General features: G+C 43.8%; 3 protein-coding genes across 9 annotated transcripts in view; 2 read left to right on the forward strand and 1 right to left on the reverse strand.

Moving 5' to 3' along the window:
- Window positions 1–538, forward strand: part of AMN (amnion associated transmembrane protein) — a 17,023-nt gene extending 16,485 nt beyond the window's left edge. For both annotated transcript variants that reach the window (XM_084520749.1, XM_084520748.1), the window contains exon 12: window positions 1–538. This exon is cut by the window's left edge and continues 25 nt beyond it. In XM_084520749.1, the coding sequence (XP_084376875.1) occupies window positions 1–86 (86 nt within the window). In that variant the 3' untranslated portion in view covers window positions 87–538.
- A 3,728-nt stretch (window positions 539–4,266) lies between these two features.
- On the reverse strand, window positions 4,267–98,464 carry CDC42BPB (CDC42 binding protein kinase beta). Of its 5 annotated transcripts, XM_084521774.1 has the most exons (38): window positions 98,041–98,463; window positions 70,903–70,994; window positions 59,666–59,749; window positions 56,107–56,202; window positions 51,211–51,359; window positions 47,705–47,798; window positions 46,173–46,373; window positions 44,062–44,310; window positions 42,570–42,649; window positions 41,394–41,560; window positions 41,172–41,291; window positions 39,012–39,145; window positions 37,087–37,329; window positions 35,464–35,574; window positions 34,757–35,001; window positions 34,476–34,581; window positions 33,750–33,874; window positions 32,761–32,866; window positions 31,122–31,270; window positions 30,547–30,641; window positions 30,380–30,459; window positions 27,656–27,745; window positions 27,148–27,237; window positions 26,634–26,739; window positions 24,103–24,239; window positions 23,381–23,520; window positions 21,739–21,820; window positions 18,132–18,348; window positions 17,697–17,759; window positions 13,587–14,183; window positions 10,357–10,454; window positions 10,170–10,254; window positions 9,907–10,027; window positions 9,698–9,815; window positions 8,693–8,731; window positions 8,455–8,563; window positions 8,292–8,362; window positions 4,267–6,020 (listed from the first exon to the last, which is right to left on the reverse strand). In XM_084521774.1, exons 1-38 carry the CDS (start codon window positions 98,216–98,218, stop codon window positions 5,889–5,891), a joined length of 5,199 nt encoding a protein of 1,732 aa, XP_084377900.1. In that variant the 5' UTR covers window positions 98,219–98,463; the 3' UTR covers window positions 4,267–5,888. The 5 variants fall into 5 exon arrangements, 4 of the variants coding, with proteins under 4 accessions (XP_084377900.1, XP_084377897.1, XP_084377898.1 ...); XR_014693844.1 differs by lacking the exon at window positions 8,693–8,731 and having other exon boundaries at window positions 13,771–14,183; window positions 98,041–98,464; XM_084521771.1 differs by lacking the exon at window positions 8,693–8,731 and having other exon boundaries at window positions 98,041–98,462.
- A 41,377-nt stretch (window positions 98,465–139,841) lies between these two features.
- The window catches only part of LBHD2 (LBH domain containing 2), a 20,751-nt gene continuing 16,413 nt past the window's right edge, over window positions 139,842–144,179 (forward strand). Inside the window, exon 1 of one of the 2 annotated variants that reach the window (XM_084521793.1) lies at window positions 139,842–139,981. The gene's annotated coding sequence lies outside the window, so the exon portion shown is untranslated. The remainder of the gene's footprint in view (window positions 139,982–144,179) is intronic. The other variant, XM_084521794.1, reaches the window with a different exon arrangement.

A 144,179-nucleotide genomic window follows, 5' to 3' on the forward strand; every position in this document is an offset into this window, starting at 1 on the left:
AGGAGGCGCCGCAGGAGCTGGCTCCCCAGGCCCCGCCGATGTTCTACCTCAACCCCCTGTACGACCCCAGCGAGACCGAGACCTGACGGCAAGGCCCTGAGCACGGGCAGCCGGGAGGGCAGCCGCAAGCAGCGGAGCCCCCTGAATAAAAGCAGCCGTGTGGTGAAGCAAATGGCAGCAAACCTTCGCCGTGAGGGCTCGGCCACGCAGGCACGGCCTCCTGGTGTCACCTCTGTTCACATGGCACATGTTTTGTCGGTGCCATGGTGCTGGGTCTTGTGTGGCACCTGCTGAGGTGGGGTCTGACTCCACGGGGTGCTGAGCGCCCTGCACTGGGGCCAGCCCCGTGCTGGATGTGGCCTGGGGATGGGGCCCTTCGCTGATGTGGGTTGGGGCAGCGGTGGCACGGGGGGGCCTCGGTGGTGTTTGTGGTGTGCCCCGTTCCCTCAGGTGCTCACGGAGTCAGGCACCTGTTCCTCACAGAGCGGGTCTACTGAGTGAGCCTGAAATGATGGAAATAGATGCAGATTTATGCAAATTTGCACTCTGCTGGGTTTTCAGTAGGGCTTGTTGGCATATTCCACAAGGAAGTAGCTATTTTAAGTTTATTATATTTTCTTCAAGTCTCTGGAAGACATAATCCCTTCTCAAAGGCCTGGGAAAGCATCGTGAGCTGTACTGGAGCCCTGAGGTGGGGTGAGAGGTGGTGAAACACCGCAGCTGGCTCTGATGAAGCCATTGCCTGCTGCCTGTGGTGGCTGCCACCGGTGGGTTGGGCACACACAGGGCCCTCAGACACCACCCCTGACTCAAATCCTTGCCCTAAAGAAGGGGACAGTGGGGACACAGCACACTGCATCCAGCCTGTGTGCTGGTTTGTGGCTGCGATGTTACCATGGTGCCTGGAGAGCGCCTGCAGCAGCTGCTGGCCCCGTGTGTTGCTGCTGGGGGGGGGGGGGGGGGGGGGGGGGGGGGAGTGTTTGTTCTCTGCTGTGCTTCCGAGTGTTTTTGTGCTTTTTTTTTTTTTTTCCTCTTTCACATCAGTTCATTGCAAGTGACTGGAGCTCTTCTAGTAAGGTTTTTTCCCCAGCTGAGGTCAGCGCAGTGCTGCACCAGGCAGCCCCTTGCTCCTGTCCTGTTCTGCAGGGGCTGGGGGCCGTCCCAAGGCAGCCCCGCTGGTCTTGCTGCTCGTTTCCCTCCCTGTGCAGTTTTGGGCCTCTTGCTCCAGCATCACGAGGGCTCAGAGATGCTGCAGAAGGCAAATTGTGCAGGGCTCTGCCCTCAGCACAGGCCTGCGCCCCGTCGGCCCTCTGTTTTTGGGCGCATGGGTTTGCTACTTGCCAGGCTTCATTCTTAAAACGCGTTAGCAGCTCGAGGTCACTTAGAATAGAGGCTTTAATTAAAGCAGAGATTGATTTTTTGCCAGTGGGCGAGCCGAGCACGTTCTGTACTTTTCCTTCAGGAGAGCCATCCATGCGCTCGTGCGGAATCGCTGCGGGGAGGGGGAGCTCTGCAGAGCACCGAGCGCCGCTCGCGCTGCCACGCCGGGGCCTGTGGGGCTGCAAAGCCAGGGGTTGGTGGGGGAACGCAGAGGCTTCGGTACGTGGGAGTCCCTCCTGGGACCCTGCATTCACAGGGAATTTAATGCGCAGGCATCTTCGGCAGCCAGCGCGCTGGGGCCGTGGTTTCTGCTGCCAAGGCTGTGCGCGGCCCAGCTGGGTACCCCATGGCTTTGTCGTGCTCAGGCCTGCGAGGCCGGGGTCCCCGCTGCGACACGTTAATGCAAAACGCATTAGTGGCAGTGGTGGGAGCTCACTCACGAGTCCTGGGCTCCCGGGGTTTTAGAAGAAAAAGCAACTTGCAGAGCGCTGACGGACACCAGCTCGTCTGGCCGTGCCCACCTCTGGTTTGCTGCAGGGGCCCTGTGCAGAAGCTGTGCAGCTCTGAGCTCAGGTGCTGGTTCCCAAAATGTCACAGAGCCTGCGAACAGCCCAGGCCCGATGCATTTTTTAAATTTTATTATTTTATTTAATTTTAGTAGGGGGTAGCAGCAGCTAAAGGGGTGCGATTTGGCACCCCTGGAGGGAAGGAGCAGGCGAAGCTGCCGTGGCCAGCAGCGTGCTGGACATCTCCTCTCATCAGCATTCGGGGCTCCTCCTGCTCTTCCTCCCAGGAACGCAGAGCAGGGGCTGCGTAAGGGACCGGGAAGCGGTGCTGTAAAAACCTGGGGGCTTCGGCTGTGGTAAACCAAACCCATAAAGCTGCCTCCCCCGTGCTGTCAGGTGACAAAAAAAAAAGGTGCTGCATCGTATCGGGGAGCAGGGAAAATATTTACTGCAAGGCCGGGGAAGGGCTGATTTCTGAGTTCGTGTTCCTCCCCTGGCTGGCTGCAGCACTGCAGCTGCTGTTTGTGGAGCACGTCCCGCGCTGCTCCACGCTGTCCTCAGCTCACCCCGCCGGCACGGGCAGGCCGAGCATCCTGCACAGCCGGCACGGTGCCATCGTCCCGCAGCGGTGGCTGCTCCGCCGTCACCCCAGGGCCCCACGGACACCCGCAGGAGGTTGGCACACCGAGGTGGGGCTGGCTCTGAGCACGAGGCTGTAGGGCAGGAGCTCTCCGGCCTTCGGAAAAGGGCTGCTCCATGCCAGGAGCCGTGTGCTGCTTTGCAGCGGCTGCTGCTGGCAGCTCCGTGAGATTTGCGTGCACCTGGTTCCTCCCAGGGCTGCCCGACCTGGCTGAGGGAAGCAGCGAGATGCTTCCCCGCTGAAGTCCCCTCCCTGTGACTTAGCTGTGCGAGGCACGCAGCGCGCAAACACCGAGTGTTTACAAACACACACCCCGGCAGATTGCACCCATTTAGGAAGCTGTTTGCTCTCAGCACAGCTGTGCTCTGGAGGTGTTGGCAGGGTTGTGTAGCTCCGGGTAGCGAGTGGCACCAGACCGTGTGCCAAAAGACACAGCCCCGCGTGGCGAGGACCCGTGCTGGAAGTGACCGGAGCGTCGTGGTGAGGGGCAGGCCCGTCACCGCCTCCAGCAGGACCCGCTGTAACACTGCCGTGAGGCTGGAATTGGCAGAGGAACGGGCAGAGCCCGAATTATCCTCATTCCTTGCATAACCGAATTCCTCGCTTGTGATACCAAGACTGGCAGCCTCCAGGGAGAAGAAAGTGCAGCGTCAGAGGAGCGTTTCAGAGCGAGTCTTGAATTTCCACGTTACTGAAAGTTCTCCTGAGGGCTCAGGAGGACTCTTAAGGTAACCAGAAGCAGGAGCCCCGAGGGAACGGGAGATGTGAAAAGGGCTGTGGTGGGGGCCTCAGGGAGGAATCTGCTCAGACAGATTTGAGGGAAAAAAAAAGAAGAATAATGTATTCACACTGAGCAATTCATTTATTTTTCTAGAAACGTTCTCCTGCTTAAATTATAACCAAGCCCTGGCACTGCTGAGTGCTATGATTTAATACTCCCATAATTAAAGACTTTGTTGTCATCTGAAGTCCTCACTGTGCGGAGAAAAATCAGCTCAAGAGCAGTAGAAACGTTTTTTAAAAGTCAAAGGCTGATTAGCATGAATGCTGGTGGGAAGGCTCCTGGCACACAGAGCTCGAGCCTGCTGCCAGCTCTCCCCCCACCTCCCCAGAGCAAAGTGCCGGCACCGCTTCCCCAGCCAAGCAGCCCGCTGGCCTTGCCCAGGTCTGGCCAACACAGAGCAGCCACAGCCAAAATACTCGGCTGGGGCCTCCTCTGTTCACCTGAAGATGGGTGAGACACCAAGAGCCCATCCAGGAGGCAGCTGGGCAGCCTGTAGGGGTAAGGGACACTCACCCAGGACACACAAGGGGAGCTTCCCAACCCCTCCATGGTATGTGTGGGGCACCGTTCATGCCATCAGTCCTTGAAATGTTCTGAAGTGCTTCTTTGGGATCCTGCAGCCTCCTCACTGTGCTTTGGCCATAAGGAAATGATGACCTGAATTATTTAAAACGAATCAACAGGGCCACTGCCTTGATGAAATGGCAACTCCAGCACAAACTGAGGGCACGATTTCAATACTGCAACCCTCCCAAAGGCCTGCCATTGCTCCCGAACATGCGTTTACGTGCAGAAACACACCCTTCTTGTAGGAGAGGAAGAATCCATTCAGGAATGGAGCTTCAAAGTATTTTTCAGTTTCTGTAAAACTTTCACGTAGACAAAGCAAACTTACCACAAAACGACAGCAAGCGCCAGTGGGGGACTGTTTTCAGATGTCAAGACAGACGACTATGAACTTTAAAACCTCCCTCTTCTGCTTTATTGACAGGTAAATTGTTCAAAAATGTTCTCACAATTCAATAATTACAAAGACTTAGACTTACATTAAAAAAGTAAAAACCAGAAAACCCCCAAAGCAGTAGTGTCCAGCTCTAACTGAGCCCCTTTATCAATAATCTGAGAAAAAGAGCAAGTACTGTCGAACACTTAACGTAACAGGATTAAATGTTGACTAGAACACTCAGTTTAAACTAAAGATAAGTGCACGTCCTATACAGTGTTTCAGAAAAGAACATTAGCCATTGGTATATCATTAGCCCATTTAAACCAAATTTTAAATAAGTGACATCCAACTGTCATAAAATTGGCACAGAAGGCACACTAGTGTGACAATGACAAACTGGATATGCCAGCCACTGAATTAATTACAAGCTTTTAATGAAACATGGTCACAAACCTTTGATTACTAAATGTATAATACATGGAAGCATGAGATTAAATATACACGCAAAACATCACCACTGCACGTGGGCCATAGCAAAATATACAGGAGTGTGTTGTGCATTTTTCTACATGATCAATACTTGATTAATAATCATGGGGTCTTCATGCAGGTGAGGATACAATTAATGAGAAAAGCAGCACCCCCAGTTACACATCCTTCACATTCCACTTTGGTAACCAATGAACAGACCGACGTTTTAGTGTGACAGAGTCCCTTAGGTCAAGCAGACTTCAAGGGCAGTGTGTCCGCAAGAAGGCTTGCTAGCTAAACAATGTAGTGCGTCCTTACACCAAAAAAATCAGGAGAAAACTTCTCAGGAGGAGATAGGCAGGAACTAGGAGTAAAAGTTTCTTCACAGCAGTAATTACCAATATTTTAAAAGCCTTGACTAACGGCTGACTGATGAGGACTAAAAAGCAGGGTATGGGTAAAAGATAACTGGTAGTAGTCCTATGTACAAGACTAAAAAGTCGGTAGAAAGGTAGAAAGACTGTTATGCAGCTGAATATGTAATGACTAAATGAATTAAAAGGCCACAAAGCTATAACCAACTTTTATTGGACTTCCTGGTGATTCTTACCGACGTTGGGAACAACCTACAGCTTCCTAGCATTCTCCTTAAGATTTACGAAACCAGCTGTTATGGGAAAAAGGGAAAAGTGTATTTTTCTGAGGATGTAACTAGACCTGCTCGCATTTCCTATTCAGAGGTCCAAACTGTGTCTAAAAGGATTTCCTGCTAATGAGACATTACATCATTCTATAGAAAAATAATATTCCTGATATTGTAGCAACATTATCAGTATCTCTCTATTTCTTCTTCAGCATAAGAATAAGACTATTTACTGGTGGCCTTAAATGCTCCTATGCAATACAACTGTGTCACAGCTGTGCAGAAAGGAATCAACCGTAACAGTGAACAATTCCGCATAAAAAGCTTGATCGCTATTTAGTAAAGAACTTTCTTCATTTCAATAGTTTGTATCTACAATCTGGATATATAATTATTCTTGTACAACACTAGAGATTCAGTGTCAGTCTTGGCACTAGCATCTGAGACAGCTTTGCCCTGCTCTTGAATGCTCCGTGGAGTAGTAGATGGTCGAAGCCGGAACGGCGAGAGCTGTAGTGTTACGCGTCACAGGTCGACTGGTCCAGTCCATCTAACGTCAGCTGATTCCTATGAGGAGAGTTGGGACTTGGGGGACCACTTGGATTTGAGCTGTTGGATGGAGTAGAGTGTTTGGTGGAGTCTGAATCAGGCTGTTAACGAGAAACATTAAAAAATTACACTTCTTAAAAAACAATTCCTTACACTCAAAAGCTTTCAAGGCACTCGAAAAATTAGGGAGAGCAAGGCCTACAAAGCAGCACACATTAGATTCATTTCGTAGCTAAATGCTAATGCAAACACTTTCATTATCTTCAACGGGCCTCAGTGCAGTCTTGAAGGTGACCTTCTGACCTAACACGAATTATGGCAGAGCATGTGGAAATTGTTAAATCCCAGGCTCCTCTACTTCAGCCACTGCAAAACATGCGAAAGAACTTCTTCACGGTGAGGGTGACGGAGCACTGGGACAGGCTGCCCAGGGAGGTTGTGGAGTCTCCTCCGGAGATATTCAAGGCCCATCTGGACGCCTACCTGGGCAGCCTGCTCCAGGGAACCTGCTTTGGCAGAGGGGTTGGACCCGATGATCTCTCGAGGTCCCGTCCAACCCCTACAAGTCTGTGACTCTGTGAAAACTTCCCTGACAGAACGCATCCATCTGTGCATTGTTAGTTTGCGTTTACCAGCCTGATTTTTTTTTTTCCAAGAGATTTTTATAGCAAAGGAGTACATTTGTCTGCCCATATAAACGTGTAAACAATTACAGTCAAATCATCTTCAGCTTGGTGAGAAGGAAGGAAGCAAGCACACAAACTGTTTACAAAACAGTACCAGCAACAAAGGCAAGCATGTGAAGTGCCTGACAAAAGAGTGAAGGCTGCCAAATATCAGATCCAGAAACAGAATATACTTACTGGAGCTGCCCTACGTCAATATCTAATAAAGGCACTCTATCCACAGTTATTTTCCCAGCATTAGATTGGATGTTGGATATTTGCCTTCACAGACTGGTCTCACTTCAACAACATGGCTGGCAAGTTTCCCACTATTTTGAGGAGTTACAACACTGAGCAGTGAACAAATTCACAGCTTATGCACAGGAAAAACCGGTACCACTACAGCAAGTTATTTTTAAAAAAGGAAACATATATACAGCAAATATACTGAAAGGTAACATCCTACAAGAATGCTGCTTACAAGGTTTTGCATGCCTCAAGCAATAGTAAGACCATTTATAACGAGATTATCTTAACACAAACCTGCTCATGCTGTGACCAAGTCACAAACCATTGGGAAAAGCAGTATAAACTAGAAGGTGGCATCAGATCCTCCAAGCTACAAACTACTATTTTTGAAATTTAAGATGTCCCAAGGAATTTTAAGGTTTACCAAAAACAAAAACATTGTAAAAAAATCCTTTCCATCTACCACTGCTGGTGCCTACAAACAGCGATTAGATTGCAAAATGTAACAGACTTTGGGAAGGATGCCACAGAACAACAAAATCAACTGGGAGAGTCTGTCATAAGCACCTTTGAAAATCAAGACAGTTTTAAAAATGCCCATGTTTAGAGATTCCCATTTTAACATGCTTGCTTTAATGGTGACAAGTGGGCTTTTAATGCTCTGACAAAGGAAGTCTGAGCGTGGCTCAGAGGTCTGGGCAAACACTGTGATTTGGGATGTACGAAGGCATTCTGTAAAGGTCTGGTGTCAGGAAAAGGCTAAGTCACCACACTTCAAAATTCAGAATGTTATACAGGGCGCTAAAAAAAAAAAGAGGATCTTGATCCAGGAGTTTGCCAGTGCTACTTCCTAACACTTATCTTGCGCAGACAGTACTTGAACAAAGCTTACAAGAAGCTATACCCACGATAAATCAAGGGGAAAAAACATCATCCAGATTTAGGGACACCAGCTTTGTGCAGCCAGAACATCTTCAGGCTGCCGACTGCCAACCAGCGCACGCTTTCACACTTGCTAAAAACAGATTACATAATATTTTAAAATATTATTCCTTCTCAAGTTACAAGACAAAAAGTCTTCCTTAAGGGAGCACAGAAAACCATTTAACGAGTGGTATTACTTTCCTATTCTATGCTAATAGCCCAGAGAACATTTCTAGGAGCTTCGAGGACATTTTATCAATTAGTCAAAATTGCCTTGTCTACAAAGCTTAATCCAGGACACAATACTTCTTAAAATATCACCATAAAAAGATCCTTTCACAGCTTTGCTTTAGTGCTGGCTTATCTAGCATACAATCAGCTATTACATGCTGGAGAAAACATTTGCAGAGGGAATATATCTCCATAAAGAACACAGTCTTCATGAAGTACTTTCTGAGCTATTTAATTTATTGGGAGAAGAAAATCTACAGCAACAGGATATTGTCAGTCTCCATTTAATAAAAGCTACGTTACCTCTTTGTCAAACTCCTGGTCGGGATCGGACATGCTTCGGGAAGGCATCGCTCCTCCCACATCGCTGCCACCTGCAGAGAAAGGAGCAAAAATGGCAGTTTTACATCTCCTGCTGAAGCCATCAATTACAGCTTAGAGCTGACAAGATTGCTCCCAGCCTTACTTGATGAGGGCCAAGAAATATAGGTTTTGCTTCTCTGTTGCTGCTGCTGCCGTGAGAGGTTGGCTGTAGATGGGCATGGTTTTTCATCCTGTGCAGCGGGTAAGACACTCTACAGATGAAATGAAACACCTTGTTAGCCAACAACCACAGCTATCCAACGAGGGGCTGTTACTGATAAAAACTCTGTGCTTTTGATGCTATCACAACCCAGTATTGGCAGAAAAAACTCTGAACTTACTTGACTACATCCACATATTCTCAGAAACAGACACAAACCCTGAGAAAGACAGAGAAAGAACTAAGCCCCGCAGCAGCCACTGGACACTCCTCCCACCTGCTGGAGACAGGAGCCACTGGAACCTGTCAGCCAGCAAACCCTGGTATGAAGGGGCAGTGACCATGCCAACAGCTCTGCTTTCCTTCCTCCTCCTGCTGAAAGATGAATGCATTATCCTCATCAGAGCCAGCCGAGAAGGACAAGAAAAAGCCCGACTAGCAGCTATAAAATGAAAGGTACACAGCGTAAAAGCGTACCTTTGCACCTTCCTCTTGTGGATTTCACTCTCAAATAGCTCACAAAATGCTCTATTTGTTAAATGCAAACCAAAAAGTAATGCTGTAAAATGCCACGGCTTACACGTGTTTTGGTTGTCTTCCAAAGCATTCACCCCCCTCCTTGTTTTTCTTCCAGAATTGTCCAAGTGCCACAAGCACACCGCGCAGTTCCTAACTGTGTGCAACTACTCCTACCCTCGCTAAGGAAGCGGAGGAGGGACAGGAAGAGGAAGAAAGCAGAGAGAAGCCTTGCAGTGAGGAATGGTGACTCTGGAGAAGGGTACCAACAGGGACAGGGCTCGTGAAAGATGTGCTCAAAGCCTGTTGGAGGTGATAACAGACCAGAATGCCAAGGGGATGAGAGGGAAGGAAACTCACTCTGTTATTTTAAGATGACAAACAAGCAAAAGGAAGGAGGAGAGACTGATTATTTATAAAATGGCTAATAAGTTCCTGGCAGTGATCTCTGTTTCTTTCAGTGTCTCATTCTTAAGTTAGCTAATAGCATTTCTCTGCACAGGACTTAGAAACATCTAAAGGATACATAAGGAAGGGTTACATTTTTCAAAACGATTAGAAGAATTTGGTACGTAGATTGATACTTGAACCCTACACAGCTCATGTTTGCATGTATTCCTGAGCAATTACAAACACACATACGTCTCCCTCCCCTTCAAATGTGCATTACCAGTGGGAGATCCATGAGAACCTGCATTCCATCTCCTGGTCCCATATGTGCCACGTGGTTGAAATTCGTTGGGTTAGAAATCATCTTTGACCTTAGCTCAGGGTCTCTAAGCATTTCCCTAAAAGAGCAGAGTGATTTTTACTATTAGCAGTCCCGATCTTTGCATGCCATCACGTACAACCTGTTACACACACAGACTAAATTCCTACCGCCTCTGTTGTAATCGCTCTTCCTCGGGAACCTTAAATACAAATCTTCTCTTGCTCCTGGTTCGAAGCATTTGCTTTTTGCTGTTGTCAGACGTTTCTGGTACACTGAGAACAGCTCCAGCTGTAATAGCACAAAGCAATTTTATATACTTAGAGTCATGTTGATCCAGAAGTATCCAAGTTTCATCTCATGCAAAGGTGACATTGCTTAAAATTATCCAGGCAGATGGATTCTTTCACTTCTCCCCTTGCTCAGTACTCACCTGCAGACTTGTTCTTGAAATATATAAGTCTCGGTGGCTCGCAGTTCAGGAGGTTCAGAGTGCCGTCCATGTTTAATGGCCTGATCTGTTTTGAGGAAGGAGAAAGAAAATTATCTCCAGCCTAGCATACACTGCCAAGAACCATCTCATTTGGAATTAAGTTCTGTGTTCACAGAAAAGTACTTACCCTTCGCAGTCCAATAGTCTGAACCCATTCCATAGTGTTAACATCAAATACATCAACACCGTACTCGCTATACACTGTTACATATGAGGAATTGCAACCTGCACAGATTAAAAACAAACAGAAAACCCTAATGTGGTTTCAGAAGTCCATACCTGACACCTATTTGCACAAATTTTAACAGTCAAAAGTTTCCTCTATTTGTGAGCTACATTGTAAAACATCACTGTTTTTCTCAGGCCCGCTTTCAAACAGATATTTTTGCAACAACAGCTTTGCTAACGCCAATTGCCAGCATCACAGGAAGATTTAAGTTTGACCCTTGCAGTATTTTTAATCTTCAAATTATGATTTCATGAAATTGCCGAAAGCCATCTGACGTTTTCAGATGCATATAAATTTGTTACGTGGTAGGACTGAGGCTGGCTTTTCTATAGAAGCAGATTACTTCATTTCGGAAGCCACAAACTCACTGTACATCTGCTGTGCACAGGGGAAAAGAGGGTCACCATCTGGGAGGTGGGTCATGAAGTCCTGATGCAGTTCTATTCTGAACTTCCTTCCTCTTTTGCTAACAAATATCTAGTTTTAGATATTCATGTATGAGTCGCTTTCATCAGGTTAACATAAAAATGTCACAATGCTTAAAGCTCACAATCCATTTCTTTTTTTTTTTTTTTTTTTTTTTTAAGCATAAAAGGCATCCGCAGACAAGTTTACTTTAGGTCAAACGAAAAGCAGAGATCCCTACAGCTTCATATCAAATGCTTTTGCTCATGTAATGACTGTGTCCTGATATAAAGAACAGTTACTAGAAATTTATGGGACTTAGTAGAGAAGAGATGTACCAAGAGCTGCTTCAATAAACAAAGGGAAAATAACCCAAATAGGACACTCAGTGCATCTGAGAATCTCCTTACAAGAACTGAAATGATGTTTTAGTGCTGCTTTTAAAACTCATTCACAGAAGTCTTTGGACAGCTCTCACATATATGTATCCCAGAAGGGACATAGGGTCAGCTGCTTGCTATATGGGGCAATGGCTGGCTTGGATATCTAAAAAAAAGGAGACTGCAGAGCAGCAGATGGAAACATTTGCCCGGCCTGCTCACAGCCAAGGCCAGCAGGCAGCCAGTTGCTGGTGAGCTTGGTCAGACCTCAGCTGGTTCCCTGCGGGACCTGGCACCTCCTGCCCGCACCGGGCTCGGCTCTGCTGCAGCTTCCAGACCTGAGCTGAGCATTTGTGCTGCACCACCCTCCAGCTGACAACATGTGCCTAAACCCAGCACATTTAGCTGGCTGCCCAAAATCATGGAGCAGACTGGGCTAACACAGACCTCGGCCTCCCCTTACAGGTGGCTGAATACCCTAGAGCCAAGTTCTCCAGCATAGCCTAAAATCTCTTTACAACACGGTCCTCTTCCTACAGCAGAAGCTGCAGCAAGGACAGAACAACCGCCACTTTGATGAGCTGATGGGAGAGTTTAAAATAAAAATGTTATTACTTCTTATTTGTATTATTTATATTTGTTATTGCGCTTTTAGCACAAGGAAGATGTGGAGCTGTTAGAGCAAGTCCAGAGGAGGGCTACAGAGATGACCAGGGGGCTGGAGCACCTCTCCTCTCCAGGCTGAGAGAGCTGGGGCTGTTCAACCTGGAGAAGAGAAGGCTCTGGGGAGACCTCAGACCTTTCAGTATTTAAAGGGGGATTATAAAAAAAAGACTGAAAAGAACTCTTTACTCGGGTAGATAATGATAGGACAAGGGGGAGTGGTCTTAAACTAAAAGAGGGGAGATTTAGATTGAAGAATTTCTTCCTGTTGTCCACTGTAAGGGTGGTGAGGCCCTGGCACAGGTTGCCCAGTGAAATTATGGATGCCCCATCCCTGGAGGTGTTCAAGGCCAGGCTGGATGGGGCCTTGGCCAATCTGATTTAGTGCGTGGCATCCCTGCCCACAGCAGGGGTTTGGAGTTAGATGATCCGTAAGGCCCTTTCCAACCCGAGCCACTCTGTGATTAAAAAGTCACCATCACTAGTGACAGACACCAGGACTGAGGAAGGATAAGGCTGAAGAAAAGGGAAATAATCCAGTTTCCTTTGGCAGTGGACAACGTTGCTATTTCTATTAAAAAGAACAACCTAGGCCAATGCCACTTGGGACCGTGCGGTACAAGAATGCTATAAAATAGTTACAGAAAGACCAGCTTCTAATAATAGCAGACAAAACAATTAACTAGCATGGCTAGTCTGCTGAAATACAATAAACTGTAAAGCTGATAAAGGAAAAGGAAACATTAGCTTTGGCTAATGGTGTTTTAAAGTAAATCTGCAACTGCATTGCTTCCTTGGGCCTTCGCTTCAGACTTCTGTAGAGAACTAGGTCTGAGTAAAGCAAGCAAACAATTTCAGTTCAAGACAATAAAAATTAAACAAACTGCTATTTGGACCTGACCTAATCAAGCCAACGAACACCTAATTGCTCTGTGTAGTATTTAAACAAAACGATATTTCTTGCCTTCAATCATCCCAAACCACTTTAATTATTATTTGAGCTCCAAACAGAAAGCTGGGTTTTATCATGAACTGCCTCTGACTACTGAAAAATGTTCCACGTGTGCTGCTGTCCTGACCGGCTGATAAACCAACGCTCCTGAAAAGAACAGAGCACATGAAAAATCACCCTTCACCTGCCTGTATTATTTTTGGAAATTCTCCCCCTCAAAATACAACAAAAAAAGAGAAAATTGCAACCAGCTGCCACAAGCAGTATTTTCACCTCCTGTTTTGTTATCCTTATGAACGTTTAGAGTCGCAGTCACATTTGATCTCCAGCTTTCTATTGTGCTTTGAATACAGGACACAGAAGACGTCCTAAAGACAACCAGACATTTCTGCTTTCTAGAGCAAAAACCGTGACAGAATTTCACAGAAGCAGCAGTCTTACACTGCCCTGCATCCAGGACTATTCTCTGCAGAAGTTATTTTGCGTTCCATTATTAGTTCTTCTGTGTCCTGTACCAAGACAGAGCTCGTTTTCTTGCAGCTTCCAGGATCGCAGCCCAAGAGACTGCCAAGTCCAAAGCTACCATCAGGATACGTATCCTGTTAACTCATCACAACTTAAACTGTAGATATCTGAAGACAAACCAAAGCAAAATAGAATACATGCTGATTATTTTTAGACAAGTAAAGCGGCAACAGGGATATGGCAACAGAAAAACATATACATACTACAGGCAACAGGAGTTGCAGGCCACATTAGTTCCTGCATGCGTGACCTTCGACCTTGCGAATCGACGTATACTCCCATATGGCTGAAGCAAAGCAGGTATTCCTCATTACTGAGCTCCACAGCACAAAGGGCATCAAAAGACTGCTGTGAGAGGAACATAAGCGAGGGGTCATTAGGATTTACCAGGTTTATAGATTGTCCATCTCCCTGGATGGTCAACAGAGAGAACCCAGACAGGTAGCCAACACAGAGCTTGTCCTTGAACACTGCCATCCACTGTACAGTTCCCGGAGCCTGAATTTCACTGAATTTTTTGTGGAAAGGTTTAGTTCTGTGAATTTCATAGCAAAAAACCTGTCGCTTGATAGCCACAAACAAACAAGTTGCAGAACTCTTCTTTAGTGTTCCAGTTGTGATCAGTTGGCAGCCTTTAGTTTCTGCAAGCTTGATGTCGAAGTTTCCTTCTGATCCGTCCAGAGAGGCCCAGGGGTAGAGGTGAACGTGATGGTTCCGACCACAGATGAGGATGATGATCTTCTCTTTGGGAGCGAGCTCTATCTGGTACACCTTCTTACAGTCAGCAGCTCGGACTATCACTGCAAAGGAAACGACAGCTACTGTAAGTAAAACAATAAAACTATCAGGCCTGGAAATACTGCACCACTACATACCGATGTCTGAAAATAAATCTGAACAGAGACAAGAACAGATAAGAAAGAGCACTTATTACACACATTTGATGCTCTGTTGTTAATTCTCAGAACTAATATTGAACCAGAGTGTTCCTGTAACTCTTTATTGATATACAGTCTCAGTAACACTTCGCAGGAAAAGGCTGCTTAAAATATATTTTTCCTGAAATTTTCTTTTATCTGTACTATCTACTCATTGCAAGACAGGACATCTTCTGGAACTGGTTCCACATTCAGGAAAAACATCAGTATCTTGAGTAAATTAGGGAGTAAAACTAAATTAGCAAAACGCAAACGGAAGAAATATGAAGTATTTAACGCTGAGAACTTGGGATACAGAACACTGTAGTGTTGGCAAACGCCTCTTCCAAATACAAAGCCATACAGTTAGCCGTGTTAACTACCTATAGGGAAAGGCAAAAAATGCTGCGTGTGCTGCAGAAAGGACAAGTAGGAATGGCCTTAAACTGTAGCAAGAAAGGTTTAGGACAGACACTAGGAAAAGCTTTCTCCCAGTTGAGACTGGTTAGGTTACCTATGGAAGCTGGGGAGTTTTCACTGTTTGCAGAATTTAAGATTGGGTCAGTAGCACCTAACAGGGTTAGGTACAACTTGTTCTGCTTTTGGGATAGCAGGTCTATCGTCATATTGAAGAAAGCAGTGAGCATTTCATGGGGTACAAGCAGAACAGAAACAATTCCGAACTAGGAAGCATAGTACATAACATGCCTAAGTCAATTATATCAAAGTATCACTTTCACTTTTCTGTTAGCCAAATGAATTCAAAATCTTTGTGAACGGTAATAAAAAATAAATATCAATTGGAAACTATTTGCATTTTTTTCCCAGTATTAGTCAAGTGGCCTAGCCGAATTACAGAGTTGCTGTAAATTTACAGCAAGACTTTGGCTGTTTAGATTACAAATCCTCATGCTGTGTGGCTTCCCCCCACACTTGCACAAACAGATGATACGTCTGAAGAAATGCTCTGTGAAATAACCCACTGCTGGAACTTTGCCATGGAGAAAGTTCTTTTTCCCTAGTTCAAACTCCAACTTACAGTTTAGATTATTTGTCAAAAGCTAAATGATATCCTGACCAAAGGCCTTCGATATGAGCAGCTGGCAGTTAATTAACACTGAAAATTTCAATTGCTATAACTGGACGAAGATATTACTATTTATAAAAATGTCATTACACACAGGAACTGGCCACAGAAAACTCATGGAAAACAGCTTTTAACTTAAAACCAAAATCAGTAACTCATTTTCATATTTACATATGGCATGGTGATGCAGATAATTGTTTCTTTATGAAATGACCTTTCAAATTAAATGTATACTTTTCTTCTGTGCAAGAAGCTATACTGGAATCTCTGGAATTACTTGCATCTTAAGTCATGTTTATATCTAAGTACTTACAGAATGGTGACCACTGGAAATTTACTCAAAGGAATGGCATTTATTACTGCTAAAAAGAATTTCAAATATCTGTTGTCTCCATGTGCAAAGCAGTTTCTCCTAGAATTAGGCAATGGCTTATTCTAAGCAAGAGGAAGCAATAACAGTTTGCTTTTTGCCTCAAAACCACATCTCTGGCTTTTTTTTTTAGTTCATTTTATTTTGAAAGTCAAGTAAGACTTTAGAAACCCATATTCACTGCTGTGTTTTACACTGAAGTGCAAGTTTTCACATGACTGCAAACCAAACTAAATTGCATTGAAAAAGGGAAATCACATTCTTCCATCAAATCAAAAAATAAAGAACTATGTTTTTGGGGATTTGAAAGGCAATGACTAAAAACAGTCAAAGGGATATTTCAGGAGTTTGCAGCTCTGGAAAAATGACTGTGAAAGTTCTCATTTTACAAATCTGTATCAGTGACCTCACCATCATTAACTCCCAGAAGGTTAAAGACAACAGAAGAACCTAAGCTCAGAGGCTATAAATATAGGTGAAGAAAGCATTAGGTATTTTGTTAGAGACAATCCTACCAGTTAGCCAAGGCTGTTAAGTTCTTATACCACTAAAAGCAAGGATTTAGAGTACTATCTGAATTTAGACTGCGTCAGTAATCACATTAAAGTATGGATATCACAAGGTATGTTTGGCTGCTTTTGAAGGCAAAGAGAAATAAATAAATATTTCCAATGGTAACCTGGGAGAATATTTGTAGCAGTAGACTGATTTAAATCTGCATTGCTTGTTACAAATATGTTCTATATATTCAGTTTGACTCAAATTGTTTGTTTTATCCTGCAGTAAGAAGTCACTGAGTATCTTGTTTTGTTAAGAAAATGCACTGCAAAATTAACCAGACCTTCTTTACTTTTCCACATCTGAAATAACATTTTATGTGGATTAACTTCTACCCATCCCCAGGCTCATTTGCTAGTAGCCCTTTTGGCTTTCCCCACCATACCAAGGCATGTCTCCCAGTTATCTGTGTTTGTGCAAGTACAATCAGGCTAAAGGGAAGAATGCTTCCCTTATTCCCTATCCGTGATTCTTGATAATTCAGTGTTGGGGGTGTAAGCCTGTGTTGGTCAGTGACTAAAGCAGCATTCACTTCACTGTGGCACCTGGAACACATCTGTGTGAATTTCTGGAGTGGACATAGCAAGCATTCAGATAAAACAGGCTAAAAGTGACACCGTTTCTTCCTAAAGTAGAGGGCAGTCTATTAAGAACAGGAAGGAAAAGAGCAGGTTCAGCAAGAAGCATGGGCTCAGGGAACAAAAAGGATCATGGAAAGACATGCAAGGAATCTACTTTGGCCATCACTGGTCAGAAACAATGTGAGTAGTTGTCAAATTTCTAACAGCTGGAAGAAATAGATGACACACAGTGGCCTTAATGAATCATAGAATGGTTTGGGTTGGAAGGGACCTTAAAGATCATCTACTTTCAACCCCCTTCCATGGGTATGGATAACATCTTGTAATGGCCAAAGTCTTCAACTCTCTTGTGTTGCTTGCACTAACTGTTTAGCTTCTACTTCACGTCAGTTTGAACTGTCTGATGGTGCACATTAGGACAAGTTTCCACACCAAATTTCCCTCACTCGATTCAAATTCTATTTAGTAAGTGACTGATAATTCACTGTCCATCAACTGCTGCTGTGTGCTCTGAGTATTGAAGCATTTCACTACCTGCTGTGGAAACACAGTTAAGGTGAGAACGTGTCAATATGCCCGCTAACCTGTCCCTTTAATTTCAGCCAGTCAACTGAATATAATGATAATGACCAAATTAGTGTTTATATCTCACATTCACTTTTGATTCTCATCAATTAACTCAGTGCTTAATACTTACCGTACTTGAAGGGCTGTTGTGTAACCTATATTAAAACAGCACTAAAAGTTATGGAGCTCATTATTCTGTATATAATTACTGCATGCATTATGGCCTAACTTACCGTCACGGGTCACCTCTATCACATACAGTCCTTCTTCTGAACCAATTGCTATTCTATCTCGATCTAAATGAGGAAAAGGGGGAAAAAGGCTATTAATTCAGCTATATTTAATCGTATCTTTAAAGTAGCCTGCTTTGTTTGAACAGCTGGAAACATTTATGGACAAAGATTTTCAACAGCAAATCAATTTTACTTTAGTTTATGTAGTCTGTCAAAAGCATGCTGTATAAGATATATACTGCTAAAACAATCTGTTCAGCAATCACTATTTACCCCCAAGTGGATGGAAAAATTTGAATAATCAGTGCAAGATTAACGTTTTTCCCTATGAAAGTATTCAGCTGAGGAATTCAAGGTATCAGTGCTCTCACTACAGAAGCCCAGCTAAAAGCTTCAGCTACTCTCACACACTTATAAAAGTTAAAACAAACATACCTACAATAGCAGCAGCTAAACTTGTTTTAATAAGAGGCAGTGTACTGTCATAGGCTTCTTGTGGAATATGCACAACCTGGTTTTTCAGTCTGTTTTTGTGGAGGATAGACTGCAACCCTTCTAGGATTCCAACCCACTTTCTTTTCTCATTCTCATTTTCTGTCAGGATCAGTAGAGAACAAGACTTTGATGGCAAACCTAAGAGAGAAGCTGTCACCTTTAAACAGACAGAGAAAGCAAAATTAATAACAGCAGTAAGAGCCCTTTTTGTCATTATTATATACTTCATACATAAATTGATACATCAACTTTGTCACTATTACTCTCACCTATACGGTAACTGCTTGGTCAGTATTATTTGCTTCCCAGAACCATGCAAGTAAAGTACACTTATTCATAACAATGCCGTAATGTACCGAAGCAATATTCAGCTCAGCACATACCTAACATGGCCACAGCACTTCAAAAAAATGCACAAGCTTCAGTGGTTTTGTTTAAAAATACTCAGTCTTGCTTAAGCATTCTGAATCCTAAAATGCAGGCAAGGAATTCTACATTCCTTTACCACGTCAACCAATGGACACAACCGAAAGGCTCCTTCCTTCTCTGAAATGGACTTTCATATACACACTATAATTTGTCCCATACTTTTTCCCCACCGTCTTTTAATACCTTGTGAAAAATGAGAAACATGCTTTCTGAGCATTTAAACCCACTAACATTGCTATGATCAGGTCTAGATTTTGATTTTGCCATTTAGTTTTCAAAATACTTGTCCAGAGAAAAGAAGAAATCTTATCGTCATTGAAGGCTCTGAAGGAAAACATGCTTTTTCTCAGAAAGAAGTACTGCACAAGTACTTCATTCTCAGTATTTCACAAGTACCAAGTTAAACAAAAATCACAATGGCTTCATCTGATTTTCAGGAAAACCATCCTATAGATCTCTAAGCAGAATTTATCCTGAGTATGGGAACTATCCAGGAACTCTCTTTTGAACAAAGTACGCACTTACTAATTCTTAATATTAGTTTTGTGTCTGTTATGAAGACATCATATGAACTGTGAGAGCATGGGAACTATGCTTTCAGTCACAGAGGGCATCAACCAGTACCAGCCCTCACAACGGACTTGGAGAATAACAATGGTTAAACATAAAAAAAAAAAAAAAAAAAAAAAAAAAAGGCAGCAAAAGATTAAAAAAAGAGCCAAACAGAGGGTTATTCATACACAGAATAAAAAACCTTTGACCTATATGCCTTGATGAGAAAATTCAAAAAAACATGGGTGATATGGTAGAGCTGGGTAACATACACCTCCTGAAAGGGTAGATTAAGCAAGAATGTTCACTGTGAAGAAAATCATCTGAAAGCATGCTTGGGATAATTGTACATCAAAGACAGAACTCCAAAAGTAAGATGAAAGTGAAAAGCAGTAGGTAAAGTACTGACTAGTTTGCTCAACAGCTTGATGAACATACAAACTGTACGTGTTTAAGTACAGCTCAGGATATTTTAAAGACTGACGCAGACATAGTGGACAATATTTCTAAATTTGAAGAAAAAGCAACCCACACCAGACTTAGCAAGGATTTCTCTGTGAAATACCATCATGAAACACTCCTCAATTTTTTCAAGGTAGCATCTTTCATGCAATCAATGTAAAAAGTAGAAGTTACCCCAACATTAGTCATGATACAAAAATCCAGTATTTGCTCTGTAACTCAAGTCTTCTCAACTTACTTACTCATTAACTCATTGAATATATATTGAATAACATATACTAACTTACAAAAGAACTCCACTAGGGACACTATTATTTAAGTTACACAGTTCTTGATGATGGATGGCACTTCAACTGCAATGTCTGGATGCTAGGATGGCCTACCACCTATCTTTAAAACCAGTTACCAAGGAGAGATTGTTGGAGTTTGAGATGTGTTCTTTCTCCTCTTGATTTTGTGGGGGGTTAGAGGTGGCAATAACTTATTGTTTGGCAGCAATCTGTTGCTTCTTTTGGATTGTCCGCCAACAGAAAACGAAAGTCTGTCTTTCTGGTGGGCCACCAATATGACCGTGTCTTACATAAAATAACACATATGAAAGAAGGACCCCATATTTTATACAGATGATGTGGAGTAACTGTTTTAACTGCTGTATAAGCTATTCTATCTAAGAGACGTGATGTTCAGGGTGAATTAAATGAGATTAAGAAAATAAGTCTCTCTTGCATCAGATATCACTGGTTTTCAGTTGCAGGAATTTCCTCTTCTGAAGGGAATAAAACTGAGAAAAGAGGTGGACATTGGCAGCATCTTCTCTGGTCTCTGTCAACAGGATATCTAAATTGATACACGGATATCCAGCAGACTTCTAGTTAATTCCTCAAATCTCTCTAGTAGGGGATAATCTGATCAAACTCCAGAGACATTTCATCGTGTCCATCACACAAATATTCTTATACAGGGACTACTTGACAAAAGCTTTTTAGCTGGAATGGTATTTAAGAAAAAGTACAAGCAGAAAATAGAGCAGAACGTCAGGCAAGCTAAGCTGTATGGATGCCTTTTTCTTAAAATGATTGCACTGTTCTGCAATTTGAAAAGACAGCAGGCAGACAGGAATAAAAACAGAACATTTAGAAACTAGGAAAAGGAAGGTAAGAGTGGTCGTAAACTAAAGGATGACAAATCCACTGCAGAAAGTATTTCTGAAAAAAAAAAAAAAGAGGCAAAAAAAGCAAAACCACTGTAGCATTCACATAGCCAAGACATTTCCTAAATACAACTCCACAGGACCAAGTAACTGGCAATGTATGTTACTGTCAGCTCTTTGGCTTGCATGTTCCCCTGACTGGATTCCAAATGACTGAGGTTTAGAGATGCTGAAAACAGTGAGAATTTCTGTATTCAAACGCAAGGGATTAGATATTGGCTATTAACATGCTTTTCCCCATATTTTAAAATTCCAGATTGAGTATAATTCACATACAAATTAGAAAAAATATTCCTGTTATTTGAAAATAAATACAGCATTCAGAGTGAACAAACATTAACAATGAGTTTATCTGAGCTAATTCTTTTCTCTTATTTTAGTATTTCCCTACTATACTTAAAAATGAAATTTAAGAAAAAAGTTTTGATTTTTTTTTTATATGATACAAGGTAAAATAAAATCAGCAAGCACTACCCCATCTTCAGCCTACTTTGTTACAACATCAATTCCCAGAGCTAGAGTCCTTCAAATCTAATAAGAAAAAAAAAAAAAACCAGGATCCAGTAATACCAACAGAATACGATACATGAATGTACTAAAGCAACTGAATTATAATTAAGTTAAAAAAAAAAAAAAAAAAGATGCCAAACTTTATACACAAGGAAGTACTAAAAGCAGAACTTTGCTCTTTACAATTCAGTTATAAGAGGAGTATCATAATGTTTTTGTACACGTTTCAGCACATTTCTACACATCTTCATACTTCTGCAATCAGGAAAATCAGAATTCACATAACTTAAAAAATATTAAATGTGGATACCATACTTCACTATAAAAAGAGAATAGTGGTGTTTAATTTGTACTGTCTTTAATAGTAAAAATCGATAGCCATACCCTGAATATACAAGGGATGTCTTTACGAGTTGCATGTATTACATCTGATGCGAGGACAGAGCTGACACAAAAATCTTCATCTCTAGTAAGAAAGAGAACAAGAGCATCACATACATGCACACATTGACTATATTCAGCAAAATCTAACTGGCATCACAACTGTTTCAATAGTAGGCAATCTCTCAACACTGCACAGAGGTCACAACTGGGAGCACTGCTTTGTTATGCTATAACTGTCCTCAACCTAAACAACTTGCAAGCTTTAGTTATGATTCTACAGCACTCAGTACGTGTAACTCAGTCCACCTGAAGTGAAGCGGGCTGGCCTTGGGTAGTTTTGGTTTACCGACCACACCTACTCTACAATTAGCAGCAAGAATATTGCTCCTCCAGCCCAGCAGCCACATTAGAAATGAATAATTCATACCTCAATGTGTAGCAAGAGAGGGGCCTTTGGAAAAAGAGAAAAATCACATAAAAAGCTCTTGGCAACATAATTATAGTTTGTGGGATTCAAATAAGGATTTTCAAAACAGCTAGATTTTATTCTCTATTACAGTAAAATAAACAGACAACAGAACAACTTTTGCATTTCAGAGTGCTCCACCCCAGAGAGCTTGTCTACACAAGCCCTTTTAAAGTGCATTTGACCAAGTTGATCACCATAATTGCCAATTTTATTGCAAAGATGACACTAATGCCTGAAACTTGCCCATGCTAGAATTCCTAGTCGTGGTACTTAGCGTCTGTTAAAACATCTAAGGACCTTCAGAAGACAGCCTCAAAGAGGCAGCTACGATAAACAGATAAAGCACAGGACAGTTGGTATAATATCTGGCTGAGTTGCTTCAAGCAATGTACTGATGTGAACGCTGTTATTTTCAGTAGATCCACACTTCTGCTCCTGCCGCCAGCATGTCAGAGAACTGACACTGACAGTTCTCAGAGAATAAACGTGGAAACAGAACAGAACAGCAGTACTGCTGCAACCCCATGGTACTGCTGTCTGAAAAAAAAATATCAATGTGCTTATGAATGTAAACTTCATAATCAGAGAGAGAGTGTGTTGTAATACAAGGTAATATACTTAATATTTCTGTAAATTAAAATTTAAAAACTTTGTTACTCTGATGAATGCAAGCCTCAGATCTTTTGTAGGCAGTGTTCAGTGTTACAAATGGCTCACCATGAAAAAATGACTCCTGTGAGAAGGCAGGGTCAGAGCCACTTGCATTACAAATTAATTGATGCTTTCTGCAGGCTGCTTCAGCTTTTCTATTGTTCATGAAATTACTGACTATGGGACGATCTGTGACTCACTGTTTAGGTCTGAGTGCAGGGGAAGAACCAATCCACCAAAGCTTACTTGTTTCCCATTTGGAAATATGGAATTCTAGGAGGAAGCATGCTAATACTGTAAGTATTAGTGCCCGTACAAGTGACTTCTTATAAAGCACTTAAGTGACTTACTGTTGCTGAGCCAATTCTTACAGCCTAAATTTAGCTGGTGTCTATACTCAGAACATAGAGTTTCCTCAGACCAGAGCTCTTATGATCCAAAAATTTATTGCATACCATAAATAAATAATCTTGTCAGAGAAAAAAATACAGAAGGTTTCTACCCTATCAGAAAAACACAAACCTGAGATCCAGGACTTGACTTGCAACAACTCCAGGCTGGGTGGATTTTCCTTCAGGCACATCATATAGGAAGAGTTTACAGTCACAAACAACTGCATAAGCCCTCTGCCACCCCTTCTTAACTCCTGTAGGCTTTGGAACCTGTGTACAAATACATAATAAATAGGTACTTGTTTATTAAAGGTAAGCACATGCAGTATACACAGAAAGCAGGGACATTTCAAAAAGCCCACACTTTGATCAATGGAAACTGAACACATTTTACTTGCCCTTCAAAATGGAGTGAAAAAATCAAATAATCAAGCAATCATTTTTTTTTCCCTTAAGCTCAAACATCCTCTGTTACAGTTTAATAAATACATTATGTAGCTTTAGGATAAACAATGTGGCCTGTGTATTACACAAATGCCAAAATGGTAGGGCAGTTTTGCTTTTATGTTATGTTTACATCAACTCTGGCAGAAATTTTTCCTTAAAATTCCTTCTCCCTACACCCCCCTGGGACTTAAGAACATTTTAGCTACTAACCTTTAGCTCCTGTAATAAAATCAACTTTTTTTTTTTCCCACATCTAATGCAACTAATGTTAAGTAAGTTACAAAGATGGCACATAAAGCCTTAAGGCTTTAGCCCAGTTTAGGAGATACATTTAAACATACTTAGAGGTTCCAAGCTGCCTAAGTGTAGTATTGTTCTCTTCCCCAAGACCAAAAAGGCTGTTACCTTGACATAACCTTTATAGGCAGTTCCTATTCCTCTTTGCACATCTACTCCAAGAGGCCTTTTGGCTTGCTCAGGGGGTATAGGGCAGACCTGAGGCGCGCTATCCTTGCAGGAAACATGGCATGCAAATGAACACACTAAGTACAAAAGAGAAAATCCACAGTGAAATGCATGTATGAGTGAATCATAACAGGAGATTAACATAGTCTACCCTTACAAGCAGCAAATTAATTAATTACACTGAAATTGCCAGTCAAACATAGCAGGAGCCCACTATGCTAAAGGAGTGAGCACACCTAGATATTGTAGGAGACTCTCCACGGTGCTTTTATGTGCCCTTTTAAACCTGATGCTTCCCTGAGTAGGAAGTGACTCCACACCTCAATGCCACTTATAAAAGCATTTTCCAGCAGGAAAAGGAGTTGGTCAGCCCCAGTGGTGCTAAGAAGCAACCAACCCAATTGCAGAAGAGAATATATATTAATAAAGGGAGGAATAAAAATTATTAGACAGCGGTAAGAGACAAGGTAAGCATAGTAGGTGTTTAATAGGATGTAATTATGCAAGAGAGTCTACTGATACAAAAAGTACAACTAAATTGACAAAAAATAGAAAGCGTTAAAGAATTAAACACAGGCAACAGCCTTGAATGTATAACAAAGCAGAAATATACTGTATGATGAACGGGGCATGTATACATTTCAGAGTTCAAATAAGAAGCAAATGTATCCTACACTAATCTTGCGTCCTTTCTTACCATTGACACCACTTTGTGGTGCACCAGCAAGGGACAACGGACTCGCTTATACAGTATCTCATCTGGAAGGACTACATAAAGCCCAGCATATATGACACTTCACTTAAGACAGACTTCCAGAACTGTGGGATGAGGTAACATGTTACAGGAAGGCACCTGACCCACAGTTCACAGGCCAGATCTTTCTACAGAGATTTTGGAAGTTTTGACCCATCCACTGTGTTTCTCCCTGTAGGCGTGGGAGGCATGAGGACAGCAGCATGGCACTGTTATCTGCTCTATGCTTCCTCCCAACCACATTCTCAGAAGTGAGTGTGTCAAATACCCCGTGCACTTCTAGTTCTGTATTTACCAAGGCTCAGAGGAGTCCAGAAAAATATGGCAGCTGGAAACAGCATGCATCTGCAGGAGCCAGACTGGCCTGCAAACCTGCTCATGATGCCACTCAGAATAGCCAGGAGAGCAGGTAGCCCAGGGCAGGGCAGGCTGCTTGGCTTGTTCTTTGAGATGCAGCCTGCTCCCAGAGGGAGCACTGCCTTCCAAGGGTTACCATAATGTCATGCACACAAAGCTCTGTAGGTGCTGCCCATGACCAGATAATAAATTCAGCTCTCTCAGGAGGCATTATAATTACTGGGACTGTGCAAGCCAAGGCACACTAGTTGAAGAAAAGGGAAAATCTACGTGATGTAGTCAGGTCCACAGGCTCTGAAAGTACAACTGTATTTTACTGCACTCTCCAGCAACAGAGAAGAGGAGGAAGTGGGAAAAGCAAGTGATTGGGAATGGAACATGGCAAGTTTTGTTCTGATGGAGTCATCTCTATTCTTATGTCAAGGTGATTCTAGTTTTTTCTGTAGCTATCAAGATCTGGAGTAGGGGAGGCAAACGAGAAACTAATGATGCACTGCTTAATGAAAACACACGAGAATAGAAGAATGAAATTGATAGATACACTAAGGGGGGGAAAAAAAGAAGGAAAAAGTGCAAAATAAGAGTTCAGTACTGTCAGCAGGAGAGAAAACGCAGCCCCAGGGCAAGTGCTGGCAGAGCAGTAGGTGCTTCTGGGGAAGAACTGCCCGAAGACCTGCCAGGAAAGAAGCACCTAAGGGCAGATGATACAATCTGAGTATGATGCTGGAAGTGTCAGTGGAGAGGGTGTCATAGCAAGAACAAAGCTGGGGAGAGAAATACAATTAAACTATTTATAGTGTTTTGAACAGATATGTGGAATTCTCACCGACTTCCTGTGTCTCATCGTGATACAGAGAAGCATTTTCATGTAACAATACCCCCATATACTCAAACATGGAACTCAATAGTGACACAGGCATCAGAGAAAGCACTTTAAATAAACCTAATGGACAGTAAGGCTGGCTATAGACCAAAAAGCTTAGCAAAAGCTCTTCCCAACACACAGGGGTTACGATCAGGACTCATACATTACCACAGCAACCCTGTTATCTTTGTGCTTCACTATACAGACAGAAAACACTCCCACCTCCCTGCTCAACTCACACTACAATATCACTAATGGTAGCAGGATTGACAGAAAGGGAACCGTGAGAGCTTAAGCTAATTTTTTGACCATGGTAAAAGAAAGAAAAGGAGAAAAAGAAGAAAAGGAAATAAAAAGAGAACCATTCAGTGATAGCCACCCCCTCTCTTTCACTCCTTCTCCAAGGACTGCCTTAAAATACATTAGTGTTTGGGGATAACTTTGTGGGGCTGGGTGGACAACTTGCAGAAAAAGCAGGAAGTTTAACTGACTCACCGTCACAGGCATAACCTTGTCGAACTAATCCCACCATGAGAGAGGTGCAATGACTACACTGAGTAGGGCTTGTGAATGACTTGATACTGAGCTGGTGAGCTTTAGGCTGAAAGATACATTCAGGACAAACAAGAAAAACAGTTCAACTTCTGTACTTAGATAATGCAAGCACCTCCATTCACCCTCCACCCTCCAATGTATCAGAGCGCATGTTATAAAACTTGGGCTTTTAAATAATTGCAGCTTGTAAAAAGGTGCTGCAAGAAAACAGCAGTATTTATTATTTTAAATTGCAGAAGACACTAAAAACAAATCCTACAACCAAGTATTTTTTCTGTCACCCCTTTTGACAAATTAAACCCCTTCAGCTTGCATTTGGTAACATTTGAGTAAAACCAGAGACCTAACAAAGAAACAACATATGACAAACCCAAACAGGACAAACACGGATGGCTAATTTATAAATGGTAATTTTCCTTAGTTCTTCAGAATAAGGTTAGTACAGTCCCCCTACCTTTGGTACAGCTAGAGAAATGGATTGAATGGTGGGGGAAGGAGCTGCAGGCATCCTCTGAAGCCGAATTGGTTCCTGAATCACAAAAAACTGTAATTGAGCAAAACGAGGCTTCAAGAATTTGTTTTAATCTTGGGGTGGCAAAGCTTATCGTTTTCTGATTTTTTTTTTTTCAAAAATTATTGGAAATTTAATTGTCATACACATTGCCATTCTGATTTAGCAGAAACAGATTGTGTTTTAAAGCACTCACAGGAAAGCCTGCACACTAACAAACAAGCAGCATTACAGAAAACATATGAAAATGAGGTACATCAACATACACAGAGCCAACAGAAAGGTTTCATTTGCAACCCCTCAAAGCAGATGCAATTAACACTGACAAGTTACACATAAACAACATTCAATTCTGCCTCTTCAAAACAAATGCTGCAATATATATTTATAATGAACAAGACAGAGACTTTCTACTGAATTACTCTTCAGGGTAAAATAATGGTTCCCTTACTTCTTGTTGTTGCTCTGCAGTTACAACTGAAGTAGATGGTGAAACTTCTGATTTGGGACCCTGCGTTTCCTGCTCACTAATAGAGCTGGTCTGCAAAAGTGACATCAAACATGATAAATTAGATACCACAGAGTAGATGAAGTGTTCTCATGCCAACAGCTTAGAATTTCAGGGTAGCTACAATGAACAGCTCACTGTAAAAATAAATCGAGAAAATATTCATTTCTGTATGCATACATCTAACAACTTTCCACTCTGAAAAAAACCTTTCCTTACAACAAACCCTGCCACCTGATGGAAAAGCTGTAAAGCTGGAAGCACTGAAATGCAAAACCCAGTAGTAGGCAGCATAAATCCTGTAACAGCCTTCTCTTCCCAGAAAGACTATGTCCATCCTCTTGCATGAGGGTATGGAATGATGTCTGAGAAGCTTGGCAATAATCCATAAAATAGCTCATTTTCTCTTGCTAGCTTGGTACCACCCTAGGATTTTTCTGGCAGACAGCAGCTGCCAATTCCACCACAAGAAAAATTCTTCATGTAACACCATAAATCTTTAAAATTATTTTTTTTCCAAAATGAGCACTAATTTTATTATCACCTCTATCATCAAAAATAACCATGTTGTCTTAATCATATTGTCTTACATTTCGCTCGAATTTAACACTAGCATCCATTACAAGCTTTAATTTCACACTTACATTAGCAACTACTAATTGCCAGCACAAGGGGGAAGCATGCTACAATTCCACAGCTGAAGAAGCTGGGTGTGGAAGCAGTATTACTGTACTCTGAGGACATCGTGAAAATCATGATTAACAAACATCAGATTAGACTTCACCTAAATGATGTAATTAGCACTAAAGGCAATGAGTAATGAATCACTCACTTCCCAGCCAGTTTCGACAGGAAGATGGCTCGAATTCAGTTAGCTCACTAAATAGATTCAGATATTTGTTGTTTGTTTGTTTTTTTTTTTTTTTTTGTTATGAATTGATTGGTAGGGCTGGGCCATGAAGATCAAATTATACCATTATGTAATATGAACAATTTAAAAATGCAAGGCATGATTTAGCTTTAGTCATATAGACAGAATCTAAAATAACAAGCCTGTAGAAAGGTATTAAAAGAAAACTAAGCTAGCACTATTTAGTGGATTAAGTTATAGAGAGACTAATGAAGCAAAATGTCTAGTTTTAGAAGGCCATTTTTACTATGAGAGATCACAACAAAATAAGGAGACAAAACTACCAGCAAGAACTTACTTCTTCCCAAAAGGCTAGCAGAGAAGATGTAGACGAAGAAGAAACAGAATCCTTTGTTGTAACAGATATGAGGGATAAAAACGATCACTTATCACCCACAGAAAAACTTCAGATGGAATATTAGTAGGCTAGCTAAATAAAATGTTTTATATGGGCCAATGATATTCATTCAAACTAAATGAACCCAGATCATATGACATTATCTTTATGTGTACATGTGAAAAAACTGTTGGTGGCTATCACTAAATACAGTATCAGGAATTTTAATGCAATTCATCAGAAAATGCCACCTGTGTTCTCACAGACTATGTATTTATTGCTGGATCTGTAGAATGGAATCTTGATTAGTTATGGGCTTGATACTGTACATGTTACTATTTGAAGAGTATTTGGTGCTTTTTAAAACAATGTTTTGAACTATTAAGATTTGTAGATAAAAGCTATTATCCAGACAGTAGTATATGTTTTTCTCTCTCCTTCCACCTCATCCACATAGCTCATCTTGCTGCTTCAGCAAGAAAGCCAGCGTGGATGTTTTGTAACTGGGAACAGTGCATACACGAAGTATGCATATGCAAATACCACAGCATGTTCTTAAGCTTTCTTTTTTGGCACCAATAACAATTTGAAAAGAGACCAGAAAGCACACATTTCAGATAGAGTATCTAACCAGACTGATGAGGTTTTAACCTCAGCCCCTTTGACTCAGCTCCATAAACATAACAGATTATTCTTTCCAGTTCCAGCTCTTGGTTTTACCCTGAGCTATCCATGTGTTTTGAAGAAAAAAAATCCCAGAAAATCCTCAAGGATCAAGAGTTCATGAAGTAAGGAAATGTGATTCAATGCTGCATCTAACAGCTGCTTCCTCAGGGAATGCACAAACTTTTCTAAGTGAAACACCCAGTTGGAGCTGCAATTTGTATGATTAGTTTTCTAAGGATCAGAGGGTGTGTCACAGTACACTTACAATACCAACATCTGTGGGTCCTCTGATTTTCTTTCCAGTCCCTTCTACTCTAACCACCCCATTAAGAACTGGAGCCAACAATTTTACATATCTGTTTAAATGCCCTTTGAACTGAGTGAATACTTTTCTTTATATTAACTAGTATTTTCCAACAGTAAAGCGCTTAATCCCTTATTTGCAATAGGGTGTGCCAGCCCTTCCAAAACAACCTGAACGTGTATTTTCCAGCTGAAGGGTTGAGATTAACAAAGAAAGAAAGTAGAATAAGAAATAATCAATGAGAACTTTTGGGAGTATTTCCCAAAGGTGCTAGCTTCTCTTCAAAATGCCAATCAATCCAACACCTACTGGACATCCAATTCTACGTCCCACTAATTTGGCTAATAGGCCAGATACAAATTTGCCATGGAGAGCCCAAGGGTTACTTTTCGGTAATAAAAATATAACTCTGCTATCACATTTTTGTAGTTAATTTGTGTAATAACTCACTCTGAAAGTCAGATCACGTGCAAGAGGAGATGTGTTGAAATATTCAAAAATGGAATCTTGGAAGTCTGGAAGTTTAAGACCTAAAACCCAAAACATAACAGACTTAGCTAAAATGCAACACCACAGGCTGTGTTAGAATTCTGTTGAAATACAGTAACTTTAATTACCTGAATCTGTTCTGTATTTTTCTTCTATTTTTTTCCTTAAGCCTTCCATCTCTTCCAACAGTTCCCGGTTCTTTGCTTCCGATTCCTTTAATTTACTACAGCAACAAAATGTGATCAAAATACAATCTCAAACATTTCAAACGGAGAAATGTCAGTCTCAGAGTTTTAAGAAACACCATTTTTGGAGGTGCATGAAGGGCTAAATATTTTTCTTTTATTCTAATTTTATTTCTCCCTTCCTCATCTCACTAGTAAGGCACCTCAGTATGTGGCTGGATAGTGAAGACTGCACTTAAGATTCCTGTTAACACTGCAGATATTTGCCAAACAAAATTATTCTAATACTAGTTTGGTCTTTTCTTCCCAAGAATATGTCTGCTCTCCAGTTAGTCTACAAAAAAATAGCTCTTAGCCATAATTGACTATGTAAGAAACGTGCAGTCTGTAGAGTAGGATCTTTCTGGCAAAGTCCAAATTCCAGGCACAAGGGGGTTATTGGAAAAAAGTTGTAACTATCCTAACCAGCAGTCTAGAGCAGTGTATAAAAACTCAAACAGAACCAAAGCCCTCATTACCTTTCAAAAGATATGTTTGCATCTTTCACTTTTCGTAGCTCCTCTTGAACTAGTTGTTTGGCACGAATTTCGGCATCTAGGGCAGACTGTAATTCCAGCCTCGCTGACATATCCAACTTCTGACTGCGCCGCACTTTCCAAAGTGGATCCTGTTGCAATAAGTTATTGAATATTAATTATGAACACTATTTCTGATACATGTAAATCAATCAATAGTCAGATTTTATTTCACAAAAATTAAGAAATGATTTTTTTTTATTTTAACAATTAAGCCACCAAAGCAACATACTTGAAATCAAAACGGTGTATCAGCAACTGTGACTGTCAAATAGAGAACTCACTGACAATGGCTAGTTTTGGTTATACTAAAAACAGTATAGAACTTGCATGGTGACATACTGTAACATACTGGGCTTTCAAATTTGATATAAATGTAAATAGTTAATGTCAAACACACTAACCTAAAACATAATGAGTAGCAAAAAAGTGAAGAAAGTGAAATAACCTGGGTTCTAAAAATCTAGAACATTCACCTAAACAGTTCACACGCTTGTTAAGTAGCATACACTATGCTTCTGCATACACTATGCAATTCCTCTCCACCACAAGCTAATTTTCCAAGCTTTTCCAAGCATTTTTCAATGCAGACAACATTTTCACTGTTTTCTAATGGATATTCTCTCTAGCCACACATGAAATTGCAAGCAACACTCATGAAAATGAGAGCCACTTTTTACGTTAAGAAATAATTACCTTAGATCAGGTTCTGCTGAAGTTACAAAACCAGTTGTAATACAAAGAACAGAAAGCATTCTTTATTCTGGGCCAACTGCATTTGATCCAATCTTTCTTCCTATTAAACCTATCAACATAATGATCGTCTCTCTAAGATGTAGGCAAAGTTCATAAGAAGTCAATCTTCTCTTGTTTTCTCTTAATCACGTTTGGAAGCGACAAGTAACTTTTATCTATATAAACCAGCAGCAAATTGACTTTTTGCATGGCAGTTTGACTGTGCTGACTGACATTGCTTAGGAACGTGGGCTTCTGAGCCTAGCTGCAAGTGGCTTTGCAGGTATTTAATGCCTGCCAAGGCAAAACAGTTTTCTCTTTGAAACCATGCTTTATGAGGACTTCACCTCTCTTCTTTTTTACAGAATTTTGGGAAGCCTTTTTACTACTATGTGGGAAAAAAACTATGGCAGGTCTTAGTGTACATAAAGCTACAATCTCTCATGTCACTAGTTTGTAACAATACTAACCTGTTAAAATTTATACAAAAATAATTGTACAAAATAAAGTACTTTTAATCTCACTGTAATGGCAATTAAAAATATTTACTTGCATCTAATGAAGTGAAGTACACTTCCACACTCCCCTTTAAGGGTTTATTGTTTCTTCTCTACTGTGTAAAGCAGTTTGTGATAGCAGATGCACTGCTGTGATTATCAGCTTCTGATTATATGACCCAAATTGATTTCAAAAGAAATAGATAAAACTAATAACTCACTAGGAGAGCAGAGGATTCATTAGAAACAAATTCTGGTTATGAACAGATACTGATGAGAATGTAGCTGACACCAAAAACACAGCTGCTTAGACATACCCAGAACAGCCCAAATGCTTGCTATTTTCTTACCAGTGTTCGTGAGCCCAGACTGGAACTTCTCAAAGATTCTAGTTCTTCTGTCATCTTGGAAGCTAATGCTTGGAGATAGCCACGAGCATCCTTCTCATCACTTACCCTATTGTGCAATTACAAAAAATTGTTAGTGAACTGTTTGATGGTTCACAGCAACAAAAAAAACTTTAGGAAAAACTTTCCCAGCAGAAAAACTGAATACAGCTCAGATGGCCTGCTTTAGTTTTTTTTTGTATCCAATTCTCTTGATTGTGGCAGTTGCCAGGGAAACTGAAGCTTTCCTCCTGTTATCATGGAGAGTTCTGCAGAGATTCAGTGTTATTCTTTGGAAAATTATCTGCATATCACTTGCTCATTTTTTATAGTGGCTACCATTAAGTCCTCCTTTAACAACTGGAAGGGCAAGTATGTGTACCCTATGATTCTCTGCACCTTGCCCCTCTCCTCTCAGTAGCTGAAATGCCACTCCACACAAGTATTAGCCAGCAATTAGTAATTCATCTCATTAAAAATCACTGTTCTCCAAAGCCCAGGCTACTACATTCAACTTCATCCAGCAGAAGACACGTACAGATGACCTGATGGTCTTGCATGCTGAAAACACTTGCATACATTTTGTTAACTCAGAAAATAAGAGGCAAAGACTGACCTGTGAATTAAATGCAAATGCTTGTGTTGTACAGCTAGTGGGGTTCTATATGTTATCATGGACCTTTTAAATCATAATCATCTTCATGATAAGGCTTATCAAAATTTGTATCTTGCACTAAATAGTATCTGACAATTTCACTCAGAAGTTTAAGACTAAATGCTTTAAATGTACTCAGCTATATTGCAAAGCAAAAAGAGAAACAGCATCATCATCACTCAGAAGCACCACACTTTTGTTGATCAGACACACAGAAAGTGCCTGGCAAAACATAAAAAAGCCCAATCAATACTTCAAAAGTTGAAAGTGGCCATCTGGATCTCTAAGCAGTACATACCATTGAATAATTTCTGCAATCTGAGCTTCCCAGTGAGCAACAGACTCCTTCTTTGCTGCTAGGTCTTGGAGCTCATCTTCTAGCTGCCTGTTCTGTGCTGTTAATTTGTCCACAAAGGAGCAAAGCTGAAACAAAACATTAATTTCACCTGTGGCTTATGTCAGTTTCACATTTTTTTCATATGTGTATGTCTACACACATACAAAATCTGAACAAATAACACTGTGCTGGGCTATGTGGAAGTTCTAACACAGACCAAAGAACAGGAAATAGTTTTTCTTTGTTTTTTCTTTTGTAGAACTGGAGACTAACTCCTGAGCACAGAAGAGCACATTGCCAGTTCACACAAAACAATCCAAAACAAAGGAGAGGGGAAAAAAACAACAAAACAAACAAAAAAGCATAGAGGCTGTTGTGAGGAATAAAGCTTAACTGTAAGCCATTAGAGAGGCAGGCAGTAAATGTCTCCCTCTACGTGAAGCCCTAACAGAAATTGGAAGTGCCCACTTCTTGGTGCCCTCTGAGTTGCGTGAATCAATTCTGCAAAGAACAAAGCTACTATTTATCCAGATCCCTGACATTTATATGGCCAGAACCACATTCGTTTTACTCAAGATATTGCCTGAACATTTACCGATCCCGTTGTGATCAATAAGTACACTTTCAACATCAGAAAGTAGCAAAGCGAGAATTATATTTTGCTTAAGTGTTTCCTAAAATAATTACCCTCTCATTTTCTGTTGTTAGCTTCTTGTTATCTTCCAAAAGCATAGATCTTTCACGCTCGTATTTCTCCTTCATTGTTCCTACTGCTTCCTCCATTTCACTGTGCCTAAAGACAACAAGAAATAGAAACGTATACTGTAACACTGCTGAACCCGTAGACAGGGATTTTCAGAGAGGAATAAACAGAATTAAGGTGAAATACCATCCTCTACAGTTACCCATGCAATATAGTACATGCAAAAAAGAAATCCTCAATTAACCAATCCCATCCCAAAACATACCTCTCTCGTTTTGTTTTCTCTAATTTATCCTTTAATATCATGATCTCTTTCTGCAGTGCAAGCTGATGGCTCTCTGAATCATGTACTTCCTTCTTCACATTTTTTACTTCTAAAACGTGTGATGCTTCTCGCCGGACCAACTCCTCTTCATAAAATAAGATTTTCTTTTCCAACTCAGACTTCATTTTCGAAAGCTCCTGCTGATGTTCTAGTGTGGCACCTGCTGCCCGGCCTCCCTGCTTCAGCTGAAGAGAAGGAGAGAAACCATCAGGAAAAGACTACGATCTTTATATTTTAGGACCATTATTTTGATTAGAACTATCCAATTTGTAGCACTTGGGAAAAATTTTGCTTGGGGTCTGAGAGGTTTAAAAGGTTCTTCAAGCATTTAACCCCCTAAGCAACTGCTCTGCTTTCATGACCCTAAGAGATTAAATGCTGCTGCAGAGATAAATTTATACCATGTTGGTTTAATAGCTGCTTAGAATTTTTAAGAACTGGACATTTTGAAGACATTAACAAGATATTAAACAATATTAAAGTATTTCAATAAAAAAAATAAATCTAATTAGGTTAGGCAGGTCAGGTTTCTAGTAATGCTGTAGTTTCTTTTAAAGTGTCCCATGGGTATCAACAGTTGGAGTAAAAACATTGCAACTCCTGTTTAACGAGTAAAATGTCCCATCCCTCCCAAGCCCTTAAGTAACCTTCAGAGCTTCCAGTTCATTTTCCAGTTGTTTGGAGAAGGCCTCACTGTGTTCACGAAGTTTGCGTTCTTTTGATGCTTCTGCTGCAACTTCTTCAAGCTGGGCTTCTAGCTATAAAATCAAAATAATTTTAAGTCATTTCAACACAACATACTGCTATCTGTATCATTCATTTCATCTCCATGTAGGAATGAACTTTCAGGGGCCCTGAAAACAGCAATTTTTTCTTATTTGTATCTTACATTACACCACTATAACAATGATTTCAGAACGTCATGTTTTGTTTTCAGTGATCCAGGCATCTGTCTGTCTCGAAGTGGAACTACTTCGAAATGGCTTTTTGTACTGATATAAACCACACCAAATATATGGAGGGATAACTGCACAGCTTCCAGCAATGTTAAGAGAAGGAAACAGCAGTCGAAAGTCACTGAGGTTGTGGGGAAAAAAAAAAGTCTCCCACATTTACAGATTAGCTCCATGCTTCAGTATCTCCTAAGGCAGTAGAGTTTAAAATCTTGACCTTTGAGCCAAATTATTGTCAAATACTTCAAATATGAACACTGAGCACTTGTACCTTGCAATTATGGAACAAAATAAGCTTGATCATCCATTTATCCACTTCAAAAAGCTTATTGTATCAGAAAGACAATTTAGTGGCAACTATGCAGCCAAGGCAGAATAAAATCTGTTTTTCTGCACTCAAACTCAACTAAGAAAGTTGTTTTTAAAAGTGCTGTATGTAGAATTGTATACCAAGATAACAAACTTACAGATTACGTTCTGAATAGATTGATACATATGTTAGGAAAGGGAGGACAGAGGAACTTCCAAGAACAAAGACATTATCAAGACCTTCACGGAAACATTTAACTGAATAAGCAACAACACTTGAATAGGCTCTAGACAGAAGGGCAGAATGCAGCTTCAAATATGGTGCTGCAGCCCTATGCCTTTTCTGGTTAAGTACCACTTCTTATTCACAGGTAGGTCTGAGAAACTTCACCTCTTACTTCATTTTCATAGTCTGCCCTTTAATTTGCTTGTAAATTTCTAGTAGTGTTTAGAAAACTCACGTTCCTTTTCAGAAGTTCACTCACAGAACATGTAAAATTGGAGTGTTTTTAAGTGATCAAAACACTACGTTAACCATGATAGTTGTTTCTTATGCATTCTTCTAGTTATCCAGTTATCCATTTCATCTTATTTAAAACCATAAATTGCCTAGAATAGTAATCAGAAATTTACTTGTAAGCAAGTTATTACCCAGCTACTCTCTATATTGACTTAAAGAGTAAGGAAAAATTTATGTAGGCTGTATCACCTTTCTTTCTTTAAGCTCAAGAAAAAATCATCTGAAAAAAAAGGAAAAGGGAGTCAGAATACTCCAACAAAGTCCATCAAGGCATTAAGCTTTCTAGGTTTCAAGCTGACTATGACTTGAAGCCTGCAAGAATCAAATTTGTGAACTGCAGTGAAGTGATATGGAAGAGTTACCAGGGCAATTTCTTATAGACAAAGTAAATTCCTGTTTATGATTCTGATTTCTCAATACAATCACAGATGAGATCCCAGACAAGCAGCAGGTGAAAATGTTATTCTTAGCAATTTTAATCAAGCTACCTCTTTTCTGATTTTCTCCAATTTACGGATGTCCTGTCGCATAGCATCAATTTTCTGCATGCTCACTTCCACCTCCTCCTCTTTGTCGCGAAGTTGCCGGGACAGCTTCTGCTTTTGCGACCGCAAGTCTCCCATCCTCTCGCTGAGCTCAGAGAATTCCTGAACTGCTAGCTTTCTCTGTTGGTGGGCATCCCTCAGTTCTTTGGATTGTGTCTTTAATCTCTCTGAGGTTTCTACAAGTTGCTGGTTTAAATAAATACATACATAAAAAAAAATAATTGAGTTCTATGTATTCTTTCCAAGAAGAAAGGAAGTGAACCTACATAAAGCATGACTTGAAAATTCAAGCCTCTCAGATAACTTCTAAATATGATTGCTAATAGTTAATTTACACAAATTTCTTCTGGCTAGACAGCTGCAATAGCATACCAGGACAGCAATTATTCTGCTTCTAGGATGGCAGTTCCAAGAGGACCTTTGCTATTCCACAAGTCTTTGATACAAATCTCACTTCACAAGCCCCTCTCAACGCTAAGAAATGTAATTTCAGATTACCACCATGTACCTGCACAATAGTAATATTTCTCAAAGGAACGTTTTAGCAGACGACACATTCAGGGGAACTGTCAAACAGTTACCAGCACTGAGCTGCTACAGAAAATCTTGTGAAGTTCTTAAGAAAACTGAGGAAGATTCCTCAGAACAAACTGTGAAGCTCTAATACTTTAATTGAAAGTATAAAAGCTTCTTTTTACAGCTAATAGTTAACATAAGTTAACAAGATTAAAATACAAATTAAATGCTTTACATAAAATCATTTGCCAGTGAAAAAAAAGCATGGAACTAGACAACAGAAGAAATGTACACAGGCCAGGAGACATTAAAAAAATTGCCATTAGCAGAGTCTTGCAGAAGCATTCATTAACCTCCAAAAAGGCATGTAGACAAACCAGGAGGCATAGAGATTTGCCTTCTCTGCTACTCATATACTCCGGAAAACAACTCTGACCACTGGTAACAAACAGAGGAGAGGCTGTTAAATTCCAGTGGACAAAAGCCCCTTAAATTTTGACCCATGGATTATTTTTGGTCCACCTAATGCCACATGAGCAATATGGCTAATCTATCTTTTAAAAAACAGATATTTGAACGCAGGTAGCTATTTTTTTTTTGGCTTTATTGAAAGCAGTAGGTAGTATATGCAAAGCTCCTATTTACTTTACTGTAAAGTATTTTGGTGACCTAACATAGCATTCTGTTACATTTTAGGAAGCAAATAAAAGTGTAATTTACACAACAGTAAGTATACTTAGCAATGATATGAAAGTCATCCTCAAGCAGTAATTAACCTTTTGGTATTATAAAGAATAAGTGGGCTCAAGCTGGCATAGTGACTTAGCTCTGTTTACTCGTTCATATATTTCAGCATCTATATAACTGACAACAAGCCATAAATCTGTGAATTTAACTCCTGGGTATATTGAAGTATCTTGAAAAAAAAAAAATAGTTAAACTAAAGCCATTCTTTAGAAAATTCCCTCCCATCCCCAAGCAGTTTCAAACTTAACATATATATTTCTTGGGCGAACCAAATCCTATTGAGCTTTGTGATTATACAGTCTGTTAGCTTTTCTGTCACTACCTGGGGATGTAATCTGCAGTTGTCTTCCAAGATATAAACATAGTGAACAAGTCAGTACTAAAAGGTGGTCTTCCCATCTAACAGAACACACTTAAAATTAGTAAGATGTCAGTCACCTTTCAAAAAGTGTGCCACCTGGGAAAACAACTGTATTGCTAACGAGATTAACGGGCTCACTAACATCTCAATATATTTTGAAAAGCAACATTCCAAATGCTGAAACAGCAATCAAAATAAAATTGTTCTAGAACTATTTTATGTGACCATTTCTAACCATATTCACCTTATGAAGGTCCTCCTTTTCTTGCCGCAGTACTCTGCACTGTTTTTCCAGTCCTTTCAACTTATGTATAGAGTCTTCGTGTTCTTGCCGAAAAGCCACTGCGTCTGCAAGCTGCCCTTCCAGCTTACTTATATCTGCAGAGTAATACATAATAAAGACAACTGGTCCTAAATTTATACCAAGTAAGAAACATTACTTAAATAAATGGCATAACTTTGCTTGGAAAATTAAATTCTCCATTCCATTTTTAGACAGCTTAAGGTAATTTCAGTGCATTGACAGCTCCACTTAATTTTCTCAGCATATCAAAATCAACAAAAAACAAACACAAAATCACACCACCCGAAGACTTATCTCTTGAGGTGAAAAAGCCTTAGCAGAGAGTTTTTTGTGTTTTTTTTTTCAGTTGTTGGAATTCCAGTCCTAGTAATTTGTCTCCTAAATAGTTTTCATTGTATGACAAGTAAGACTACAGTTATTAGTGCATCCAGCAAGACAGGAAAGGACTATTTATTTCCTAGAGTAGATAAGAGCTAACAATCTGGGAAGGCAATACCATCCTGCATGAGGCAGATTCAAGACGTAAACTGTCCATATTCCTACCAGTATATTCTCCTGGCAGTTCTCCCTTTAGTCTCAAAAAAAAAAAAACAACCCAAAAAACAAATTTGGTTTGAAATTATCACCTTTACACACAGAAGACTAACCACCTTTTTATATTTCTGCTCAGTCTTAGAGCTGGTAAGAAATTGAACTGCCATTCTCCATTTGGTTTTAATTACTACTTCTTTTAAACAAATAAATAAGAAATTGCACAGGGAATAACTGTATCACTCAAGTTTCATTGATGTCTGTGGCAGAACAGGAAATTAGACCTACCTATTCAGAGATCCCAAGCACTGCTGTAATGATTAAAGTAATTTTAATTTTCTCATTTTAGGACAAAAGCTGTGCTAAACTCCCTCCCACTCTGCATGAACCAATGCTATTTCTTTTTAAACCAGACTGCACTGCTAGTTTTCAGTATATAACAGCACACAATAGGCTGAAGAACGGGATAAATCTAACCCATTTGCAGAAGCGGCACCTTAATCTAACCATTTTGACAAACCTACTACAGAATACATAAGAATAGATTTTTGATGGTGCTTTTTTTTTTTTTGGGGGGGGTGGGAGGGGGGGGGGGGTGAAGGGGTAGCACTCAGCAACACTGATTTCACAGCAGATGTACTTACAAAGGGTGTTATATATTGCCAAACTGTAAGAAAAACTATCAGTTGTGATAGACAATGAACTGACACACAAAACAAGATAATGAATTAAGATTGTATTAGGAATTTGAAGCAAGAAAAAAAAAAAAAGACCGATAAAAAAAAAAAAAGAAAAGAAAAAAAACCCAAGTCCTCCTGAATGGAAGACAACAGTTGGAGGTTTTGGGCATCAGCAACTTGGCATCTGAACTCCCTCACTAGATAATACAGGCCCCTATAAACCTCGCAGCCAAGTCATCAGGATTCAAAACTACCATTTAGTTTATGACTGATTCCCTCTTAAAAATCAGACACTAACAGGAGGTTTGTATGCATAAACTAATAGCATTGTCAAGCAACAGATTTTCAGTGATAGGGATGAGTCAGCCTTCTCTCAGGACAGATGCCAGTATTTGTTTTTGTGCAACACTTCCTAATTGATGCATCACCAGACAGAAACACAAAGGGAGCAGGAGCTCAGAAACATTTAGATGTGAATTATCATATAACCCCCTACCCCAACCTATCCTCCGATGTTACTAAAGGGCAGCTAATCTTTTATCCCTGTTCTCTCTTACATATGCCTCCAGTAAAACTGTTCCAAAAATATACCCCCAAAAAAGAAAGGGAACAGGATCTCCCAAGTTTTTTATGGCAATTAACATTGTACTCTAGACTCCCCACACTAGCATATGCTGTCAGGATAAGGAAGTGGAAGAAAAAGTTAAGTGCTTGCCTAGAAAAACGGAAATGCCTCTTAGTTTTGAACAAGGCTTTAAAACTTTTTTTTTTTTTAAATACCTCAATAACATTAATTGTAATTATTGCAAAACCAAAGGATGTATTTTGCTACTACTGTTAACATTAAGCTGCCTTGCTATAATTGCCACTAATCATGCTAGAGTCTTACCTGTTAATTTGTTCTTCAACCGTTCAATTTCTTCATTTAATTTTTTTATTTCCTTATCACGGTTCGTATTTACTGTAACACACACTGGACCTTGGAGGCTCTGCATTGTCTGCGTAGATTCTTAAAATCCAGAAAGGAAGGAAAAAAAGTTATTCAATAAAATACATTCCAATTCTTCCTAATGAGAAGAACTAAGAACCCAAAGAAATGTAAGCGACTAACCTTGCAGTTTTCGGTTCAAATCCTGCTTTTCTTGCTCTAATTTCCTTATTTTCTTTTCATAACCCTCTATTTGTGAAGTGTTCTTTAAGTCACGCTGTACATCCACGTCTTTGGTTACAGTGTCAGATTGCATTGCACTCTTTAAAGTGCCTCTGTCAGATAAAGAGCTGAAAACAAATACCTAAGTTAGAATATTCTAATAAATACTCACAGTAGTCTACAGCAGCGACACGCTGGGATTCCACCAAATATGCACCTTAAATTTACAAGAACAATTAGCACAGTAGTCGTTACTGTTGAGATAACAGTCAGGGTAGATACAGTGATTACTCCCTAGCTACTGTGTATGCTGGTGTAGAATTAAGATACTTGCATTCAGGACCTTAATGATGCTGATTTATGTTCACTTTACAAACTGCTTGAATGATTAAAAACATTAACTCCCTCTGTCAAAAGTTACTGCCTGACAGCAAAGGAAGCAGAATGGAATGTGTACCTGCACTGAAACAGCTGAGAAAGAAAGCCAGAAGTTGGATAGATTTAGTTAAGCCATGTGATTTTACCCTGAAAAAGATGAGTGCACTGGGTCCTTTCTGCAACAGTATCGTGGAGATAAATCTCAGCAAATGGAAACAAGGGAATAACAAAAAGGACAGAATAACCACACAGAGGCACAAGTATGTATTTGAGGGATCTCTGAAGACAGATGGAGGCTTACTTCCATTTCAAAGATTGGCAAAGTGAGCTAGCTTTGTCTGTGCTCAGAACCATCTGAAAATCAGGAACCTGAATTAGAGTAACACTAAGGTATATTAACTTTGCCTGTCAACAAGGCTTATGAGCAATAAACTAATCCTGAATTGTTTCTGGCAGACACACAACATGGACAAGAACTTGCTTTTAGCCTCTTAAGGCAGGAAAAGCAAGTTTATACCCACCTAACGTGACAAATCTAGTCCCTTAAATTTCATTTGTTTCAAATAATGGAAATTAAATACAGAAGCATTTAATCTTGGCAAGCATAATCAAAACACGTTCACATGAAAAAAATGGGATAAAGATTTAATCCACTGACACACAGACATCAATCTTTCTACTTGTTTATAAAAATGACATCTTCCTAGAATTAGCTGTATTTGGGAAACAAGTTTAATGAACAACATGTCCTTTGCTTACCTATCAGTTGTGTATGTAAACCCAACAAATGGTAAATGCAATCCAGAGAAGCCTGTATGAGAACTTGGTGGCACCACTTCCTGCATAAAAACAACAGGCATGAAAACCCAAAAGAGAACCCATGCAGAACTAAAGCTATTTGATTTAGTCGTAATAGTTTAGAAAAAACAGCTGATGGAAAGCCTTTTCTTAGAGGACACCAATTCACAATTGGCAATTCTGCTTCACTGCATAGCCTTCCATTGTCCTTGTATGAACTTTATTTCAGATTAGGTCACTTAATATAATGACCTGAATTTAGGAGCCTCCTTTTTGTGAACTGGCACTTGAAAGGGAAGCATTTCAACAAGTTCAAAGCACAATACAACCATTAAAAGAAAACCCGAAACTTCCAAGTTCCTAATTAAAAGTGACCTGGCATGAAAATGCATGCTGTTTTCTTTAGTGTTCTTGTTACTGCTAGCCAGGTAATCAAAAACCAAGCCAAAAAAGCTCTTCATTTTTTGGAATGCAAGCTGATGAACAAATTGCCATGAAAACTCCCTACACTTCCTGATAGGAGTTCGTAAACTACTAACACAATGGAAATGAAGGAGCAGAACACCAATGCCCCCACACCCAAACAGCCGCCTGGTTCTTAAGTGACTTAAGTAGCAGCAATCCGAGTTCTCTCACCTGGGCTGCTGCTATTACAAGCTGCATGAAGAATATATACTTATTTGAAGACAGATGTTATTCATAGTTGATAACAAATAAAACACAATAATTTTAAATAAATAAATTCAAAATTCTTGTAAAGGTAATTTTTTTTTTCCTGCCTAAGTCTTTTCATTTTGACTGACCGTGCTATTTTTCTTGTTTTAGCATTGAATAAGTCATTCCAAACATGAAAAAAAAAAATCAACCCTTTGTCATTCTGGGTTTTCAGAAATTGTGAGCTTCTTTTCTTAATGGTAACACTTGACAAACTGGGTCAGTTCTGATATAAATAACAACAGTTTAGTGGGGTTTCATTCTTCTGAAGTTTCTCAGAGCATTCCTGCTTGTGGATCTTCATTTGCCCATTGATGTCATTACGACTGCAATAAGAATACTACCTGTTCCTGTAAGATTGTACCACAGTGCATATCCATAAGAAAGTACAACTAAATTTGCTAGACTCAGGAATCTGTCTCATGGCTTTTTAGAATTTAGAACAAAATAATAAGAAGAAATCTTATTTCATTCGCACAGCTTATTAACATACTCTCTATTTGCTCCTTTTACTTAAAAAATTACAAACAAACAAAAGGCACGCATCAATTTTGAAATCAAGTTCTCACTTACAGAATCACAGAATTTCTAGGTTGGAAGAGACCTCAAGATCATCGAGTCCAACCTCTGACCTAACGCTAGCAGTCCCCACGAAACCATATCCCTAAAACAGTGCAGCAAAGTTGCAGTGCAGCAAAGTTGCATACTTGCAGTAGTAATATTAAAATAAAAGACTCACTGGATTTCTTAAAACATCATCATCCACATCAAAGTTTGAGGTGTCAGATGGACTGCTAACTTCTGGAATATAAGGTGCTTCTAGGTTTCGGATGTTGTCCCAATTAAGTCCTTCAAAAAATGCATGAGACTTAAAATCCTCTATTCCATTCTGTCCCAGTCTACGTTCTCTGCTGCAGATAAGTCGCTGAATAAGATCTTTTGCTTCTTCAGATACATCTGTAACGTGGGATGGAAACTGAAATCTTTCCTGAAAAAAAAAAAAAAAAAAAATTGAGAAATTTTAAAATGAATCCATTCCATAGATTTCAACAGTGATTTCAAAAAGAAAGTGCTAAATTACTCCAACAAAATTGGAAACAAATAGGCAGCATTGTTCTAGTCCCAGGGAGCAGCAGCAGCAGAGCACAGTACAATACATTCAGTGATAGACTTGTTGTCTTAAAATGGATTTTGAGGGCAAGTAATCACTTCTTGATTCCTTTCACACAGATCTGTTTGAAACTAATTGTGAGTACAGTAACTCTTATGAAAAGCAAACCTTTTTTGGAAGCCGGACAGATGTTTTGACACACTACAGTACATTAAAGATCATGCTATAATGGCATGCACTCAGTGGTATTCTTAGTCATAGATCCACTGATCTGATGAAGGTCTACTCCTTGAGATTTTATTTATTTCAGCTCTTAATAACCCACAATGTTAGTCAATCCCCCACAAAACACTGTTATAATTAAAGATGTATTTTTCTAATTTATACATTTTCCCTATCAAAATCTAACTACTATATATCAAAATATAATTACTAATATTACTATAATTTTCCTATCAAAATATAATTTCACTAAGATTTATATTATCTCAAACAAAAGATCCAGAAATGTACTTCCCACTAACACATAATGTTACTCTAGATAAAATTGGGAAGAATTCTTGACTATATAGTGGAAGTAGTAGTAAGCTAAAATATTGAAGGTTCTTGTTTGTTGTTTTTTCAATAAAAGACTATAGAATATTTAACGTTGTACAATACATCTTTTCAAGGGCAGAATCAGACCGTTAGGGTCCAAAATAGCATAATTCACATTAAAGTTTAGAACGCCCATTGAAAAACATAAAATCACATTGATTTTGTGTCCAAATGAGATTGCAATATTAAATCTGCAGGGCAACGGCTTTAAACATCCTTGCAAGCAGGTTAACAGCTAGGTAGCCAGCAGTTACCCACAAGCTGGTTACATATTTCTAACATAATACAGAAAAGCTTGCCACCAATTAGTTCATTGAAGAAATTGAAGCAATAGAGAGATTAATGTTGATCACGGCAAGGGTGTCAGCTCTAGGAAGGATTTCATGTCTTATCCATCACTACTTCACTGTGAGAGCACAGCACTGTAAACACCAGTACATTCAACCTGGGAAGAAAATGCAGCAGCACTCCCTGTACAACAGCTTCTGGCTAGCTAAGAAGAGGACACCCATAAGCACATACTCCTACCACACCTCTCAAAACGACACCATGAACTGGTTAATTCTTATTCTAATATTCACAAGGCACACAGAAGTTTCAACATTTTTCTACCACTTTGACTCTGGACAAAATCCCCTGACCTCACATTCTTCATGCAGCTCAAAAGCTCGTGTTTTTATGCCACTTCTGTTCTGAGCAACTCTTCCCTGACCTCATGTTCATGCAGCTCATGTCCACACTGGTTGACTTGTCTGTTTCCGTTTTTTGTACTGATTAGCAGTGTGACAAAATGTGCACAGCTGCATATGTAATGCATTACTTCATTTCTCCTGTGCAGTCCAGAAGAAACTTTCAATAGGCCTAACATAAGAGTTGTTTTTAATTTTTGTTTCATGAAGACTGTTTAAGATTTTTCAAGAAGAACATCACCATTTAGAAAAAAAAATTAAATTAACAAAGAATTCGATTTCTGCAGTTCAGGGATGCCAATTTTCCTAAAAACTGAACTAACAAATCTACAGTTAGATATGGTTCTAAATCACCATGAAAGAAGCAATGAACTACCACCCACAGCAGTATTTTGAAGATACATCAGTCTCTCTGTAAACATTAAAATCAAGATGAATGTATTTATTTCTTACTTCATGGTTCATAATCTTCCCGTATGTTTCCACTAAGGATTCTGCATAAAAGGGTGTTTCACCATAAAGCATTTCATACATGCAGACACCCAGTGACCACCAGTCGCATTCAGGTCCGTATTTTCCCATTCCATCCTCCATTGCTTGCAGTATCTCAGGGGAGATATAGTCAGGTGTACCCACTGCTACTGAGGACTGCACCTTGAAAATAAAGCAAACACCGTTCTGGTTAGTTTTCAGGTTCTCTCAGCAACATTTACTCACACACTAGTACTTCTGCAAACAGATACATCAGTACATTATTCTGGGAAGGGAAGACATTTATTAAAAAATGACAGCAACAAAATAAGGATGATATTCAGAAAGTAACAGACTACGATTCAGTCCACTTCTACATAAAATCAGTACATTTTATTCTCCAAACAGTAAACACTCAAAATAGTCATAGCTGTTTTCAGAATGCAGACAGACAGGAAAATGTTTTGCCTTTATATATGTGTGTGTGTGTGTATTTTTATACTTAAAAACTGCAATTGGTTGCCAGAAGCTGAAATGAAAAATGAAAAACCACGGAGTTCAAGCTCTATACTCAAGTTTTACAGTTTTATTTGAAGATAGTAAAACAAGGTTCCAGGGCAAGTACTGCCCTATTTTTACTATGTTCAAAACTGGTTTAACACTTATATAGCATAATTGTGGATAAAATACAGGAATTAATGTAATTAGTTTCCTTGTGTCCTAGTAGTAGGAAAGCCTTGACCATCAGGGCAGTGGCAGAAAAGTAAACTCTAGGAATGCATTCTAAGGGTTAACGGAGTTACAATGGCTCCTTCCAATTTATTCTGTCTTTTAATATGGTAAATCCTTACGAGGCATTCTATGACTACAGAATGTCACCAGAACCTGGAGTTTGTGCCATAGCCAGTGAATATTACATGCTGCATTTTGGCAGAATTGATACTCTTAGAAGCACCTCGAACTAGGGAGAGCAGAAAACCTCATGAGCAATTTAACTCTTAGGAGTGTATCCTATCTGGTACACAAGATAGCAAATTACCACAGTATTGCCGTTTCTTTTGTAAAAGGCATGTAAAATAAACTACTTAGTAAGTACGTGCTCATTTTGGATTACTTTTACTTTAAATCTGTCCTGACTGCTAGGTTCCTGGTCACCCATGATTCCAGTGCATAAATAACATCAAATTTTTATCCTTTTTTAGCACAAGCTCTTTGGCCAGTTCATAAATATCTCATGAGAACTGAATCACTAGTAGGAAAAAAGGTGAAAGACAGAAAAACATAGCAAAGAATAACTTAAACTTGTTTTACAGCCTGTAAAACAAGAAGAGGGAAAAATATTTTATATAAACGTGGTGAGTTGCACATTTCCCTCAATTTTTAGCAAGCCAAGAAGTTTACAAACTATCACACCTCCTTGGTGCACACTGATAACATGTAGTAGAGTTAAGATCAGCAACTCACATAAAAGGTACCACTACCAGCAATGCAATTTAATTTTGCTTCATACATACTGTGCCATCTTCACTCATTTTCAGACAGGACCCGAAGTCTGCCAGTCGTATGTGGCCATTCATGTCCAAAAGAACATTATCAGGCTTTATGTCCCTGTCATAACAGAAAAAAGTGAAAAAATTAAATACTAAGTATGAGCTCCGATTGTACAGATTGCATCAAAATAACAGTTTTATATTGGGTACCCACTGGTGTAATCTCTTTATTTTGACCCTTTCTTCCTGACGACTTGAAACTTTGCCTGCAATATTGAAGCTTCAGATTACATCAGATTTTCAGCCCATCAAAGCTGAGCTCTGCTCCCATAATCAAGCAGAACAGTTATGCAGAATGGTACAACTAACAGATAGGTAGTTTACCTTATCAACCTCCTTTCAAGATTATACGCATCCTAATATACTTTTTGAGGGGCAAGAAAGATAAAAGAGAAGAGGCAATTTTTTAATCTGATTTTTTTTTTTTGCCAAGATTTATAGCTAACTTACAGCTTCTTATCTAGAAAGATTTATCATTGTTTCTCTAAATTTTGTCCAGCATTTTTCACGTGCTGTTCAAGACTGTCTATATACTACTGCATAACATATTTGCTTCTATGGGTACCTGAAGACATTTGCATCCTGTGTATATGCAGCAGTTACTCTACAGAGCACTGAATTCCCCCAGCTCTGGGATCAGGGCAATGACGTTTCAACAGGATACAGTAATGGTAGAAAATCTCCTGGATCAACCACTTCATTGCTATTCATACATGTACACAGCAAGTTATAGATGGCATTCTGCATGCTAAAGCTACTACATGACATGGAACTAAGATTTCCATGTCATTGTAGCTCATTACTTAATATTATTTTTGATACCAAGAAGGCAGCCGAAAAAGATTTAGTGCATGTAAATTAAATTTAGTCCACCAACTACATTTTCTCTTACCTCTTTGTGCTCAAATTCACACAAGGTAAAGTAAAACTATAAGATGGACAAAGACATTCAATTTAATAATGACAGTCTTGATGCCCACTACATGTTTTTTTAATTGATAGCCTCAAAATATACAGTGTTATTTTCAGAGCACTAAGTCAATATGTTGAGAAAGGCAGAGAGATGAGCAAGGGCAGAAAGTAAAACTAAGCCAGCTACACACCAGTTCTGCAGGCTAAGAATGAGAACATTCAAGTCTTGCAAGCTAACTTGCACCAGTGTCCTTCCCTTTCCATAGCCAACACCACCCAGGACCAGCTCACAACATGCCAGCATTTCACCATGCCATTTTGAAATATTGACTGAGGTAGCCAAAAAAAGATAACCAAACCAACAAATCTGGGGTTTTTGTTTTAGACACCATATATATTCCAATAATACTGTGTTATTAATAAATAGAACACGTGCTTTATCTTAAACCCACCAGTCCTGTTGCACCGGAATGCAGAATTTCTTTTCAAATGGGAAGTTCCAAGTGTCACCAACACTTGCTCAAAAACTTTAAATTGTACACTAGCTTCAGCTTACTTTGAGGGGAAGAGGCTTGAATTAGTAGGAACAAGATGAAAAGCATGCTCTAAAACACCTTGCTGCATAGAGGTGGATGCTGACAATGTCTGTTTTTTCAGCTGCTAATTCTATTTCACACTTGAGCAGACATGAAAAAAAGTCAAGATAGGTTTAACAAAGGGTCCTTATATGTTTAAAAATCCTGATACATTTTTCCAACACAAAATTGAATTGCTACTTTTTAACCAAGGGGTAACACTTTGAAATTTATTACTGAAACTTCACCAATGCTGCTACTAGTAGCAGTATTAAGACAAAATATCAATGCTAATGTGTGCCTATCAACATAAATTAAATGCATACTTACTTGTTACAGGACAGAAAAATAACTGTTAACCCAGAAAACTAGACCATTTCACTACAGTTTCCCAATGAACTCATTAGCCATTTTCCACTGTTAAATTTATTCCATACATTTCAGTTCTAAGGCCTGTACAGATTTCCCTTACAGTCCCATAAGTAAGAGTCAAGCTCAGTATGAGCAGAGGACTATTAAAACTTCCACACAACTATGCAAGGGTTTTTTTGTTGTTGTTGGTTTTCAAATAACATCATTCACGGTGCCTTTCGAAGCATGAGCCAATCTCATCCACCACATCTCTGCTTTTCTGCTTTGCATTCAGGTCTCGCTTGCCTAAGGGAACACTGTTTCTGTTGAGAAAAGCTTAATGCCTCATCTCTGAGCCCCACTGTTTCCTATCTACAGCTAACAGGTCATATAAGCCTTTAAAGGGTCCTTGAAGTCCTCCCCAGAGCAATCATGCTTCTTCCTAATCCACTGCAGTTGCCAAGCAGTAATTTCTTGGGCATTCATACATCTCCTATTCATCCAATGCTTTGGCCTTGGAACTGCTCGTTCCCATTGCCACAGGAGACATTCATTCAACCCATGCAAAGTTGATGTTGGTCAGGTTCCACTCCTCGGAAATGGGTGCAATAGTGCCTCTAGTGAACTTCTCCAAATCTGTACCATTTTAACATCCCCGCATATTGTCCACATTTACCCCCAGGAGTATTCCTGTCTGTATTTTATGGAGTTAGAAATTAAGGCATAAAGAGGTAAAGGGACTTAGTGGTTAAGATCTCCCTGCCAAGCAAACAGTATGAAGCCTCCTTCTCCTGAGCTGGGACTTCAGAAACCTGCCTGTATGGCCATAAGCAGACTTCACACAACTGAAAAACATCACTACTCTCACACTTAACATTTTCTAACTTCTTGGTTACTGAAATTAAGCTGTAAGGTCAGTGTATAAAGATATAACCACAAAGGTTTCTAGTATTATTATAATTTTGCTTTCTAATTGATATATCACACAGTTTCTAAATCTGAAAACAAAACCAAGGATAGAAATTCTCAGCTGTTCTAGATTCTTGAAATGACACAATATTTATCAAGCATCACCCCTGCACTACTAACAGCTCTTCTGAGACAGTCGCCCCGAGAGATGACCCAAAAAAAGAAGTGTGCTTTACCTGCCTGACCTATTTTCTCTTACCCAGAATAAGGAATGTTATATTTTTAACTGCTTCAGAACACCACCTAAGTTACCATGATTGTAGGCACTGATCTGGAAATATGCATCCTGTGTTGTAGAAACAATTAGACAGGCACATGCCCCCCCCCCCATTACAAAATTCATCAGTTTGAGGATAAGCTGAGGTAAACAGATTCACTGTTATCATGGCCTTACAGTAGGTACATTTCATGAAGAGAACTGAGAGTTAGTCAAGAAGTCCGATTAAAACTAAAAGCTTTAGTAAAAGGTTAGATGAATACCACTGCTTTTAATATGTTTGGTATTTAAAATGTTATAGCAGTTATTATACAGTCTGTAGTAAGCATGTGCCCACTGTAGCTTGCCTGTGGCTGCTGCGCCCATTTGTATTGGTAGTAATACTTTTAAGGTTAATTTCATATAGATGTAAATGTGTTTTTTTCTCATGCGAGATGGTACTTTACCTGTGCACATAATGCAGCTCGTGTATGGAATGTATAGCAAGCACCATTTCACCAATGTAGAACCTTGCCATATCTTCAGGAAGTTTGTCTTCAAACTTACTGAGAAGCGTCAGCAAGTCACCACCAACATAGTAGTCCATCACTAGATACTGGAAGGGGAGAAAGCAAGCAGTTATGTACTGAGACACAGCTGTTAAGGAAATGAATTAAAGTTCATCAGTTAACTGCTAGGGAAAAAAAGACTTTCACTATTTTTTTCTATCCATATGAAATGAAGTTAAAATTAGTAATCCTCTGTGTTACGCTTGTTCAGTGTAAAAGCATACCTTATTCCTTTAATAATTCCAGTAATAACGATACATCAGCATTCCACCCTTACCGTAAGTTTAGAGAGAAAGAGCAACTACAAACAAGTAAATCAGGGTGAGTTTATCTCTGTATTAACTACAACGTTACACACACAAAAAAAAACAGTATCACCAAAAATTAATGTAGGTCATCGACACTTAAACTGAAAATGTCCAGAAGGGATAGTAAGAAAAAAATATTTAAAAGAAATAGTTAAAAAAAAAAAAAAAAAGAAAAAAAAAGAAAAAAAAGGTGAGAGTATTAGTATTACACTAACATGATCAGAAAACACTTAATGCCACTTAATAAATAAAATCATTTTTGAATGGGAAACAATAAGGATTAACGTTTTGAAATTTAATTTATGCAAGTGGCTTTTTGCCTGACTTGCACATCTATTATCAGGTGTTAAAATGGGAGCAGCAGTATGCAACTGAACACAGAGTATTTACATTAAGCATGTAATATTTCATAACATAAGTATCTGCTGAGGTAAACTCTTTATAGAAGCAATAAACAATAAGCACTCTTCCTCCAAACATTATTTTGATTAAAATTTCACTAAAAACTTCTCTGGAAAGTATTAGTGCTCATTAGATCGATGCAGCTCAGTCTAAATTAAACATCTCATTACTAGTTTTAGCTTTGGTACCATTTCAATACCACTTGAGGTTCCAAAAGTAGGATTTATCACACCACCATCCTCAAACACTCATCTTGGCACATGCCACAGCACGGATGCATGACAGAGCTGGCAGGAGCTTCAGGACACCGTGGCCGGGAGGCTCATGACAAGCCAGAGGCACTACAGCAGCAGGAGATTTAGGAATCAAACATTTGGGTTCTTGTGACTGGATTTCAGTGAAAAAGGAAATAGCCTCCAAGGCCAATCAACCATTATCCTATCTATTGAAACAATCAACACAGATACAGGTAACAAGTGGAAGAAAACGGCTTGGAGTTGCTATTTGGTTTTCATACCGCAAAACAGGGAGTGGGCTCAGTTATTTCCTAGCGATATGCACCTAACTCCAGACCATCACTCAGCGTATATTGACTTTATTTAGTACCACTAGTCTTAAACCTGTTTGTTCCATGCTTCCCATTCCTTGATATTTTATTTTAGAAATAACTTTGCTTTTTCTGGGACTAACTTTCCAAAGCAGTTATCTTATTTTTCTCCTCAATGTAAAGCAACTTAGGGTCTAGTGTTGCTGCCACCGATTCTTCTTCCACAAGTGAAGCAAAATAAAGAAGATGAGAACCCCAAGTAACAGTAAGCGCACCATTACCCATTTCCTTATGATGCTGTGGCTTACAAGACTGACTCCAAAAGGCCTACGTTTTGATATTGTTCTGCGTATCATTATAGCTTAATTTGACAGGCAAATTTCATGATTTATGTTGAAACCAACCAGCCTGCATTGCACAACGCCACAAGGAATTTTAAATGTTTGTTGGAACACCGCATACACACAACAATTATGTTTGGGAAGGAAAGGCTACAGACAGGAACCAGAAATGTTTTAAGAGGGATATTGTATTACACTATTTTCTCTTAAATTCAAGGTTAAGAGAGCTTATAGAGCCTTCTGTGGGATCTGAAATAGAATGCCTGTCAAAGAGACATCAGTGCCTGCTTCTCAGCTCCCACAGCATGCGTAATGCAGTGAGAACTCAGCCGACCTGTGAAATGAGGAGCCTGGATCAGGGGAACACAGTGAACCTCTTCTGTAACAAAATCATATTTTATTCATCCTCCACATCTTCCTCTTCTTGCTCAGTGGCACTTCGCTCTTCACATTGGGTTAAAGGGTATTATGACACATTTAGACATACTTTTCTTCTTGGAAAGCAGTTGCATTGTACAGGAAGAGTAGTTGGAAATCAATGGGGGAAAAAAAGGCATCTAAATACTCTTATGAATACTCAGGAACAAAATTGGGAAAGAAAAATTTCCCTCTTGATAGGATTTCTGGTAAATCACAGGAAAACTCACAGATTTCAATCTAGGGTAGGTTATGAACTTCAGGTCTCATGCATGTTTACAATACGCATGGACTATGTCTCACCTACCCCCCTATTTCAGTAGAATCACCAAAGGCTTACTTAATCCATCTTGTCTCAAACTGTTTCTGCAAAAATCTTTCTAGGAACCAGAAAAAGTCATGCTAGCATTTCAACCTACTGTCATTTAAGGCTTGACTGTTCAGAACACACTACAACGTGATGTATTTGCCTCAAACGTGTAAAACCAGAGGTGCAGAACCAGAAAATGAAACTTCAGAACATATACTTTTTGTTGAATTTGTTTCATGCTTATATTTAAGATCTGCATCATCAAATGCTCTACTAATATTAGAAAGAATACAACCCCAAGTATTATTTCTAGATTCTCCAAGAGCAGCTACTGCTTTGCTGTCTTAACATCTTCTCTCTCATTCTGAAGTCTTTCTTCATGCACCCAGACAAGGATGGCAAAGCCCTAGGTGTGGGGAAGACACCAATATTCTCTCTCTGTTTCAGGGTTACCTTATGTGGTTTTGCATTTAAGAATACTGAGCTATAATGCACAAACATCACTGGGAGCAGATACAAAGAAGCTAGAGCTTTCCCTCTCAGAGGACTGATGTCCACTCCCAGTTGGGAAACCAAGCTCTGTTGTCTGTTCTCATTTTCTTCTTAGCTTTGTGTTCCATTTTACACGATCAAGGATAATCAGCAAAGTCAAAAAGTAACCTCAACCTGTCCAGGTTCTGTAATGTGACAACACTCTTCTGAGATGTGGAAAAATGTAGCTATAAACTTGTTCAAGCTGAGCAGAGGTCTGAACAGAGATCTTTTAGTCCCTGGACAAATAAACCACTAAGACGGTATGGAAGGGAACCTGGACCACAGCCCAGGTTTCTGGATGAAAGCCACTTCCTGATGTGTTTTGTCAACTTCACTTTTTCTTCATGCATCATTTACAATAGAGCGACTGAGATGCACACACACTTCATCTGTTAGTACCAGACATTTACATGAGGTGGATGCTGAGTAACAGACCGAACTGGAAGGCAGCAGCTCAGCACATGCAGTACCAGACCTCAGGCAAGCTGGCAAGCTGCTGACTTTGGCTGCCACACAGAGCTGTTGCTTTCTAAGTTCTGGATCTTTAATTAGATGTTAGCTGTCTAAATTCTGCTGTCAAGTGAAACTTCAACATCTTTGTTCTCCATGCCTTTGAGAATGTGGGGAAAAGAAGCATATTATACTGCTGTAGCTTACTTGGAACAGATTTTCATGAAATGGCATTAGCAACACTAGATCCCTCTCTGTACTCTCATTACCATTGCTAGCTATTACTACAGGTAACATTTTTTTCCTTAGGTAGCTCCATTCTCAGATGCTATGTGGAAATAGTACATTACAGGGTGTTGCAGGTTATTGTTATAAAAGTCTGAAGGCTGGTTCTGAAGGAATTTGAAATTGTGAGTTATCTTTCTGGGAAAGTGTCAGAGGACTGAATTTTGAGAGATTGAAAATCAGGATCTATCAAAGTATTTAATAAATGGAAATAGACTGGAAATGAAGGTATAGAGACCCAGTGTGCTTAAAATGTGCTTGACATTGTGAAATTATATTTAAGGTGGTAATCAAAATAATTTGTTTTGTTTCAGCACCTCTGAAAACTGTTGGGTATTTAACTCTTTCTTAAGCTTCATTCCTGAACCCATTGGCAGGTTTTCATTGGTAAGCTTTTTCATTATTTATAGTCATGACTCGCTAGTTGTGCCATCTAGAAAGCATTAAGATGCTGAAAACTTTTGCATTATGACTATGTTCTTTGCTACAGAAATAGCAGGTTCTCTAACACAGCCTCAGGTACCACGTGGAAGCTGGATGTTTCACTACATTCCAGTGTGTAGGAGCCTCATTGACCAGCACTTCCCTGACTTCTGTGACAAAGCTAAATGTAGCTTCTATGTTACAGCTCTAGTAACCAACAGTTAGGCAGTAATCATCACTACATGTAGTAAGAGCAATTACTTTACAAAGGGTTGCTATAATCTCTCAAACTATAGAGATGACCAATCTACTGATTTCAAAAACATTTAAATACTTTTATGAAGTTGGCTATTATTTTTTCCCTGAGGCTTTTAAAATAAGATGTGAAATTACTTCTGCCATTTTTAAACAAAACCATGATTTTTAAAGTTTAAAGTAAAAATCTTTCTTACTTTCACAGAGTTACTATTTCTCTTAATAAATTAGTTAATGGCAATGTTATCCAAAAATATAAACTTAAACATGATACGTTTTATACAAGGGTAGATTAATTAAAAGGCTGCTTAGCTAAACTTCTATAGACCATAGTACATGACTTTCTCACTCTGTTACAGTTACAGTCAGTCCTTTGAAGTCTTTCTTCAAGGAGAAAACAAGAATGCCAAAACACTGCTGGAAGGCATGAGGTAGACTGATTTATTGCAATACCCTTAAATGTACCAAAAATAAAGTTCTTTCATAACATAAAGCTTTTATTTGCTGATGAATCAAACGTACCAAATAGTTCTCATCTTGAAAGGCGTAGTGCAACGTAGTGATCCACTGACAATCTCCATTCACCAAGACGTTTCTCTCTTCTCGGAAACAAGCTGTCTAAAGGAAGAAAGGGGAAAAAGCCATTGTCAACATCAACAAGTAGTTTTCACAGGATGAATATATATGGATGTTTTATGGGATTATCTAAAATTACTGAACAGAGGTCCCTATTCATTTGAATTTAGTCTGCACAAGTGACAAGCCAAGGAATCTCTGCAGGCTTGTAGTTATGCATTCAGTCATTGTAATTCTGACTGCGACCTTAAAAAAAAAAAAAAAAAAAAAAAAAAACACCAAAAAGAAAACACACAAACCAATCCAAGCCAACACTAAATCTTTGTTCCATCATATATCTTTAAAAGCTAGAAAAATGATAACTTGTCACTGCAAATCTGGTTCTTCTGAAAAAGACCCTTGTGAAAATATATCACAATGTTATACATGAAAATATATCAAAATCTTAATTTTCTTACACTGCAGTTCCAGCTATAGACACTGCAAACATGACAGGAAATAAGCAAAATTTACTGCCTTATCTTTGTCTAGTATAATACATTTCCAATTCCAAGAATATTTCCTCTACTTCGAATAGCATACTGCAACAGTTCAGGGAAGCAAGCATGTTTTCTCAGCATCTTTACATAAAACCACCTTCCATAACCTTCAAGAATCTCTTCCTTAATAAAAATAATGTTTTTATTGGATCGGATCAGTATTATCAAGAAGCAGACCTTGGGATTCTTTCAGTACTGTCGATTCAGAAAGCCATTATTATGGCATCCAGTAGTTGCAGATTCAAGTGTTTGGGTTTTGGATAAGAATTCATTTTTTGTCATTGCCAATTGTCCAGATGTCATAGAAAAGGCACTATGAAAGGAACATTCTTGGGAAGCCGAAGCCTCACCATATATCAATTGCATCTCATAAAATTATTTTAACCATTTTTTCCCCTTGAGGAAGCAAAAGTCAATTTACGTTTCTACCGAAGAAGGTCATACTGAGGTCATGTTGTAAAGTTAGTAATTATTGGTGCAAAGAGATGCGTATTATAATTAAATGTTAACTGAGAGTGATTTTAAGGTTTACGAATGCAAGGTCAAAGTATCACCAAAAAAAAAAAATTGAAAAAAAAAAAAATGTTTGGCAGCAACAGCAGCTCCAAGTAATCCAATCCCCTGCCCTCAGCACCACGGCGCAGCAGTTCTCAGTTGTTCTGGCACCGCTCTTTGGGGAGGCTGCCAACACAGAAAGCTAGTTTATTTATTTTCAAAGACATCAGTTCCTTGATCCAGTTCACTGCGCAACCTCAAATAGTGAGGGAATGTTATGAACACTTCCAAACCAGTAATGCTCCTGAGCACTTTGCATCCTGAATTCAAAGTACGAAACTATCCTTTTCAGCTTACACTGGCTTAAAATGCCTTGAGACATGCCTTGAGAAAGCATGACAGGCTACCTAATTAGCTAGTCAGGATTTATTTGGAACTGTGAGCGGTAACACACTAATGACTATGCATTTTGTTGTCAGAACAATGAATACAAATGGCCCACCTCATCAACATAAATGGCATGCCTTTTTTTTTTGCTTGCAACCCATTTACGGATGTCAGCTGATATTTGCTAATCTTTCCTGTACCTCAGTAGCTTCCAACCATATGCTTTTTCTCGCAGCCAGTACACAAATCCACAGCGTTTAGATAACTTTTTGCTGTGTTTAATCTCATCCAATGCTTCATATTCCATGAACCAGCATAACACTGTGTTTCTTAGACCACTCAGCACATACTAAAACACCTCAAATCTGCTTTTGAGTGGAGCTGCCCACTTAAGATGCATTTGTATACTTGCAGGTTTCATTTGAAAAACGAACAAGTTCTACCACATCTGTGAAATTTTAATTTCCCAAACATTTCAGGAACTTGATATGCAGGTTGTAAGCTCTTGCTTACCCAGGAAAGCCAAAAAAAGCCAACAAATTGAACAGGAAATGGCAAAGGGGCACAGCAAAGCAGACAGCTGCCTTTTCTGTTCTTTGTAGATGGGGAAATCAGCAGGAAGAGGACTTGGCTGGACTGTTACTTATCCTAACTGTGTATTGGGAAAACTACTGCTCATTACAGCTCTTTCTTGGTAGATAATACTCTTCCAGGTCCTAGCCTGCCTGACGAGGTAAGAGGAGTTAGTCACATAATTTGAAGACAACAGTTTGCAAAGAAAGAGCTCTCTCCTCAGGACATCTCTGCATAAAGTTTCAGCCATTTAACCAGACCTTTTAATTAAGTCACTTTAAAAATGACAGAAGCCAGCGTTAGTTGCATCCCCACCAGAGTTTGGGAACCCCCTAAAAGCACTTTAGGATTTAAACTGATTCTAGGCTGAGCAATGAATTAGCCCAACTGAAATCTGTGTTGAAATGGCACCCAATTTCCCCGGTGCAGGCAAAGGCTTCATACAGAACCACTGATGCAGCACAGCTGGGAGCGTGAATTCTCCTGACAGCTCAAAGAACAGCCCAACAGCAGCGGCTGCGCTGCTTGCGAGGAGAGGACGGGCTGATGGACGGAGTGTGACTAAATCAGCCAAATGCAGTGGCGAAGCGGGGCTTAACAAGAGCCAAGAGATTAATTCACAGGAAAAGAGGTGGAACTGACTCACTGAAAGGAAGGGAGAGACGAGGAAGGCTGGGGAGGGGGAGGAGGTGTCAGGAAGGGGACAGAAGAATAGGACAGGGAAGTGTCAGCAGGCTTAGTCCTCAGCAAGCAGCCAGCCTTTGTCCCTCCATAAAACTGCTACAAAGAGTGATGCAATACACGTATTTTCCCCTCACATCTATTGCTCATTTAACTGCTGATTTATATAACGTTACATTCGCCTACTACACTGCAAGAGGAGGTATTCTAGGAATACACCAGTTATGGCACATTCCCAGTAGGTCCTTGCCTAATCTGTGAAGTACACATTCGCATTTACATAATTTGTTGTGACAACGTACATCTCCTTTCATCAAAAACACCCTTTTTAAACAGACTTACCCTCTTAACACATTTGTTTTACAATTTGAATCTGTGGTTTCAAAGTATTTAGTTACAGTTTTACCAGTTACATAAATCCTGTTACAAACTGCAGGATGCAAAGCTCCTTAATGTATGCTTTCTGAATACAACAGGAAAAAAAAAGATCCTTTCATAATGTATTTGTATGCAGCTGTGAACGTCATAGTAGCACCGATCTCAGCTTTCATGTAGTTTTTAACTTGCCTTTACTGTAAACAAAAATCTGGCCAATAAATTCAGGGTAAGAACTAGGGCAGACTGTCTGGTGAACGAATACACGGTAATGCTGAGAACAACAGATGCCTGGAAGGGACCGTCAGACTTGATTGCATTAAAACAGCTTAAGAAAAAAAAAGTATGAAGCTCCTAGGCTCACAAAATAATTCTTTCTAATCTGGAAGAGCTTCAGTGTAATTTTCCTGATGACATTTTTAAAATTCTCTGCGTTAGAGAATCACATTACTTACCTCCGCCCTTTTAAGCATTTCCCATTTATTGAGAATTTTCATGGCGTAAATGCGCTCCGTACACTTCATTTTAACAACTGCAACCTGCAATAATAAGATATCCTTATTTAACAAAAGCACGGGCAGAGAAATACAACATTTAAACAGCTTAATTTTCACACAAAAGCACTGTCAGAGAAATACAGTATTTAAACAGCTTAATGTTCACACGGTGTTAATGAAGTCAGTTACTAAAGAGCCATCAGCAATCAATTCACACCAATAAATTTCAGCTTGATTCTGTGCTCCCTCTGTATTCCTCTTCCATTAATACTACGGACTTGAAGCACAACACACCTTGTGTGGTCAACTGCTCATGAGCAAGTACATTGGGGACGATACAGGAGGGGCACCAAGCTTTTCCTAGGAAGATACAGAGTAAAGCTGCATTGTTTACGATGAACGAGGAGTGCTCCTAACACCTCGCCTTCAGCCAGCCAGGAAACTTTTCAAAGGGCAGCCTTAGAAAAGGAGGAAGGCTGCTGTCAATAGAAATACACTACGTTTGACTAATTTGTTTTCACATTCCCATTTTCAGAAACTTGAAAGATATTTATAAATTAACATGCTTTGGTGTACTATATGCAGATATTTTAAAAGAAGCAAAAAACCAGCATTCATTTACTTAATCATCACTTTGCTTGAAGCATTTTGCTACGCAGCCTCTGTATTAAGTCACTCACTTAGACCGGCCTACCACAAGCAGTTGTTCATACGGCTGTACAGTGGAAGAAAAACTGAGGAATACAAAAACTTCAAGGCCTAGGAATGCAGAGACTGTACTTAGAGCAAGAACAGAACTAATTCTTCTTGTAGTAAAGCTATTATTTCCATAAAATTCTTACATTTGGCAAAGAAAATCAAGACTGACAACTAGGACAGCAACTTTTCCACAAGACTGTACAGGGACCGCTTGAGTATTTCTGCCGCTCCTGTTTTGCCTATTTCAGAAGCACAAAACCTATCGGCTTTCATCGCTTCCACCAGAGCTCTGAGTAGCAGTGGGAGCGGTACCAGGAATCACGTCGTGCTCTGCTCTTCTGTTGCTTTATGACCGCTATCTGTAAGGGATTCAGGAGACGCAGAAACTCCACCAAGATGCTGGCTCTGAAACAAGGTTGGAATTGAGCATCGAGGAGATCAACACAAGACCTGAGGAGGGAAGAGTTCCTCCCTGGGGCTTACCCTAAAATAACTCCAGATGAAGGACAGGGGGAGACTGCCCTTCCAGTAGCAGAGGGATGAGATCCCCCCGTTTAGACACCTGGCTCTGCAGGTGGATAGCGAAGCCTCCCACCCCTCGGCGCCTGAGGCTCCTCTCAGCAGCTCATGCCAACGGAGGAGCTGCCTCTCGTACACAGCTGCACAGTCATGCAATGGAAATCTGTTATGGAAGGACCAGCAGCTATCTATGACAGGGAAGACACGGGAATTGAGCCCTAAATACAGTGCTAAGAGGAATCCTTCTGTACGGCATGTAAACTATCCCCAGCCACTCAGCACCTCAACCTCTCCTGGTCTGCAAACAGCTCCCGCAGACACTGCTCCTGCAGCAGGGGATGGGGGAGTACAAATGGGAGTCTTGCCTGAACATGAGGTTCCTTGGGCACGTATCAGAGGGTTCAATGCTGACCTGCAATGCTGGTAACGCCCTAAGATGTTTAGCTTCAGTCCCAGCCTTGTCACAGCCTTCTATTTCAAACCCACTCTAACAGTCTCTCCAATTACAGTGAATCGAATCATTTGCCTGACACAGCTGAAGATACAGTGTAAGTTAAACTATACATTAAAAGCTCTGAGAAACTGCAAGATGCTGACACAGTCTCTATAGATGTTAAATTCTGTTTCATACACAACACGATCGTTTGGGAAATACCCCAGTCTCCATCTGGGAAATAACCCTGTCTCCACTGAAGGAGAAGAGTGCAGCAGCACACGATGAGCTGCTGCAAAAAAAACAAAAGCTCTGGGGCAGAAGTGATTTACAAGTTGAGCTTCGCAAGCCCTGAAGAAGCAAGATTCAAGTTTCATTAAAACACAAGGCTTGAATCGCTCATCCATCTACGTACAAAGCAGAAGACAGATACACATCTATTACGTTTTATCTAAGGCCATCGCTGTCTGCAAGCACTGCGGGGCAGGGGAAGCTCAGAGACTGCTCTGTGCTGAACTGGCAAGGTGTGACGTGAGCCTGGCATCCAGGAGGGCACTGCAAAGCTGTGCAAACATTAAGACAGAGCAGTAAGTGAGAACAAGCCTGGAAAAAGAAAAAAGAAAAGGGAGTCAAATCTGTAGGATCTGCTCAGCAATTCCCCAGTTGCCATCTTTATCAGTGCCGTCATTTTCAACTGAAAGGACTGCTTAAAAAAAAAAAAAAAACCTGACTAAAATTTCAGGAGGAGGGGAATTGTTTTCTGTGGAAGAAAAAGTGGGATTAATAAAAGGAGTGTTGACTCTCACATTTTCACTTGAAGTGGTTATCAGAAGATGGCATCAGTAAACACGCCGATGCTGTAGTTGTAAGGGGAGCAGTGGGACAAGAGGATTCTTGTGCCAGTGGAAAAAAAGCGTTGAACCATGCAGCAAAATGGGTAAATCCCCAAGAAAATAGAAAGTAGCAGGTGTTTTTACATGGAAAAAGAACTCGAAAGGTAAAGAAAATATCCCAGAAAAGCAACGGATTTTTGGCCTGACTAGTCCTGACTCTCCGGTTCATTTGAGTCATCAGGATTTATTCACCTTTTAAGATAATAAACACTACCACGAGAACACCAAAACCTCACTGCTGTCCAAGAATAATATTGCACGCACACACAAAAACAAACTTACAGCCTTTGCTCCACAAAGCACAAAGTTAACTTGAGGAAAAGCTTTTACTTTGTCCATCAGGTAGCAATACTTCTAAGATTGTGTTCGTGATACAATACTTTGGTTGCTACAGAGGTGCTGCAGCATATTCGTTTTTTCTTGCTTTTCTAATAACTCCTCTTTCTCTGGCATATCGAAAATGCAGTTAAAATAACCACAATGTCTACTCTGTATGAGCAAACAAAAATTCCTTACACTGCAGTTGTGCTAACCATGCAAGATGTCAAATTTGAAATATGACTGCTTCTATAGTACACACCAATCCACTACATCGTAAGAAAAATCTTCAGAGGTACGTTCAGAGGTATTCCACAGGACACAGATGTGTACAAATGCCTCCTTTCACAACAAAAGCATTGCTGCTCCCTTAAGCATAGGTTTAGAGCATCACTGGCTGAATAAGTGCATACTTTGTACACACACTGTAAAAAAAAATAGGATTTAATTATGATTCTTGCCCTTTATTTCCAAGGCTAGTACAACCTTTTTTCTTTTAAGTGTTCTTCAGACTTATTTATGGAAAAAAAAAAGTATGAGAATTGGAGCGAAAGTGTGAGAGTCCAGCATGATAACTGCATGCCACACCAGCCCATCAGATTTGTATTAATTTCTGCCATCCCTTTTCTTCCAGGACTTTTTGCCTCAAAGCTCTGCTTTCCTTGTACTGCAATAAAATAAAACTGAACCAATATAGCTGAAATAACCTTTTTACACTTTGGCAAGAGCTAGAATTTTGCTTCTCAAATTGTTTCATAAAAGCCTTTTGCTGCATTCTGATCTTCCAAAGCCATTCGATATTGGCATTTCGGGCTGTAACGTGCAAAGCTATCCAAAGCTTTTCTTCTGCCCCCACGAAGCCTATAGGGTGGGAATCCGAGCCAAATCAGCCTCAGCAAACATGAGATTTCCTAGTCCTGTACTCTGACCTCTGAGTGACATGACCAATGTTAGCAAGCAGCATCAAATTACAAATTTATGCAAACAGCAAGCATGATGTAAGAAACTGCAGAAATCATTTAAATGCAAGGCTGAATTTCCAGAAAGCAACTAAGATAGTTAACGAAAAGACTTTTGACTGGGAACCCATGGATTGTTTGATGCTTAACTTCTTGGGAACCATGCTGGCATTAATTTCAAGACAAATATGAAAAAGCTACCTACCACTATTTACGCTCATGGCATGTTAAACTTTCATGTAAAACTTAATCCTAAAATTTCAGCCCTTGAGGACAAGGTGAAATTCAAATACAAAAAGCTCTCACCTGAAAAGGAGATGAACTCAGACATACAGCTACAGTCCTTCTGCAAGCTCGTAACGGTAGGTATAGGGATGGGTAAACATTATTGCCTTGTAGAAATAGAAAATCATTGGAAACTCCACGCACAGCCACAACCCAGAGAGAGAAACTTCACACACAGCAGGTATGAAGAAGGAGGAGTATTTAGAGCTTCTCATATTAACACGGGAATAGAAAAAGCTTTGCTTGTTCAAAAAAAATAAAAAGGAAGGCTAAAAAGTGGCTATGATTGCTACCTACCAATAAAATTGGAAGGAAGGACACCACTAATAAGGATGATGAAAGATCTGCTTAGGCTAATGGACAATAAAATTACATGGATAAAATGATGTAAAATTGCACGAATTAACCTTTGGCAGGAACTTGGAATGGCTTTAGAAATTTGAGTGGGGATTTTAGACAAGCCTTTCAACCAGAAGAGACAAAATGTCATTTCAGATGTAAACAATTTACCTGTAATGTCTTATTACCAGACTCGTAATTGAATATTATAGACATTTCCCTCAGTTAAAGCTCGTAGGTGCCACTTTTACACTCCTGTTTCTGCCTCACGCAATTGATACCTTTGATGATACCTACTGAAAACACACTGCAGGAACTGCTTTATCTTCCCAGTACTCTTGGACAGGAGAAGTCTTTGATACATAGCTCATTAGTTAACAGTTTTAGTACTGCAGCATGGAGAAAAACTGGTCTGGACTGCTTTATCAGGTTTTTTATGCCTATTTTACATTTTAAATGAGAATCAGTATCTTTGCAGGGCTCGCATTCCGCGGTTCACATTTCCCAAACTAAGTCATGTTTTTCTCACCGGGAATAGACCTTCACGCTGTACAGAAATCAGTGCCAGCAAGAAGGAGTCTGCAAAAGGTGGCCCTGAGCAACACCCAGATGTGCTCCTCAGCAGCCAGCACGCAGCCAAGCACAGCAGCACGAGGCAGGTCTGTCTGTCCCTTCTGTCCGTCCAGCTCCATAGCAGGTGGGTGCTGCCACCACACAGCCGCCCACTGGCCTCTTTCAGCAGCATTTTCAAAACCAACCAGCTCCTTTCTCTGTCCATTTCCACTTCAGAAAATAGCTTGTGAAGAGCATGGCACGGAACAGGAAAAGCTCATTAAACATTTCTTCGACATCACGTGTTAAATGCTTGCAGTCTGAGCAGCTGGGTGAGCAGTGCCGTACCTTGTGTCCTCTGCTTGTGAGTTCAGTTAATTTAGGGAGGCACAGTCCTTGTGGGTTCCCAATGCCAGTTACCAAAGCACCTGAAGAGGTGAGACAGCCTCAGCTGCAATCTGTAGGCTCATCACATTCCATGTTAATTTCTAGATGCAGACAAAAACTTTACACTTAGCACCCTAAATCTGTGACTACGACACGGACAAGGCCCTAACAGCACCGTGTCTTACTGCCAAGGGTAATGGTCAACAGGAAGGTTAGTTCTTGCTTGTTCACTTCTGAGCCTATCTGTGCTCCTACCAGTGCATTTCCCATTAGGAACCATGTAATTAATCAGAAACCTGTGGTACACGGGATCGGTCCTATCCCCTTCTCTCAGCAATGAGAGATTTGCTTCTGGCAGCACTTGGACAGGTCTTGCTTCCAGCTGAGGCTCTGACTAAGCACACTGAATAGAGGTAAGGAGAGCTATTGCTGAGCACCGTATGGATCGAGTCTGCACTCAGCAGCAGTTATAGGAAATGTATTTCTAACCTATCAGTAGCAAATCCTACCGAAGCAGGGCACTTTAAGAATATTAGTTATTTTTGTGCTAAGCGAGACCAAAGGGTTCCTCCCTTCCGCTGCAGTGCTGCTCACTGAAACAAGTCCTTGCTAATAAACAAGGGAAGGAAAGTGATTGTTTCGGTCCCGTGCTGCCAAATTTCCAGGAGGTGTCAGCCACATTATACAGGCCAAGCACACAGAAAGCAGATCTAAGGCTGCCCGAAGTTTCTCAGGTAGGCACAATGCCACGAAGCCCAGTATCTCAGGACAGGATTTCCTTTCCACTAATGGCCTGCAGTGTTTCTAGACAGAAGGAATAGCCAGCCACATGCAAATCTCAAACCACAGATATAATGCATTTTTAAAAGTCTAAAAACTGGAGGAGTTTTCCATTCTGTTCTTGTATTATTTAGATTTTCTCCTAGGAAAGGTATGTTTTCAGTGGATAACAAAAACTTCACCCTACAGAGCATATTCATTCTTGTTCATCAAGACAGGACACTGCATTAATTTTATAAATAGAACCCAGAATTAAGATTACAGACATTTTAATTCTGATTTTAATTCAGAGGTGTTGTTTTTTTTTTATTACTACTACTATTATTTTATTCCTTATGGAGGTTGCCACTCTGCACTTGAACCATCTGCCTACATGATCCCCCAAAAACCACAGTGAAAGCAATGTGTGGGCACTCATGACAATGTTCCAGCCTCCTGGGTGTACACCAGGTGTGTACACTGCAGGAGATGGGCAAGAACCATGAGTAGTTTATTCTTCTCATAGCTAGCATTTCAAATTAAAATACTATTCATAAGAATAGCATGCATTCAAAGATCATTTGAAACTTTTCTTTATAACTACGAAACTTCTGAAAAAATGTAATGATGTTCGCAAGCCAGCGACTCCAGGACTCAGAGCCTTAAATATTCCTGTAAAGGATATTCAGACATGCAGTTTACCATGCATGCAAAGTAGCTGGCTAAGTTTATGAGAAAAGGAGAACTGCATGTTTTGGCAGGTGGCTACAGAAGAAATCTCTAGGTCCTGAGCTAGGCTATTTTTGTCTTAGCATAATAATGAGAACTTTAAGAAATATTTTTTCACTTGCTTTCCCAACTCTCCTTTGCTCTCAGAACTTCCACTCAGGTGGGTTTGGATTACCAGTTGTTTTCTTCTTCTCATATTGCTGGAAAAAGTGTAAAGAATCAGGCTGAGTTCTGCTGGTTTGAAAACGAAAAGGAAAGAAAAAGGCACTCACAGTAAAGTTACACACTGGGGATTATATCAATCTGCCTTGAATTAGATGCTGCTGTATTCATAAAGACACACTCACATGCCATCTCAACCCACTCTCCGGTCAAGGAGCATGTGTCTCATGTGTTGTGTGGCAAAATCAATCACCGATCCTGTCTGATGCTACATCTTCATTCCGTTTAAGCCATCTTTCTTCAAAGCTACTGATTTATGCAAAAGTTCTTCGCTAAGACTAAAGCCCCTGGGGTTCTCAAAGAAGTCTAAAGTAGCTAAACTGTGGATATAGCTGCTGCACACATTCAGGAGAATGGAATGTAGTTTTCAATCTTTTTGAAGTCTGGCTTGTTTAGCTGTTCGGCTTTTTAATTTAAACTACTTATTTCTACAAGGAATATGCCTAGTTTAATTCTGATTAAATTCTTTATGCACTTCAATAAATATGTTGTAAGCATAGTTTTTGTTGTTGGTCTTGTTTTAATCAAGAATGAAAGAGTAACCTTCTAAATAACACTAAAATCCCATCAACTAATTTATAACCATTCTTATGTGTGTATGGGTGTACCACAGCAAAATTATTTACAGCACCCCATTCAGTTTTTGAAGTGTTGCTTTACACAAGTCAGATGGCACAAGGCCCTCTAAAGAACCTAGATTTTATTTTCTTATTTATGGAATTTCAACCTTCACATATTTGCTATTTTATAATGCCTATATTTGACAGTTATAGCACCCTACTATGCACAAGGGTCAAAGGATTCATTCATAAGCAAAAAGCGTGAAATATTCTCTGGCAAGCGGGATTAAAGTACAGTGAACTTAAAATCAATTTAAACTGATCAAAAAGTGTCGAGCTGGTACAAACATAAACCTGTTAAGTAAAAGATGAGAAGGACAATGCAATATCGACAGATAACCAACTCTTCTGACTTTGTGACTACTCATAGCTGTGACACAAGGATGAAATTAAAGATGTTTTATCATTTCCCTTCTGTGAAATTTCATTTCCACTGGGGTGGAGGGTGGGGGGTGTAGAATTTACCAGTTGCTTTGATCATTTCATGCTTTTCCAAATGAAAGAATACGAAAGAGGTTGTTGATTCAGGCATCCCAAACAGCATTAACACAAGTTTCCACCCAGAATTTCTAAATTTATATATACCCTAAAACTCTTGATCCGAAGCTAAGAAAGGTCACCCTAAAGCCCCTAACACGTATAAACAGAAATCTCTGAGAAGTTCATATACACGCTTCATCTGCCGCTTTATTGAGATTTTCAGTTGGGGAAATCCCTAAGTGAAGAAGAGCATCTTTATGAAGAGAACAGATTTAAGTCCCATAAAAAACTGTCCTCCCTTGATGTTGTAACAAGGCTTTAAAACTTTAGACCATCACATGAGACAGTGATCTCTGCATGCAAAAGCCATAAGCCACAGCAAACACCTCAAAAAAGAAAGATAAATGAAGAAATAATTTAAAAAGAAAACTGTTGTGACATGATGAAGGAAATTATGTTATTAACATTTGTATGAGCATTTTGTCTAAAAATTAAGTCCAAGGCTGTCTTCAGAAACATTCTGAGACATAGTCCATCTCCTGCTAGAGATCAAAACTCCCCTCAACCTTCAATAAGCATCAGGAAACGTGTCCCATTTCTGTGTCCAAGTTACAGGGCAATATGAAAAGAGCTTACTGTTTCATATTCATTGATTTTAGGATTAAGAGGAATATTCTGGCAAAGGCATTCCTAATACTGGCTCCATATGCAAGCCACTATAAAGGGCTCCCTTGTCCTGAAATCATTTTGATAGCTATAGCATTCACAAGTCTGGTTCTGAAAAGATCCAGAAACCACTTCTAATCCCACCAAAAGACAAACTGCCAAAACACTAATCTAAAATTCTTTAGATATCAGTGGTCGCAGCCACTTACAGCTAGTAATTTGGCACAGCAGGACCAGAACAAGACATCAAAGTAGCCTGTGCTGAGCCTTACAATCTACACTGTATGCAGTTCAGGAATTTTGCTTCAGAGGGTATCTAGTCTGGTCTCCTGGACTAAACACGCTTTGAAGCTGCTGGAAGAGTTGAAAACAATGATTGATTCTTATATACTCACTGGGGCCAGAAGCACATTTGGTGCACACCTGGAACACAGGTTCTCATTTAGCTGCCTCCAAAAGAAATCCAATTTACATATAGCAAAACCATTCTGCAGTAACTGGGGGCACTGTCTTCAAGTGTGCTATGCTACTGCTTTGAACCAAAGCACTAATGGAGATGTAGACAGTTACCTTCTATTGCCTTGATTTTCTAAGCCCTTTATTTGGCCAATAATTTTTTTGCTCAGACCTCTTTTCTAAACATAATTTGTAGCTTTCAGCCCAGCCTTGGACTTATCAAATTGTTTCCCATTTCTGTTTTTTACTGTGAACTCTTTGCAGAACTATTCTTGCCTAAAAGCCATGTTCAAATAACATATTCCAGATAAAACCTAACACTTAAATGAAACAACCAACTGATTGTCATGCAGTATTTCTACTACCCTAAGATAACACTTCCTTTTTTTTTTTTTTTTTTTTTTTTTTTGTAACGAATGTTGCAACTCCTGGAGTTCAACATCCACTAGAAAGTGAACTGTTGTTTTACAGGTCAAGACCTTAGGATTTATCTGGACATTTTACTTAAAACTCTCGAGTTCTTTGAGTAGCTATGTCCACAGTGACTACACACAAACTACTTCACACTGCTGGAGAATGGTACAGATTAGGAGATGTTCCTGAAACATTAATTTCTGCCTGCCTTAGGTGTTCACTTTCTTCAAAAGCAGTCCCTGAAGTAGATGAACAGATCCACAGAATTTTAGGCTATTACCAAGTACACACATGCACAGAAACCTCACTGCTTTCTCAACCCAGGTTAAGTAGGGGCCTGCCATTTTTCTAGGTCAGCTTCTGGTCTGCCCACCATACCACTGTCCAACAATCAACTCACAATACCCCTATCCCACAATCAAACCCTTTGCAAATTTTGGCATGTCATGGCCACACCGTGCTTGGCAGGAAAGCCCTGCACAGCACACCCTCCCGTTCCTGACACCAGATGAAGATAAGGAAGCCTAGCCTTAGCCACCGGCAGCAAAGTTGTAATCAAGTGCTAATGGGCCCAAGTGAGCCTTTAATGGCCGTCACTGCATTTGACTTGATGTGGTATTACTTAAAAGAAGCTTCCCGAAAGAAATCTAAATTCCTTCCTTCCAGAAATCCTCTACTTAATCATCTCTTTTGCTGACAGCTACAGCTTTACTTATGTGTACTTAAATGCTGAGAGGTTGCCTTTGAGGTTCTCCAGGAGCATCCTACGCCTCCTAGAGGGGGCATGCTCCTGAATGCTGTGGTAGTGGCAAGCCCTCTCAGATTTGTGCAACTGATGAGACTTTCATTAAGCATATTAAGAAGTAAAGCTTCAGTCCAGGGTCTTGGGCCTGGCGAGTCCTCAAAACACAAGGCGTTCCTATCATCCCAGCATGATTCAACTTGCTGTCCAAAAAAACAGATCCAGCAGCCTTTGATCTTCAAAGATGACAGGGAACAGCCTCTGAGGCAGCCAAATGCGTCTTTCTGCATTACCAGATTGCTACAGAGACAGGCAGATGGGTGGAGCAGCCTCCTCGTTCCTACCATCGAAGCAGCCCAGCTCTGTGTTAAATTATAGCAGTACAGAAGAGTACATATGGCAAGTGGGAGAAGATATCCCAAATTCAGCTGTGCAGCTGCTAGGTGGGACCACCCTGCTCATGCACATATTGAAGAGACACTTGTTTTGCTGCTCTGAAGTCAAAATTAGCTAGTCACATCGATGGCAGAACTGGACACGAGAAACCTTCTTCAAAGGGACCCCCCTTGCAGTACCTTGCTAGCATCCCACATTTGCAAGTGTTTTAATGTATCTGTGTGAATCTTCTGTCTTTAAGACAAATGCAAATTCAACTGCACCAAGAAATCAGATGCACAACTGATAAAAGTTGCATTGCTACAACTGAGAGCAAAATTATCTTACCTCACCAAATGCACCTCTTCCAATCACTTTTATAATTTCAAAGTCATCGCGGTGAAGTTGCATCTCCTTTACCAACTTCGTAAATGGTCTTGCTGTTTAGGGAAAAGAAAAGGAAAACTCTATTAACAAAAATCCTATAAATCAAAGTAATCCATAAAACAGAAATCTGCAGTACGTGCAGTATATCTAGTGCGCTTTTCCAACTACTGCTAGAATGTACAGATAGAAGAAAAACATTCATTACAGAATGCAATTAACATTTAGAATTTAAAAAAAAAAAAAGTTTAATCCTATGAATACTGAAGCTTTTGGCTTATGACTGTATAGATTCCACCTTCTGTTATCAGTTAGCTTATCTACCATATTTATCCACCACCAAGAACTGTGCTGTGAGCCACAACCCAAGTACTCTAGCAGTGATTACATGACCACACAGACTTGACATTTCTAGAGCTGCAATCAAGGAGGGCTGTGCATGAGATAGACAGAAATAAGCTGAAGTTCCCCTATTTTGTGAGCAGAAAGCTATAGATTCCATTACTAAATCACCCTCACATATGGATGGCCAGTATCAGCTTCAGCCTGGGATTCTGCCTGTTTCCATCAAGTGAAAAGTCTTTCAGAAAGAGGTTTTGATTTGCCACCCTGCCTTTCTTTAGGGTTTCATGAGTCAGCAAAGGACCAAAAAATGGGAAAAGAGCTCGTTCATTATGAGTAAAACCCTAAAGAAAAAAATCACGCTATCCTTCGGCTACTGGAATAACTTTCCTCTTAAGCAGAGTTCACCTTCATTTTTCATTTCTTCAGTTACTACAAACTGAAGTCTTAAAAGCCTGCTTTCAGGAGATAGCTGTCTGCTCAAGAGCAATGAATTCTACATAACCTGTTACTTTGAATGATCTTTTCTATTAAAAACAAACAAACAAGAAGCACATTTGCCAGATCTCAGCTAGAACAAGTCTTGAAGGGCTGCAGCCTGAAAGGTGTCCAGCAATTAACTGACCTACACTTACTTTGCTATAGTGGTCCTGCTGGACTCCACATATTTCTCAAAGCATCTAGCCAATACATTCTGCTGTACCTGCAGATCCCATCCATCTTCTCCTCTCTAGCCCCAATTCATAATTATTTCTCACATATTCTGCAAAGAGCATTACTGTTTAGATACTTGTTACAATAGTCATTAATAATCAGAATAAATAGTGAATTGTTAGACCAAATCAATAAGAACGAACAGTGGTGCCAGCTGAATTGTACAAAAGTACGGTGTATATACAAGGAATGCTTACACATCTAATTAATCAAAAAAAATTGTTCTTTTTACAGAATCACAAACATTCCCAGACTAAGACTGAAGGTTTTAAAAACATTTTCCATTTGCACAGAACTACAACTTGTAATTCCACCCAGACTCCCGTTTTACCTCCCTGTGCATTGTGATTATAAACCAATGAGTTAAAAACCAAGCAGATCTCCTATAAAAGAGGGCACTGGACTGCCGGTGTATTTCCGATGCAAACAAACAAACAAACCAAACCTTACAAATGCACAGGAGCCACACAAGTCTGAACTCAGTTACGGATTCTATAGAAAGTCAAAGCATGAATGCCTGAAAATTTGTCCGCACAAACTCACAGCGGCTAATAAAATGAAGAAATACCCTGGCTAAAGAACAGCCATGTTTCTTCTCTGTTCTTGAGAGAACTGTTATTGAAAAGGTTTCATCCACAAGCAATTCCCCTCTCACTGGATAACTTCAGGTTTCTCCAAAAAGTGTGAAATTTCATGAGGAACCTACTCGATTCTCCTCTTTCTTAGGGCAGAGATGCCCACCAGTCTCTCCCACAGGGGATAACAGACTATCATCATCCCAAACCCACAAATCGGTCTAATCTGACATCTGTACAAGGAAGCACCACTACCAACGATCGTGTTATACATCAATTATTTCCAAGGTGGTTCTGCCTCTTTCCCCTTCCATCAGATCAGGAGGGATTGAAGAAATGCAGTTACAGACCCAAAATAAGTGTGAACATTTCATACCCAAGGTACGGATTGCTATTGCAAACGCAGGTCATCAGACTAATTGAGCAGAACACCACCTTCTGGTTTTATTACAATTCAAGGGAAGTAGGAATGAAATCAAGTAGTTTTATTTGTGGAAGATAGTAAGCGATACTTTTTTTTTTTTAATATCCAGTTTTAATGAAAATTCTAGTCACTAAACAGAAACCCAATGTAATTGGTGCAAGTACTTATTAAAAAAAACCTTGCCACTGCAAATCAATTGCAAGTAATTTTCAAAGCAGGCCAACACAAACCTACACAAGTTTCAGCTTGCTGTCTCGTACATTAAAAAATAACCTTATTTCTTTATTTCTTACATTTTCATTACTTTGTCAACGGGTGATGCTGTTATTTTCTAGTTTCCCTTGCTTTGAAGTATACCAAATTTCACCTTGCTAGGAACTGGGATTCAGTTTAGAAATGCATTAAATTGTACTAAAGCAAGTGAAAATTCAATTACTTTTCTACCTTAAAATAAATATTCATTATGTATCAAGCATAAAATGGACTCAAATTCAGGCAAAAAGAAGAAATAGTGACTGCAAAGAAAAAGCACTACTCCTACCTTTCTGGGCACTGGATCCTTCAGTACAAGCAGACCTCTCCCCCTGCCCCTCCATCCCAACTCCAAGACCACAAATCCTAGGCCAGTCCCATTGTTTCCATCTCCATTTGTCAGCGAAGTACCACATAAAATTAATTTAACATATGCAAATGAAAAGAAGTTTTCCTTCCTAAAACAAGTTATTTTTACAGGCTGTTTGTGCACTTCATCAACATTGGCTTTTACTATTTAGGAAATGTTGGTGGTAAGAAACACAACCACTTCAGTGGCAACTCTCTTGGGAAGTTCAGCACCAAACACGAAAAGCTGAACACACAGAAGGATAACACACTGGATAGCACTTCCCCCAAAAAGGACAACGGCAGGTCTTTGTCAAGGTATCTAAGGCTTCTGAAAAGGAAACAAAATTTGAAAATAGAACCAAATTTCCACAGAATCCCATCATCAGAGACCAAAATGGAGTTCAGGCAGCAAATCAGAGCCCAGAGGAGGCAATGAAGCGGTGATTCTCAAACTGATGCTTACTTTATTGAGATCTGGGAGAAGACCATTGTTTGTAGCAGCACGTAGCCTGCTGCTTTCAAGTACTGCATTGCACAATTTTTACCTCTTAGTGAGTGGAATCACAAAATGCTTCCAAGCTGCTTTCCTGCTTCCCCTCAGGACTCCTGTTGTTCACCCATCCAACACACAGATCAGCAGCACGCACAAACCAGGCAAAACTGAAGGAGCAGAAACTTGCTCCACAAAGCGTGTAAGAGCCCCATGGGCTGCCTTTGCCAAAATGATGCCAAGTGATACACCCACCGCTATGTAACTGGTAAAGGGCTTGAGCTTTTCTTTTTACATATCACTATTTTATAAATACTGAACTCAAAGCAGAATTCTCTCCATGTACTGGAAGGAATAATTACATTTTACTGATTCGTTTTGATCCCAATATTAACAGCAGGACTTCTGATTTGGAGCTGATGTAAAACTTTCTGAAAGTATTTCATCTGGGCAAACAGAAGCATTAACTGTACTGGGGGTTTTACTGGCAGCCACCACTAAATTTTGTTATATATACACACTGTTGTCAGGGTAACACTAGCTCTGAGTAATTGCGTGACTTTGTTTATTCACAACTGAGGCTCTAATCAACATTTGGGACAGGCGTTCTGCGTGCCATGTATTTGTATGCAGCACCGGCTTTGCTCTCAAGCTGATTTTGCATTATTGTATTTGCACTTGCTTGGAAGACGGGTGTTTTCCATAAGGCCACACAGGAAAAAAAAAACAACAAAAACTAATTTTTAAGGAGCCAAGAAACGTCTGCTTTCAAGAATTGTATTACAAAACATTAACGGTCTATGTTTTGATCAATATTCACAAATGGAAGCCAAATGCCAACATTTATTTCTTCACTGAAAACCAAGGTATGTACGAAAGGCATAAATTCTCCACCCACAAACAAATTATATTCCAATCATTCTCCTCTTTGCCTGATAGATGGGACTAGGATGTTTTGTTTGCGCAGAAAGGAAACATCAATTTGAATAATTTGAAAATGTAATTTGAAGCCCAGTCATAGGTAAATAGCTTTGTGATTTAGGTCTCTTGTGTAGATCTACACTGCAGTCACTTTGTGTTATTCCACCTGACAGAAGACATTTCCAGGTGGAATGATTTCCGAAGGGCCAGAAGCTGCAGGAAAGGACAGCAGCGATGATGTGATGTGACAGCCAAGGTGCTCTGTGCTCTGCTACCACCACCAAGGTCAGAAGCACACGCAAGATTTCGTTTCCAAATGCAGGTTCGGGGAAGGATGGTGCAGTACTGTCAACATCCTGCTCAAAAATAATAGGGCAACCTTCTCCAAGCTAGAATGTGGTTAAAAGCAAAAAGCATTGACATATGTTTTGGATTTGTACTTTCTGTTCAGATTCTGAACTGTGTAGACTGTGTTAATAATTTACTACCCAAAATCAGAGCAGCTTGTACCTTTATGTTGGAGCGGACAACAAAACTACCCTGGGTTTGTGATAACTCCTGCTTCAGTGGAGTAGTCCAGCAGCTCTGATTTGAGGACTGGTGCATGTTTTGTTTGGCAGTGCAAGATCCCAGAAATTCAGACTCACAAAAATCACCGAGTAGAAACTGCCAAATGTTCAGGAACATCTGATGTTTTGTTATCATTGGCAACCTCAAGCTTCAAATAAATGTGACAACTGTAAGGAACTAACACACAGAAACACAGGACAACTCAGGCTGAAAGGGACCTCGGGAGGTCTCTAGACCAACCTCCTCACTCAGGTCACAATCTCTATTTACTTCAGAGCAGGGTATGGGTATGCTGCTTTTTTTTCTGGTCAGGTCTCAAACACCTCCAAGGACAGAGATCCCACAACCTCCCTGGACAGCCTATCCCTATAGCAGACTGCCCTGCACCAGAGCTTCGCAGTTCAGAACTGATCTTGTGAGTGCTTTGGGTTTTAAGCCATTATATAACGAGATGATAACGTTCAGGTAGACCTGCCCAGAAGGCATGTCCAAACCATCTGTTCCACAGAAACTCATCTGCCATCACACTCCCTTTATCTACTCACTCCCTGCACAAAACATCACGGTAGGAAACCGTGTGAATTGCAAAATATTAATGTCAAAAAAAAAACCAACAACAGAAGATGTCGCAGGTAATTGTCTGTGGAGCCACAGTGCCATCAGGCAGATCCAATATTTCATTTAAGATGCTTTCTTTGGAGAAAGCACATGAAAGAGAAGCGAGTTTTACCATCTCCCTCCACCACCTCCTAACTTAGGCTCTAGAAATCAAGCAACTCGTTTGCCCTTTGTGCACCCTCCTCAAAGCAGCAGCATTCCTGTGATATTGCTGCTAAAACAGCAGGCTGACAGGTTCAACAAGTTAGCGCTCGTCGACCTGTCTTGAGAGATACCCACACCCAGGTAGCCCCAACCAGCTTCCCGGGGCTGATAAGTACCTGCCACAACCCACACTTTCGCCTTTTAAAGCAGTACCATCCTCTCGCCGCTTGATTGTGTGATTTTCCCTCTATTTTAGAGGTGTAAATTTCTGCTAATTCCTCCATCCTTTGTTGACTCCAGCCTTCGTTTCTTCCAGTTACAGATCCTTGCCTCCCTTTTCCTGTGCAGTGTTTCCTCTTATCAGCCAGCCCTGTGAGTGCCTTTTGTCAGGCTGCTTTCCTAAGGAAATACGGTATGCGAGCACGCTGCTTGGCAATCCGAGCCCAGTCCTCCTCCTCAGCAACTTCTGATCCCTGTTAAGACACTTAATGAGGTTTGGTAAAGGGGATATTAACTCATCCGAAGATACCAAGTTCTATAAACACCAGTGGTGATAGGAAAGATGCCCACAGTGTCATCCCACGATGGGAAAGGCTGCCGCAGGTGTACAGCTGGGCAATGAGCACACACTGAGCTGCAGAGCAGACACACCTCGCTGGCCCTGGTCACGGAGAGAGCTATGGGTACCACAGGGGGACACTGACACATCGGAGGGAAGGAAAGGAGCATCAGGAAAGGGAAGGCAGTACAGTAGGAAGGGCAAGGAAAGGAGGTAGATCGCAAATAGATGGGAAGCCCAACTTGTGCTGTACAAAGCTCTGCTCCTTACAGACAGAGGTGGCACATTTTGTGTTCTCTGCCATTTTCTGCTGGGCGTTTCACCCCTGCCATGCCCTCCCTCCCTCCCACATCTCTAACACACACACACACACACATCGCTTACTCTGCCTGGCTCCAGCTCAGTGATCTGAGCCTTCATCGCTCACTCAACATTCATTAGCCAAACAAATCCAGTGGTGCAAGACTTTGGTTATCAACGAGCACAAGCTCCACTGGATTGAACACCTGCGAAGCGAAGCTGCTTACCCACGGTGGGGCATTCACAGCCCTCACAGGGCAGCCTCCTGCTGCTCCGCACGCTGCCAGGCCCCTCGGTCCCCCAGCAAGGCCACCAGGACTTGGTGAGCCTGGCTGGGCAGCACTTCGTCATAAATACCTGTGCTAACACATCAAGGAAGCCTGAACCTCCTTGAGGCCGACTGCCAGTACTTTTCAGGAGAATTAATAAGCGGTGAGTTTATTAAGGAATTTAAGATTGGGTTATGAAACTGAAAACCAGCACACAAAAGAAACTCTTTCCTGAAGATGGAGCGCACAAAGTTACAGGGCTGTAATTAGGGAGTTTGCTTTGTTTTCCGAAAGGCTTCCGACATACATAAAACAGAGTGCTTGGACACCTGCAGTCAGGTACCTTGGTGGCACCTGGACTGATTTGGATTACACAGTCACATGCAAAATCCTCAAAGACTTAAATGGACAAAACAGTCATCACTTTGGGGCATGAACCAGAACTGTGTGTTGCAGAGCTTCTGTAGGATGCTGCAGGAGGGGCTTCATCAGTCACAGCACTAATCCTGGCATTTAGGGTTTGTATACTCGTTTGGGATAACTATCTACAAGAAAGATGTAAAGGTTTTCGCTTTATCCTCCTTGCTAAAGGGTAATGGCATCGGGAAGTGCTCTGAAGAAAAAAACAGAGCAGCAGCACTGGTCCTGATCCCATTAGTATCACTGCACTTGCTGGCCGAAGAGCCAGGCATTTACCTTGAAACCTCACCCGTGGTCGCTGCGATTCATTCAGCGCAGTTTTTGTGCGGCGAGCCCCAAAAGCAAGCAGCACATAGAAGGGCTCCACGGGCAGCAATCGCTCCCACTGCCAGCTCGCTGCTGAATGCCACCAGGAGCACTTAGGAGCTGGCTCGCTGCCCTGCTGGTCCATTCACCGCCTCTCGTGCTTACAGGGGAAGGACACCAAGGAGAACACTCGAGGTTTGCACAGACGAGTACCGAGGAGCACACCGAGGTCCAAGTGACGGGAGGCACTGCCAGCACCACCCCTGCCAGCGCAGCCATGCTCCTCGGAGAGCCAGACAGCACCTGAGCTCTCGCAGGCCACAGGGGAAATACACCCTGGCTTACACGTGCAAGAGCAAACACCCAGCGACCGTCTGCTACAGATATATAGAGAGAGATAAAGGCAGTAGCTCACCTATGGAAAAATAACGGTCAGGTAAAACAAAAACCCCACGCAAATCAGACCTAAAGGTAACGGCATATGCCAACACTACAGATCAGGCAGGGGTCTTTCCAGTACCAAAGTTTACGCTGGCAGATGGAACTGTCAGTGCTAAGACTGAAGAAATACGTGGTTGGGCAGAGCATTTAGTTTGGGAAACCTAGAAGAGACTTCACATCCACAAAGGCTTGGTGCAGCTTCACCATGTGTAACACGTATCGGGGCACAGACAGACCTTTCTACACCGGGTGCCACATTCCAAGCAATGAAACCTGCACCTGCGTGAGTAATAACCAGGGCATTTCAAAACAAAACAAACAAAAAGTCAGTAGCGTGAGAGACTAAGGCCTGTCCCAACTCTCTTAGGAGAATTATAAAGCTCCTGGAGAAATCATGTTCCTGACTGCAGTCTGTAGGCCCACCTTTCGCATCTCTTTCCAAGCTTTGGCAGTTTGGGAGAAGGGAGGCCCTGCTGCCCCCCTAACCTTTGGCTGAGGGTCCCAGCTCTCCCAGCAGACAGATGGATCCGCGGGCAGCCTGTCGGCCTCCTCAGCCTTAGAGACTTCACCAACTGATCTGCTGTGCAGCAGCCCAGTAATGTCTGCACGCTGTGATTTTCTGAGGAGACTGAAAGACTGCATTTTGCTTCATACTTGAATTTCATGAGGTTTTCAAGCATGGTGTTTTCCTTCCTTTTAAACATTGTAAAGAAATACGAGGAAAAGATCACCATTCCACAATAAAGTATCTGCTCTGCTCTTAACCAGCTGTTAATACCAACACCTTCTTAAGCTTCATCTTCACTTTGTTTTCCTCAGGAGGATCAGATCCAGCCCAGAAAACACACGCACGCCGAGTCACACAGCTCTCTGAATGAGCCTTTCCCAGACACTAACTCCCTGACCTCCCAGACGTCTGAGACAACTGACAGGGGGAGTTGCACGACCGCTTTAATCCAGAAAACCCATTCTGCCGCCGGAGGAGTCCCTCCTTCCCACCAGCGCTCTGCTTTCATTGCCTGGCTCATCGCAGTGCTCACGTGGCACGTCGAACCAGGAAACGTTTCCAGGCGAAAGCTGCCTTGTCCATCCATCCCCTCCTGCCCCCTGTGACTCACACACAGCTGCAGCACCAGCGGCAGGCCGCAGGAAGAGGCTGCGGGGACAAAATGGCCTTTTTTGGGTACTCCAGGCTGCTCCCGGCCACCCTGCAGCACACGGGGACGGGGTCTTCCAAGACGCACGTCAAAACGCTGTAAGGAAAGGGCGACAGCAAACACTACAGAACACAATACAGCTTTATTTGTTTAGGTACCTGAATGGTGCTGCGCTCCGAGGCCAGATTTTGCAGGTGCTGGGAGAGGCGATTGAAGCTGCAGCAAACTGAGATCGCATACTGAAGCTCAGCAGTAATGGAAAAAAATGTTTCATGTTTCGGTGCGAGCAACTAGTTCCAAACAGTAAAATATCAGTGATTCAATCTCCCTCATTCCATAACAAAGTTGTAAATATTTCTAAAATCCACTGATTTTCCTGCATGATGAATGATCTAAAAAGCAGTTAAGAGTAAGTTTTGTAGAATACTTTGTAGGTTATGACTACTCAGAAAAACCCTTTGGCATTCTCACTTATTTTTCTGATGGTCTCAGACTAAAGATTAAGAAAATCTCAAATTTGAGCTTGCCCAAATTTCAACGGTGAGTCTAACTAAATTGCATCAGAACCCAGTCTCTCACACACCCTCCTAAGAAATAAAAATTCCAATCTGATGACCACACTGTGATAGAAGCTTACACATTCACGTTAAGAAACAACCCTTACATCATCATACAAGCAAAGTTTGAGCTCTCCAACTGCAGGCTTTATTTCATTTTAAAGGGAAAATCTATCATGACAAGGAGCATTTTATCAATTATTATTTACAGTAAATATACTTATCGCTTGTTTTCTCCAGATATACACAAGCCGCTCTCAAGTAACCAAAAACTTCACATATACATTATATAACAGCAAAATTCATACATTACTTTGGTTCTCTATCATGCCACCTCTCTTATTATAAAGGTTTGACATTTCTATTAATAAGCTCTTCCTGACAAAGCACCCCCACACACACATTGGCAGTAACAGAAGAGAAATCCACCTTACAGGTACCGCTTTTCTATGCCTATAAATTTAGAGTGAATTTCAGATGCAGCTCAGTGCAGTTAGTGAGGCAATCCCAGAGGCCTGCACCCAGAGGGGCAGTTGCCCAGCCCTGCTCTCCTCCCCATGTTAGCTGGAACAAATTTGGCAGGTCAGGGCTCACCCATCTGATTCTGCTCCCTAACCCAGCAGAAAGCTGAGCTCCCAGGAAACATTTCCAGGTAGTTGAGCAAACTGAATTATCACTGCCATTCAGTGACACCATTGTATAGGGTCTGGGCCAATACAGCAGGACAAGCAAGTAAAAGGAAGGGTTGCAGGGTATTTTTTCAGAGGTCATCATCTGAAATAGCACAGTCTGAGATGAGCTGAACCATCCTTCCATCCAGCAGCCCTGGCACTGCATGCAAGGCTGGGCGAGGGAGCAGTGGGATCGCAGTGACCCTTTTTGCCACACTTCAGTTCTCACCCAGACCAACACAATCATCAGGGAAAGCAAAGACCCAGGGGACGAGGCACCAGATCCAGCTTTCAGTGCTGCAGAGCTACACCTGGTTCGGGTTGGTTTTGTTTCTGATGGCTCAAGGCCGCTGTGCTATCACAGAACCACCCTGACGTGCCCTCCAATACAAAGAGCGCAGACGACAGCACCTCGGTGAAGCACAGGTGTGGCACAGCTTTCTGGTCCTCCCACTTCCTTCACGGCAGCAACGTTCAGGACATTTTCTCCAACATTACTCACCCCGGTTCAGAACGTCCTTAGAACCCCAGACCTCATTAAGAGGTCAGTGGAAGTCAAACTTTTGCTGCACGCAAAGGCAACAAAGACGTGTGCCAAGCAACTGCTGGAGCCAGGGGCGAGTACCTCAAGTTTCTCCAAAGCAGAGAAGAGGGGGATTACCTTTAAATCTGAGGAGAATACTAAAAAGTCTCTTGCTAAGACTTGCTTTGCATTGTAGTGAAAGGTTCAGAGAGGCTTTTTTACTATTTATAGATAGCTTTTCTTCTTCACCTGCTTTTTACACTAACCCCACAGCCCAACATGTCCTCTGTGGGACAGAACTCTGCAACCGGAGCCCTTCTTGCTCTGAAGCACAACTGGCCAGTATTTAAGCTCAGACTGTAATGTCTCGCTGGTGGCAGAGCAACACAAACCCCAGGCTCTCCACGCTTCCAACACCTCTGTCTGGACGTGGCAAAGAGCACCAGTAACAGCAGCGGAAAGGGGTGAGCACAACTCTTCTAGACTTACAAGGCACGATGAAAACCCTCTCTGCATCTTTAAGCCTTAAGATGCATTCCTCTGACACAACACTCCTATATCCTCTCCCCCCAATACTATTCTCCCCCAAAGAAGACAATATTTATCTTTTGTAAATAATATCAATTATTTGCGTAAGTTACTTGGGATGAGCACCACTTCTGATTCCACCAAGCACCTTTTCCTTAATGTCCAATTCGGACTCGGCACGTTTTAAAGCTTGTCTACAGCTATCCCCAGGCATCCCATATGCTACAGGGAAGACTGAGAAGCCTGGATATCGCAGGGAAAAATTAATGGAAATACATAAGGAGATGCTACATCTGGCTTTAGGTGTTGATCTCCAGGAATGCAGGTGGACCACTAACAAACAGTACAGGGGTTTTTAGTTAAGTGCTCATGGTTCAAAAAAGGCAAAAGTTGACAACAGAATATTGAGAAGCCTGCAGAATTGTAGGTTTTATTTGTTTTTGTTTGTTTCTGAATACTTGTTAAAGAGCTCTGAAAGAAAACATTTTGGATAAAACATTAGACACATCCCATTTAACACAAGCTCAAAATTTCTCATTGTCCTTTAAACCAGATAGGCAGAGAAATCAAATCCTGGAGTTAAAGTGAATTTTTTTAATCTGACTGTCTTAGAACTGAAGAGCTTTACCATATCATACATATGCAAAGCCTACAGAACAAGGATCTAAAGAGAAGAACACCATGCCTTGTTCAAGAGACATTTCAGAGTCCCCAGGCCTTCTAAGTTTAGCTCTCTCTAGTACAGTCAGGAAGATTTTCTTTCTTCTCTACCCCACACCGTGCATTTCTGGCACCTACCCCCACACAACTTTCTTCTTCACAATTTACACGCAATACACTGAATAAACTTTCCTTTTATAATGCATGTGCCAAAAAAACACAGACTTTTGCATTTTAGTGTTTTTACCCGTCTTTTCTTAAGATCTTTGCTGTGTTATCTTTCAGGAATTCTCCATTCAGTCTCATGATTTCGGTCAGTCTCTGAGCAGGCTGTCAGCCCTCTTGCTTGTGTATGCTTGAAGCCAGTAGGAAACGAAAATCTGTTTGTCGTCCTTAGCTGATACCAAAGTTACATCCGTTAAAAAAGGAAAAAGAATTTCAATCATCGCACTCAGCTGTAAATATTACTTATGCCATTCCTTTATGCCTTGCTCCTCACCTTTTCAAGGCAGACCTATTAATTAAGGATCAGCCCCACAAGCTTTAATGACAGAAACAGCATCTGAAAGAACATTCTGCTTCTAGCTTATCTTTTCAAATGCCACTTTTCTGTTTTCAACCCTCCCCTTTACTTGAATTTAAAAGATTGTTCTCATGGCTTCTTTGTTTAGCGAGCACTGCATCCCAAATCCTTTTGCCCTAAGATTTATTTCCACACATTTAAGCAGAGAATTGCCTTGCCATCCCCACTTACAACCCATCTAGATTTGGGTTTGATCTTGAAAATGCAAAATCAGGTACTGGATGTCCAGAACAAGCCTGTGCTAGGCTGGTAATCTCAAATCTTTATTTACACTGCAGTCTTTATTTTGGTGGCTCTCAACCTCTTCATTTACAAACAGTTGAAAATAACAATCCAAACCTTGCGTGCTCCAGTGCAGGAGCAGGGTGAGCACCTGCAGGTCAGCACAGACGCAGCTGGGGAGCCCTACCCGTGTAGCTGGGCTCACAGAAACATTTCCAGAGTAGGAAACAGCACAGACACATTAACTTCCTTCCAGAGATCTGACAAAGACTGTGGGCTCCGAGGAGAACATAAGCAGAAGACAAGACCACAAGCAGAAGAACAAGAAGGAATTTCAGCCAGTCTTCAAAATATTTTAAAATGTTGTGAAGTAAGGGCAAACTAGCATAGACACTGAAGTCAACTATTTACGCAGAGAAAAACCAAATGGTTGGCTTTCTCTTTCTTTATATGACATTTTAGCAATACCCCATTCCTTTCCCCTCTTTTTCCACACGGAATTTAATATTTTCCTTTACTAATTTATCTCCAATGTCATCTAAATAAACCCTGGCTACTTTGCCCATTCAGTGATTGTTTTAGTTCTTAAGTAATTTTTTCCACTTGTATTGACTCACTTCAAGAAAGCATTCAGTCCCAAACCACAATCTTCTAAAGATTTTCAAACTTTGCAGCCCTGATACTGCAGCTCAGGCTCTCATTTTTGATGCTAGCGCTGCGGAGCTGAGGCCACGTAACCCTTTTGTTCCGTAAACAGATCTGGAAGTTTCTAATGGAAAGAAATCTGGAAGAGGTATAATCTTTAATATTTTATTTTTCCATCTCTGTGATTCTCAGTGTTTATACCAGTTACCATCTCCTTTTTTACCCTACGTGAAAGAGATGCACGGAACTGCTCATCTGGTAACACGCCATCCCATCTGCAGGTTGCCACTGCGAATCCAGCAAGGACATGAGTCTCACCAGCGCTGATTTCAATCTGTTGACAGTTTCACAGCTTTTGAAATAACATAAAAGCTCCAATCTCGCTCTTACAGACAGGTACATACCACAAGGCTATGACACTGATCTCTGAAGAGATACCATGGCACACTGAGCGGAAGGAAGAATGGACTTATAAAGCTCATCTTTGTTCCTCAACCCCCCTGCAAAGGACTTCAAGTCTTGAGGACTACTCTTCTGGTAAAGCTTATACTCTAGCAGCCAGGCAATTTTTACTTTTATCGTAGCTTCTTGAAGCTTAAATCTTTATCCTTTATAACTTGATTTTTTTTTAAAAAAGTTCCTATCAGCATCATTTTAAAAACCTAGCTCTATTAGGTCTTTAAAAATAAGCACCAGGAGCAGCTGTGTCGAACTGTTCCATGAACTGTTTCCTAAGAGCTGAGCAGTTTGTGTGCTTGCTGTCAGCAGCTTACCCCTGCCTGTCTGCTCAGCTTTATCTTAAGGGAAGAAGGGACGCCAGGAACATTTACAGCTGTACTGCGTGAAGTCAACATCTAAGAAGTTGGTCTTTTCTGAAGGACTGCCCTATAAGAAACGCATTTTCAAAGAAATAAGAAGTCATTTTGGTACCTCAGCCTTGTTACACGAACAAATCACAGCACACCAAAAAACCTCAGAAGCCTAGTAAGAATCTTTCAGTCATTGCCTATTTCTGAGTACCACCGGTCTCATCTCACCCCTTCAAAGTCTCGTTTATCAGATGGTTTAGCACATCACCTCAGTTTAAGATTTTCCTTAAAGTCCAGACCACCTGGTACTTCCCAAAGTGATAAAGATGGTTGGGCTGACCACTGTTTGTAGCATATTGACCCACAGACTGAGCGTGCTTTCCCCAGCCCTTTCTAATGGAGGTACCTGCTTATTTTGATTCTAACACTGCAATTTCTCATTCAAACACTCCGACTCCTCAGCAACCTATTTCTGGACAAGTGTTAAAAGATTGCAAGTAGACAGCGTTGATTTCCTCTTCCATGAATTGTTACACACAGCTAAATTTATTTCCTTGCCAACGAATCATTTACACAAAAGCCATAACAACGCTCCCCACCTAAACCCCTCAGAAAATAGAGAGGACGGCTTCTTAAGTGTTATATGGGACACGAGGGGGAAGGGAGAGATGAGGGCAAGGAGATTGGAGTAAGAAGTAGGTCTTGCCCATGCTTCTATCTTGCAGAAAGATAATCCATTATCTTCCACCAGCTGTCACCCATTTTAGAGCTCCACAGAGAGCTCTGAAGATGAATTACTGGGGCACATTTGCCAGGGAAGTCTTTGTATTGTTTTTTTCTGTGGTGACCACGCACGCACTCAAAGTAAGAGCCATCAGCACCAATGTGTGATGATACAATCGGCGAGGCCAAGCACGCTTACAGCCATGACATGAGCGTGCGGGGCTGTTTCATAGACATCCCTGCAAGGCAGCTGCTCTAAATGCAAAGAGTAAACAAGAAATACAAATTCCCAGCAATGAAACAGAAGAGGAAATCAAGGGCAAGAGGGGAGGAAGATGACATTTCTCAGCAGTTTTATACAGCAAGAGCTGGCACAGAAAACGTTATTGTCATTACTTCACTCGTGTTTTTCCCCAGGGTATCTGCACAGTGTGCAGGTACATCCCGGCAGAGAAGCTGTACATTGAAACTGGAACATTGCAAACCACTTCTGTGCATCAAACACGAGCACAGCTGAGAACTGAACCACGGCATCTGAAACAGCCACACAAGACTTTTAAAAGGTTCTTCTAGAAGATTAACACACAGCATCAATTGCTCACATCCATGCACAGCCCCTGCCCCAGAAGGGTAATGGAGCATCACATCGCAGCACGCAGCGCCGTCAGGGAATGCCCCCGACACCCACATAGCGCTGATCGGGATGCCTGCCAGGCTCCCAGGCACTCAGGAACCACGGGTATTTTGAGAAATCCCGTCATGTTCCTGTGAGCTGGGGAAGATTCCCAGCTGTAAGCAACCAACTCATAAACATGGACATAAATTCATTGTATGGAAAGTCAAGCATCACTTAGTACACTCCAACACCACTTACGACACACTACTAATACAGGAATCAGTTCTTGTTTTCTGTCTCCTTTACACATTGTTATCCTTCCCACCAACAGTACTTACCGTGCTATTTTCCGTACAGTGATATGATTTTAACACTGAAGCTGTTATTGTGGGTTTTGGTTTGCTGATGCACTACCACTGAGAGTATCGGCACTGAAAAACATACTTTAAGTCCAACTTCATGCAAGTTTTACAGGTTTTTATTTTACAAAGGAAAACTAAAACAAGGGGACATCTTTACAGCTTTAAGGTGGATTTCATCCTGTTGTTAGCTTGGTCAGATAGAAGAATACGACAGACAGATCCCTTTGATACAGCTCTCACAGCCAGCAGAACAGCTAAACCTGTAATCTTCATGCCCACGTAGGGCTCGCAGGCTTCTCATAGCTACACGCGACAAGACTTTAAAATCCTTTAGCTGCTATCAAGACTAACAGCTAGACATAAGGAAACCGTACTCGCAGAAAAGCAATTGACATAAAACATAGGTTCAAAGTTCTTAAAACCTGTTCTGGTAACTCTGTTCCAGGAACAAGGAAGCTGTTCCTTTTATTAAGTAAATGGCAGAACACCACAGACAAAAATTAGTTCAGTTTCTCATCATCTACAAGCCTAAAATTTAGTTAAAAGTTTGTCAATACTTGTATTCAGTCTACATGGTAAAAAGCCAACCCATCATGGTAAACACTTTAAATTACAAAAAAAAAATGAATGGTACATTCATACAAGTTGTTTGAACTACTTTATCTGCCAACAACAACAAAAAAAAGGATTTCATTTATTTCTGTTTTCATTCTGAAAGGCCTGAAGAACAACTCTTTTGTGTTCAAGCAGCCATGATGTTAAATAAATTTACTAATGTGGGGGAAAAAATAAATCAGTAATACAGAACTGGGATAATTTTAGCTTGGAAGGGACCTCTGGAGAGCCGAGTCCAGCCCCCTACTCAGAAGCGAGGTAACGTCAAAGTTCAGCTGGGTTGCTCAGAGCCTGGTCCAGCTGTGGGTTGGGGACCTTGCAGGATGGGGGCTCTGCCAGCTCTCCAGGTCCCTGTCCAGAGCCCATCCAGCTACTGGGGGTACGCCCCTGTCCACCACTGCTGTGCTCCCAGGGGTCTGTCTCCTCATCCTCCCTCCTCCTGGGGGCTGGATGCCCTTTCTCCAGGCTCACCCAGCCCGGGTCTCACAGCCTTTCTGTGCACATCGTGTGTTTTGAGCCCCAGCTTTCTCCAAGACTCGAGTTTGCTCATGTGTTTTCTGTGTTGGGAAGCCCAGAAGTAGCCACAGCAGTCCCCAGCTGGCCTCACAAGTGCTGTAAAGGGAACAACCACTTCCCTCAACCTCCTGGCACAGTCCAGCACAGAGGCAGCCCCCGTTCCTGCAGCGATGCACCACTGCCTGTCTCAGCTCAGTGTTTACCAGGATCCCCAGACCTTTTTCTGCAAGGCTGCTCCCCGGCTGGTTGTTCCCCAGCTTTTACAGTTCTGCAGTGTGAGACTTTGTGCCTGCGCTGAACTTTGTGAGGTTCACAGGGTGAAGGAAAAATAACTCTGGTATGCAAATGGCTAAGTATAGAGAATGTAATCTCTGCCATCCCCACCCTCCAGAAGGGCCTGAAACATTAAACAAAACCTTTGCCATGTTTAATGCTACCTGCGAGAACAGGAAGCTTGTAACCGCAGTACCTGCAGCTCTGATTCTGTCCAAGTCCACCAGGACACTTCTGCTCCAGGCGTGAGCCACTCAGGTACACGTGCACTTTTAACGTTGAAGGTAATCCCTGCAAGGCACTTTCCTAAGAGCACTGAAAGATTCTCCACTGCTAAAAATATTTTTAATGAATTCCCCCACTGTCAGTGTTTTGTTTTTTTTTGTTTGTTTGTTTTTAAACTTTTAGAGTTCACATCACACGCAGTCAATGTCAGGGTGCACACAAGCTGCTTATTTCCAGCCATGGGTATAGACACGAGTGGGTTGAGCCTTGCTGGCACAGCACTACGCCCAACCCAGTCAATCCTGCCGCCTCTCAAGACGAAGCACAGAGCCACAGCCACAGCTCAGTTGCCTTAATAACCAGTAAAAGCTTCTAAGAGCAAGATGAAGACAGTCCGTGGGCCTCACACTGTCTCCAGTGAGGCATCTCCACTGCACACTGCCTTGTATGATCTTATCTGAAGTACCCAGGCAGCAGAAACCACAGTTTGAAAACAATTCGATATTGTCAGTATTCCAAACTTAAATTTGGACTGAGTGTCCGGGAAACCCAAGGCTGAGCTTACTAGCAATGCAAATCTTCACTTACGTAAGAAGAAAAAACTGAACTCCTCTGTGCAGCAACACCACAGCATGCTGCTAAGACATTTTCCTAGTTAAGGCTGGTCTGGAAGGAAAGGTTTTGTGCTTCTTTCCTGTGACACAAGAGGCTAACTTATCTGCAGCTTCCCAGGAAGCCTGCTCCGAAAGATGATACGCTGTCAATTCAGGAAAAATACCATATTAGTCATAAAAAGATGGAAAGATCACCTACCATGAACTCTAGCCTTTGCCCCTGTTTTATAACCCAACAGCCAGTGGCTGCCAGCTAGCAGTTATTTCTTTAGGACCTTCAGATCACTTTTAGCCATTTGCACGTGTAATTTGTTCTCCTCCCTGCCCCCTGTAATAAGTCAAATCGGGTGAGGTTCTGAATCACAACAGCAGAGCTTCCTTTTTTGGGTGAGTAACTGGAGAGGGCTCCAGGGCAGCAAAGTCATCCTAAAAGGAACCACTGATAGGGCACGGTGAGCTCCCACCCTTGCCTTAAAGAACTGTGAGCGAAAAAACAGAATCCAAACAGAAATTACACTCCCATCTTACTCATTGACACAGTTCAAATGATGGCACACTACGTAACAGCAACCCCAGTCCTTTATTTAAAGTCTTCAACACATCCATCTTCCTCAGGAATACACAAAAAAATGCCCATGCTACTCCTCTTTGGCTCCAGTCCCGGAGCAGCCAGGAGCCTGCAGAGCACACACCATACGTGTCCATCCCCTGGCACAAATGCCAGACAAGGAGAGTATCGCCAGCAGGCACAAAATTTAGGGCTGGTGCAGAACGACTGACCCTATGACAAGAAGAGCTCAATTTAAAGCTTCCCCTTGCATCCTAAAAAGCAAACCCTTGGGAACATATTTCAAAATGCTAATAGGATCTCGTGCCTGAAGTCACCCTCCTGCTGTTTCTACTCTGCCTTAATTACAGGAAAACAAGGGACACTCGGAGCGCTCCGGCTCTCAGCACTGATAATCCAAGTCACACGGCAGCAAGAGAACCGGGGGCACATGGAAAAGCTCCACGAAGAAGCCAACTTTGGGGAAAGAACGTGCAAAATTAAGAAAGGAGAAGTCATGCTGTAACAGCAGGGCAAGTTCGAAGCTGTACAGGTAACAAAGACATAAAAACACATCCTGTCACGGCTGCTGTACTTTGAGGAAAGTTACACATAAAGGGCATGGATCCACATCCTTCAACCTACGCAGTCCCAATACTGCCAGAACAGCTGCCTTAAGGCTGACTTCCACATATAAACTTACGTGAGTTTCAGACTGGCTTCATCTTCGTTATTACTTTATCTTTCATTGAAATTTGTGATGGGAACTGGAACAAAATAACCCATGTTTAAGTTGGATTAAATATCCAGACAGATTTTTTTTTTATAGACTTTTCTAAAAATGCCGGATATGCATCTCTCCCTAAACTGGCATAAATACATTTCAAGTTGGACTTCACAGAGCAACTGTCGTTGCTTATTTTTATGTGGGAGAACGGTTAGAAATGTGAAAAGAATTTGGAATATATCTGGAACTGACCCTGCTTCTGAGCAGTTCTCTTGGCTGTTTTGGGAAAGGCAGCTAAATATATTCGGTCCTTAGTGGCACTGCAGGAAGGCAAGGTAAGGACAGCATCTCAGCCTTCATTAACGCACACCTGATGAACAAACTCCACACATTTTTATTATCCAATGCTCAGTGAAGACACCCCCACCATATCCCAAAGCTCAGACTTTTAGAGAGGCTGTGCGTCCAGAGGCACTATCACGTTTGCAGCTTTAGGCCATGGTTCAGTAACCACAGGTTGCAGCCCTAAGACCCTGATGACAAGAACAGCAGAAATTAAGATCTCAGGCACTCGAGGGTCTCAGCTGGCACGGAGGGATGCACACGTTAAGCTGAGTGCACCCTAAGTACATCTACAGACACGATTACTGAGCTCTATGCAAAATCAGGGCTTAAGAAAACAGCGTGCAGCTTCCTACTGCAGAAAGCTGTAGTCATTGCAGGGAACAAAGGTCCTTATAAATAAAAGCTTGCACTCTGGCGATCTGCATACGCTGGTGAAAAAATTGAGTGGAAGATTTTAGTATTAGGAGACAGTTAAAAAGAACAGATCACGTTGAGCCACAGACCAAATGCACTTGGAAATTCTTAGACCTCAAAAAGCTTTTTAAATCAAGTCACCTTTTTTTTTTTTAATGCTACAGCTTCAGTCAGATGTATTAGTAAGTGTGATACAAGCTCTTTGGCAACTACATCAAGACTGGATTGGAATTCTCAAGTGAACCTTGCAAAAGACTTAGAAAACGAACCTCAACTCCGTTTGAAGCATTATCAAGGCAAGAATCTAGTAAAAAGCTTTAAGAAGTCCTTTCCACTTTCCCAAACAAACTTGCTCGTGGTTCATCACCCTATTCATCTTTTCCGACACGGGTAAGTTACTCTGAATCCCGGGCACTATACGCAGTTAACGGCTCTGATACATTCGCAATTGCTTGGGGAAGTCTTACAAGTCTTCCTTTTGGTAACAGCCACCCAACAGCTTGCATGAACCACCTCAAGCTGCAAGCAAGGAGCAAAATGCAAGCCTCCTAAGTGTGAAGGACCTACAGCAGTTTAACATTCCCACCTGATCTCGGCTATAGATCAGCACTTCTGGAAACCAATGCATTAAAATATATCCATGAAGCAGAATCAACTTGCTAAAAAAAGCCAACGAAACGAGTCTCTTCAGTTCTGACTCACAGCTGAAGCCATTTGTTTCTCGTAGGTGTAAAAGCAACTGACTCACTCTCCCATGTGAATTATTTGGAAGAAAAAAGGTTGGTTCAGCTTCAGATGATAAGGGCTCGCTGCGCTGAATGTGCTGACTAAACCACCACCCGAGCAGTTTCTCCGCACCGAGAGCGCAAAACCGGTGCCAGCCACAGGAGTTTTAATGATGCAAATGAAATATTTCTTGGCAAAATATTTTAGCTTAATATTACCTGCAAAAAGGAATTGCAACTGATTTTCATCTTTCTCAATGAAACAGTTCTGAGAAATGTTGAATGTAAGGATGCTTATGAAACCCGACTTCTGCGCTCTGTGTGTTGCCATGTAAGACGAGTGAGAAAGCACAGGCTGCACATCCTCCCCATGAAGACAGATTTAGCAACGACTTACCTACCTCGTCCTGACTTTTCAACAGAATCTAACTAGAAAATAGGTCACAGCCTTCAACAAAGGACAATTCCTCAAGCCCTCGGTAGACGGCTGCTCGTTACTAGCAACTTTATCCATCCCCAGGACAAAAGCAACGCTGACTTCCTTCTATGGGACAAAAGAGCAGCTCTGCCCAGGATGGCTGTCGTTTCAATAGCTCATGCCAATGTGCGTCCCAGCCTCCAAACCACACTACGTTCACGCTGTCAAAACACGCCTTCAGCATCCAATGCCAGCGTCTCACAGAATAAAATAGGACAGAAAAAGTCATCAGAAGATATTCTAAAGATATTCTACCCAATCTAAAAATTGCAGATTAGAAGAGATGCACTGCAACATCGTGCACGCAGCAGCAAGCTTTGAACCTCAGGCCTTCAGATCACTAGCCCTGACTACAACGCTAGCAAAGCTAACGTGGCAGTTTTTGCTGCTCTACCACGAATTAATCCTAACCTCCATTTTGTAAAGGAACAGAAACCGTTTACTCGACAGCAGAGACCGCTGGAAATCAGGGCTCGGCGATCATGCCAGCGCGTGCCTGCCAGCTGACCGTCAAAGGCTTCCTTACCCAGGCGATCCCGGCTGCAGCGCCCCATCTCCGACCACAGGAAAGCCTTCGGGGAACAGGAAAGGGCTCCAGCTGCATCCACACTGCAGTGTGCACAAAGGAACCGTGGCCACCACCACCACTGGCCTTTCCAGAACCTCTGCAAGGCAGCTGTAGCTTCGCTCTGCCCCAACGGGCCCTCACCCACGCCCTCGTGCTGCTACCTCTAGCACAAGGGGCCACAACGGCTTTGTTGGTCCCACGGAAGAAGAGGGACTTGGGCCACAGACTGAAATTCAGACTTCTCGGCCATCAGCTATCTTCCTACCCAAGCAAGCTGACCTTCTGGTGCCCAGGAGGCTTATCAGAGGCTGCACAGCTCCTGCTGGCAGAGGCTAGGAGAGGCTGGGGTCACCTCCTGGCTTTCTTTCTGCGTTTGCTGCAGATGGGGGTGTGGGGAGAAGCGGTCAAGAGAACGAGAGAGGAATTTAAACCAACAGATCTCAAGTCAAGAAGCACACCGTGTTCTTAACTGATACCTTTTCCTGGTATAACCCAAACATGCCATAGAAAAGATCCTCACAAGCAGTGCTCAAAGTCTGACAGCTCTCATAAGGTCATCTCAAAACACTTCAGGACAGCTTCTGCCTCCTCTGCTAGCACCACATCAGCCACACGTTGTGCCCTCACCCTTACCCAGGGCATTTTCCCATACATCAGTGTCTGCGGCAGTCAGAGAACTACATCTACCCCGCAGCAAGCTTCAAAGCTGCTCTAATGTAGGCTGAGGAAGCGTGAATTTTCCTCCGGTCCACATCCACACACCTGAATACAACCGCCTTCAAGCTGAGAGAACAGGCTCCAAGCTCCTCTGACACAAAGTCCGCTCCACGAGACTCTCACTTCACCCATTACATGTCACCATGCCTCCTTTAGCGGAGCTGGGAGGAGAAGGAAAGCCCAGTCCCAGCCTCCTGGCTTAGCCCCCACCAGCAGCGAGGCGCAGAACTCGACGCACCAGTCCCTGCAGCGACCCGAGGCCGTGAATCACGGCCCCAGCAGCACGGCAGCACCCTTCTGGTCATCCCTCCCGTCAGCTTCCCACCTGTGGCCCAGCCCCAAACGTAAGAGGCACGCACCCAAAAGCAGCAGCTTGAGGCTGGGCTAGAGAGGTTGCTCTGAGCGTGCTGCACGCACGTTTTCCCCCCGAGCAGGAGCACACTGCTGTTAGGGCAGCACCCACTGCCTGCCTGTTCCACCAGGCTGTCTTCAAGGGCTTGGCAGCAGGTGCCCAGCTGGCCTCCTCCTGCTAATCGTCCGCAGTCCTCTTTGTTTTCCCCGCAGCTTCAGGCCCCCTCCAAGTCAGTTCTTCTGGGGAAAAACAAACAAACAAGCAAAAACAAGGCCAAACCAACAGCAGCAAAACAGAGAAAAATAAAACAAAAGCAGAACAGCAGCCTCAGAGGGCAGCAACCTCGCACCGAGCGGGGCTGCAGAAGGCCAATATGCCTTAGCAGCAGGAGCAGCCCACGGGGGCACCCCGTGTGCCCATTTTGGGGAGAACAAACACTGCCTTTCACATCAGGCTACTCTGACACGGGTTTGGAGGTGATCTCACAGGGAAAGCTGGCCGGTGCACAGTCCGGAGCGAGACAAGGCCGGGTGAGCCACGTGGGGATGCGCGCCGTCCTGCCCTGCGCCAGCGGCACGGAACACAGCCAGGGGAAACAAAGGCTGGGGCGAGAGGCTGTGCGGCACCAAGAGCTCTCGGAATACAAATAAGGCCCGTTCCTGTTAGGCTCTGCGCCGAACACGCTTGCCTACCCACTGCAAACCGTGACAGAAGCTGCTGGGGAAGGGAGCAGCCGGTTGTGCCAGTCCCGGCTGGCTGGGAGCAAGGGGCAGCGAGCAGCAGCCACAGCCCACTGAGATAACTCCTGCAAAACAAGGTGATGTCAGATGAGCACCAACGCCGTGCTGAGAGCCCTGGGAGCAGCCATCCTGGGGCTCCCGTACAGCCGGCGTTGGATTAGGAAAGACTGAGATCCCTCAGCACGAGGGAAGAACGGGCTCCGTGCAGAGGAACACGCTGTGCCTGAAAGCCACAGGGCAGGTGATGCGTCTCCTGAGAGACCCCAGGAGATGCAGGAGACCTGAGCTGTGCCAGCTCACCACCCCCACAGCTCTCCTCACCGCACAGAACAGGGAAAGGGGTGCACTGGCTGCAGGAAAAGTCCCTCAGGAGGACGCTCAGCAGCACACAGACCTCACCACTTGCAGCTCCTGAGCACCAGCGCGCAGTGTGATCCACCAGGGAAGCCCAAAGGCCACACAAACCCTCCTCTGTGCTTGCTGACAGTCTCAGGTAGTCCTCACCAGCGGGTCTGGGCAGCTTCAGCCAAGGAAATAGGGCCACAGGCTTGTAGGGCCACGCAGGTGGCTTTATGGGCTTCCCAGGGCACCGTGAGCCTGCCCAGACCCAGTGCCTCCCAGGATGCCAGCCCCACCGGGCTATGAGGACCTGCAGAGATGATCAAGGAATTTGGCCCCAGAGGCACGAGGGCAGCAGCAGGCCAGCTTCACCGAGGACTTTCGGAGGGGAACGAGGAAGCAGAGCTAGAATAAACAGGGCTGGCTGTGCGAATTCCTCATCAGCTCTCACTCCATAAGCAGCACATGCAGCAACAGCTTAAATGACACCACGCGCAGATCTGGCGAATTCGTGCTGAACATGTAAGACACGGGGCTGCCGTGAGAGACTGGGAGTCAGCTCCCAGCAAGAACACCGAGCGGCGTTTCAGTATCTATTATACAAACAATACAGCAGCGAGGCCTTACTCAACAGGAGTTATAAACACGAGGAACTGGAAGAAAATGACTTTCAAAACCCTCGCCTGTAGCTCAGCTCGCTCTTCTTCCACGATATGCGGCATGAAAATATGCGCGTTATACTTCTGGTACAGGTTAAAAAAACTCTAGGATATTCAAAGCTCCGCTCGCCATGGGAAAGCAACAACTGCCAAGGTTAAAATGGCAGATTCTTCCTACATTGCTGAAGAGATGGAAGCCACAAGCTGCCCCTGGGCAAACGGCCACACCCTGCGCTCCTCTCTGGTTAGCAAATAGGAAGAAGATTGGGAAGAAACAAGCCCGTGGCAGGACTGCCAGGGAGCAGCAGCCAGGTTTACAGGACAGAAGCAATGAGATCGATCACCCCGGGCTCCCCGGGCTCTGCTCGAGGTGCAGAGCTGCTGCAGGTGTTGACCAGAAGCTGGCACAAGGCTCACGGGATGAAGGTGGGGCTTGGTTCCGGACTCCCCTCTCCCAGCCACCAGCTCCAGGAGCCGAGCAGCGCTGCGCTGCCCTCAGAGAAGAGCGGTCCCCAGGACCAGCAGCCACACTCCACGCCCTAACATCTCCTCTGCATCCCCACAGCCAGGATAAAAAACCTCTGCCTCACCTACCCGTGCCTGAACTCGGCTTCCTCTTGGCAGCCAGGAGCGCAAACAATTCCACTTAACCATTTGGGGGGAATTCTGCACGTCTGATGCCTCGTGCCCAGTTTTAAGCCCAGAATAGCACAGGGCTGCTTGTTAGACTGCTTGGCTTAATTCACCCTTCATACCTATGCGGCTGATTTCCATTGTGGGCGCTAAGTCTCCATTTTGTCAGAAGGAAATTCCTCCTGTCTCCCGTCGATAAAGAAACACGCTAATCTTCAAAGTATTTGCCAAATATTTAGCTGCACTCTCATGCTGCCACAGACACATAACAGCGCGCAGAACCTGTGCACATCAATCCGGCCTGTCTCCTAACAGAGAAGCAGGCTGTAATTAGCACTGCACATCATGACATGAGGAAGATTAGCGTGTTTGGCATGATAGCTTCCTTATTAGCTGGAGGCAGAACCAAGTTCCTTGTCAGTGGAACCATACTGTGAGGGCATTAGGACACAGATAAAAGGTGTCTCCTCGTTGCCATTGACTTGCTTGCAACAGCTTGAAGGAAAGGGAGGAACACACGGGATGGCCTTTAATTGCTTTTAAGGGCATTCCTCGCTGATGGAACCCAAATACACAGCAGTGCAGATTTAGGCCCATCCCCTTACCTCGGAGAGACTGGATTATAAACTTTTATCCCCACTCTGCAGCACCAGATGGTAGCTCACATACATTTCAATTATTTATTGAATAGGCACTTTGTTATACTAGGGTAATCCCACGCTGCAGAGAGAGCTGCACACTGTTTTCATTGCGAGATATACTTTTCACCAAGTCAGTAACCTTTTCACATTCAATGAACACAATAAATAGGATTTGGAAAAGCAATTTTATAAACAATTAGATAATTGGACTCTCCATCACACGGAAAATGACAACACGGGAATCAAGCTGTAAGACCCAGCCACCAACAGTGCTACAGGAAAAGCGAACCGCTCTTTGGCCTGCCCCAAATCCTGCCCTTGAGTTTTACCCTAAAAGTAGCACCGTGCCCTGCTCCAACACGGTTTATAGCCCTTAGATGCTCGCTCATTCAAACCACCAGCTCGAAAACAAGTTCAAAACCAGCCTGCACTTTGCAGGAGACGTACAAAGCTCCCCCAACAAAACAAATAATCAATGCTCCCCTGGCTGCAGCCTTGCAGGGCAGATGTGATCGAGTGGTTAATTATTCAGTTGGCAATCGCATTACTGACGTCAATAGAAGAGTCCAGGAAGTGAATCCTCTTAGTTTGTTAGTGTGACACAAAGAGTGGTGGTCCCCACAGAAATTAAGGAGAACCAGCTGTCCCTCCCTCCCGGTGCTGTGGCCGGCAGGACCACGACACACATTTGCATCTCCTGAAGCGAATCGCCCTTCCCCCTCCCGCAGGAAATCCTTTGTGCTTTTTTTTGTTGTTTGTTTCTTTTTATTATTATTATTATTATTTATTTTTTTTCTTACCAGATATCCTTAAGAGCCCAATTAGCCGTACAGCCACGGAACAGCTGACGAACGGGACACCGCGCTCGTGAGCGAGGCTCTCTCCTCCCAGCCCTCGCTCCACGGGGCAATCCAGCCACCTTCACCGTGCATTATGCCTCCCAGCCTCCCCAGCTGAACAAACCAGGGCCCGATTGAGCACGAACTGATCACAGCAAGCACCGGGGGGGGGGGGGGGCTCCCCGCAGCCAGCAGGCCAGCTTCCACCCTCAGCCTCACCCCCAGAGCCCACAGCACCATGGACATAGGGTATATTGAGGGGGGGGTGTATATAAGGGGCGAGGCCCAGCCCTGCCGTGAGGGGCTGTGGAGGCCCAGCACCCCCGGGGGGGGACCCTCCCCTCTCTCCTCTCCCCTCAGCCTCCCCCCGGCGCCGGGCTCACCCCACTCGAGGAAGTCGGAGACGTATCGGTCCCTGCGGAGCGGCGAGTCGCGGCTGCACTCGGCGTAGACGCCGACCAGGAGGTCGAGCAGGGTCTCCACGCTCAGCACGCTGTCGTGGCGCTGCGGCCCGTCCAGCACCAGCTGCTCCAGCCGCTTCAGCCGCACCTTGGCCGACATGGTGCCGAGCCGCCCGGCGTCCCCCCCTCACACACACACACCCCACACACACACAGACGGAGCCCGGCCGTGTCTCCTCAGCTCAGCTCAGCTCAGCTCAGCCCCGCCGCCTCCGCCTCCTCCTCACGGCCGCGCCGGGGCCGAGCGGCTCCTTCCGCGGGCTCCGCCTCAGGCGCGGCCGCTCCATGGGCCGCGCCCCGGCCGCTCCCGCTCCGGCCTCGCCCCGGCGGCGGGAAGGGAAGGGCCGCGCCCGCTCGGCAATCTCCGGCGGCGCTCGGTAATCTCCGGAGGTACTCGGCAATCTCCGGCGCCGCTCGACTCCGCTCGGCAATCTCCGGCGCCGCTCGGCTCCTCCCCGGACACGCCCCGAGCGCGGCGCACGGAGGGGAGGGAGGGGAGGGAGGGGGGACTGGGCCCTGCGCCGCGCCGTAGCTGGGGTGGGGGTGTCCGGGCTTTGGGTTCGTCCCCGCAGATTCGCCACGGGGTTAAAGGGGCTGCGCAGCACTTTCGCCACGCCGTGGCATGGTGCTGGAGGGATTTTAAAGGGGGCCCCCCCACTGCTGGGGGGCTGCGGGGGTCTGGGGGGTGAGCTGGGCTCTGCCAGGCTACGGCTTCCCCCAGGGGGCAGCTGCTGCCCCACTGGGCTGGTGTCACCCCATGGGGTCCATCCCTGGGGTCACCCCTGGTGTCCATCCCTGATGTTATCCCCCTGGTGTCACCCCCTGGTGTCACCCCTCTTGTCACCAGGCAGCTCTGGCAGCCCCCGTGCCTTGCTGGTGGTTGAGGCAGCAGGGCGAGCACAGACCTGTGTGTTAGCAACTGCTCGTGCTCACCTGAAGGAGCTGGGTGCAAGGCTCTCAAGCTTTATGAAGTGCCTTTTTTTTTTTTTTTTTTTTTTTTTTTAATATGTACATATATATATATATATATATATATTGCATTTCAATTTATTCTGAGAACTGTTCTCTCTGGAGATTGCAGCACCTCCAGGCAAGATGCTGAATAGCGTGATGGGAGTTTACCTCTCTAGGAATGTGGCCGGTCAGGTCCCGATGCAAAACTACACTGGGAAGGATGCCTCTGCTTAGCTCGTCTCCCCAGGTGATTAGATGGAGCGAGGTGTGCTGAAAATCATACAATCATTAAGGCTGGAGGAGACCTCCAAGATCATCTGGTCCAACCATCCCCCTGCCACCAATGTCACCCGCTAAACCATGTCCCTAAGCACCACGTCCAACCTCTCCTGAAACACCTCAAGGGATGGTGACTCCACCACCTCCCTGGGCAACCTGTTCTGATGCCTCATTGCTCTTTCTCAGAAGAAAGGTCTCCTCATTTCCATCCTGAAATCATCACATGGAGATGGGAGGCAGCTCTGCGCTGGGTCTGCCAGAGCTAGCAAACCTCCTGCCTCCAGGAGCTGGAGCTGGGCAGGAGTTTGCATAGCAGAAGTTGCATTTGCTGGCATTCTTCGTGGTCAGAAACTGATGTGTGAGGTTGTTGAAAGACCCGAATGATCTCGACCATCACCTTGAGGGTCAGCCCCAGCCAGTGCTTCATCCAGGGAGCTGCCCTTTTCAAAAGTTCAGGAGCACAGCCAGACAGAGCTAGACAGAACATTACGGAGCAGAAGGTATTGCTGCCAACATGACAGAGGTCCAGCAGGTGACTATGGAAATACTGTTTTCAGGAGCTGTTGCCCCTCAGGCATGTCTGATATTTCTTTGACACCGAATACCTATTGTATCTGAAAGCTATTTGGGTCATAATAACAGCATGCTGTGCATTTGGACCTACTACCTGGATCAAAAAGGTATAGGCATGTTGGGACTTGTTAATTCTAAAAAATGCAGTTCAGTAGAGGATACTGTGAATCATTGTTTTTTCACTGAGAACATATAATTTTAAAACAAAGAAAAGCCACAGTGGATTAAAAAAAAAATTACAGCATATTCTTTCACAAGTTTTCACTGTTCTCCCTCTATGTTTCTCCCTGGTTACAGTTGTTTCACCTGACCTCAAACTGTTTAATATCATAGATGCATTAATTTGCAGGATTCTTAGCATATTAATAATCCTTTTTTTTTTTTCTTTTTTTTTTTTTCTTTTTTTTTTTTTTTTCCTTTTTTTCTTTTTTCCTGGTGTTACTGTTTTATTTAAAATGAGAGTTTAACATTTTCCACTTATTACCACTTTGGAGACTCATTTTTGGACAGCTTATCAGGGTAATGGAGCAGAGTTCTAAAGATCCAGTAGTTTGTTACAATAATACAAGAGAAAGTTATCTGTTTTTTCCCCTTCTTATCTGTTCCTGCAGATGGTGATTATCACAACCTTCTTCAGCAAGAAAGAGTGTATAAAGGAAACTGCAGCCCGATGAAGACAGAGCTGTTCTCTGCCTACCAGTCCCCTTGGTCTGCTCTACATTAGCAGGATTCAGGGATTTCAAGAACTATTCCTGACTTACACCGACCACTGACGAATCAGGTCCTATGCTGGGAAGACAGCAGATGGATGGCAGATGATATTGAAGCCTGCTTTAACAACTATGGAAGGTTTAGTGTATAGAACCCACATGTGAAAAGGTATTTGAGTGGTACCGTAGTTATTTCAGAATTAGCTGAAAGATTTCAAAAAATCTTGTGAAGGGTTACAAGTTTTGTGTATTGTAAACAAAGCTGGATTTTCACAGCAAGGTTTGCAGTTGCAAAAAAACTACCTAGCTGAAAAGTGACTTTTGGTATACTTATTAAAAATGTATGTAAGCTTGAAAATGTAGCTGAAGGTATTCTACTTCTGTTACTCATGTGTGCCAACTCCATATACTAAAAATAAGTGTGATCTGGCTAAAATGAATTAAATGATCCATCTTACTGGTTCCTTTTTCCTGTGGTATATTTTAGTGGAAAAATACAGCCCCCTTTTCTGGAACTGTTCTGATTTTTAAGATCCTCTTTTTTTTTCTTTTTTTCTGGTTAGACAAAATGTAAGCAAAAGAGTTCTCACATATATTTTCTGAAATCATTGCAGATTTGCAGAACTGAAGGAAAAAAGTCCATATGGCTACCAAAAAGTTCCTTCAGAACTAATCAACTTAAGTCTCTTTCCTCTCCTTTTTTTTTTTTTTTTTCTTTTTTCTTTTTTTTTTTTTTTTTTCTTTTTGGCTGTTCTCCAGGTAACTTAGTAACTACTAGAGGGAGAAATTCTGTTACAGAATTTTGATGGCAACAGGAAATAGCTGTGTCACTGCTTTATGACTTCAGGAAAATCCACCCACAGATCAGTTTGGAATTGAGAAGAATAAAGAAATAGGGAAGTCTACAGACAGAAATTGCAAATATTTCTCATTAAAAATTAAGGCCTTCATGCTAAAAAAAAAAAAAAAAAAAAAAAGTGAAGGCATCACAAATACCTACTTTGTCACATTCAGACAGAATTCTAGGTAAAGAGGAAAAAATATCAAGTTGCAAACTTTATTTGCTTTTTATTTCAATCGTTTTTACATTAATTAGCAAAGGGGAGATTCTGAACAGCTAGAAAACCTAGCTAGAAGACGTAAATATATTCTACTCATTAAGAAAATTAGATGGAATTTCTCGCTGAGAGAGAAGCTTACTAATGTGAGGCAAGAGAGTTTTCCAAGGATTCAGAATACAAAATAAAATTAAATTGAAATCATAGAAAGCTCATAGTAATAAAATTTCAAAAGTAGAATATAAGAAAGAGTTAAATCTGACTAAGAACAACATGACTGGTTTATTTCTTCTTGTTATCATAGAGTTTCCTTCCTGGAATTATTTTTTAGGAAACTGTCACCTTTCCATCACTGTTTGTATTTGGCAATACTCTAAAAAATTCCTTATTGCCAAAAGCAGTGTGAATCTACAGCTGTCATCCAGACTGGGAGCCAAAAATAATCTATCAGTGGGGGCTGTCTTTGATGACATTTCATCATGTGAGCCTGAGCACTGAGGTAAGATACTCGATATTAAAAACAACAGCTAAGTCGCCATTGGAGACTGTGTGGGGTTAGTGATGGTGAGAAGTGAGCACAAGATTTCTCAAGGCGAAGTCTCTTGGTAGGATGACGGATGCTAGAACTCTGCTTCATCTTCCAGGGAGCTCTGTCTGCTTCAGCTCACTGCTAATGGACTAGTTTAGCAAGGGGATTTCACAGATGCTCTTGTCTTCGCACATGATGATGAGTGAAGTGGGAGGAAAGAAAGGGAAGTTGCTCATGAAGAAGTGCTGGGAAGAGCTGAGAGTCTGTTCGTTTCCAATTTTCACTAAAATGCTTTCTCATAACATTAATAAAAAAAAAAATAGCAGCAAAGCCATTTGGCAGGCCACCTTCTACTAAGTGCATTCTGCCATTAAGTGCATTTGCTGGCAGTGCTTCTGCTTTGCTCTTCTACATACCTAGAATTCAGTCATAGTATAACACAATATTTTGAAGTGAAGGTGAGGCGCACCAATCTCACCTAAGATTTTGCACTTGGTGGGTGCTTTCTTAAAGAGAAAAAAAAAATAAAGAAGAAAAAAATCCTTGGATGTATTGGTAGATTCTTTTAGGGATACATCACTTCTGCCTGGTTTGCTTTGATGGATTTAATGAGCAAGAAGCTGTCACAGGCTCAGAAACCATACAAACCTGTCACTTCTTCCAGTCTAGATGCAGCAGGTTCCCAAACATATTTTTTCCTCCTCGATATTTTTTCTTGCTCATATTGTTTTCTTTCTTGGTAATTTATGTCTATTTAAAGTTCACCTGAAAGAAGGGAACTTGCCTCCCTGCTGCTATTTCAGGAAACCATCATGGGTATTGATCAGTATGTTTCCTAATTACAGGCAGTTTAATACAAGGAGCCTGAAATGGATCACATCAAATTAACCAGCTTCTCATTCCATTCACGTCTTGAGAGTAGCATTAACTGAAGTGGGCAGCTGTTTCCATCAAAATCATTATGAGGCCACTTGTTCTTTTTTTTTCTTTCTTTCTTTCTTTCTTTTTTTTTTTTTTTTTTTTTTTTTTTTTTTCCAGAATTTGTCTGAAAATGACTGAAGTGTCAGGGAATTGCAGTTTTAGATGAGGTCATTGTTGCGGACATCTGGAACAGAATGTCATCACCGCATTGAGGCAACACAACAGCTCAATTTTATTTCAGTTCTGATTTCAAGTCCACAATATCCCAAGAAAAGCAATGGCTCCATGATCTAGTCTGCTTAGGCACGTGATAATGTTGAAAGACTGGCAAAACAAAACAAAAACCAGTTAGACTCATGCTACTTCAGGGATCTTCAAAGGAGGTGGAAGCAGTAGGGATGATAAAAAACAACAACAACAACAAGTACTTGTCAACAATTACAACATCTTGCAAGTAGCAGCACCACGTTTTGCTATCTGTATAGTTGCCATTTTTGTCATTTAATAGTATTGTGTTACTGCAACCTCACATCTGCCAGACTCAGTCAGATCAATCTTTGTTTGAAGTGTGAAAAGCATCATGTTGCTAGAGGCAATTTTTTGCGCCTGAGTAGATGCTGTACCAAGATTATCCTGTTTTGTTTTGTGGGTTTTTATTTAATGATTTATTTTGCTAGATACACTGGCACCATGGTTCAGCCAAGCACAAAGTAGTATTGTTCCTCATGGAGAATAAGAGGAATTTTAGGTGATATGTGCAAAAAGGAAATGTGATCCTTTTTCTTAGCTAATCTGTAGGATTAGTTCCCTTGGGTTGCTGAGAGTAGCAGTGTTTTCCATATTGCATTTTAAATTAATGTTGCATTTTATTATTTTATTTTTTCAATGTCTTGAGAGGAATGACTGTAGGAAAAAAAAAAAAAAAAGAAAAACTTCTTCAGTCTGTCTTCTCTTCTGTACCTTTAAAAATCTGTCATTGACTTTAATAGCAGTGTTCCCATGGAGATAAGCACAACTAAATCTACCTACAAGGAAAAGAACTAGTCTGCTTTGAATGAAATATTTTTGCATTTTAAGTAACGTTACTTTAGTACATACTTCATTCTTCTATGACAGAGCGCTCTTTGATTTTCAGAAAATGTATAATCAAAGTAATAATAATAATAATAATAATAATAATAAAGTGAATTCTACTGTATTCTCTTCCCTGGTTCCCTCTCCACAATGGAGAATCCATAGATAATCTTTTATTTTTTTGGTAATGAGAAGTTGAAATCAGAAAAAAAAACCACAGATTCCAATCTGTTTTATAAGAGGCAGAGCATAAATAGCATTCAGGAAAAAAATACAGTTATACAATGTCCAAAAAGCAGCAGGAGATAGTGTGCAGAAAACACTTCTACTTCTTCGGTAATGGTGACCTGGCAAACCACCTTTGGCTGCTGGTGTTTTATTATGAATTTCCAGGCACTGTTCAGAAAGGCAGAGGTGGGACCAAAATGGCTTCAATTTATTCACAGTATCCTGGGGCAGCGAATAAAATAACTGTACTATCTTCAGTATCAAATACCCTGAAAGGCATCTCTGGGTAAATCTCACTTTCCTGTTCAATAGAGCCTCTTCCAAAAACAAAATGACTTTTTTTCTGACAATGTGCGAAAAAGACATTTTGCTCCTATTCATTTGCTCTAACAAAGCATTCACCCCAGCTGTAGGCTGATCCTAGCTGCACCATTACAGGCTGGATTTACACCAATGCTGCTACCTTTGGCTTCTGGCTTACCTGGTGTTCACAAAGCTGTGCGGAAGCCCCCCATCTCACACATTATGCCAGCAGTTTCCACAATTTCTAGCAATATTGACAGTGATTCAGAAAAGACCCAAACTTTGTAGCACCGCAGGTGAATGTGAGTGCTGGCCTGGCCTGACTGCCCTCCTCACAGCTGCCTCCTCACAGGGAGTGGTGATGAGCTGCTCATCCTCTGGTAGATGCTGGTGGCACCCAGTGGGACTCTGCAGGGTCTATGGGTGTCACACTGCCTTCCGAAATGGAGGAGAAGGGGAGACTAAAAGTCAGGAGAGACCCTGAAGAGCTGGACACGCACCAGCTAATTCGGGTTGGGGGTTGTGTGGCGGCTGGTGGTGCTTGTGGGAGTGCATTCACCCCCTCCCAGAACAAGTAGCAGCCAGCTTTGCTCACTAACTTTGGCAAAGGAGAAGGAAAGGACAACTTCTAGTTCTGCACTGGCCTCCAGCTGGCTCTGCAGTCGTCAGCCCTCAACCACTCGATAATAAAATGCCGTCTTGCTGTCCCCACGTTATCTTTTTTTTTTCTTTTTAGATGCTCTGTATGGTTGTCTCTGTACAATGCTGAAACAATCTACAAGCCATAAGGAGCTGCGTCTGTGGGGTTTTAACTTGCAGACATGACTAAACACAGTGTTGCAGTCTCTCCGTTTTGGGTGTGGGTGCAATTCCTGCTAACGTGGGGTTGAGTCAGTGTCTGATCCTGTGTGTGACAATGTCACACATACACTTTATTGCTTCACACATGCTTTACCAAAGCCCTGTTTTCAGTGACAAAAGAGCAAGTAATGACTATGATATGGTACCAGGAACCCAAATTCTTGGCTTGGAGGTCCTCTGGCCATCAAGTACTGTGGGAGGAGCAGGAGGGAGGGATTCAGCAAGCAATCACGGGTTCAGAGAGCTGCTTCCCCCTTGCAAGATGTATGGGCAGGCACACAGCGACCGAGGAGGCAGCTGCGGTGGTTATTACTTGTTGTTCCGAGTCTGTTAGCTGTGATGGGGAAACAGGGACGTCTCTGAGTGCAGAAATGATGACTCTTCAGTGGCCATCGCCACAGGCGGAGTGCTCAGGCTGCACAACCCAGAAGAGCATGCAGTCATGATTGCTCTTTCTAAGAGGATTAATGGTTAAAGAGAGGCTTCTTCTCTTCCTGACGTTAAGCAGGAGGGGGACAGATCCACAGCTACAATAAATTGTCATGGCTTCATTGGAGTCAGCAGCAAACTGCAGAGGCTCACAATGTCAATAACTAAACTCCCCAGGGCAGATCTTCAGCTGGTAGAAATTGTCATAACTTCATTGAAATCCACTGATGTCCAGCTGACCCTGCTATTGATTTTGCTGGGAGTAGGACAAGGCCTAAATTTAATTTTGTGGTAGTCCAGGAACAGGACACATTATTTTGAAGCATCCATCGCTACTGTAATTAATTGGTGCCTGTCCTGGGCAAGGCTGTCTCTTTCAATCGTTAAGATGCCACTTGCCAATCTATGAATTGCCCTGCGGATGTGAAAATCTGAACTGACATAATATATGTAAAGCAGAAGGGGGTTGACTATTTCAGGTTTCATTTAGGTGTGTAGCCTATGTTTGCCTCAGGTAACATCGAGGTACTACTTAATCATGATAACACGATTAAGATGCAAATCCACAAGCCTAATTTAAATACATTTTTTTCCCTGAACCATCCAGCTGGGCGTAGTTTCTAAGAGTAAATGCAAAGTACTCACAGCAGGCTTCAGCTCAAGCAGAATCTCAGGGACGGCTTCCAAATGTAATCACTCATTGTCATAATAGAAAGTCGAGGTCACCTTTTTGACAGTGCTGGGAGTCTAGGTATTATGCATGATCTTCACTGCTTGCAGTACAGCATCGCAGAACTGCAGAATGGCTGAGGTTGGCGGGGCCCTCTGGAGGCCACCTGGTCTCCAGTGTGTGCATAAAGCCTCTTGTCCTGGCACTGGACACCACCAAAAAGAGCCTGGCTCTTTGCACCCTCCCAATGTATTTACAGACATGGGTAAGATCCCACCCCAAGCCTCCCTCTTCTCCAGACTGACCAGCCCCAGCTCCCTCAGCCTCCCCTCACAGGAGAGGTGCTCCAGGCCCTCCAGCACCTTGGCAGCCTCCAGTTGCACTCTGCAGTGTGCCCAGGTCCCTTGTACTGGAGGACCAGAACCAGGCACAGCACCCCAGGTGCAGCCTGACCAGTGCTGAGCAGAGGGAAGGGTCACCTCTCTTGACCTGCTGGTGATACTTTGCCTAATGCAGCCCCTTTTTGCAGCAAGGGCACATTGCTGGCTCACGTAACTGTCATCTTTTCTGGGAGAAAGTGGCTTTTTTGCAGGATTTGAGAGGACATCGCCCCTGGAGCCAAGCTTCGGAGTTAGACAACCAGATGAGCCACTGCTCAGCAGGGCCAATACATCCTCTGCTCTGAATATAAAGAAGAGTGTGCTATGCTAACCACCTTGTCAGTCTCACCGGTATTATACACCCATCAATGTTCCTCCAAAACCATTTGACTTGAGAGAGCCTGCTAGAGGAGCAGCCATTGCTGCACGAGGCAACATGCAGCTTCTGTTCCAGGATCCTGCTGGAGCCCCCTCAAAGCACAAGGACAGCGTTGTGTGGTGGCACACACTGGGATACAGGGCAGCAGCCCAAGTCAGAGCCATGCTGAGCCCTGGACACCTTTCCAAGGATTTTTACACCAGCACCATGTCAGCAGATACGGCGTTTTGCAGCAGGCCCCGACCTGCCGAGGCATGGCCTGGTCAGACTGGCCGTGTCCCTCTGGCTTGTTGGTGCTGCTGTGAGCAGCTGTCCTGTCCGCATGGGACAGGATGTGACATTTTTATGCAGTTGGCTCAGGTTAAGCCCAGATGTCTTGCGAGTTAACACCTTTTCCTGTTCTGCCTGCGTCTCCTCCTGCCTACTGGATTTCCCCTGGAGAGTAACTCCTTAGGCTTCAGTGAATGTTTACTTCATTTTCACTACCTTGAGGCAGGGCTGTGGGCTCATTCATTACAAAGTATGAGCTGTAATTGTGTTTAAATGGCCCTTTCTAGTTATTGCATGACCATGCAGAAGGGTTTTTGTGTTCCCATGGGCACACAGCTAAACTTCCATGAGTTTTGCTAGCAGACTCCTTCCCCGTCACACTGAAGGACAGTGCCAGCTAAGAAGCAATCTTGTGGTCCTTTAGACTATGGGCTGGGCATATGCTTAATATCTCTTTCTTATAAAACAACTGATTTGTAAGAAAGTCATATATACCTTGGGAAAGTACTAGCTATAACGTGATCAAGTGGCTTATGATGTGAAAAGGACTAAATACTTGGAACATACATTGTTTTGATCTGATATAGGTCATGTTGCCTCCAAAATAAGTCATCACAACTAGAGGAGTATTATAGCCATACAAAAGTTAAGGGAGCTGGAAGTCTGTATTTTAAATATGAGTGAACCCACTGTTTTATAGAAGAAAGTTAGCTAATATGCAGTGTGAGCATGTGTTATAGTGAGCCTGGGTTATTAGCAGTCACTTGGTTTGGAAGCCCTCAGCAAATAAATTTGCTGTTTCAGGACACAAAAGAGAGTGTGGTATCTGCTTTGTCAGTAGTCACTGCTGAAGTGAGTGATAAAATAGCAGTCTGTGAAGTCTATGAACTGTACTGACATCTCACAGCTTTCTCAAGGTTGTTGAAAGAAATGGGCAAGAGAACTGTGGTGCTAAAATAGAGGAAGAAACCAATCAGACGGTAAAAGAGTCTTTGTGCTATGAATACTTATGAGGGAACAAGCCCAGCTAGCTGTGGTCTGGCTGCATGCAACTCCAGAGCCCAGGTCGCTATTAATCACCTCAACCAGTTAGTCAATATTGATCCAAGATAGAAAGGATTCGGGAGCAGCAGAACACAGGAAACATTTCCCAGTGGATGTGTGGCCTGGATTCACACACTAATGCTCGTTCCTTTGCTTGTCGTCTGCAGCATTTCCGCAGCAGCATAGCCAGCTCTGCCCCCCCTCCAGCTCTCCAGCTGGAGTACCCACCCTTCCCGTGCCTGTATCCTCCAGCCTTGCAACGTGCCAAAGCATTTACCACTTCCTCCTGGCTAGTCACAATCCTCCCAGTTCCCCTCCTGCCTCCCACCTACCTGTTTTGGGTTCTCATCCTGGCAGGCTGGGCAGGCCGTGCTGCTTGCCAGGCGGTAGGAGAGGGCTGGAGCCCGGCTTGCCCCTCTCTCTGGGAAGGTACAAAAACAGAACCTCTCTAAATCACCCATTTCCACAGAACTTGCAGGCAGACAGTGTCTTTGCTATTTCTGTGCTTTTGCCAAATTTGGTAGAAATCGAGTGCAGTAATTGCTGGTGCAGGGGGAAAGACTGACATATAACCAGAAGACAGGTTGCTAAGGAACTCAGGCTGACAAAAGAAACAACCAGAACACCAGGCGTCGGGGAGCTCTGACAGGGGCTTGTAGGAATGCTGATAACAGAAATACCTCCATGATGAAGAACCAGATGAAGGACAGCTGTAGAAATACCACAGAGGCTTTGAGGAACCCAGCTCTAGATAGGGACATCACAGAAATGCTAAGAAGAGCTTGGGGTTTTGACTGAGCGTTGTAGGAGAGTTATGAAGGATGTTAGCGTCTCCAGATATAAACAAGACAGGGAATGTTTGGTGAGGGTGGCACAAAAGCAACTGAAGATCAACATGCAGCATGATGGATAATTTGCATTCAAAATCCAGTTCAGTCTCTGGCAAAGGAACATGATAAGGCCAAAAGGGAGGGCAAAAGTCTGATAGGACAAAGCAAAAGCATTTATTTTGTGGCTTGCTGGAGATGACAGGGCAGAGTAGAAGTCCTAGCAGTATGCGAGCATTTTTAAGGGTGGCAGTGAAGGGAAGATAGCAAATAGCCATTAAGGAACAAAGCAGGAGCTTTTAGTTATGAGGAATTCATCTGCAGAGAGACAGAGGGAACTCTTTAATGAGCTCCTCAACAGAGAGGTGGGCAAAGGTGAAGAGCGAGCAGCTGTTTTCCAGACAGCCAACCTGTTTTCCCAAGAAATGTTGAAGAAGATGTGAAAGACACTTGGGAAACTTAGGACTAGCAAGGCAGCAGGGCACAGGCTGTTCCTGCTGAATTACTGAAAAATGGGTGGTGGAGATAAAATGAAAGCCTTTACGAGCTATTTTTATTGGCTTTGAGGTTTGAAACAATAATGGAAGGGTTGGCAGTGACCTAAATTGCATGCCCAGTTTGGAGAAAGGGAAAAAATGAGAGTGTGAGAACATAGGAACCTGCTCTTCAAGGACTGCGAGATCTAACTGCAACACCTGGGAGAGGCAGACCCCGGTACTAGAGACACAGCCAGCCCTTCCAGAGCACAGGAATCAAGACAGCCTAAGATGGTTTTGCTGCCTACAGCCCTGAAGGACTCTCAGGCAGTGCCCTGATCCAAAAGCACAGCTGTTGTGGTTCAGGCTGGGCACAGACAGAGACACACAAGCTCCGCTCTCCTCCCCCACTGCAAAAGCTGTATTTTTAATATCTCTTCTTGTGCCTGTTTCTGCATGGCCTGTGAGTTTCTTCTCTGCCTCCCAGCCCCTGTCACTCAGCCTCAAACAGTACCCAGACAAAACCACGCTAGCCAGAACAGTCAAATTCCTGAGCAGCCTACCCTATACGAAACATATGTTTACTGCATCTTAAAGATCCCTTAAATGGAAGAGCAGCATATAAGCCTACCATACCTCATGAGATTTAGCCCAGTCCTAAAACAGTATTTATGGAACTACTGCTCTCGTTTCATGCTGTAATCTCAGCAAAATGCACTTACCACTGACCATATGGCGCAGATTCTGCATTCAATACCACCAGCGATGTCTTTATTTCTCCCAGTTTTATTGCAGCTACATACAATGCTGATGAGCTCAAAACTTTTCTGAATAGGACTCCCAAATACTTGGCAGTGCATTGCATGACAGTGCTATTTGCAGCTTGGCATTTCTCCCTGATTTATTGTTCCACATTAGTCATCAACATTAAAGCACATCTCTCCTTTATTGGCTTGGGGTCAGGGACTGATGCCCTGATTCACTTTGAGAAGCACCCGACTCTACAAATATTCCCACTGATGCTCATGGATCTCCAGTTCAGTTTGCAAAGCAGGTGGTTACAGAGATGTCACTTGCTTGTACATGAAATATAACCATGCAAAAAATTCCAGTTTGTAATTTTCACAATTGCCTTTCAGAACAGAACTGCCTTGCATGCAGACCAGTTCCCTTCCTACTTATTAAATCCCTGACTGTTGTCTTAACCTGCAGATTTTGGTAACTAATATTTCATATTCCAAGCTAGTAATTTAAAAATACAAGACATTACAGATTATTAAAGTCTTAAAATCGAATGCTTGCTGGTTTGCTCATGTCCCAGCCTCCCCTCATAAGCTGTTTTAAGCCAGTTGTCTATCTAAGTGGCTGCTTTATTCCACTATCATAACACAGCCAATAGTTAATTAATCTTTAACTTTTCTCCTTATGAAGTGCTTTTTAAAAATCTTGGCACAAAATATCCACTCTATTTTCTCGTACTATCATCCCACTAACAGCTTTGAAGCATTGCAGTGAATTAGTTATGCAAGACTTCTCATCATTTCACATCGTCTGTCTCATCATTGTAAATAAGGCACCGAAGCGCTGCTTCATCAAGCCCTGTCTCAAATAGATTACTGCATCCTTCAGAAGGAACAGTATCTTCTTTCTCATACATGTTTATGTTGGTTTGGGGGGGGATATATTTGACGACTTTTGTCTTTTGGGAATACTGTCTCACTCTGAGGACTGGTTCAAGCATTTTTGACCTCTGCAAAATCTGTGCTGACTCGCCTTTAGCTGCCCGTGATGCCTCTCACCTTTTTGCTGGGCTGGCTGGCAATGCAATGAGCTCCGCATTCCCAGGGTAGAGAAAACCAACAGACTTCCAGAGCTTCTGTAACCACTCCCCTCAGCAGAGCTGCAGAAAGGCTGAGGAGCACCAAGCTCCATCCTGGCAGAGTATCATTGCTTAGGCACACTTCGTTGGTACTTCAGCTGCAAGGACATGTGGTGCAAAACGTGTATGGGGAAATAACTTCCAACCATTGAGTTCTACGAGGCCCCAAGAGATCTCCTTCAGTGGCCTTGGCTGCACTGAGTGCACTGCTATGTCCTGTGGCATCCTCCTTTTCTCGTGACTTATACCCACTTCAACTGAGGGAAAGGAGCAGCAGCAGATTGACTGCCATACAGTTGCCAGTTTTCAGCACAGAAGGTTTTATTTTAAAATTACGCTCGCCCTTAATCCCCTGTCTTGCTTGTACCTGTCATGTTGGTACTTACCATTTGGGAAAGGGAAGAAATACAACCCTGGATAACCAAGAAGGCAAACATGACGGGCTAATTTTTAATGAAGTTATTCCACTCTGCAATGATTCAGCAACAGCTACCATAAAATCTTTGAGTGTTTGTATTATATTTTTTGTGATAGTGGAATAAATATGGAGCTATTAATGCTCATAAACCTGGCAGCTTGCTGCTCTAACAGAAGTGATGTATCTAGGCAAGCAGCCTGGACAATTAGTCCACTCCTGCATGGATGAGAGTATCCAAAGATGCAGAGTGATCTGAGGGGCGAGGGAAAAGGGGCTTGATTCTTGCTCTTAAGAAGCTACAAACAAACCAAAGTGCCCCAAAACAGCTTTTCGAGGCAGGATACAGCCAGACCTACCCAACATCTGCCTGTGGCATTTGGTGGCTGTGTGGGCAGGCACGGTCTGATCCTCCAGCTCGGTGGCTGTGCGGAGGTGAGGGAGGATGGGCTGAGCTCCCTGCAAAGCCATAGCCTGTGGCCAGCAAGGGCAATAAATAGCTCACTGCTCTGTCCCCTCGCTAAGAGCAAGCCTGGTGTGAAGCAGAGATGCTACCCAGAGCTGGCACAGCCCTGCAGGCACACGGCTGCAATTCTTGGGGTGCCCCAGAGCCTCTGCTCCAGGGCACGGCTCCATGGGTCATTATTTCCAGGCTGAGGTGGGGTGTGTGATGTGGGGAGGGGAGATGGGACGATCTGAGGCTCCTCACAGTGAGGGGAAGGGACGATGGCCACAACATGGGGAGCGCAGGGCGTTGGTGCCTGCTGCAGGCTGGACTTAATCTGAGACCAGGCCTGGGTAGACATGCAGAAAGTGCAGCTCTCTTGGGAGAAGCAGACACGGAAAACGGCTACTCCAGAAAGCTACAGCTGGGAGCAGCACTGAATTAAACACCACTTAAAACCTGACGGTTACTTCAGCCGTGAAAGGGCCAGCAGTTTGGTCTTTTGCTACGACAGTCACAGTGTCAGAGCACATGAAAGATGCTGGAAGCGGATACCTACAGTGTGGCTGAGCCACAGCGAGGAGAAAGAGACTGACAGAGACAAAGAGCGCTGGGCTCAGCCGCCAGGCTGTAGTGGAACAGCACCAGACCTCCAGCAGCAGTTCCTGCTCCTGCTGCTTGCTCCTCGTCCTGCTGGCACGATGCTTTGCAGCTCCTCCAGCAACTCACCGCGAGGCCACACAGGAATGCGAGCGGAGGGGCAGGAACTGGTGCCAGGTCCCAGGGCCAGGCTGGAGGCAGCAGGGGCAGGGAGAGCCCTGCACAAGTGCTGCTGTCGAAGCAACATGTCCTGGATCTGTGGGCTCAGGAGGATGGTTTCACAGAGAAGTGAGATGTGAGGCGGAGGGAAATACCTGGGCTTTCTGCCCCTTGGGTGACGGAGCATGTTTCTTGATTAAACTGAAAAAATTCTTTCATAGCAAGTGGAGTGACAATTAGTGACAATGGCAGGCAGCTGTTGTACTGTGACCGCAGCTTATTAAGCTAATCATAATTGTCTCCCTGTTACCTTGAGCTCCTCCCTGTCTGTATGGGGCATCCATCTGTTGTCTCTTGTTCGGTAATTAAGCCGGAAGCTCTTTGGGTCAGGGACCATCTTTTCATTACGTCTTGCACACGGGGGTCCCAATCAGAGCCTCTAGCTGCTCCTCCAGTACAAATAAAGTGGCAGTAAATAAGGGAAAATACGCTCCTTCTCTTTGATTTGAATACCAGTTGCGGCTTACGAGGCATTATAGCTAATGAGACGTCATTTGCGAGAGGGGAACATGCCCAGCCGGAGGAGAGAGGCACACGCTGCTCCTGGCGAGGGCTGGGGGCTCGCGGTGAGGCCGAGGCTGCAGCGGGTGCTTCTCCCAGACGGCTGCTCCGGGGGCTCAGCCAGCGCTGCTGGAGCCATCAGGGAATTTGTCGCAGCCCCAGAGCCCCCTGCAGCCCCAGCAGCGTGTGCTGGCGGTGCCGTGCTCTTGTTCTGCTTGAAGCTCAGCTCGCTGCAGCCAGCACTTGCTGAAAGCCTGGGTTTGGGGCCCCTCTCCTTCTGCTGGGCTCCCCCAGGACCCGCAGGAAGGCTGGCACGCAGGAGCAGGGCTGGTGGCACGCAGGGCACACCACAGCTGCCATCAACATCCCCGTGGCACGCAGGCGCTGCCGTCCCGCTCCATAACAGCCCCCCAAAAATTCCTCCCCATCCCCACAGGAGAACATCGCCGCTCCGCTCCAGGAGCAGGGTGCATGTTAGGAATATTAATACCGCAGCCTTGCTGGAAAAAATAACCCGAGTGCCCTCTAGTGACATGTGCTTGGGGCTGTGCCTGGCTCCGGGGGGACCCAGGGGTGCGGGGTCCGGCTTGGGGTGGTGGGGGCTGAGGGATGGGGGTTCCTGGGGGTGAGGCAGACCCCTGAGGGGCCTTCGCAAGGGTGGGTCCTGATAACAACAGCCCTGCCACCCCACTGTGCTGGGGCAGCCACACCTGAGTTCAGGCAGCCAGCGAGTGGAAGCCCACCTCCACCGAGGCACCCTGCACCCCCACCAGCTCCTTCCCCTGCAGCACCCCCAGGATCCACCTTCTCCCACCAATCTTTCGGCTTTTTTTCCCCTGACATGAACCCATACCCCCCCCGTGACAGCGTTTTCCATGGAAACCAGTGAAAAAGGCACAGCCCAATGCTCCTCGCGGCGCTGTCATCGGCTGCCCCTCTGAATAAAGGGTCAGTGCTGATGGCCAGAACCCCACACTTGCCAGCTCTGTTTCCTGCATGAGGAGCATGTCTGTCCTGGGCAACTTCTTATATTTTATCGGGATGCTGACACCTCCCTCCATTTGCAGCACCACAGTGTGATCCTCAGAGGAGAGCCCACCTGCTCCTTGCCTTGGGGTGGGGATCCTTTTACGGGGACAAGTCAGGGGAGGAGTAGAGAGAGGCTCTCATGAGGCTGAAAATCATCACAATAAGTCAAATAACAGTATTAAATAACCAGGGGAGTAGTGCTGATGGTAATTACATTTGGTACAGCAGCTCATCCTTGGCCTAAACGGAGCACGGACTGATGCAGTGACACGGAGTTCAGCCGCGTAACCCTGCCTCTGCAAGGGCTGCAGCCTGCGACCTGCGCAGTCAGAGGTCTTGGATCGTCTAATGCAGTCCACGTATTCTGATGCTTTTCCACATTTTGTTCTAAAAGCGAGCCTAAATTAAGTGAGAGCTGAGTGGATTATTACTTGGCTTTAGTCCTCTGACGGATGAGGCTTTTTAAATGCATGACTGGTCTGCAGAGCCTTTTTTTTTCTTTTTCCTGACACTCTTTTGCAAAGCATTTCAGCATATTGACTTGGAACCATAAAGCAAGCCCCAAACGTTAATTCCAGACAAAACCCCTTGTTTCCCCAGGACCTCTGATTGTGAAGCTGTAGCCAGCAGCAGCATTTATAAACCCTCATCCCTGCAGCTCTGACGCCTTGAACATTGCAGCTGCCTTGCAAATATCATTTTTCAAGCCCTGGCTGCCCATGAGAGGCCAGGACGTGTCTCCTGTGCCCACGGGGCCAAGTGCTGTGCTGGAGGAAGACCCCATCACGGTCCCACCATAAGGACCTCAGCAGAGCCTCCAGCCCTTGGGATGCTGCCAGCTGCAGCCTGCCTTGCGCTGCAGAGAGGAGAGGGCAATCACTGCTGCATGCCTGTGCCCATAAACCAGCTCATAAATCACCCCGGCAGCATCCCAGAGAGGGGACAGAAGCCCGTGATAGTATTTATCCATCATTTCCAGGCAAGCCCTCTATTTAGAGGGCTATTTTTCCTATCTTAAACCCAAATCCAGTGGCCTTTACACTGCCTCACCTACGTGCTCAGAGCAAGCCAGGCAGCTCAGCATCCACGCTGCACCGGCTGCTTCGCCGTGGCTGCTGCAGGTCCTGCTCCTGCGGTGGGAAATCGCAGTGGGCTCTGCAACAGGGACGGGCTCTGTGACCATAACCCCAGACCGTAAGCACAACCCAACAGTAAGGAGCCGTGCAGGCAAGGCTGCGGGTTGCTTTCTGCATGCCACAAGTGACATCTTTCCAGGACGTGTCTTCTTCAAGAGAAATGAGCAAGACGAACGAGCTGAGCAATAAGATGCCACAGGAGTTCTGCAGCCTGACTAACTGCAAGCGCTCTCCGAAGCAAGCAGCCCGTTAATCTGAGTTAATCACTTTCCCGTGCTCAGCACCTTTGCAAATGAAGCCATGGGGCTGCTCCTAGCTTCATGCGAGCCGATGTGTCCCTAATGTCAGGACTTTAAGGGGCTCCTCAGTTTACATGTATAAATTCAACAGACCAGCTTACCACCGAAGATGCAGGTGTAAATTACTGTAAAATGATTGCAACAGAGTAATACCAATTATAATTTGCTAATTGATATTAGAAAACATCAACAAGCTAATATTTAATTAATAAAATTAATTTTAAAGGATGGAAAGGGAACTTGTGTGCTGCATCACAAACTCGCCATAATCTCAAGGCTGTTTTGCCTCTCTGCTCAGGAGCTGCCATCCAGGCAGACCCCAGGCTCCTTCCAGAAATCATGTGCCCTGAGGTGTCCCCCTTTGGCCACTTTTCCTCCCCCATGCAGGCACTACTGGTGTCCAGTCTGCGGTCTTCTGCTGTTTGTGGTTGTGTTTGTGCCTCTTCCTCGGCAGCTGCTGGGAAGCTTTCTCCCAGTCTGCCTGCGAACTGCAGCGCTCCCTCTCATTAAGTCCTCACCACGTCTTCTAACGGGGTTCCTGGTGCACCTGGACCAGTGTAACTAAGTACCTGATAGCTGCCTCTGTCAGACACAGCCTAGACACACTTTTGTTCAGCCACTTTTGTGTAATATTGAATTAGAAATACACAGAAGAAAAAATAAAAATTAACCTCTCCTGTAAAAGCATCAGGGTGATGGTGATAAATAGAAAAGTAAGCAGTGTTCTGTGCTTGGGGCTCCGAGCATGTGGTGAGGAATGAGCAAACCGACTGCCCAGCTGAGAGGTGAATACACCTCATTCACTTGCCTTGGCTTTCCGAGGAGCTGGAAGGTCCTGTGGTCTTCTCCTTCCCCTGCTCTCTGCCCCTCTCCCTGCTGATCAAACGTCCGGATTCACAGAGGCTGTCTGAGGGTAAGCGCTGCTCCTTCCCTCATTTCTATTATACATCGCTGGTATCTGGGCCTCTGAAATCAAGCAAAGGGATCAAAAGGCAGAACCCAGCTCTGGCTGCTGCTGTTCTCCGATGGGGAGACAAACATCCAGTCATTCGCAGCTGCTTCTGGGCAATAAATAATTCCTGCCAGAGACAAAGCAGACAGGAAGAGGCAGCCAGAGAGCATGTGCTGTTTCATTTAGCAGCACATTCCCAACTGGAAAGGCACAGCGCAGCCAAGCCACAAGGCAGCATTTATCCCACCGAAATGAAGAAATTCGTTGGAGAGAGGCTTGCAGGCAACCCAGATGGAGACAGCAGTGATGTGAGTGGCTGCCCCCTGACCAGCTGGGGCTGTTCCCTGGCTGGTGGGAAGCCAAAAAGTCCCAGCACTTCCCTGTGCCCTAGCTCACTCACCTCCCTGCTCCCAGGTGTGCTGGCACAGGTAGGCGTCCAGATGGGAACACAAGCTACAATCATGTTAGCACATCACTATTCACGTTGCCTTCAGCTTTTACTCCCCATAAAGTTTATCTTGAATTTTAATAACATTTTACTTTAGATTTGACCAGATTTTGGCAGGACTTGTTTGTGCACCAAGACTGGTGCAGGTTACTGAAGCCACAGGAGCCACGGGTTCCTTTGGACTGCCCGGGATAAATGCCCTGTCTGTGAAGCACATGCAGGTACCAAGAACATGACTCACACAGCCGACTGCAAATGAGTTAACTTATGAAGGAACCCCACAGGAACTGTTAGGTTTCCCAGGGAAGCACCCTGTATAACCGAGGGTTTAAATGAGGGGGAAGAGAGGTTCAGCTGTCAGCTGATCCCAGAAGTCAGCAATGTCCTCCCAGCTGGTCTGCGATGGTGTCTTCCCTAACATTCTTCCCCTCTTGAGCCATTTTATACTATTTTCTTTCAGGTGGAGCTTGAGTGACTCTGCCCATACATACTTTTGTTATGACTGGTATAAGATTTTCTCACCTTGCCTTAAATGTACGTACAGACTTAGAGAAATTCAGAGCACGTGTTCAGTGAAGGGTAGTCACACCTTGGAGGCAGGTAGCCTTTGGGATGGAGGTGTGTTTTGGGATTATAAATAATGTTTCAACCCCTCTCCACCCTCTTCTCTCAGAGTCAGCACACCAAGGTCCCCTGGTGCTGCCAACATCTAAGGCTGCAGGTTTTGTTGCCACGGGGAATATCATGGAGCAAATTCCTTGCATATCTGCCACATTTCACCCTGGAAATTTCCTCAGCACTGTACCTTAAGATGTGGACATATCTCCAGCAATTATTCCACACATCTCCTACTTAGGCTTCGGAATTTGGATCAGGGCTAGGCGGGGAAGCTCAGCACTGCCTTGCACAGTGTCGGTCTGTGGTCTGGCATGGCTGGGCATCCAAGGGCGAAACTGGGGGCACCTGGAGCAGAGGGGACCAGATGTTCCCAGCATGTTGGGCTGAGCGAGGGCGGCCACTTTGCAAGCTCTCCTGCCGAGAAACCAACGTTTGTCTCTGACATTTTCTGCACAAGGACTTTTGTTTCTCCCCACCCGAGGTAGCCCCGGAGGAAATCCTGCCTCTTGCTGAATGCCCGGTGTGCTGGAGCAGAACGGGGCTTGAGCTTCCTCCAGCGCCTTTCAATGGTTAATGAATGAGGTCAACACAAAGGCGTTTCTAACCCCATGGCTCACGTGCAGCCGGCATTGCTGAGATCTGGATGACCAGGCTGGGAGGCACTGAACCAGCCAGAGCAAAAATGATTTCCTCTCCCAGCAGCAGCACATCATCTTGTTATCCAAGAGCTCCATCTTGCAGGGGGAACCCACGAGTTTGAACGATATCATTCAGAAATATCCTTCTCTTGCTTTTCAAAGACTTCAGGCATTCCTAGCACACACGATCCTTGATAAATTTTCTGAGCAAGTGACATTAATGAACCTGGGGCATGGAAGGCCAGGCTGCAACAGGACACGCTCCTTGCTGCTGGGGGTGTCCAGAGAAACCCTACCAGTGAGAAGGGCAAGACCAAATAACACAGTGGTATCTCTCTCCACACATTTTCAGTAAATGGTGGATTATATTTCTGAATAAAGCACATCAAGCATTTTGGATGGCTCAGCGACTGTTCTACACTGAAATGCTTTCTAGCTCCTTTTTCACATACTGTCACCAGGTCTTACTGAGTATCTCACAAGTGGAAAATGAGGTGGAATTGAAATAAATTGTCCTAGAGGCAGCTGCAGGCTCATGGGTGTTTAATGTGTAAAATCTAGCAAGCATCGTTTCCCTTGCAAGATATCCTTTTGCCAGAGGTTTATTGTACAAGCTGTACGATGCTGCTGTTATTTGTGTTGTTATCAGGCTCTGCACTCACACAAATTAGGGCCTCTGAATCTGACACCTTGCTGCATGAGAACAGCAGCCCTGCAGCCAGCAGCTTCAGCTTGTGGCACAGAGGACAGATGCCGGAGGGAAAGAAAGGCACAGGAAGGCTCAGTTACCCACCTCAGTTTGTGCCACAAAACACCAGACCCAAATTCAGAGCCCTGCAGCTGCAGGCATATCCTGAGCCTGGCACCAGTTCCGCATCCCCAGGGCAGGTTTCTGAGGCATGCCTCCTCCTCTCTGCATCTCAGAATGAGTTACGGCCGGAATGAGGGACACAGCTGGGGCCGAAACATAAAAACGTAAGAGTGGAAAGAATAAAAGGAAGCAGTGAAGGAGGATGAGCACATTTTCAGGTGACTTGGGGTGACGGGGATGAAAGAAGAGGTCAGGCAGCAGTGCTGACAACAGCGCAGAGCGAGTAGGGAGACGGGCAGGAGGGCCACCAAGCAGGCACGGGGCCGCTGCTGGTGAGAGGACGTGAGGGCAGGGGTGGCGTGGGTCAGGAAATGGCAGAGGAGCTGGCAGACAGGCTGGGAACAAGGGGGGAGGCAGCAGGTCTCTGCGGGAGCTGTAAGCTGAAGGCTCGGGTAAAGATTTCAGCTGGGTCATGGGGTAGGTGGATGGAGGATGCTGCAGAGGCACAGACACATGGGGCAGCAGGAAGCAGAAGAGGAAGGAAACCACAGGATCACTGCATCACCGAGGTTGGAAGAGACCTCTGGAGATCACCCAGTCCAGCCCCTGCTGAGCAGGATCACCTAGAGCACACTGCACAGGATGGCATCCAAGCGGGTTGTGAACATCTCCAGAGCAGGAGACCCCACAGCCTCACTGGGCAGCAATGGAAATGGAAATGCAGTGACCCTGCCAGGGACACCGGTGCTGCAGACTTTTGGATGAGGGCATGTGGGGAAGGGCAGAGAAGTGACAATTACGGATGACCTTTTTCCTTGGGAAAAAGCACATCTGTCCCCATACCAGATGGCGGGGCGTGAAAGCAAGGGCATTAATTGAGTGGCTACCCTCAGCTGGGGGCAGGAGCACAGCTGTGCAGCCTGGAAGCTCAACCTGCCGTGCTTGACCTTGCAGCATCAAGGATTTGCGGCTGGGCACCAACAGCACTTCCACTCCTTACCCACACCCTGTGGGCAGCCAGGAGAGGCTGTGGGCATCCCTGGGGCCGTGGGGCTCAGGGCAGCAGCCGAGGAAGCTGTGCTTTTGGGGGAGGCCCACGAGAGGGAGCCAGGAGTAAAGGAAACGAGGCCGCTGCCTCCGCCGCGGAGGGGCTCCGCAGGGGGACCCGGGCACCTCGCACCCATCCCGCACCCTTTTGGGCTTGGTCCCCAGGGGGTTAATCATGCACATCTGCCTCATTTGGGTGCTTTGGGTGACCCGCTGGGCTCTGAGCTAGCGAGGAGGGCGAGCACACGCCGTCTGCTCAAGTGCTGTGCCACCGAGCTCAGCACCTCGAGGCCTGCACCCAGGGGAGACGCACCCAGCCGTCTGGGCATCGCCCTGAGGGAGCTGTGGTGATGGCCTAAAGTGTGGGGAGATGTCAGTGGCAGCAGCCCTGGGAGGCCACGGTGGCACCAGGAGGCCTTTGTGGCACCTGAAGGCTTTTGTGGCACCCGGAGGCTGAGCTGGGCAGAGGCAGGGAGGCCCTCGAGGCTGTGCGGGTAACCTGCCGCGTGGAAGTGGCTGCTTGGAAAAGTGGCTTCGAAGGAAAAATACAGCCCTTATTGAAAGGCAAATGAGTAGCAGGCTCTCTCTGCGAGCGTTCAGGGAGAGCATACAGGGCCCGCGTTGTTATTACTCTCCCGAAGCTTCCTAGCACGCTGCGAGAGGCACAGCCAGGGCTGGATAAATAATACATCATAACGCTGAAGTCCCAGAGAGGGGACTTGGAGGTGGTTCAAGAGTTCAATGAGTTATCAGCTCCCCTTAGGGTGCTTTATTTTTCCTTGCAAAGGATGCTATCAATCTCGATAACTCACTAGCTACCAAAAATAATAATAAGTAAAAGATCATTATGTTGAAATATGTGTTGTAAAGCAGCACAGCAATTTGGAAGATTAATTCAGTCCAGAAGGGGCAATAGCTGCTGGCTAGAGATGGGCTGGACACCAATTACTGCTCTCACTCATTACTTGCATGGACAGGGATTGGGAAAACACCTGCAGTGCATGAATAATTCTCCTTGAGTTAATATGCTTTCATTCAGTGCTGATTAACTCTATTTATACCTCATCTATGGTGATGAGAGCAATGTGATTCATTCCTTTATTTCTGTAAGTCTCTGATAAACTGCATTTATTCGCCACCTCTGACCCCCTCACGTGCACACTGCCTATTAATCCTCCTCAGCCCAGGCTGCTGCTACTATCCCAGACCCTTCAGCAGCCATCAAGCAGCTGCTTCTCATTTTCCTCCTTTCATTTAAAAGCACCTGCTACAAAAATGTGGGTCGAGGGAGAAAATGGACTGGAAATTTCACTGTGATGGCGAGGGAGGGGGTGTGTACTTTGTGTGCATAATACCCAGCTCTGTAGGGTGCACGTCCTGTAGTGAAGTCTTGAAGTGCTGCTGAAGGAATAATGATCCAATGTGATCAGTTTGCTGTATTCAGTCCTGGATGAGTGACAGCTGCACGATAAGGCATCCTGGCCACAACGTGACATGCCGGACGTGAACATCTTGAAAGCATATTTTGCCATTGGAGTCACTGAAAACTGACCTGTGCCTTGGGATAGTTTTTTTCTTTTCCCTGTTGTTTTCAAGCCTATGTCTCCTGCCCTGAGTCAGAGCTACAGAGTTCATGAACTGTGGTTTACTTTTCCAGCAGGCTGATTGAGACACGTTACAGCTACGCAGTGTCTCCTGAGGCTGGCAGGGTGAGGGCACAGAGACCTTGGCTGTACGAAATGTTCCTGCTCCCATCAACACAGTGCCACCCAGACCCAGCACCAAAACGTGTCTTAGGGTATGGGATGTGAAATAGAGATATCTGACTGCTTGCAGGAGGTAGAGATGCTCTTTTGCTCCTTTGCAAGTGGAGATGCACAAGTACCCAGTGCAAATGCTGCTAATAAAACCCCTCACATTCACAACAAAAGAACAGACATGCATTCGAGCCCAGCCTGAAAGAAAACTGGAGAAGCTCCACTTTGGTTGTCAGCATCACTTGTCACTCTAGGAATGATTTAGGCTTTGCTGGGCTGGTGGTTGGCCTGTGTTTTCTTGTAAGCTCCCTTCCAGCTCCCCAGGCACGAGTATTGCAGAGCCTCTGGGTTTCCATTACCGCAGGCAACCATTTTAAAACTTCAAAACATTACCTGGGGATCACTTCAGATCAGAGTTGTGGAGCAATTTGGGTTGGAAGGGACTGCTGGAAGCCATCTGGTCCAACCCCCCATGCACAGCATAAGTAACTCCAAAATTAAGCCAGGGCCTTTCCCAGCTGAGCTGTGAAAATCTGTATGGGTGCAGATTGCTCAGCCTTTGCAGGTGACCCATTCCCATGTCACCATCCAGAGCCACGCTTAATGGAGAAGTGATTTGTCTCATAACTGCAATTTTCAGGGCCTGTAGCACCTCCTGTAATCCCAGAAACGTGGCATTTCTCCTCAGCCTTGTCCATGCTCTTCCCACAGCTCAGCATGTGCTTTCCTGGGCCAGGACAGGCTGGATTCCCCGGGCAGGGTGAAATCCCTCCTCTAAGACCTGCTGCCCACCACTGAGCTGTGGATATTTCCCCTCTGACTTTCTGAGGGCATGTTCCTCCTTTGCATTTTCCTTTGATCATCGTTTCAAAATATTGACGGGATTCAGCTGTCGGCTCTGTTTATCTCCCTACCCTTTCTTCTCATTCAAGGTTTCCGAACACCTTCCCCAGGAGCGAGATAAAGGCTTACACTCAAACCCTGGCCCTTTTGTCTAATTCCCCTGCCTGCCTGCCTCTCCTCACCGGCCTTGTCAGGCTTAAATGTGGTTGCACGGTTCTGGCAGATGCTTCAAGATAGCTCACTGTCTTCTGGGTGCTCAGCTGCAGGGCTTGCTGGGCCCAGGATTGGCAGCTTTGCTCCCTTTCCACAGGTTAGAAGGGAAGATCTCCCCTTACTGCTGCACCAAGAATCTGAGGGGACCTCTGAGATGCAACTGGTCATTGGGGAAAATGGGTTCGCAGTTCAATCCCACTGATCAGGACTCTTTGCCATGGTCTTTACCTGCTTTGGAGGATGGACATCAGGCTCAGCCTTGCTTTGTCTCCTCTTGGCTTTTCTCAGCGCTACGTCTTTAATTTTGGCTCTCTTTGCTGTGACTTTTCTCACTTGCAAGGCGCACTCACTCCCCAGTATCAGCCCTCCCACGACAGCTACAAGGTGTAACTCCAGGAGATTCGCTACCAAAAATACTCCTCACTCCCCACCCTGGGCTCCCGGCGTTCCTCTCCTGCTTCATCCCAACACTTTTCCAGCCCGGTTCAGCTTGGGTGGGGTCTGCAGCTGGTGCAGCTGGTGCTGTTGGGTTACACAGCTGTACCCATGTCTGGAAAACCTCTCTGCCCCTCGCACTGCCCCGCACGTTGCTCCCCCTGCCCTCCAGCGCTCGGCGTGCGGGCTGGCACCAGGCACATTCCGGAGCCACGCTTAATGGAGAAGTGATTTGTCTCATAACTGCAGCTTTACACAGTGTGCTCCTGTGGGCGTTACAAATTGCTAAGCAGATTTAAAGTGTTCTTTGAGTTGCAAACTGCAGTATTTCTCCACATAGTGATTATTATTCATCTTTTCCAAGACACCGTGGGCCTGATCCTGCAATCTGCACTCCTATTAAAGTCAGTGCTGTGGGAGTACTGCCAGCTTACAGACGGCAGGAGTAAGACCCAATTAATTTTGCTGCAGGGAAGAGTAGGGCAGCAAACAATATTTTTTTTTTTTTTTCCTGTGCATGTGTATTTTCTTGTTCCTTGGGCATTTGCAAAGCTGTACGTCTGGGTGTGGGCTGCTGGCCTGCACAGCAGAGGTGTGCTTGCAAGCTTCCAGGCTCTCTGGGGACAAGTCCTCCCTTGCCCTGCCTCTCCTTCTTACTTCAATTTTCTTGCAATGACCAGAAAGCCTTCAGAAATGTCAGCAAAACTGCTCCACAGATATAACAACTTCTCCTTTGCTCCAGCTGATGTTGTCCAACACCATCATGTTTGCTTTTAATACAGATAAGCCTGTTTTTCACCAGAGAGCTGGTAGTTCTGGCTTCTTCTCTTGAGCCATAGACATGGTGGGAAGGGACAGGCACAGATCATGACCTGAGCTCTGAGCTGCACCAGCAGCTGGGACCATCCCCTGCGTGATGCTGCAGAGAGCATTGATGAGTCTGTCCCCCACCCAGCACCAGGGTCCGTCCATGGGCAATTCAGAAAAAGCCCCTCTGACCCTTTACCCACCCTCTTCTCCAAGGAAGACAGCTCAGAGCTCTGCAAACCAGCAGCTCTCCTCCAGCTACTGGTTCCCTGTGCTCTCCCTGCCTGGAGGTGGTGGCACCAGGGTGGAGTCACCATTGTGCTTCAAGGAGCTAAAGCCCATGAGAGAGCTGCCGTGGTGGCTCAGCCTCTGTGCCCCCGGGCTGTCCCACTGCTTTCAGCATCACAGGAAGGTGGCTGCTGCTGCAGGCCGTGGTAGCAGGGGGGAGCAGCCTCTGAGCGAGGCTGTGCCACCTCCGTCCGAGGCTGGAGACCTTCCACCAGGCACAGCTGATGGGCGATGAGGCAGCAGCCAGCATCGTGGCGTGAGGTGTTCATGGAAACGTGTTGCTAAGCAAAGAGGATATTGTGCTTTGTACCAACTAGGGCTTTTTTAGCTTGTGAGATTGCATGCCTTGAGGAAAGTTGTAGCAGCTTGGTCTACTAGTAACAAATACATGGTCTTGAGGCCAAGGATGAGCTGGAGTCACCCAGCCAAGAGGAGGGTGTTTCTGTCTGTGTGACAATGGGACAGCTGGTGTCCTTAGCAGCTTAGGGCTCCTCAAGCCCCACTGGGCTTTGGAAATGAGCCCCCACTGTGCTGGGAAACCTCTGCCTCCTTGCTTCAGCCCCCAGAAGCACAGTGATGCCTGGGTGAAAGCCAGTATCTCCCTCTTACTGGCTTCAGAAACCTTTCTGGGCTTTCTCCTGGCCTCCCAGAAAGCTGTGACAACTGTCTTGTCCACTCCCAAGAGGCCGGTGCCAACCAGAAACATCTTAAGGTGTGAAAAATGCTCAAAAACGTATGCAAAAAGCAAGTGGAAAAAGGTCACAATTACTTACTTTTCTGCCATGTGCATGTATAATAATGAACCTTGGGAGTGAGGCCATGTTAGTCCTAATTACAGCTCTTTAAATATTTATACAGCTTAATCTGTTCGCCTTGCTCTTTGGTATGTTCCAACATATCTGTAGGGCTGACCTTTCTAACTCAGCCCCATTTGTATGCTTTACAGGTCTCTGGATAGCTATTACTTTGCTTTACCTGAAAAGGGGAAAATGCATCACACCGGAGGAGTAAACTCTAGGTGATAGGAACACAGTGTTAAATAAAACCAGGAGGAGACGAACACAGTCTCCCCTCTCAAAGTCTCTTATGCAGATCCTTAACTAATGCAAAACCAGGAGGTTTCAGGAAAATTAGCCACCAAATGTGCCATGAAGAATCAGTGGAGACAACCACACTTATTTTCATATGTGACCTCCATCAAATTGGAGATGATATCTGCAGCAGTAACAGAGTAGTACATTAACCCCCTCTGTCACCTCTCAGTGCTTCATTATAACAGCTCTACTTAAATGTAATGGGAATGGCTGGGAGATGGATGAGGTGCTCGTGGCTGTGACGTAGAACTAACTGTGCAGCCAGTCCCTTCCTTAGCCACCTTCTTCAAGTCCTTCAAATACCTTTCCTTCAACAGACCTAGGAATTTCAGGTTTATTTCCAAAGAACTACTCACAAACCTGAGAAAAGCTGAAATGTTAGTTATTATCCTCCATCCTTGGATGAGCTCCATTTCCCATTCTGTATAACAAACATCTAGGGGACAAATCCAAGAAGAAACCATCTCATAATGAGCCTGTGAAGAATTTGGCAAACTACAGGCAGTCTATAAACAGCACCACTGAAATCACAATCAATATATGCAGAAGAGCTGGGCAGCTCTGAGGATTTTGGTCACCCTGGTAATTTGAAGAACCTCTAGTGTAGCGTGCCTCATCCTGAGCACACTTATGAACCTATTATGTAGGCAAAACAACACATTTGTACTTCCAGGTGCTTCCAGAAAACCTCCATTAAGGAGACGTTACACTGGAGTAACTTAATTAGTTTGCTTTAAAAGTGTCTGGTGTCCTTATGCTGCTCACTTCTATACCAAAATTGCTGGCCACTCAGTGTGGGTCTGAAATAATGAATAAATTCAGGCCAGGGACCTTTGTCTGGCCCTGAGGCCAACTGGCACAGATTCGCTTCTTCCAGTCTACAACAGATCTGATTCTGGGGCTCATCTGGTCCCCATGTGCTGCCCCTGTGGTCCTAATGTGACATTCTCAGTATTTATTTATTTATTTTTCCTGTGCAGATGAGCTACAAACGCACTGCAGTTGATCAGGGTGAGATTTTTTAGAGTGAATGGGTGCGTGTGCACGCACTGAAGTGTGGAAGAAGCACGGCACTGGTGGAGGGAGGGCTGTGTGGGGAGGATGAGCCAAGGTCTGGTTTGGGACCGTTCCTTGGGGCACGCTGCCCTCCTTGCCGTGCCATGGCACCGAATTTCAGGGTACTAGCTGCCACCAGCCAGGGCCAGGCCAGGCAGTAAGATGATCAAAGGTTCATTTCAAACTGTGTTTGGCCAGCAACTTTCCAGCAAAGTTTCAGCCCAACAGGTGCTCTCTTCAAATCTTGAATATTTACCGTGGGAAGCGTTAGGTTCAGCAGATCAAATCTGAGGACAGGCTCTAGTGCCTTCTAGTGCCTTCTGGATCAACATTGCCAGGATATTTTCTACTTAGAAAGTCTGTTCCTGGATTAAGCCTTGAATTTATGGGTCTTCAGCTCTAATTTGCTGAAATTCTGAAGGGAAAAAAAAAAAAAAAAAAGCAGAAACAGAGAAATGTTACTTTTGGTGAACCAGTACTTCTGCTATTCATCTCAGTCTGGTAGCAGTGTTGCATTTCTGGTAGGTTTCCAAACACTATCCAAGTGATACTGCTCCTTACTGGGGCCCCTGCATAGCTGGGCTATATTTTTGCAGATACCATTCCTGGTGTTACAGATGTGCTATATAGATAAGGCTGCTAGATAGAACAGTGGCGGAATTGACCATTTTCCCAGAACCACGCTGTTGACTTTGAGTAACAAGAGAAAGGTTATCCCTCCCCAGCATTACTTTGGACCTTAGAAGTGCCCCAGGTCTCCGAAGGGCCTGGTGAGGGGGGCATCAGCGAGGGCAGACAGGGATGGCACAGCAGGGATGGATGACCCAGCAGATCTGGGCAGTGCACCCAAATACCTTGAGAAGGACTTTGCTGAACACAGGGCAGAGATGTCCTCCAGCAGTAGACATTTATAAATGCACATATAATATATAATATATAATATATAATATATAATATATAATATATAATATATAATATATAAATACGAATTTATATATGTGGGTAATATATAAAAACTCTTTTCTTCAGGTGCTGCCTCTATGTGCTTAGCACTCAACCCTCTTTCCCTCTGCACACACACCAAACTCAGAACAAAATTGTCGGAGACTTACAGGTGTGCTCCCCGCAGCCATCAGGGAGGCTGCTACCCTCGTGTCCCAGCCTGGCACTGGCAGCCTGCTCAGTCCCATATATGTGCCAGTGATACATCCCAAGCAGGAAAGCTCTCTACAAGATGTTCCCCAGCTCATTATTTCACTCAGCTGATTAAGAGGAGAGGTACCAGCAGCGAGCTCCTAACCAAGACACAGGGGCTGACCAAAGCACATGCAGATTTCAAGGTATTATGAAGACTGCTGGAGAACCCAGTGACTTTGCAGCTTATTTTTACATATCTACAGGCTCTGAGTGAAGGAAAATAAAGTCCATAGGGCACAACACACCTCTGCAAGGCAAAGCTGCTCCCACTCCTGTAGCCACGAGGAAAGGCACAGGCATCCAGCTGGCTCCGGTGTGCCCACTGCCTCTTCAGCCAAGACCTACATGTATTTGGAGTTTGTACCCAGGTAATGTCCTCCATCTACTGAGTGCTGCTTCATTCCCTTCTGCTTCTCCTGCCCAGCATTTGCTGTAGGGGTCAGCCTGTGGAGGCGCCCCATGAGATCGCCTCCTCCTGAAGGGAGCTGGAGAGTGGGAAGGGAGGAGGTGAATGGCATGCCTGAAATGTGGGAAAAGAAACATTTAATCAAGGTTGCCATGGAAACTAGGAATGGACAATAAGTACTCCGGGGTTTTATCATTTCCCTTAGCACTTGTAACACACAACCTGTGTGAAGAGGAGTGTTATCACACGCAGGGGGACTGACAAATACCTGAATGGGAAAAAATGTTTGAGAAAATCTGTGCCAAGGCCTGTTGAATCCATCCCAACAGAGGGGCTGCACGGACAGAGGGGAGATGGCACTTTGGGGGGCTCCTAAAGAAAAGGAATGGGGACCCTGGAAAGGGGAAGTGTATGGGTAACGCAAAGGGAGACAGCTGGGGGGCACTGCGTTTGGCACAAGAGCTGAGCAGAGAGCCCCATGCAACCTGGAGCATGTGCCATCCTGGGGCTCTTGTTACTGCCAGCCCCACTTTGGCACCTTCATAGAATCACAGAAACATAGAACAGCTTGGGTTGGAAGGGACCTTAAGGATCACCCAGTTCCAACTCCATGCCATGGGCAGGGACACCTCCCACCAGACCAGGTTGTCCAAGGCCTCGTCCAATCTGGCCTTGAACACCCCCAGGGATGGGGCATCCACAGCTTCTCTGGACCTTCCAGTGGTCCTACACATCCTCACTCCAACCAGACACCTCTTTCGTAGCTGTTGTGTTTGTGTGTTTCCTCACCCAGGTCTGTTTTTTTACTCAACAAGCCACGTATCACTTTCCCCACTCAAATTCATTTTGGCGCATTTGACTGGAAAAGGTCACGTAGATCCAGCTCAACCCCCCAATGACAGATCGTGCCCACACACCATCAATACATCAGAGAAGAAGACATTTCCTTGGTTACAATGCTTTCACAGGCCAAAAATCACTCTCTGTCCTCAGCACACCAAATATCCATTATGCCGTGGTCATGACTACTCTGGTCATTTCTCAGAGGTACGTTTCTCATCTGCCTAAAATATTAAATTTCTGCCTCCTGCTCCCACCCACATTCCCACTCCAATATTTCCTTCAGGATGTCTCTGTTGTTCTTACGGATGTGCAAAAAAACTGCAGGCACTTATCACATGAGGCACATCATGATGAGAAACACCTACCCTCCTCATGAAGTGCCACCTCCCTCCTATCCATCTTCCTGAAGTACATGCCAGCGATCATCTGCAACTGCTCTGCACAAAGCCAAATAATTCTTCCTTCTTGCTGAAACCACCAACAAAGATCTTCCTTGGCCAGGCAAACAGCAAACACTGAATCCAGATGCCCGGAACAAGAAGAGGAGCCATAATGCTCCTATCCTCTTTGGAAGCAAATAGTCCTTCTCCATCTCTTCAACCAGTCCCGATTTTTGCAATAAGAAATCATCACAGGCCTTTCCATTCCACATTTATGTCAGAGAATATTTCATAGTGATCAACTGGCCTCTGCAAACACACGGAAAATACGGAAAATACCTTTTTGTGTTGGCAAAGACTAGGCCTGTGTGTCTATCTCACAACATTTGCTGTAGCTCTTCTCCCAGCCCCAGCTGGTGAGCTCTTGATCAACAGCAAAATGTGAGAGTTAATGGCAGTGTGGTTGCTCACTTGGTTGGGCACACTTGTGGCTGTGTTCTTGTAGCCCTGGGCTCTGCTCACATCTGTAGTTGGGCTTCGTCATCCAAAAGCTTTGCCACTAGCAGCAGCCATCCAGTTCTGCACCATTACCTGGGTCTTACCAGTCATTGCTGCTTATCTGAGTCCTGAAAAAAAGTTTTACCACGTAAAACTTCTTTAAATACGTGCTCTGCCAGATTCGATCCTGTAGCATCACCTCCTGCAGCTGTATTACCTCAGTAGCAAATGCCTTAGGAAACCCCAGATGCAAATTCTTCTGCCTGCCCAACTACAAATGCATGTGCCTAATCCCATCCATATTAATGAATCTCATAATCATAGCACTTAGCAGCATGTCCTCCATCTGCTGCCCAACAGTAATTTGAAAATGGTGCCAGGAACATTAATGGATGTCAGGAAAGGATGTGAATCACGGGAGTTTGGCAATTTAATACATGTACCCCTCCAGACCAGTATTTCTGTGGTTTGATAGGCGCCCCACGATGTACTGCCAGTAAATCTGTAGAGCACGGAACAGAGCAGGGGACCACTGGACCTCAGGACAACTCCCAAAGTACTGAACAGTGTGTGCAAAAGGACTGGCAGGAGAAGCATCTTAGAGTATTATGATAGTGTTACAAGGGAGGAAGACAAGTAAGTTTGATATAGTGCAGACAATATGCGAATATATAACTATACGCAGAGAAATACACCTGTAAAGATATGGCCAAAGCTCTAAAAAAGTCACTGTTTGATCTAGTTGGTCCAAAGGCAGGCTCTGAAATTCAGAGAAAGATGTGAATACTAGAGAGAGAGTGAAAACTGCAACCTGTCTTCCCAGTCAATAGCTGGGATTAAATCTGGAAGAGTTGTTTTTCACCACTGAGTTATAAGACTATATTGTGGCAGGTTTTCCATTTGAATCTGCTTTTTTATAGTAGGGAGAAACACATAGTTCAGTTGGCTTTCTGGGAGCAGAGTCTCTCTCTGGCTATTTCAATGTACATACTGATTTACGGCAAACATGGCTTGAAGCACAGGCCTGCAGAGAATTCATGTTCCAGATAAATGCTTGCTTTTTGCTCGATGAGGCACTGGGATGAATAGGCTGTTGTTAGGTTAAATTCTTTCCTTGTTTCCAAGCAGGCCTCCCAGTAGCACTTGCAAAGATAAGAGGATCTGATCTCCAAATTCAGGGTGAAAACTGATCTCTAGATCATGATGGAAATTATTCTCTTGTTTTCAAAGTATCGGGTAGTGGCCATAACTGCAGGCTGTTGTGTTAGTTCAGAGCCATAGAAAACACCCTACGTTGTTCATCCTAACCGAGATCGTTGCCACTCCATGGACATACACCCTCCTCTTCTTTTCTCACCGTTCTTCATTTGATATGTAACTTGACATTTTGCCTTGCTTGACATGTTTCTGTGTATCCTATATCCCCCAAAGCACACAAACAACTATGGGTCATGTTTGTTTGGTAACAGGTCTAGCAGCTGATGGACCTCCAAGCCGTCCGTGTGGGATATGGAGCTGGTTGGCATAGAGAGATTTCTACCTTATAAATCTGAGGTCTTCTCCTTTATCACGTTGCTTCACAACGGAGATAAGTGTGTCCTACAAACACATTTGTGTTCATCTGAATCTTTTTATGGATTTGCTTTGACTATATTCATTCCATTTTTGTGTTTGCTTTCTACAGTTATCCTAGGGAACACATTTTCTGGTAGGAATACTCACAAGTGTGAATGCAGCGTGAAAACACATTTCAAACTCATAATAACAACCACTTACTTCACAAAATAATCCCAGAAAGTTACATTCAGCCACTTGGGAACAGAAACATATCATATCATCGGAATATCAACATCTCCCAAGGATCTGGCCACAAATGAGACACAGAGCACAGATTATTCCAATAAATTATTTAGCCAATAAGTCTGAACAATAGGTCCATATGTAAATACTGTGATCTCTTCTCAGATAATCTATGAAGAAAAATTATTCAGTTATGTGTCAGATGAATTATTCAACCAAAGGCTTGGAAAATAACTGAGATTCAAAACATTTGTTCGTACAGAAATCCTCCTTTTTATCAATTAATCTTGTTAGGAAGTTGGCTTCTGGCATAGGAAAAACTGAAAGAAAACGAAGCAGAACGGTTTCTTGCTGAAGAGCACTGAATATATGTAAACAAAATCCTTGGTTTAAATGTAGAGAAGGAGTCTTTGCAAGCTAGCAACTTTCTTAAATATTTCCTTTCCTTGAGTTTGTAAAGTTATGCCGATATGCAAATGCAACACCTCAAAATTTCCGCAGAGATGCTCGAGGTCATAGTTAACACATTTCTCAAATATACCCAATAAATTAGTAAAACAGTTCTTCGCATAGCTCCATTTGTTTCCTCTGCTGGGTCATGAACCACATTTCCTCCTTGCACCTCTCCTGAGTTGTATCACAGCACCCCACTAAGGAAAATATTAATACATATCTATTGACTCTCTCTTTCAAAACCACATTCAAATGCTTCTCCAAGAAAAGCAGCCTGTATCCCCCCCTGAGCATCGAAGTCTGCCATCTGGTAGGTTTGTACTTTATAGTCATTTAGAGGATATTAAATCTTCCTTTGTATGCAGAGAATTAAGTGGTGGAGGGGCTCCGTATTCTATTAAAAAAAATAAAATAATATAAAAGGGAGGAAAAAAAACAAAAACAGTTCGGAAAGTCATTGTGTCCAGAGAAGAATATTAGAGGGGCATTAAGTGGAAAGACAAAAGGCAAGCTAGCATCAACGCCTCGGAAAGCCGTAAATCATTCTGACTCCTCGGGTGGTTGGTTGAGTTCATTGTTACTTGGGTAATTATTGTCCTTCATCAGAACCCGAGCTTCTAAACAGATTTTGAAACAAAATCATCCCAAATGAGCAGCCAGGAAGACCTACTGGTGTCAAGGGGGAGTCGTGGAAAAAATATCTTCAAGTAGAGCCTTTAAGCAAACCCATAACTTTCCATCTACATTGCTAAGTTGCTTATTTTTAGAAAATTGGTACTTTTTTAGGCTGTTTTTTTTTTTGGTCACTGAGGAATTCTTGAAGGTAGCTGGTTTCTAATAGAGAAAAAGCCCCCAGACAAGGTTTTTGATTTACCTTTGGACTTTTGATGACTGTGTAACCTGGAGGCTCAGCCCCCTCCAAATCTGCTGTTGCAGCTGCTGGCAGGAGCATCTGCCTGCGTGTTCTGTCTCTCCTGCGTGGTGAAGGCTGGCTGCGGATGGATCAGGTATACCCAAAGAGAGAGTGAAGAGCCTGTAAATATATGGGCAAGCCAGAAATTTGGGGGACTTGTGTAAGATTTGATAATCTAAAGCGAAGTGCAGTGATTGAGCGTACACTACTTGCAAAGACATAGGCCAGCAGCTTCCAAAACAGCTTCATGACCCTAGAAGGCTCAAGCAGGGCCATAAACCTCAGGTAGGTTCAGGTTAATTTCATTGTGATTCTGATATTTTGGGATGTTTTAAGCATTCTGTCTGTGAGGATTCAAGAAACAGAAAAGTTGAGACCGTTGTGATGGACAGCATGACCACGAAAGGCAGAAGAGCTCTAAAATTGAAACCCACTGTACCACCTGCACTGGGGAAGTGCCCAGTGCCCTACAGAGGAGCCCTGCATTCAGACAAGTTCTCTAGAAATGTGGGGAAGCACAAGAGCAACCATGAGCTCCCTTTTGTGCAATGCTGTAACCTCACTGCAAACTCAGCTGGACTTGAAGGACACGGCTGGCCCAGCAGCTGACCTGGGACCACACTCACCTCAGGGCTCTCAGAAAGTCTCCAAAAAGGGAATTCAACAGTTCTCGAATCATGGCAAAGATACAAGAAGCCCTCAGAAAATATAAGACATCTGTTTGCACACTGAAGTGATGACCCAGCCCAGGAGAGTGCCTGAAATACAAAGTAGACCCCTGTTAGTCATCTGGAGGAACCAGCTGCAAGCCCTCCTGCTCACATCGCCCCTGCAGGGACCAACAACCCTGCAACTAGCAGCAGCAGCAGCGGACCTCTGAAGCCCTCAGCTATTCCCCCGGATTCGCAGACAGTCGGATTCCTACCAGACTCATGTGTCAGCAGGTCATAAAAAGCCTCAAGTCGTCTTTTCTTTTCCTGGCATTCTGGAAGAAGTTGTGCTAACAATGAGCCACTGCTTGACAGCTCCGAATCCCAAGCTGTTGGGATACAGTGTGACTTCCAACATATTGCTTCCAGCCCCCACCACCCACGGGGAATGGCCTGGCAGGGGGAGCAGCACAGCCGGGTAGGAGGAGTCTCCAACAAAGAAATCCCTCGCTCCCTGCGCTGAGCTAAAGGGCAGCACCCACATCACTCAATGCAATGAAGCCATTCAGCTTCTTGCTGAATGGTCAAAAGATCAGAAGCGAGTGGAAAACTTCATAAATTTTTGTGCTGCGTCGCCCGAATTGAAGGGTGAGTACTGAAAAATACCAAATCCGGAAAGGATGAGGGTTTTTTACCTTGAACTGCAACTTCAAACCCGTGCAGGAAAGCTAACTTTAGCGGGCTGAAGAAGGGAAAAAAAAATAAAATTAAACACCACCAATTGCTGTCACTGGACCTGGCTTTGCTCCAAGGTCTGTCAGGGCTGAGATTGATTGGGATGTATGGTATCCAGGAAACAGTCAGCACCTTCAGCTGGTTATAAAGCCATTTTAATTGTCTCGCTAACACCATGGCAACCATACTGACAGCCACGGGCTCCAGGAGAGATGGGATGTTCGAGGGGAGCCCTGTGCCTGTACACCACACCTGGCGATGCAGTGATTCAGGCGGGTACAACCTTGCTCAGACGCCAGAAGGGACCAAATTTGGAGAAGGAAAGGAAGTCAGGACTGTAATGCATAGTATCCTGTTAAAACAGCAACATTAGCCATAATAATTTAAGTGAACCTTTGGTGTTTTATGGTGGACCCCATTGCGGTAGTGCCTGCAGGTGTAAGGGATGCCAAGAATGACCCCTGCAGCAGCACACAGCCACGTGTGTACCTTACATACCCTGCTCCAAGTAACACCGTGGCATGACCAGATTTTCCAACCCAACAGCTTCAGTACCAGGCAGGAATTGATCCCTTTTTCTGGTGCCTGGTTTACGTGAGAGCTGAGCCAGCTCAGCCCATGCTTGGACCGAGCAGCTGTGCTGCCTGGGCTTTCCTTCAGGATATTTAGCCAATGTGACTTCATGTATTGCAAGATGCTTCACAACAATGCCTTTTAAAATAATCAAATATCTGCAAATGAATTAGAAATCCTTCTCTCCCCTGTCTCTGCAAAACATTACTCAGCCAAATGTAGCTGGAAAATTGAAGGACTGAGAACTTTCCATCAGTCTTGGGGCTGGGATGATTAATGGTCTCGGAGCGCTTACAAGGTGACCTGCACATCTAGCAACAAGGTATGACATCTCACGATTCAGAACAAGAGGTGCGTCAGGAGGGACAGCAGCAATCCACAGCGAGGAGTGGGATGGGAGAAGAAAGATCGAATTTACAACAGCAAACTCACAAGGTTAATAGGGCCGTGCATTCTGCATATTTATCCAATTCCTCCTCTTCACCCGCCAGTGTGGCTGTCCCCATTTCTGACTACCCTGCAACAGAAGCAAAATAAATTTATCTTTTTTTTCATCCATAGAAAGGAGTTTTATAACACACATCAACGTGCATGCGGACAGACGCAGGTGCCACAGCTCAGCTGGTGCATTGACCAGTTAAGGCATGAGAAAAAAGCGGCATGCACACCATGTAGAAGCAAGGTGATAGCTGCATCTCTCACCGATTCATCCAGGTACTTCTCTCTCTTTTTGATAATACTTTGTGGTGGCTACTTCAGTACAAAAAACTCCTTGAGCCACAGGAGCTCTCACACACCAGGATGCCAGGCACAGGAGCAACCTCATGGGCTGCAAGGAGACCGGGGAGCTCCAGCTCAGCATCTCTGCAGCTCCGTGGCCCTGTGTTGAACAGCACCCAATGCAGCCCCAGCTCAGCCCTCTGCAGATGCAGGGGAACCAAGGCCATGTTCATCACAGCACATGGCCCATGGTGGGAGTTTTGTCTGGGCTTCATGTGCGTCTGAATGCTGTTACTAATGAATGTTTGTAATTATTAGTGTTAATTTGTTAGTATCGGCAATAAGGGAGGAGGCAGTTTAAAGTAGTAGAGCTTGGTGACCAACAGCAGATTAGTATCATTCAAGGCTTTATTTGGAGAAAGAAAGACCAATTTTGTCGCAAACCTGGATTTGACTTGTTTTGTCATGGCAATTAAAGTAATTGGCCTGAAAAAGCAGCTTGTGATGATATAGGAGGTAAACAATTAAAGACAGAAAATAATCCCATAGTCAGATGCCAGATGTTAAAAGCTGTAATTTCTATTCCAAGACTGTGACTCAACTTGCCTATCACATCTCCCCACGATGCTCCTCCATTCTGGCTAGAGAAGCACTGCTGTACCTGCAGGCAGACAGGCAAAGAGGCATTTTTAAGCAGTCGGGTTGGGCTCCACTCCTCGACTGTGGCCTCTAAGTCCAACATGAGCTTGAGCTCTGCTGCTTCCATGTCAAGATGAGAAGCACAAAGAGATGGCAGTAGAGGCCATGTCTACCAAGACTTTGGGCAGATGTTTCATAGCATCTGTACTACCTACATCTGTTTTATTATCATCGGTACTACCTACTTTGGAGCTCATGCAGTGGAACACCATAAGGTCAGACCAAAAAGAGGAAAATGCCCCTGGACAAACCTTGCTTTGTCCTGCAGCTCTGTGGGTAGTAAGGATGAACACATACATGTGTGGGTGCTACTGTGGACACCCACAACATGGAAATTGTCTGTCTAACCTGGGTGCCTTTGGCCATTATAATGCTTCAGATTTTGGCAGAGACCTAAGGCAGAGGGTCTCTGAGGCAGCAGGGCTGGCACCATGGGACCATGCTTGGTCTCCTCCCAGGAGAATGGAGGTGGCACATGTCCCAGGGCATCAGCAACAACATGGCTCACTGAGCCTCTGGATCATAGGTTTTCATCTCAATGTAGTATGAGATGAGTGCCCTTCCTACACCAGGCTCTGTGAATGCAAAACCCTTCTCTTGGAGCCAAGAATTATTTCCACATTTATTTAATAAAGGCACCTATCCAAGACTGGGGGTCTCCTGACATAATCATGCAATTAAATTCAGTCTGCATGGTATTCAGCTCAATTCCACAGGAATACCACTGGCTGACGGGCACTTCCCCTGTTTCTCAGCTAAAGAGCCTTCCCCCTTCAGCCTACTTCAGAAAATGCACTGGGCTTCAGGAGCCACCACCTGCTCAAGGATTTCCATTTGGTGCCATATGGGATGGAGGGAGGCAGCAGCAGGTTCATCCAGCGGAGGAGCTTGCACAGCCCCACGTCTGGATCCTGCCAAGTCCCAGGCACTACTTGCACTGCCCTAGTGTACCTGGGCTGCACAGAAGGGGTACACAGGTTGCCTAGTATCTCTCTGGGGTTGTGGTCACAGTGACACCTCCTTCCTGAAGATTTTCTGCAATTCCCAATGTTCCTGGGGGGTCAGCTTTAACATCCACCCTATAAATGTAACCTTAGAGCTGTTCTGTCCTCAGACAAGAATAACTCATTATTGTGAGCCTGGGAACAAAACTGCTGCAAGCAAACAACCCCGTGCCACTGACGAGTTCATTCTCAGCACACAGTGTCTTTATACACCGAAACCAAATATTGCACGTTTAGGTTTAAACTGATAGCTTCATTTTATACATGCTTGTAAAAGGAGTGTGTAAAAAGCAGGCAGGGTGTAAAAGCTCACAGTTACAGAGCAGCTCCAGAGGAGAGCAGGCTCCAGCACTTCTTGGGTGCCTGTTGTGCCAGGGCCCATCCGCTGCTCAGTGCCCTGTCCGCTCGCCTCTCCTCGTGCTGGAAATGGGGCTGCTGAGCCCCCAGGGCCGAGCAAAGAGGGGACCCCGATGTCTCCACAGCAAAGAAGGGACCCCGACGTCTCCACAGCTCCATTTGCTGGGTGTGCAGAGGGACTGAGGCGGGTCCTGGCCGCCCTCAGCACCTGTCCTTGAGCTGCGGGAGGACCATGGCCTGGTGGTTTCACAGATCTCCTGGGTCCTCACCCCCACTGCTGCTCCCCATCCTCCTGCCCCAAGTGTCACCTCACTGATGTGCTTTTGACCTGTCCCCATGGGACCACAGACACGGACAGGGCTCCCCTGCCAGCCTCTCTCTTGGACTGGTGCTTAGGGACGTGGTTCAGTGGGTGATAGTGGTGGTAGGGGGACAGCGGGACCGGATGATATTGGAGGTCTTCTCCAGCCTTAATGATTCTCTCCACAGCGTTGGGCTGACACCCCAGCAGGGAGCTGCCCCTCGTCACACCTCTGAACGAGAGCAGAGCGTGTCCCGGGTGGGCACACACCCCCCCTACAGCAAAAAGAAACCCCAGAAAAGAAGGAAGAGAAACTTTACGCCTCAATTCAGCCTTTCCTTAGGGAGATGGGGGCCCTGTGCCAGCCCCACACCCCTTAGCAGTGTGTGTGTATGGGGGGGGCGTCCCCACTGGGGGTGTGTGTCCACTGGGGGTGTGTGTGTCCCCACTGGGGGTGTGTGTGTCCCCACTGGGGGGGGTGTCCCCTCTTGGGGGGAGTGTCCCCACCTTGGGGGTGTCCCCACTTTGGGGAGCTGTCCCCCAGGCGTGGGGCCGGCCCCGTGGAAGGTGCTGGGGGCGATCCCCCCCGCGGGGGGGCGTCGCGGTGGCGGTGCTGAGGGAAAAGGGGGGGCCGGGGCCTCGCACCGCCCCGCGGCGCTGCCGGGGGAGTGGTTTCCCCTTCGCCGGCAGCGTTGGGGCCGGTCTGCGGGCGGGGAGGTGCCGCGGCCGGCCCGGGAGGATGCGGACACCCTGACGGAGCTGCCGGCTCCGTGCACGGCCGGCGGGAGGCTGCCGGCCTCCCCTCCCCTCGCCTCGCCTCGCCTCGCCTCGCCTCGCCGGTGAGCCGGGACGGGCCGCGGAGAGGGATCGGGGAGGCGGGTGGCGGTGCCCTGCCCGCAGCGGGATGCTCGGGGACCCCCGAGAAGCCCCGGGGGCTGCGAGGGGTTGGGGCAGCCCCCCTGGGAGCCGAGCCCAGCCCCGGCAGGCTGGGGCACCCCGGGGAGCCGAGCCCGGGGCTCGGAGCCGCAGCCCGGTGCTTGTGCGGTGCAGGGGGGGCGAGTGCGGGGCGAGCGAGGGGGGCAGGAGGAGCAGGGGCTGCTGCCCGGCTTGCCTCTCGGCTGTGTTTCCAAGCCCTCCAGATGTGTTCTGGCTTTGTGAAGGGTGTTAGGGGGAACTCGCCGAGGAATGGGTTGTGCTTTACAGCAAAACTTGCTTGGCAGGCGCCGGCTGTGTGAAGGAATCCTGATGAATGAGAGTGGCACCCAGGGAGTTGTTGGGCTGCGATCGCCTCAGCTGTTCATTTGTTTCGGTGTGTGTCTGCCTTTCTTTCTTTCTTTCTTTCTTTCTTTCTTTCTTTCTTTCTTTCTTTCTTTCTTTCTTTCTTTCTTTCTTCCTTTCTTCCTTTCTTCCTTTCTTCCTTTCTTCCTTTCTTCCTTTCTTCCTTTCTTCCTTTCTTCCTTTCTTCCTTTCTTCCTTTCTTTCTTTCTTTCTTTATGATTTTCTCCGAGCGGGTAACAAAATGCGAGTTTAAGACAACGATGTTTTTGCTCGCAGCCTTCACCTCTTTCAGGTGAAAGAACCCCCAAACCCTGCCTTTCCCAACAGGTAGCGCGTGCCACACACGCGGTTACTTGTAGGGAAAGAAACAGCCTACTTTCCCCTGTAAATGAGGACTATGTTTCACTCCGAGGGAGGGGTGTGAATATTTTCCCCCTGCCAAATGAGCGTACCACAAAAATTCCCTTTTCATCCGGGACAGAGGTGTGTTTGTCGGTGCCTGAACGCGGCTGCAGTCACGGAGGGGAGCGAGCCTAGTCTGGATGCAGCATTAACCCCTCAAGCCACAAGAAGGGATGAACAGAGAAATTAGTTGCCATTAGTCTTTTCCTGCCCGAGATCTTTACCGCGGTCCTACGGTCAGCGGTGCAGCGAGGAAGCCCTCCTGGCTGTAGGTTCGTGTCGTACTGAAGGACCCCGAAGTTTGCGCTCCTGCAGCCTGGCGCCGTGCACAATGCCTCCTTATGGGAAGCCTGGAAACGAAGGTGAAGCGGGGAAATCTGCCTACACACCACCAGTCCCAAGCCAGTGTTTTCCGTCTCTTAGATTTAATGAGCAACAAATTTTGTGCCCAGAAAAGAATCCAGCTCACAGCTCAGGATTTTGATAATTAATATTCCATTTAAAGAACATGTTTTCAGAGTCAACATTATGATTGCAGAGAGAAAACAAGCAAACAGGGAGCGACTTGACCCGCTTTTCCCTGCTTTCCCGATCTGGCCTGACAGTTTGTCAATCGTGGAATTTCCTCTAACCTCCCTGGTACATTACTTTAGCAGAAGAAATGAATGTGCAAATATAGTTGCTATTTTCCCTCCCTTCTCACAATGATCTCTTTGTGTTAAGCAACAGGCTTTTGCATAGATCAGGTATCAAACCCACAGTGTCACAGGCTGAAATTGCTACTTCGCTCTCATTTCTGAAATTATCCCCCTGCGTTTGAGCCTATTTAACCACATCTGTCTATTTTGGAGGGGTCAGACGGAGCAGCCTTGGTCCAGGGCAGATCCTGTGTCATGGCAGGCAGGAGGAGCCCTGCTGGGATTCGAAGGAGCTCAGCATCTGCCTCTCTGCGGTGCCCCTTCCCTTTGCTCCTAGATGTGTGTGTGTGTTCTCTGGAAAAAGCTGCAAGTGAATCAGTTTCCTGCATGTTCCTTCTTCAAAGGAAGACTTTATTGCAAGCCCTAGGAAAACTACCAGCCAATAACAACTCAGGTGGAATGAAAAAGACCAGTTAGTACAAGCAGGTCCTTAAAACCTTCTCTCAGTCCCCTGCTCCAGCTTTTGTCCCTCTTTGCTTGCAAGTTCCCCGGGGGCTGAGAGAGAGAGCACCATCAGTAATGGCATCTGCAGAGCAGACACCAGTGCAGAAGGACGCTGGGCTCTGGCAGGACAAGCCCCTGCTGCCATCAGGGTGGGCTGGCTGATCCCACAGCGTTTTGCCCCATAGAGCCCATGTCCTCACAGGGCTTTGACAGAATAGTCCAAGTTCCAGTTCCTTTGCAACTTCTCTAACATGTAAACCTGATTTTTCATCCCACTTTCTTCTCTGAGATGCACCCATATAAACGACCTGTGTGCAAATATTTAGGAGACCTCTAGCTTCAGGTGGATGTTAATTGGTTGGCAGAAAGACACCAATGTGCATTATCCATGCACATATGCTTTCAGTGTTAATGACTCATTCCAAAAAAAAAGAAAAAAAAATCATACTGCTTTTTAAAAATAATATATTTATTTTTATCTATGCATTGTCCTTGCCCTCTGTCATGCCCAACCCTACTGCGATAACACACACTGTTCTCCTATCTTCCATCTCAGGCTGGGGCAACTTTCCACACTTTGGAAATTCAATTAAGGTTAGAGAGCTTTAATTCCTAGAGAAAAACACCTCTGGTGTTAGCCTGTGGTGTTGTGACACCTGCAGTTTTGCTGTTAATTACCAATAAGGAACATTAAAAGTCTCTTCATTGTCTTTGTTCTCTTCAGAGTGTCTGCTTTTTTCTTGTTGTGGTGGTGTGTTTTTTTTTTTTTAATTTTGTTTTGTTTATTTATTTATTTTTAAATTAACCTCTAACTCTTTTGCTGTTTTGGCTGTATTCAATTCTGTACCGAATGGCTCAATGTTGCACCATGTTACAGCACTATTAACACCATATTCTGATTTCCCTAAAGTTACAAGGAAATAACTAGTTTATCTTTTAAGTAAATACCATTTATATACCTAACCTCTTATCCTGTTCTGTTACCTAGAAGTGATAAACTATCCAGGGTATGACAGACTAGCTGGAGCACTCTTCCACAGTGCTAGAAAGACATCAGACATTTCGCAACCCATTTCCCAGGATGTTTCCATCCAACAATCACCTGCTCTGTGTCGATGTCCTCAGGTATCTTTTTCCCCACTTATCTTCTGCTAGTGGGACCATGGCCTGAATTCAGGACCGTCCAGAAATACTTGGGAATAGCACAGGCAGATTTCATCAGTCACTGACTGGTGCTGTAAGGTGAGGGACAATTGTGGCATGCAATATCAGGGACAAAGAATCACCATCTTCCTGGGAAGATCCCAGAAACACAAACAAGTGGTGATACTTCTTTCGGAGACCCTTTAGCAATGGTTGCTCTGAATCAGAAGGAATGATATATTTATTCCTAAGCTGCAGGGTTCATAAAGTTGTTTTGAGAGACTGCAGCCAATTCCGTGAGCTGAAGCCAATTCAAGGTTCATTGCTTGTGCAGAGCTCAGAAACACTCTGCTTGGCACAGACTTTCGGATCCCAAAAGCACGTTCTCAGATGAGATAGTATTTGCACAAGTACCAGAAGAGATACCTCTAAAACCACTTAATAGCTTGTTGAAGTTTTATCTCTAATTTTGATGGGGATGTTTTCTTAATGAGGTCCTCTTATATCAATCAGCTGCCGAATCCAACATTAAAAAAAAAAAAGATAAAAAAAATCCAAACTTTCTCTTGGCATACACTTCCATGAGGACTCTGTGGAGATTTCCATGATACCAAGGTCTACTAGCATTCAGAGGAGCTCGCTTAGTCATTCTTCCCATCTGCTCTGCCTCTTCTTCCCTCCGCTGCTCCGCACATGCTTCCTGGCTGGCTGCTCCCCGTCCCCAGCCCCGTGCAGCCTGGCTGGCAGCCCCGCTCCCCTCCTGTGCTCTGCCTGTCCCTGGTGGCATCCTCCGCCGGGAAGCTCAGGTAGCTTAGTGCTGAGATCAAAGAGCTGAAGAAAATGAGCAGCCAGGAAAAAGGAAAAGAAAAACCCACCAGGGAAGCACCCATAGCTAGCAGCATTGCAAGCATCGTTTGCTAAAAACTTTCGGTAAATTCACCCTCGAATCATGCAATTACTTGAAAAAATGTGGTAGTTAAAAATGGGCACCTTTTAGTTCTTTTTCCTGCTTTTTTTTTTTTTTTTTTTTTTTTTTTTTTAAATGGCCATTTATGAGTCAAGTTCCTAGCTC

This window comes from Aythya ferina, assembly GCF_964211825.1.
Source record: "Aythya ferina genome assembly, chromosome: 5".
Classification (NCBI taxonomy): Eukaryota; Metazoa; Chordata; class Aves; order Anseriformes; family Anatidae; genus Aythya; species Aythya ferina.

Coding starts and splice junctions, on each gene's coding strand:
- CDC42BPB (XM_084521774.1), bottom strand. CDS start 98,218: ATGTCGGCCAAGGTGCGGCTGAAGCGGCTGGAGCAGCTGGTGCTGGAC. Junction 59,750..70,902: donor GAAGAGGTGCATTTGGTGAG/GTAAGATAATTT, acceptor TTATTATTGCAG/GTTGCAGTTGTTAAAATGAA. Junction 35,575..37,086: donor TGGAGAAAATCAGAAAAGAG/GTAGCTTGATTA, acceptor TTGATTTTATAG/CTAGAAGCCCAGCTTGAAGA.